At 35.4% G+C, this 144,179-nt stretch overlaps 2 protein-coding genes across 5 annotated transcripts in view; one reads left to right on the forward strand and one right to left on the reverse strand.

Moving 5' to 3' along the window:
- Window positions 1-34,280: 34,280 nt before the first annotated feature.
- On the forward strand, window positions 34,281-112,797 carry LOC145279817 (DDB1- and CUL4-associated factor 11-like). 2 transcript variants are annotated; one of them, XM_080131232.1, is made up of 17 exons: window positions 34,281-34,527; window positions 41,454-41,551; window positions 54,565-54,596; window positions 66,203-66,298; window positions 72,614-72,678; window positions 76,544-76,644; window positions 85,498-85,600; window positions 88,959-89,002; window positions 92,597-92,720; window positions 97,497-97,554; window positions 99,148-99,240; window positions 102,401-102,487; window positions 105,349-105,438; window positions 105,885-105,948; window positions 107,760-107,912; window positions 111,497-111,606; window positions 112,129-112,797. In XM_080131232.1, exons 1-17 carry the CDS (start codon window positions 34,388-34,390, stop codon window positions 112,321-112,323), a joined length of 1,653 nt encoding a protein of 550 aa, XP_079987358.1. In that variant the 5' UTR covers window positions 34,281-34,387; the 3' UTR covers window positions 112,324-112,797. The 2 variants fall into 2 exon arrangements, with proteins under 2 accessions (XP_079987358.1, XP_079987437.1); XM_080131311.1 differs by lacking the exon at window positions 54,565-54,596 and having other exon boundaries at window positions 34,296-34,527.
- An 11,652-nt stretch (window positions 112,798-124,449) lies between these two features.
- LOC145279895 (hepatocyte nuclear factor 4-gamma-like) overlaps window positions 124,450-144,179 on the reverse strand; it is a 216,485-nt gene continuing 196,755 nt past the window's right edge. For all 3 annotated transcript variants that reach the window (XM_080131447.1, XM_080131529.1, XM_080131594.1), the window contains 4 exons: window positions 142,797-142,946; window positions 139,168-139,408; window positions 134,512-134,748; window positions 124,450-127,397 (listed from right to left, as the gene is read on the reverse strand). In XM_080131447.1, coding sequence (XP_079987573.1) covers window positions 127,003-127,397; window positions 134,512-134,748; window positions 139,168-139,408; window positions 142,797-142,946 — 1,023 coding nt within the window. In that variant the 3' untranslated portion in view covers window positions 124,450-127,002. The remainder of the gene's footprint in view (window positions 127,398-134,511; window positions 134,749-139,167; window positions 139,409-142,796; window positions 142,947-144,179) is intronic.

Genomic DNA, 144,179 nt, shown 5'->3' on the forward strand with positions numbered 1-144,179 from the left:
CTCTTATGAAACATTTAAAATAAAAAAAATACAAAAAAAGCGACAATTCTTACTTGTAAGAAAGGCTGAAAAGAAAAGAACATATAAAAAACAAAAAATAGTTCTTTTAAGTCCTTGTTTTAAGTTCAGTCTTCCTTTTAATGAAATGTTTTTTTTTTCTTTCTCAAAAGGAATCACAAACAACTTTAAATGGAAGAAAAGAGATGAAATATTTTTCCTTTGTAAAGGCTCAGGTACCTTTAAATTCAAAGGGGAGAAAAAAGAAAACCATAAAGCCTCTCCGGTAGGCCTTATGTGTACAAATGAAATAATTCTTACACGGGATAAATTATGGTATGAATGTTTTTGGTTTTTTTTTTCTTTTAAAATAAAAAATGGTGTTCTGTGAAGGAAACTTCGGTTGAATTGTTTTCCAAGATGGTCTCTTTCAAGTTCCTTTCCTGGCGGTCACATGTGCCGATAATCTGCTCGTCTTCTTCTCGGCAAGCCGGCGAAATTAATTTCTGTCTTTTACAGAAAGGAAAACACAACTAGTTTCATCCCCTGGTCTTTGTGAGACTAATTTTTCAGTCGATAAAACCTTGTTGCTTTTTAATAACTGGGAATGAAATTACATTGAAACTTTAGTAATTATCAATGAATTCCAAACAAACGTCTTTTTCTAAAGGAAAAAAACCAGTAACATTATATTTAACGGCAAAATCTTTTTGACGGAGAACGAAGTAAAGCCTCCTCCTTGAAGGCCGGGGATACTCAAACTGACAAAAACGGGGAAAGGTCCTTTCTTTCTCCCTTCCTCACCACCCTCCAGAGAGTGGAAGAGTAGGAGACTGCTGGAAGGGAATTAAAACATGAGGGCAGGGAGTGGCGACAGTAGTCAAGTGACCTGCAAAAGGCTGATCAAAGAGTGTGTCCCTTTCGCTAAATGTCGAGATGTTTAATGTGTGTATATAAAAAAAAAGAATAAAAATTATTTGTTTATTAAAATTTCAACACATGCTATCCATTTTCGTTGGAGACAAGGACCTCGAGCAGCTAACGGTTATCACCGACCATGTCGCGGACAATTATCATCATCAAATTATCAAATTGACCATTTAAACGGATAGACCAGTCGGATTGTGTGACAAATTCCACCCCATCTCTCCAGCTGTTTGTCCATTATATCCAATGCACTCTCACGTTGTAGAAACTGGTGCCTCTGTAAGTAAAAATACCTCCTACACAAGACGGCAATACAGCGGCAGATCCTTTTTCCCTACAAGCCATTCTTGGTGCTGATTTCCTTTTGAACTTCCAAATTTCCATCAATTTAAGACGTTTATCTGACACAAAAACTTCTCTTTCTGTGCACTATGAGATGCCAAGCAACCACACGGCAAGTTTATCAAATGCAATTTTCACAGACCTGTTGAACCAATTTTCTGAGCTCACCCAACCCTTTTCCCACATGGGAGATATTATTATCACAACTTATGGTGCTCTCATACATACAAAGCCTCGATGGCTGTCCCTGGAAAAGTTAGTCCTAGCCCAATCAGAATTTTAACATATGATGGAACTCGGCATCATACAATCCTTAAGCAGCCCATGGTCATCTCCACTTCACATGGTACCCAAGAAATCGGAGGGAGACTACTGAGCTTTCACCACAGCAACTATTCCCAACAGATATCCAATTCCACACCTGTTTTTTCTCACATTGAATTAGTCCGTGCATACAATCAAATTCCCATTGCCGTTGAAGACGTTCCTAAGACTGCGATAAGCACTCCTTTTGGACTATTCAAGTTCACCTGCCTACCTTTTAGACTGTGTGATACCACCCAGGCATTTCAAGATCAATCAACGAAGTCCTTTGTGAACTATCCTTTGTTTTCACATACATCGATGACATCCTAATTGCAAGTTCCTCACAGGAAGAACATTTGGCCCATGTAACTGAAGTTTTTCAACATTTACAATCCTATGGATTAAAAATCAATGTTGTAAAGTGCAATGTCAGTTCCCTTGATTTATTTGGACACTGGATCGACAAGATTGGATTTACACTCTTGCCTTCAAAAGTGCAAGCAGTCCAAGATTTTCCTGCACCCACCTCCTTGAATTAAGTACGTTGAAGTTTTCTGGGTGTATGTTTACTCTAAATGGAAGTGTAAGAGAAGCAAAAGAACTCTACCACTCGGACTTAGGGTTAGTGCATGCACTGGCTTTCATTGAAGGGTTAGGGGCTTTACCACCGAAGATGTGCCACCAGACTGATTCTCTTTAGATATTCAACTCTCAGCTGATGTCAGTCGGGTCTAGGCAAATAGGGTGTTAGGTTTGTATTCCTTGTAATCCTCCGTGCAAATGATTATGAAAACATGGCGAAAATAAAAGAGCATAGAGTCGGCAGTCCAGTAGAAATCAGTAAAATCAAGACAAGAAGGAGAAAGCGAACAGAATGTCAATGATAACTCAAAATCCAAATAATTAGATTTTCATTTTTTTGGCTTTTTTTTTATCAGATTTTTATTTATTTATTTTTATAAAAACAATCAACACCTGAACGGCACTGAAATAAAAGCATATAATCAAAAGACAGAATAAGGATGAAATAAAATGCCATAGGTATAAAACTTAAAGAGTCTTTAAACACAAGAAGTTTTCTTGGCTCAATATTCAGTGAATGACTCAACGAGCCTCAGCCGTATCCACACACCCTTAAAACATATAGCAAAGTTTTCTTTTTCTTTTCATATGAGACGCATGGGGGGTAAGAATTTTACATGAATCTGCTAACCAAGGCTAGAAAGAGAAACTATCACTGACTTGTTTCCTTTTGGCATAATCCGTAATCGCCTTTTTATCTTTGTTTTCCCTTTTTTGTTTTTCCTGCCACCGATCAGCATATGCATGATGTCATCGGCCCCTTCGCTTCAATTGTGCATCATCTCTTAAAATAGAATGTCTGTCCATCTGATAGATTTCCTGTCGCCTACATGATCTTTCACTCTGATTCAATCGTGATACTTACCTACCAGATGCTAGACATTAACTTTCTAAGATTCCAAGCAAGATATCTTTAGGATTCTAACTGTCCCTTTAAGTGTAATTTTTTTGGATCTTTCTTGCATTTAATCATGTTCTTTTTTTTCCCTATAGAAGTAAATTTGTATAAAATCAGCATGGTACGACTTTTTTAACTGTTGCTGGCATTAGTTTTCCCCAATTCTTTCTAGAATCATTACCCTTATATCAAGATTGCCAACAACGTGGTGCTATGGAATTGCTTGAATTTGAACTTTGTTATCATTTTATCAATCAGCTTTCCCTTCTGTTTCTTCTTTCTTTCTTTTTTTATCCTGACACACAACACACACCATGAAAATTAATGGACTGTAACAAACAATTGATCACCTCACAACAACAACTAATGAACATTTCAGAAAATATTCCTAATCACATGTGTACACACACACACACACAAACACATGAATAAAAGGTGTTTTTGAAGGCTTACAATGCAGGAATGTACAGTCGTTATGAGCAGATGAATAAATAATAAATAATTCAATAATTTTTATTTATTTATTTACCTGAATGGTTTGTTTTTCTCTCCCTCTTTTTTATTTTTAACTGTAGATAGTATTTATTCCATAGGTCCGTTTGAGTGTATAACCTCTCATAAGTGGAGAAACATATCCATTCTTTAGGCTGTCAATTGTAAAGTGTCTGTTTTCTTTATATTTTAAATTCAAATGTGCAAAGTTTGAATAATTCCGTTGTCTGTTAAGAGGAGGTAATTCTATTTTTTTTTTTTTTACTTATCTATAGATTTTCTGATCAAGGAAACGCAATTCTAAATTCTTGTTTAATATGGTTATAACTGGCTGTTGTTGTTTAAATATTTTTATATAAAATTTTAAACGCTCTAAAGCTTAAATAATTATGTAAACAATTAAGAGGTGGTGATTTTTTTTGCATGAATTATCGTTGAGACCATATAAGGGAAGCAGTGAGTCTGTTTGTGTCTTTATTAGAAATATGTTAGATTTTTCTGTTTTACTATTAATTTCTGGTTTTAATTTTTCAATTAGTATTGATTCTTTTAATCTGAGGATCCCCTGATTCCTATCATTTGCTAAAATTGTCACGGTTATGTTTTTATCTGGATTATGTTCTATAGACGCATGTTTGAAGAATGACGATGTTTTGGTGGTAATGTGTTCCTTAATTTGGATATGTAACAGCCTTATAGAACTTCCGCTGTATGATTCATTACAGATTTTACATTGAATTTGTGCGTTTGCATAATCCTGTTTTTTCAAACCATGCCATACTTTTTAAACACGTGAATGTTTTATGAATGCTATACTTTTTAAACACATGAATGTTGTTCCAGTGTTCATAATAAATGTTCTGTTTTTTATATATATATATATATATATATATATAATAAAAGTTACAATTAAATTTACCAAAATGATCCAAGATGGTAAAATTAAAATATATTATAAATATTAAAGAATTAATATTTATAAAATTATCTCAGCCAGATGTAAAAGCTCGATAAAACCAAATAGGAAATAGAGTTTATAATATGAGCAAACAGTTAATAAAATATGTTAAAAAACACTTTGAAATGAGTTAAAAACATATTTAATCTGAAAAGGAAACACTAGATAAATTATCTAGTGTTTCCTTTTCAGATTAAATATGTTTTTAACTCATTTCAAAGTGTTTTTTAACATATTTTATTAACTGTTTGCTCATATATATATATATATATATATATATATATATATATATATATATATATATACAGTGATGATCATATTTATTGGCACGGTAAAATAAAAGTTAAATTTTGTCTAATAAATTCTAAAAAAGGGATTAAATTAAAGAAAATAACAAAGTATATTATGTATTTTTAACTGGCCTTTCCGATGCAGCAATCGGATTTTAGAAAAAATAAATAACAAAGGAACAACAAACATAATTGCAAAAAACCCTTGTTCAAAATTATTGGCACGGCTTTGTTTTTCTTTTAGTATCAGTATAATATCAATCAATTTCCGGTTTACGTGCTTTCTGAACTTTTTTATAGCCATATTATGCTTGTTTAACGCTAATTCAGTGAATAATTTTTTTCAGATAATTTTTAGATAGCGATTTATTTAAACTATTATAAGTGACTAAATTATAATTTTCAATCGCCATGGTTAAAACTAAGGAACACAGCGAAGACGTCAGGAAGCTTGTTGTAGCATGCCATACCAATGGGGAGGGCTATGATAAGATTTCAAAGAAGCTAAACCTTCCCAAATCCACTGTTAGAGCCATAATAAACAAGTTCAAATCGCAAGGCCACGTTATGAGTTTAGAGGGTAGAGGGAGAAAAAGGATTCTTTCCCCAAGAGATGAACGGAAAATTGTTCGACAAGTAAAACAAAACCCAAGGATCTCTGTTGGGGAGATTGTTGATGAACAGAGCACCTCTGGAGTGAATGTATCTCGACATACAGTTGGTAGAGTTTTGAAGAGAGCTGGTTTAAAAGCATGTCGTCCGAGAAAGACTCCCTTATTGAAGCCTATGCACCTGAAAGCAAGGCTAGCCTTTGCAAAACGTCATATTGATAAAGATGTTGCATTCTGGAAACGTGTTCTATGGACTGACGAAACGAAAATAGAGTTATTTGGCCATAATAAAGTGTCTTATATTTACAGAAAATCTGGCGAAGCTTTCCTGCCTAAGAACACCATACCCACAGTGAAGCACGGTGGAGGCAGTTTGATGTTTTGGGGATCCTTTGCTGCCTCTGGACCAGGGCGACTTGTTAAGGTCACAGGTAGCATAAAAAAGGAAGATTATGTTAAAATATTGGATGAAAACCTGAAAGACTCTGCTAAAGAGCTCTCACTTGGTCGTCATTGGTGGTTCATGCAAGATAATGACCCAAAGCATTCGGCTAAACTGACTAAGAAATGGCTTGAGGACAATCATATTAATGTTTTGGAGTGGCCATCACAAAGCCCAGACCTTAATCCAATTGAAAATTTATGGAGAACATTAAAATTGAGGGTAATGCAAAGGAAGCCTAAGAATCTTATTCAATTGGAGGATTATTGTCAGGAAGAGTGGGCTAAAATTACTACTGAAGAGTGCAACAACTTGGTTGTAAACTATGAAAAGCGACTGAGGAAGGTAATCAAGGCCAAAGGCTATACAATTGATTATTAAATAAATCGTGCCAATAATTTTGAACAAGGGTTTTTTGCAATTATGTTTGTTGTTCCTTTGTTATTTATTTTTTCTAAAATCCGATTGCTGCATCGGAAAGGCCAGTTAAAAATACATAATATATTTTGTTATTTTCTTTAATTTAATCCCTTTTTTAGAATTTATTAGACAAAATTTAACTTTTATTTTACCGTGCCAATAAATATGATCATCACTGTATATATATATGTGTGTGTGTGTGTGTGTGTGTGTGTGTGTGTGTGTGTGTGTGTGTGTATATATAATTTGGTCCTGTGTTGTCTTATTTTAATGTTAAGTTAGGAATACACATATTTATTTGCAGGTGTGACAGTAAAATTTACTCGCTAAAAAACAAGAATCAAAACAAAATCAGAAACAGGTTACTTAAACCCTTCGGTCCATTGCTAAGAATAGATTACTCACTATCTTCTGGTTTGTTTAAAACTAAGAACAAGCAGGTCAATATTTAAGTGGGAGTGGGATTTAAGTGGGTTAAGAAGACATAAGCGTTGCGTTTGAAACACACGGTGTTGAATATAGATAAATTCATCTCTGTGTTGATTTTGTAAATAACAACAAAAGAATTGTCAAGTGTATATATAATTTTAGCAAGCATTTGAAAAGTGCAAACTAGAAAATTATATATATACTCCTGATCAAAAATTTAAGACCACTTGAAAATCTTTAAAAAGAAACCTTTTTTTAAGGATAGATTTTAAACTCCTCCCACTTAAGGTTACCGATTCAACAACCTAAAAGGTTATGGGGGAAAAAATGCTACATCCCAAATATTTAATTCAGAAATTTATATTTACATATCCTTAAAAAAAAGGTTTCTTTTTAAAGATTTTCAAGTGGTCTTAACTTTTTGATCAGGCGTGTACATTCAATCATGCAACAATGACATCCTTCTAAGATTATGATCCCAGCTTGGGCACTGATGAATAAGTTCATTTTCCTGCTCTCACCCAGTAGCAAACTTAGACACAAGGTCAGTTTATAGTGGGGAGCCCCTGTACCCCCTCCTCCAAGAATGAGTCACTCTGAACGAGTATAATATTTAGTGTTATGAACTTTCTTGACTAGAAAAATTTTGTTCTGATTAATTTGAATTTTGCATTGTCTCTTCTTACCAACGTTATTATTTATTTTCTGGAAATCATGTTCGCATTGAATGACTTTGTCAGAGAAAAGGCAGGAGTCATTAATATCTTGTAAGTGATATTTCTCACAGACCTCAACTTTTTTCTTTTTTTCCAAAATATTCTTTCTGCAATAAATTATTTTTCAAAACATTCAATACGGACTTCCAGTTTTATCTTAGCTTAATCTTAACCGACAGCTACTCGCAGTTAATAGTATAATATTTTGGTAACTGCCCTAAAACATTAGAAAGGCCCAGAAAAAGGGATCATTTTACATTAAATTGATAAACGTGAAGATTGCTTAAAAACTGCTTTTTTTTTTGTTTTGTTTTATTTTGTTGTTTTTGTTTTTATTTTTTAGATTATATAAGGGTGTTAATTTACAAATGTTAAAAAAAAATGGTTTTATTTTTTACTTTTTAGGGTACAGAAAATAAGGTAACACCATAGTGACATGCTATAAAAACAAAAATTAACCGAAACGAAATTGCCCCAGCCCAGAAAGTTAAAAAGTATAAAAAGTCTGGCCCTCTTGCACTTTAAGGAAACAAAAATATGAAGAAGAAAATGTGACATAAGTCATATTAGTAAGAATGCCATTTGATTGGTAGAGTTTCCCAAATCTCAGTGCCCTGTATATCAAATTTCGAGTCTGTAGACTTAAAATTGAGAGAGTTATTGCATAGGGAAATGTACACACACACACACACACACACGTTCACTTTTATAGATATATTAGCATTTCAGCCCGGCGTTGCCCGGGTGTTTGGAGGTGTATGCTGAGCAAAAACAAATAAAAAAAAAGGGGTTAATTTTTTTAACTTGACAGAGTTATTGCGTAGGGAAATGTACACAGACAGACAGATACACAGACAGGCACGTTCACTTTTATAGATATATAGATTTATATATCTATAAAAAGTTAACGTGTCTGTCTGTCTGTCTGTCTGTCTGTGTACATTTCCCTACGCAATAACTCGGTCAATTTTTAGTCTACAAACTCGAAATTTGATATACAGGGTACTGAGATCTGGGAAAATCGATGTGATCGGTTTTCGGCCAGAAATTGGGCTGGTAAGGGGTAAAAGTTCAATTATTTGACTTTTGAGAACTCTACCAAACTCCTCCAACAATTTTGGGTTTAAACACTTGAAATTTTAGATATAGGTTCCTTGGACATGGATCTAACTTAATAACTTGATTTGAGCCCAAAACAATAAATTTTAAGGGGTCAAACTTTAAAAAATTGACCGTTTTTTTAGTTTTTTTGCTCAACATACACCTCCAATCACCCGGGCAATGCTGGGCTGAAACGCTAGTAATTTATATCTATATATCTTTAATTCCGTATTCCTTTGGTGTGTAGTGATATTCATATTAAAAACCCTATTTTTCTATTTATTTAAAAGAAAATACAATTTTGTTATATATGAGTTATCGAATTGCATTCATTAGCAAAAGATCTAACTAATTTGCATATTCTTTTAAACATTCATTTTTAATTAATTCCCTATTAGTTTTTTCAGTTTTCTTATAGGGTGATCACCTTTAGTTAACTATTACGGGTAATTATATTCATGCAGATATTCTACATAATTTATACTTGCGAAATATTTGCGTAAAAAAGCTTACAATGAACACAAAATCGTTTCCATATATATTTATGTATACGTATATATTTTTGTTTCATCTATCTGTCTATCTATCTATCTATCTATATATCTATAAAAGTGAACGTGTCTGTCTGTCTGTCTGTCTGTGTGTCTGTCTGTCTGTGTACATTTCCCTACGCAATAACTCTGTCAATTTTTAGTCTATAGACTCGAAATTTGAAACACCGGGTACTGAGATTTGGGAAAATCGATGTGACGGGTGTCAGCCAGAAATTTGGCTGTTAAGGGGTCAAATTTCAACGATTTGACCTTTAAGAACTCTACCAAACTCCTCCGACAATTTTGGGTCTAGACACTTGAAATTTTAGATATAAGTTCCTTGAACCTGGATCTAACTTAATAAAGTAATTTGAGCCCGAAACTATAAATTTTAAGGGGTCATAATAGGGGTCAAATTAAAAAAAAAATTTACTCTTATTTTTTTTTTTGCTCAGCATACACCTCCAAACACCCGGGCAACGCCGGGCTGAAATGCTAGTATATATATATATATATATATATATATATATATATATATATATATATATATATAAGACACTGATAGAATTCAGATGAAGCTGAACATTTTGCTAACCGCATTTCATTTCCTCTGATGATATGAGTCATTATTGAAAATCCACATAACCCCTTCTATATATTCCTTTTGTCAAACAATGAATTCTTAATTCGAATATATGTGTCTATATGTTGTTTTTTCAGAATTTAAAATTTAACCACTTTATATATATATATATATATATATATATATATATATATATATATATAATCATTTTATTATATACATCTATGTATGTATGTGTATATATATATATATATATATATATATATATATATATATATATATATAAGAGGTGGGTGTAGTTTGCATGAAGCATTGTATAGTATTATTATATTGTATTGTGCTGTTGTAAGCAGTAACAGCACGTTTGTCAAAGTCAAGTAAATAGCTGACGTAGAGATCTTTCTCGAAATATTATATTACACAGACATACCACCAGACCGACTTTCCCAGGTGACCACTGTGCAAATATAAATATACTGCGTATATGAAATATGAATATGTACACATGTATTTATAAGTTGTATTAATAAATTTCTCACCTGCTTCAGCTTGTGTATTTCCGTTACTTCTGCATTGTACCGCCTTCTACAATTCTATTTAACTATATATATATATATATATATATTAAATTTATTTATACAAACATTAATGGTTACATATGTCCATACATGTTTCTGTAATCACTCGTTATTTATTATTATTACTTCAGGCCAAGAATTACCTTTGAAAACTGAAATTTCAAGATATAAAAACATTTTCTTATATCGTTTACAAAATTAGAATCTTGTCATAGAATAGGGGTTTGTATGGGGGGAGGATAAGTAAGGCCTCTGAACGATCCATTCTTCACAGGATTTTATCTTTTCTTATCTTAACTTTGGTAAGGGACAATTTTTATTTTTTATTCTTTTTATATTCTTTTTATAACGCGAAGGTTAAGTATCTCCTCTTTTGTTTTGCGTTGTAAATTACTTGAGAAGTCCGACACTATGTCGTCTATAGCTAGCGGTCAGACTTTAGGTAGTCTGCATATTCACAACAGCCACCCAGAATGGGGAAAACGGTATTTTCGATTTTCACATACGCATATTTCAGAAGTAAACATACACACACATATACTCAGGAGTGGATACACACCGTTTTGTATATTTCCTTGCACATGCACACAGAAATATAAAATATAAATAAATATAAATATAAAATGTAAGAAAACCACAAAATTCTACATGCGTAAATATACATAAATACATCCATAAAACATCTACACTCTCATACACCCGCAAACATATATACATAGACATACACACACACACATATGCAATGCACATATACAGTTCCTTATATTCACACTAAATGTAAACGTATATCACTATAATACACATAAATACCTATACACATAGTTACACCTACACACATATATCTACATATATAACCATATACAAACACACATATCATATATGTATACATAAAAATCTGATCTACCTACATTCATATCTGATCTACCTCTCCATGGTTAATTATAGGCATAGACCGATTCATACCATCCAAAAAATTACAATAAAAACCTAACAGCCAGCCATGGTTCTCCCCTAAATGTGCTGCTGCTATCACGCACAGAAATCACTTTTTCCATATCTACCAACGTAATAGAAGCACTGAGACTAAAGCTACTTTCAGGAACGCCAGCAACCACTGTAAAAGAGTAATAAAAAATGCAAGAGAGCTATATGCTCAATCCGTTAAATCCAAAGTAGCTGAGCAGCGGCTTGGTTCCCAACAGTTTTGGCAAATAGCAAATAGGATTCTGAACAGAAACGTGCGTTCTATCTCAACCATTATCAATGGACCAGAGATCATCTTGTCAGCATCAGACAAGGCCAAACTATTTGCAAAGAACTTCGCAGCAAATTCTACCCTATGCAACGAAGGCCATCAACTCCCCGTATTTCCTCCTATAACACAATACATTAAGTAACATACAAATATCTGTGCGTGAGGTCGCCAAGCTAATCAAGAACCTTGATTCCAGTAAAGCAACTGGCCCTGACTGTATTCCAATTATAATGTTAAAAAAGCTTCAACCACAACTTGCCCTCATACTTACAAAACTGTTTAAGCGTTGCCTTAAGGAGAAGTGCTTTCCAACAACCTGGAAAACCTCATCAGTATGCCCTGTATTTAAGAATTCAGGTGAAAAGTCATCTCCCTCTCAGTACAGACCAATAAGTCTCCTGTGTGTCATGAGTAAGTTACTGGAATCCATATTAAATAGAGAAGTAGTGAACCACCTCAGCAGAAATAACCTTCTTAGTGACACAATATGATTTCCGTTCTGCTAGATCTACAGCAGATGTGCTAACGGTTATATCGCATAGGATTAGTGAATCTCTCGACAAAGGCTTCATTTCTAAGGCAATTGCCTTGACATATCAAAGGCCTTCGGTAAGGTATGGCATAAGGGCCTACTTCACAAGATTTCCAGCTACGGTATAACTGGAAATGTTTTCTCAATCATTAAATCATTTCTCTCTGATAGGTTCATAAGAGTAGTGGTTGATAGACAGAAATCAGAGGCCCACAGTATTAATGCTAGAGTCCCTTAGGGGTCAATCCTGGGCCCAACTCTCTTCCTAATCTACATCAATGACCTCTCAAACACACATACTTAAATCATTCATTGACATCTATGCTGATGACATGACCATCTATGGCAACACATCAAAGGCCGTAAATGACAATGTTCTCTCTGATTCTTTCTTGAGAGCGTGGAACAATGGGGTAAGAGGTGGCTGGTCACCTTTAATGTATTTTAAACCAAGCTTCTATCTTTACATCATAAACGCTCTGATCCACATCTGGCATCAATTGAAATGGATGGCTCTCGGCTAGGGGAGGCTCCATGTTTTGATAAGCTTCTGGGTTTGACCTTTATTCCTGATCTGAAATGGAACACGAACATTAAGTTTGTGGCCAAGGTCGCTGGGAAAATGGTGGGATCCTTCTACCGCTCCAGAAGATATCTCACTAATAACGCAATTCTCTATCTATATAAAAGTCAAGTACGTCCAAAGATGGAGTACTGTTGCCACATTTGGGCAGGAGCTGCTAAAAACAGTCTATCCTGCCTTGACAGAGTACAAAATAGGCTTCGTGGCTTAGTGGGGGATGCCTTTTTCTCTTCCCTGCAGCCTCTCTCCCACAAAAGAGACGTTGCGAGCCTATCTTTGTTTTATCATTATTTCCATGGCAAGTGCTTGTCTGAGCTACAATCTCTGGTCCCCCCCCTTGCCAATTTTTCTTGAAAAACACCCGTCTAGCTGAAACCACTGTCAATAATTTTCCCCACTCTTTATCTGTGCTTAAATCCAAACGTAGATTCCATGAGCAAAGCTTCTTTCTTAGAACTGCACACCTGTGGAACTCTCTGCCGTTTGCCTGTTTCCCTCCTGACTTCAACTTGGATGTCTTCAAGTCCAACATAAACAAATTCCTAATGAACCGTCCCCTTAAGTAATGACACTTTATCAAATCTCCGATATTACTACGATACTGTCCCATTGATTACTGTACACACAATAACCCTTATCCCTGAGTGGCTTCTGGGTCTTGATAAGTGGTGACCTTCATGTAAAAAAAAAAATACACATACATACACGGAGGAAACTATTTCTACACAAAACATGAATAAAGTTATGATTTACTTAAGTCATTTTGCAGGAAAATTTTCACTAAGTTATTACATATAAAGTGGGAAAAAAACACATACCCTCTCACATAAAGTTTCATGCACGCATAGAGCACTACATACACTCTTAATGTATGAAAGGTATATATAACTCAACATATACACACATGCATACCTATAGACATACATATAATACAGATACAAACTAATACATAGGCATACCTACATGTACCAATATATATATATATATATATATATATATACATATATATAGATATACCTATACATGCATTCATCTACATATATACAAATACACATATACACAAACATACATATACATATCTACACACACTCAGCCACATACACATATATATATGTATAAATATAAGTACAAAAATAATTATCATCGGTGTACATGCCGACCTAACTGTGATTAATCAATAGTTAGTATCAACAATTGTGTATTTTCAACATTATGACCCACTACGTAAGCTTGTGAGGAAATATTTACTATAATAGACTAAGAAATATGAATAGATATACAAAGGTATATACCACTGTTATTATACCAATACTATCAATTAGAATTTTTTTAAATATCGAAGAGATGAACCTGAAAACCTGTAGATCATAATCTCATTCACCTTTCGATAAACATATATATACACACATACGAGCATACACACATATACATACACACATATATATATATACATTATATGTCCACAGATACAGACACATGTACATACATCCATACATGATGATTGCAACGTCTTGTCAGACGAGTGCCACTCCCTCAGGTACTGAAAGTCCATGAGCCCGAAGATAACCTTAACTTTAGTCCTGCCGAAAAAAAAAAAAAAATCACACGCACAAGCAGACATGACACTGAAGACGGTCACTAGTATATATACATATATATATATATATATATATATATATATATATATATATATATATATATATACATGCACGCATGCATACACATATGCACATACACACATACAAATAACCCACATATATGCATACATACATACACATTACATATATGCATACATAGACATACTTATACTTAAGCATACACAAGACGGTCATTGGCATGCACACACACACACACACACACACACACACACATATATATATATATATTTAAACGCAAATATATATATATACAGATACACACATATCTGTAAACATACACATATATGTACATACACCATGAATACACATACATACGTATACAGACACACATGCATACATACAGATATACATCCATACACATACATACATCCATACATACACATACGCACATACATATATACACACACACTTACCTACATATACGTACATGTATGTAAATATGCACTCATCCATACAGATATACATACATACACACATATACATACACACACACACTTACATATATATATACATACATGTATGTAAATATGCACTCATACACACATACATACATACATATACACACATACACACAGACACACATATACATACATATAAACATAGATATACACACATACACATGTACATAAACATACATACACCTATGTATATATACATAGATACATATAATAATGGCAAATCAATTACTACATGCTTCCAGCATTTCAGACCAACACGCGTCACAACTTTTCTGTCGCAAAAGGACCGTTTCTTTTTTTTTTTCTTATAGCCTGAGGAAGTATCTGTACCTGATGGTGTTACAGAGTTTTAGCTTTGTACGACAGCTAAATCTCTCTCTCGGTTCAAAATGATGACATGCAGCAACAAGCAAGAGCAAGATAGCCAGCAACAAGTCAAACTGCAGACCAGCTTAATGCGGGTACTGGTCTCCCGCTTTATGTTTTTTAACTCAGAGATTTGCTTCTCGTAGAGGGGTTGCCCCCTCCACTCCGCATGCACATGGAAATAAACACATGCATATATAGACGTACGTCAACATACGTGTGCATGCGCACAGACATACAAACGTAATCACGTAGAGGCACACACATACGCACACATACGTACACACACACGCAAAATACACACGAATAAATAGTCCAAAAGTCATAAATAGTAAGTAAGTGATCAGCGATTGGACCATTTTTGTCCCTTTTCCTCCCTGCTTGGATTTTTTTTTTTTTTTTAAATAAAGTTTGTTTCAAACTCATTTTTTTGCAACACATGAAGATAAAAGTAACAGACTCGCATATAATTTTCCAAACAAAACAACGTACGAATTGACAAGACAGTCCAACTGAAAGTTATTTAAAGACGCTTGCACTTTTTTTTTTTTTTTTAAATAAAGTTTGTTTCAAACTCATTTTTTTGCAACACATGAAGATAAAATTAACAGACTCGCATATAATTTTCCAAACAAAACAACGTACGAATTGACAAGGCAGTCCAACTGATACACATAAGTACACACATACATATATACATAAATATACATGCATACAGGTACACCCGCGTAGCCATAAATATAAATATACATCCATACATATACATGCACATGACCATACATTCACACATATACAATATATGTGTTATATTAATTAATGGTCGACAATTTATTTAATAAGGTGCACTCTAACTTCAGTAGTATGGTAACCTACTTATATGAGACAGTCTATTTTTATAGTTTACATAGGCATAAACATACATACATACATACATACACACACACATATATACACTCTGGTAATATATGCACTCTGGTATATTCTATTCTATGACAAGATTCTAATTTTGTAAACGATATAAGAAAATGTTTTTATATCTTGAAATTTCAGTTTTCGAGGGTAATTCTTGGCCTTAAGACGTAATTTCCCCAATAATGGGTGATTACAGAAACATGTATGCACATATGTAGACATCAATGTTTGTATAAATAAATTTAATATACCTGCTCTTTTTACTCATTGAACACTATTTAGTAGACACATGTTGTTTCATTGGATGCACTTCTAAGAAACTAAACTCTACTGCCATAATATATATATATATATATATATATATATATATATATATATATATATATATAAATTCAAGTTTTACAATATCTTTTTTGTTTATGAATTTGTTAGGTGAAAGTACAGAATAGTTACAAAACACACGCCAGCCTGGTAACATAAGTGCATAAGTACCAATAAAGTGATTTTTAATATAGTATTCAGCTAAATCCATAACAAGTGTCACTTGAATGAATGGTTTATTTTATTGACGCTACACCGTAATAATTTTAGCAGACGAAATATTGGGAGACAAAAGAGTCAAGAGTTTGAAAAACTGTTTACATAGGGTCCACGTTTCCCATGAAGTACCTTTTTTTTTTAAACAAACAAATAAAGATAATTAGAAATGATATTAATGAAACGATATTAAAATTGGCAATAACAACCAAAGATAATTAGAACTGATATTGAATTTCAATTGTTAAATTCTATCCATATTTTATCGTAATAACTGGAGAATTAACTTTTTTAATTTTAAAATAAAAGTAAAATAGTTCACTATAAATAGGCGATCGAATTGTGTTACTTAAATATGACTTTCTATGGCAGGTGCTCGTCTGAACTCCAATCTCTGGTACCCCCCCCTCGCCAATCTTTTACAAAAAAAACCCGTCTAGCTTGTTCCAGTTGACACAGTTAAGATTCGTATTAAAAATTGTTATAAAAATAAATACAATTAAGGCGCGCAGTATGATTATGATTATGTTGGCGCGTGAAAAATAAAAAATAACTCCCACGCAAATTCCGGCATGGCCTTATATATTAAATCGACTCAAAACGAGCGGACGTAGTATAGAGCACCCCACGTGATGTTTCCGTCCAATGGGATTTCTCTAAGGACATTTTTCTAAACTTTTCTTTTTAAGCTCGCTGGGAGCCGGTCCAAATAGTATTTAAGCACACACAAACATCAAATCTCTCTCTCAACTGCATTTTCATTCAGACGTTCCACGCGTGTTACTATCACTCTTCCATTTTCACCACTCCGCGCGCTTCATACAATTGCACAGGCGAACATTACCTATTGCCTCTCTTAACATGTTTTAACATATGAACAGTTCAACAAAAAAAGACATTCTCCTTTTTTAATACGAACACTTAAAAAGGACTTCTGAACTCATTATAAAGAGAATTATACTTTATTTGTTAATGGTGGGTTTCTGTGAATAAACCTCCGTTTGTTTTGCATGTAAGTCTTCTTCTTTCTATTTGTTTGTGGAGGAAGTTAGTTCCTAAAACGGCCTGACGACCCCCACAAGTTGGTGATCCGACTTAGAACATTACATGCACAATGGAATCTCCTTACAAGCTACACGCGGTTTCCTAACCTACTTGCTATATCATGCGTGTGGTAACACTCAAAGGAAGTAGAAAGACGACGCGAATCTCAAGGGATGATACAAGCCGTCAACCGAAGCGTGGATCTCAGTACAATATAGCAACAAATTAGTGAGTTATGCCGATAGTCGCTATAAAATCGAAAATTAAACAAATCATGACTCAGCGTCAAAACAGCACTTTTGCTCATCAGGCCCCCCCCCCCAACAACGTGTTGGTGATAAATAACATGTAATGAACACACACGGCTACAATTCAGCCGATCCAAACGTGAACACGAGCGTGTAAAACCCCTCGGAAAATGATCTACCACAATCTCGAACTTCACTCGGCAGTTTAACAGACCTTAGAAACACAGACTCTAGCAAAAGCAACATTTTTTTTCGATCACGATTTCAAGCTTCGTGTACTCGAAACAAGTCAACCGACAGTTTAAAGGCTTTAAAATCACTTTCAAATGAAAAACAGAAAAATGGAACCTCCCCGTGCTGAAACACCTCTGGCTACATTAACGCTAAATATACCAGCTTTTAATCTCACCAATATAAAGACGTGGTTTATCCAGATCCAGGCCCTTTTCGACGCAAAATGGATTACGTCTCAGCGAACCAAGTATTGTTATTTGGTTGAAAAACTCCTGGCAGACGTCGTCGAAGAGGTGACTGATTTATTGAAGAACGTACCAGAAAATAATCCATACGATAAACTTAAGGAGGCTATTTTGAGACGGACTGGCTTATCAAACGAGACAATGTTACGCAATCTCTTCACCCAGGTAGAATTGGGAGATTGCACACCGTCGCAACTTTTACGATACATGCGATCATTGCTAGGGGACAAGAAAATGTCCGAAAATATAAAGAGAAGTTTGTGGCTGGATAAACTCCCAGACACAACAGTACAAATTCTGGCACCCACAACGGAAGAGACAAGCACTGAAAAGCTCGCCGACATGCAGACCGAATTCATGAAAATCTGAGGAACTGCAAAGTAAACTCAGCACAAGCACAGCCAAAACAGACGAGAGACGACGAAGTAGCCGGACTAAAAACTACAGTCGAAAATCTCACTCATCAATTGCAGGAATTAATACAAATAAACCATCGTTACTCATTTAATAAACGACCTAACTACCGAAAACAAAGTTTTAGTAGAGGTCGAAGCAACACACGAGAACGAGTGAACAAAATCTGTTTTTATCACAAAAAATTTGGCACAGAAGCGAGGCGTTGCACTTATCCTTGTTCTTTTAAAAACAAGAACCAGGGAAACGATCATTCCAGCCAGTAGGGACGACAACTGTCGCTGGATTTTCCACTAAAGGTCGTCTATTTTATATTCGTGACAGTAATCACGGATATAACTTCTTAATAGACACTGGAGCCGAAATAAGCGTGATACCACCGCTACGTAAACAGAAAGCTACTCCACAGCCTTACCACCTCCAGGCAGCTAATGGCACACAAATACCGACATACGGTGAAAAGTACTTAAGCGTCAATCTCGGCTTGCGTCGCACATTTTCGTGGATTTTTACCATAGCCAACGTGACGACACCAATATTAGGAGCAGATTTCCTAGCACGATTTAATCTATCAGTAGACATGACTAATCGCACACTGACTGATAACCAAACAAAAGTCGTAATTAAAGGTATCACGACAAGATACCAGTCTACTGGAATTAGTTCTGCCTTACCTGAAGAGAGGTACATTCGTCAGCTGTTTCAAAAATACCCATAACTTACTCAGCCATTCAAAGTCACGGATAATATTAAACATAATGCAAGGCATTATATTAAAACGAATAGACAACCCGTCTACGCCACCCCCAGACGTCTGAAGCCGGATAAGTACAAGATCGCAAAAGACGAATTTCAACGCATGTTACAACAAGGAATTATCCGACCTTCCAAAAGTGCATGGTCATCTCTACATATGGTACAGAAATCAGACGCGACAACATGGCGTCCTTGCGGCGATTTCAGGAGATTAAATGCACAAACCGTACCGGATAGATACCCTATCCCACACATTCATGATTTCGCAATCGGACTGCAAAATGCCACGGTATTCTCCAAACTGGATTTAGTAAAAGCATATTACCAAATACCGGTGGCGGAAGAAGATATCCATGAAAAAACATTGACCACGCCATTTGGACTTTATGAATTCATCAGAATGCCATTCGGACTTAGAAACGCTTGTCAAACCTTCCAAAAGTTTATAGACAAGGTTTTTAGGGACCTTTTTTTTTTTTTTTTTTTTTTTTTTACACAGTGATCACCACTTATCAAGGCCTGGAAGCTACTCAGGGATAAGGGTTATTGCAAGTACATTACGTTAGTGTGGAGATTTGATGAAGTATTTAATTAAGGGGGCGGTTCATTAGGAATTTGTTAACATTGGACTTGAAGACATCCAAGTTGTAGTCCGGAGGGAAGCAGGCAGACGGAACAGAGTTCCACAGGCGTGCAGTTCTAAGAAAGAAGCTTTGTTCATGGAATCCGCGTATTGATTTAGGCACAGATATAGAGTGGGGGAAATTTTTCACAGTGGATTCAGCTAGACGGGTGTTTTTCGTGAAAGATTGGCGAGGGGGGACCAGATATTGGAGTTCAGACGAGCACCTGCCATGGAAATAACGATAAAACAAGGATAGGCTCGCAACGTCTCTTCTGTGGGAGAGAGGTTGCAGGGTAGAGAAAAGGGCATCCCCCACTAAGCCACGAAGTCTATTTTGTACTCTGTCAAGGCAGGATAGGCTGTTTTTAGCAGCTCCTGCCCAGATATGGCAACAGTATTCCATCCTTGGACGTACTTGGCTTTTATATAGAGAATTGCATCAGTAGTGAGATATCTTCTGGAGCGGTAGAAGGATCCCACCATCTTTCCAGCGACCTTGGCAACAGACTTGATGTGCGTGTTCCATTTCAGATCAGGAGTAAAGGTCAAACCCAGAAGCTTATCAAAACATGGGGCCTCACCAAGATGAGAGCCATCCATCACAATTGATGCCAGATGGGGATCAGAGCGTTGATGATGTAAGGATAGGAGTTTGGTTTTGGATGCATTAAAGGTAACCAGCCACATCTTCCCCCACTGAACCACGCGCTCGAGATCAGAGGAGAGAGAATCAGAGAGAACTTTGTTATTTACAGCCTTTGATGTGTTGCCGTAGATGGTCGTGTCATCAGCATAGATGTCAACGAATGATTTAAGTATGTGTTTAGGGAGGTCATTGATGTAGATTAGGAAGAGAGTTGGGCCCAGGATTGACCACTGAGGGACTCCAGCATTTATATTGCAGGCCTCCGATTTTTGTCCATCTACCACTACTCTTATGAGCCTATCGGAGAGAAATGATTTAATAATTGAGAAAACATTTCCAGTTATACCGTAGCTGGAAATCTTGTGAAGTTGACCCTTATGCCATACCTTTTCAAAGGCCTTTGATATGTCAAGAGCAATTGCCCTAGAAAGGAAGCCTTTGTCAAGAGATTCACTAATCCTGTGGGATATAACCATCAGCACATCTGCGGTAGATCTTGCAGAGTGGAAACCATATTGTGTGTCACTAAGAAGGTTATTCCTGCTGAGGTGGTTGACTACTTCTCTATTTAATATGGATTCCAGCAACTTACTCATAACACACAGGAGACTTATAGGTCTGTACTGAGAGGGAGATGACTTATCACCTGAATTCTTAAATACAGGGCAAACTGATGAGGTCTTCCAGGGAGTTGGAAAGCACTTCTCCTTAAGGCAGCGCTTAAATAGTCTCGTAAGTATGGGAGCAAGTTCTGGTTGAAGCTTTTTTAACACTATAATTGGGATGCCATCAGGGCCAGTTGCTTTACTGGAATCTAGGTTCTTGATTAGCTTGGCGACCTCATGCACGGATATTTGTATGTTATCTAGCTTGTTCTGTGTTATAGGAGGAAATATGGGGAGTTGATGGCCTTCGTCGCATAGGGTAGAATTAGCTGCAAAGTTCTTTGCAAATAGTTTGGCCTTGTCTGACGCTGACGAGATGACCTCTGGTCCATTGATAATGGTTGGGATAGAACGCACACTTCTGTTCAGGATCCTATTTGTTATTTACCAAAACTGGTGGGATCCAAGCCGCTGATCAGCTACCTTGGATTTAACAGACTGGGCATATAGCTCTCTTGCGTTTTTTATTATTCTTTTACAGTGGTTGCTGGCAGACCTGAAAGCAGCTTTAGTCTCAGTGCATCTATTACGTTGGTAGCTATGGAAAAAGTGATTTCTGTGTGCAATAGCAGCAGCACATTCTGGGGAGAACCATGGCTGGCTGTTAGGTTTTTGTTGGAATTTTTTAGATGGTATGAATTGGTCTATGCCTACAATTAACCATTCGGTCAGATCTGATACTATAGAGGACACTTCCTTTTTAAACATGGAGTGCAGAGATAAATCAGATATGAATGTATAACCAACACAAAGTCAAGTATCTGCAGAATGTCTTCTTGGTTCCTCCTCTTCTCTTTTCTCTCTCCCAACTTTCGAGCACAGCATATAATAACAAAACTCTAAAGCACGTCTGACAGCACTGACTTCTGCCAACAGTCTGCCCCTCCTCTTAACACACGCTTTTTATATCGCAAAATCGTTCACCTCTATTTGCATATTCTTCTAACTCACGTGATCACTACTCTATAAATAAGAGTCTTGACCGTTTCTTTTCTTTCTTTTTATTTATTTTCGGTGACCGACCCGCACGTGGTCTATCCAGGTAAGTCACGCATTTCTCCACACTCCCCCCTGATCTCATGATCACAAACAGGACATGCGGGCAATCGTCGTTGGCGGGTACTCCTTCGAAGAATCGGGGGCAGCACTTCCTCATTGCTGTTTTCTTCATTACCACCATCATTACTACCAGTCTGTTCCATTATCCCGTCTCGTGGTTCCATAGGCGGTGTCTCACAATCAGGGCAGGGGGGCAGTATCCGTCTTTGTCGGGTACTTCTCCAAAGAATCGGAGGCGTCATCTCCTCGGTGTGCTCCATCATCCCTTCTCGCGGGGTTTCGCAATCACGGGGGGTGGGCAGTATTCGTCTCTGTCGAGTATTTCTATGAGGCATTACTTCCTTGTGTCCATCGCTCTCCTCACTATTGTCATCAGTATGTCCCATCATTCCCTCGTCTGGTTCTGTTGGTGGTGTTTCTATGCTCACCTGAAGGGGCAGTAAGTGATCAGGATCATCTCTGAACGGTGTGTGATCCTCCTCATCGTCCTCAGAATCAGAAGAGGTATAGCAAGGGCGGATATCTTTTACGTGACGTGGTATGCCACCAATCAACATGGTCTGAGGACTTATGATTTCGTCTATTTTTCCCCGGAAAAATTTCGTAGTGCACCCAGCATTCAGGGGTTTTATCCAAACAAGGTCTCCCACCTGATATGGTGTATTGACAACACTCACCACTGATGGTATGGCATCAACTCCTTTCACACGCTGTTCATATTGGTAAATCCCATTGGCTGGTGCAGTTGCTGGTGTTGCATTGTCCTTGGGTGTTATATTATACCAGTACACAGCTTCTGGAATAGAGCACTGCGTCCTGGCTGCAATTCTTTTGATGGTGCGGTGACACCGTTCTGCTATACCATTACCCTCAGGATAATATGCACACCGATAATGCATTTTAATCCCCCATTCGTGCACGAATTTCTGAAATTCTTGACATCGAAATGTGGCGGCATTATCAGTCAGAATTTCAATCGGGGCACCACGTTCAAAAAAGACGGCTCTCAACTGTTGTATAATGCTGGCTGCATCCTGTCGTGTCAACAGGCGCCATATTGTGAAACGCGTCGGGCCACAATCCGTCATGGTCAAAAAATGTTTGTCCCCATAATGTGTTATGTCCATCCCTACTCGCTGCCAGTTGCCCTCCACCTCGAGCTTCCCTTTTTGCCATTGGGATGGTGCCGGATCAATTCTCTGACACTCTTCACACGAACGTATGGCTGCTTTCACTGATGCTTTTGTAGTTGCAGGGCATACTCTTCGGACAAAATATGCAGTCCTCTGAATTCCAGGATGTCCAATCTGCTGGTGTATCATACGGATCTGGTCAGGTGTTAATTGATCCATTACAGTCGCGCATGTTTGTTGTTGAAGATCGGATCCCTGCCTCATTGCATCGATCCACCTCTTTGGTACTCGAGTCAAGCTATCAGCCAAATTCTGCATCGACGAGACTAACGTAATGTCTACCTGCAAGCTGTATTCGTCAACTAGATGCTTAATTATTGCTAGTCTCCTTCGTACTAGCATTTCACTTGCAGCTCTAGTCTTAACTCGAGCCTTTCCAGTCAAGGTGTCGGTTAACCAATGGTAAACACACAATGAGTCAGTGTGGAGATGCACAACATTAGTCTGCCATTGCAATGCGAGATTAAGACCTTTTAACGTGGCATCAAGTTCTGCCAAATTTATATGTTGGGCATCATTTTTCGGACGAAGCCAGTATTCATCTTCCACAACAACACCTAGTTGCTCCAACACGACACCTGTAGCCAACGAACTTGCGTCAACCCATGCATTTAGTTCGTTTCCAGACACTTGCCACTCACCCTGGGCAGGGTCATTCTTATGCACTCTGGACAACATTTCAGCCATCATTTGTTGGAGAGAATCATCATCCGCAACATCGTCCCATCCTTTTGTTACTGTAGTCACTCGTCTTTTCACCACTCCTGTTGCCGATCGGAGCCATCCACAGACAGGTAGATGTCCTACCAATTTACCACAGATAGAAAACACAGTACGTCTTGTTAATACATTGGGTAACTTTGGAAGTGGGCTCCCTCGCTTCCATCGCAACGTATTGCCCTCCTCCCAGACCTCGAGGCCTAGCACGGGCACTCCATCCTTTAGGCGCTTAGGGTCTTTGCTTATTAACCCAAACGCTTTCAGTTTTATTCGAACTGCATCCGCAGACATTATGTCCTCATTAACATAGATGTCATCTATGTAGGCTGAAGCAGCTTTTGCTGTGGTCTCATCCTGCATCAAAACAGTTTTAATAATGGTTGTCATAATCAAGGGTGCTACGTTTAGGCCAAAACCCAAACGTGTCAAACAATATAGTTTTCCCTTGAGTAGTACTGTCTGAAATGGCCATAATGACTCATGGACACGTATCTGCAGGTAGGCCCTCTTTAGATCCAGAAGTGCTACATTGCTCCCTTTTTGACGCCACTCTCTCAGTTTTTTTTTTTTTTTTTTTATTACATTTTCATCCCAAACAAGGCACATTGCCACTTTAATGTAGGGGGCTACTATCAGGGGAAACATCTACTGGGGTACTATGTAGGGATTAGGGCAGCGAGATGTTGGTTCACGTTGCACTTGAACTTATGCATGTCAGTACAGTTGGGGAAGCAGTGACCTGGAATGGAATTCCAAAGTCTAGCAGTTCTGGGGAAGAAACTACTGGAATAGAAAGATCTTTTACATCTAGGGATCTCTACAGTGTGGGGGTGGGATTTTGTAGCTTGTCGGGTCTGTCGAGGGTGTTCACGTCGTGGGGGCACAAGTGCTTGCAGTTCTTCAGAGCATTCACCATTATAATACTTGTAGAACAGGCAGAGGGATGCAACGTTTCGACGATGGGATAGAGGCTGAAGTTTTGATGCCAGTTTAGGGCCTATCAGATTTGCGACTCTCTTTTGAACCCTGTCAGAGACTAGTAGCCGATGCACCGGCCCAAATGTGACAGCAATACTCCATACATGGGCGAATAGTGGCCTTATAGAGGTACAGGATACTTTCGGGTGTTAGAAGTTTTCTAGCACGGTAGAGAGAGCCCACCTTCCTCGCAGCGGCCCTGGCAATGCCCTCGATGTAATTGTTCCAGCTCATGTTTCCTGTGAACGTTAGGCCAAGGAGCTTGAAAGACGTACTCTCAGCTAAAGAGTTGTTGGCCATTGCTATAGGTGGTAGAGAAGGTTTCTTGTAATTATTGAATGAAACCAGTTTTGTCTTGGTGGCATTGAACGTTACCATCCATTTTTGTCCCCATTCCACTACTGATTTGAGGTCATCCTCTAGTGTTTCTGCCATTACTTTAGATATATGTTCATTTGTTTTCCTGTCGTGCCTGCTATAGAGTGTGGTGTCATCAGCATATATACCCATCTCAGGGGCAATTTTGTCGGGGAGGTCATTTATGAATATCAGGAACAGCAGAGGACCAAGGATAGATCCCTGGGGCACTCCCGCATTTATATTATATTGTTTAGACGTACGACCGTCGAGGACAACCTGGATTTTTCTATTATCTAAGAAGGATTTAATTATGTTAAGTATTCTACCAGTGATACCGTAAGATCTAATCTTCCTGAGGAGACCCACATGAGCAGCGCACCCATCTGCGTTTCCGGTAAACGCATCAACATGCCGATTCCACTCTCGGTAATCCATTACGGGACGAATTTTTTCTTTGGTAGGTTGTTCAACAGCCATGAGTGGAATTAATCCCTTGGGTGGTCCCAGACGTTCCTGTGGGTATGGTATTAACCAACCGTTGTCAATCCACATCTGAAGTTCTTCTTCATATGCGGCCCTATTCTTGGTAGAAACTGCATACTCTGGAATCGTGTTGCACAGCCGATCTGGTTCCTGGCCCATGGCCCATTTCCACTTTGCAGTCCACACCCTTTCGTTGTCATCAAATGTAGCACAGAAGTCCTTTTCTTTAATCGACATGGCTGCACAGACGTCTTTCCCTTCTCCAAGCCTAATACCTCTAGCTGCTGTGATTGTAACGCCTCCTAATGCTTGTATTGCATCAATTCCAAGCAACATGTCGTAGCCAAGGGGTTTCTCCTGCATTTTCAATCCATTCGACGACAGCCGGTCCAGTGGTAGATCCGTCGAACTCGGGTATTAAACGAATGTCGAATCTGTCCATTGTTAGTCACCGCACACCAAGCGCCGAAATAGCTTATAACCAACACAAAGTCAAGTATCTGCAGAATGTCTTCTTGGTTCCTCCTCTTCTCTTTTCTCTCTCCCAACTTTCGAGCACAGCATATAATAACAAAACTCTAAAGCACGTCTGACAGCACTGACTTCTGCCAACAGTCTGCCCCTCCTCTTAACAACACACGCTTTTTATATCGCAAAATCGTTCACCTCTATTTGCATATTCTTCTAACTCACGTGATCACTACTCTATAAATAAGAGTCTTGACCGTTTCTTTTCTTTCTTTTTATTTATTTTCGGTGACCGACCCGCACGTGGTCTATCCAGGTAAGTCACGCATTTCTCCACAGAATGTACTGAAGCTATCCCAGTATCGGTATACAGTACGGTGGAGGGGTACGTCTGGGTGCTTCTTACATTTTGTTTTTATCTTAACTGATATGACGGAGTGGTCGAAGGATCCTAGAGGAGAATGAACGGAACATGAACATAGCTCAGGGGAAGTTGAGAGAAAAAGGTCTAAGAGGCTTGCATATTGACTGGGTGTATCGGGCACACGGGTGGGTTCGCGAACAATCTGAGTGAGGTCATAAGCAATGGCAAAATTATGACAAAACCTCCCCTCATCATCTGTCTTATTTGAATAGGTCAGCCATTCCACGTTATAGACGTTGAAGTCACCACAGATGTGGATGTTAGCCGAGGGATGTGAAGACAGTATGTGGTCTATTTTCTCAGATATACTCTTAAAGATAGTAACTCCGCTGTTGTGGGGCCTATAGAGGGCAAATATAAATGCAGTGGTGTTAGCAAGTGCAACCCTGAAGCACATATAGGGTAAATTAGGATCTTCTCTAGAGATATACCTGCCACACGGGAAGCCATCCTTAATGTAGGCACATATTCCATGCCCATGGCGATCTTGGGGGTCAGATTTAGCTGTTAAATTAGAGTATCCGTTAATTATGAACTCATCTAGGGAAGTGGTCGGCCCTATTCCAGTTTCACTTAGAAATAATATGTCTGGTTTCGTCTCCTGTAATTGGGTTTCAATCTCTCGAAGGTTGGAATGTAGACCCCTGATGTTGGAGAAGGAGACCTGGTAGTAGGGGTCTACGTTGGAAGATAGGGTTCTAGGTTTAATCGAGTTTTTATTCTGGAGATATTTCATGTTGTGGTTTTGGGATTTGTGGAATAGGTCGGCATACTTGGTTAGAGCAGTACAGAGAGGGAAAGTAAGAGAGAAAAAGACAGGAAAATTTTTTTTGCAGCACACGAAAAGGTAAAGCCGTAACAATTACCCACTAGTATGGCATCGAGAGGCCCCACTAGAGACTACTGCATGGTCCAGATCCACTCACCAAATGGCAATACAGCAGTCCCAGTACTTTGCGCCTGCTGATAGGACAGCTTCCTTAGTGGTTAATCCAAGGTTCGGGTCCCTGACTATCAGGCGGATAACGTCAGCCCAGACAAAACGTTTACCTCCAGCACCCTTACTAGTGACATGGCCACAAGGACAGACAGAGACAGAAAAATTTCCGACATCTCAGACTACTGGTCACCAAGTAATACCGACCTTTAGCAGCTTTTTCTTCACCCTTTGTCAGAAAAATCACTCATTGAATGAGGACTGAATGACAAAATAGGAGAACCTTCCATTCGTATTCGCATACGTGGACGATGTCCTAATTGACGATGTCCTAATTGCTAGTAGAAACCTCGACGAACATAAACAACACTTGGAACAAGCTTTCCAAAAACTGTCCCATTATGGTTTAAAATTAAACTTGGACAAATGTATTTTCGGTCAGCAAGAAGTAAATTTCCTCGAACATTCAATTGATAAGGATGGTATATCACCATTATCCGAAAAAGTAAGTGCCATTACGAATTTTCCACAACCTACGTCTGTTAGACAAGTTCGTCGCTTCATAGGTGTAATTAATTATTACAGACGATTTTTACCCAACTGTTCCACAATCCTTGCACCGTTAACGTCATTTTTGAAGAACAAAACGAAAAACCAACAATTAAAACTGGAAGGATCAGCTTTAAAAGCTTTCCATCAAGCTAAAACTGCCTTAGTCAATTTCACAAAATTGAATTATATTAAGGACAGTGAAGAATCGAAACTTACACTTACAACAGACGCATCAGACATAGCTGTAGGAGCAGTTATACACCAACTGACAGGGGATACAATGACCCCTATATCGTTTTTCTCAGCCAAACTGAGCAAGACACAGACAAAGTACAGTACCTTTTCAAGGGAGCTATTAGTAATTTATTTGTCAATTAAACATTTTAGACATCTGTTAGAAGGAAGAAACTTTTGTATTTACACTGACCATAAACCGTTAACGTATGCACTGCATACACATGTAGATATTATGATTATTATTATGTTGGCGCGTGAAAAATAAAAAATAACTCATTATAAAGAGAATTATACTTTATTTGTTAATGGTGGGTTTCTGTGAATAAACCTCCATTTGTTTTGCATGTAAGTCTTCTTCTTTTTATTTTTATTTATTTGTGGAGGAAGTTAGTTCCTAAAAAGTATGATCTTCACCTTCACCGAGGTGCACGACTTGACACACAAAAAAACAGCCTCTTAATCACCTGCTAACGCACGCATCACTGTAACGTCCAATGACAACAACAACAACAACCTTCTCACTCGACCTGCCTTTTATACCACTATCTCAATCCCTCCTCTTACACATGCGCACGTAGATTCCTGACAACCTCGAGACTTCCGCTTATAAAAACCCAAGTTTTGTTGTCGCGCATGCCTATACAAGGCACAAACACGTGGGCGTTTGTTTTGTTGGTAAGTACTACACTACCCCCTGAACTGATGATTACATAGAGTGCACTCTAGGGGTGGCCTCTTAGTTCGTTGGCTTCTGCGAAGGGTGGTATTTACAATCTCGGATTCAGGTTCTGGTTCTGGTTCTGGGTGTGGTTCTGGTTCTGATCCAGCCTGATCAGACGAACTACAACTACCACTCTCTTGCTCGGTGACCTCACTCATCAGCAGCTCATCATCTGATGATTCATCGCTCTCTGTAGTTGTGGGATGTACTTCACTAGCTGGGCGAAGATCGCGCACATGGCGTGGGGTTCCATCAACAAGGACTGACTGCTGGCTGACCACTCCAGATATTCATCCTCGCTTGAACTTGGTGGTGCACCGGTTTCCAGGGGGTCTAATCCAAACTGGATCCCCTACCTTGTATTTGTCATGACTCTCCTCGTCGATTGTTTGGACAGTGTCAATGCCCTTTATCCTAACACGGTATTTGTGTATGGCATTGGCCGATGCTGTTGTTAGTGTCTTCCCATCCTTTGGTGTGAGGTTATACCAATACGTGGCCTCCGTAATGGTGCATTGCTTTCTGGCAGCAATTCTCTTGATGCTGCGATGGCTCCTCTCAGCAATGCCATTCCCTGATGGCACATGAGCACATCGCAGTCGTAGTCGGACACCCCACTCATTCAACAACTGCCGAACTTGGTGGATACAAAAATATCTCTTCCGGCGCACCTCGTTCAGAAAAGATAGATGACAGTTGGCGGACAACATTCGCTGAGTCCTGCCTGGTCATTTGCCGCCACACCACAAAACGAGTGGGTCCACAGTCGATAAGGGTTAGAAAGGGCTTACCACTGTAATGGGTAATATCCATCGCTAATCGTTGCCACACATGCTCAACCTCTAATCGCCCCTTATGCCATTGCTCAGGTGCAGGATCGATAGACTGGCATGCCTCACAGTGCTTGATGATCTGCCTGAAATCCGCCCTTGTCACTGCTGGGTCCACATGTCTCGCAAAATACAGAGTTCTTTTGATACCTGGATGTCCACTCTGCACATGAATTCTTTGTATTTGGCATGAGCTAATCGCGCCAACTGCGCAAGATCGAGCAGTGAACTCCACGCCTGTCTTCACAGCTTCATACCATTTGTGAAGCACACGGGTTAGTTGGTCTGCACGATTACAGTGTGATGCCACGAGCGTTACACTCACCGACAGGTCATACTCTGATACCAGACTCTTCAGAGTGTTTAGCCTCCGCCGGATTAACATCTCACTGGCTGCCTAAGTGCGCACTCTCGTTCGTCCCGAAAGAATGTCGGACACCCAGTGGTAGACGCAGAGAGAATCCGTGTACAAGTGCAACTTCTTTGACTGCCATTGCAGTGCCAGATTTAAACCCTTCACAACAGCATCCAGTTCCGCCAGGTTGATGTGTTGAGCATCATTCATGGGTTGCAGCCAGCACGCTTCAATTACGTTTCCACGTTGCTCCAATAACACTCCCAATGCCAAAGAACTAGCTTCAAACCACACATTCACAGTGTCCCCATCGACACACCATTCTTCACGGGCAGGGTCCTCCTTGTTAACTCTCTCTAGGGTTTCTGTCGTCATCAGAGTTAGAAGAGCATCATCAGATACATCATCCCAACCTGTAGTTACTAAACTTGCCCTGCGTTTGATGATGCCCACAGCTGCTCGGAGCCAGCCACACGCTGGTAAGTGACCAATAAGTTTCCCACACAAGGAAAAAATAGTCCGCCGCGTAATAACATCAGGGATGTTTGGAATCTCACTGCCACGCTTCCATCATAAGGTACCGTCTTTCCCACAAACGTCCAATCCTAATACCCGTGCTCCATCCCTCAGACGTTTGGAATCCTTGCACTCCAACCCGAATTGAGCTAACTTTTCTCTAATGTGCGATGCAGATTGTATATCTTCATTGATGTACACATCGTCAATATAGGCCGATGTTGCGTCCTCAGTGGTCTTTTCCTGGGACAACACTGCATTTATGATGGTCTTCATGATTTGCAGTGTCACATTCAGCCCAAAGCCTTCGAGTAAGGCAGTATCTCTGACCCCGGAACCACACTGTCTGGAAGGGCCACAATGTCTCATCCACTCGCACCTGCAAATAAGCCTTCCGCAAGTCTACTATAGACACATTGGAGCCCTTCTGGCGCCATTCTCTCAGCTTGCTGGCGCACACATCAGCATCGGCAGTGTACGTCTCAATGTATCTATTGAGTTCACAATAGTCCAGCACCGGACAAACTTTTGATTTGTTATGCTGGACTACCGCCATTAAGGGAATCAGACCCTTGGGTGGTCCCAGCTTGTTGGGGTAGGGGATCAGCCATCCATCCTGGATCCATGCCTCAAGTTCCTTCTCGTATTCATTACGGGTCTTGTCGGGTATCGAGTACTCTGCAATGCTATTCTTGAGTCCGGTTGGCGCCCTTCCTTCTATCCACTTCCACGATGCAGTCCATGCTTTTTGGTGAGGGTCGTAGTCCATCTTAAAATCAGGCCGATCAATGTGAACTGCAGCACACACTGGGGTTTCCAAAAATCGCACAGTCCCATCTCTTCCGATAACAACTCCCCCCAGTGCCTTAATAGCATCATATCCCAACAGTACATCGAATCCCAGCAAATCCCCTTGCATCACCAGCACATTAATGTCTGCGGCCACACCAGAGTCTGTGTGGACTTTGACAGTTCCGGCTCCACAGCAAGCTTGCGTATTGCCACCTATTGTGGTTACTTTGATGTTCTGCTTTGTCCAGTTTCGACACAACCTGGCACTCATGATGGTGTGTGAGCACCCGGAGTCGAGAAGAGCTGAACAAGGCACTTGGTCCACGTACACATTTATTGTCGGTTGCGCCTCAATTAAATCTTATCCGGGGAGCAGGGCGGCGCGGACGTCCTGCCCCCTGATGTATTTCCCGCACAATTTTGGGATAAATGTCCATAACTACCACATTGGAAACAGCGCGGGCGCCCCCGTCCCTTGTTAGTACAACTTCTTGCGAAATGGCCTCGCTGACCGCAGTAGAAACATCTCCCATTGGTCGTGGGTCTCAAACTGGGACTCTTTTCAGCATTAGTCTTGGCTGCCTGCGCCATCATTACAACCGGTTTCCTCAGGTCCTCCTCATCTCTGATAATGGCTCGAGCGCGTTCTAACAAATGTTCCATGGGCGTTACAAATACGCTGGTGGAAGCCCTCAACAGTTGCTTAACATGGGTGAGAAGGCCGGCCACAAACGCATACACCAGTGTTTGCTCTGACATTCCACTGCCAAATAGAACTGCAAGTTTCTTCAGCTCCACGGAGAAGACGTCCACGGTTTCTCCTGGCATGAGCTTCCTAGAGGCAAATGTTTCGTAGGCTGTGCAGGGATCCATGGCAAATGCCTTGTATAAAGCATTTTTTATACAGGTAACATCAGCCTTCTCCACGGCACTAAGTTGCTGATATACACTTACGGCACCTCCAGCCAATCTCAGGGGAATCACGGTATGCACCCCCTTTACTTCACAGAGGTTGCAGGTCAGCTCAACCCTTTCGACCCAGTCGACAACAGAAGTGGATCCGTCGAATTCGGGTATCAGTTTTAAATCAAACTTTGCCCCAGCCATAGTTGTCCAGGAAAAGAGACAAAACGAAATAGCCGAAATAGCTTATGACCTTCACCTTCAACGAGGTGCACAACTTACATGATCTTCACCGAAGTGTGCAACTTGACACACAAAAAAAACCTCTTAATCACTTGCTAATGCACGCGTCACTGTAACGTCCAATGACAACAACAACAACCTTCTTACTCGACCTGCCTTTTATACCACTATCTCAATACCTCCTCTTGCGCATGCACACGTAGATTCCTGACAACCTCGAGACTTCCGCTTATAAAAGCCCAAGTTTTGTTGTCACGCATGCCTATACAAGGCACAAACAGTGTTTACCGATGTATTGGAAAATTCAAAATGGCGGCCGACTCTCTCTTTCACACGGTAAGTTCGGAAAAAGGTGTAATAAATAATAAACTCGACAAAATACTGTTAGAAATTCGCTCAATATATGTTTCCGTGACATAACTTGACATATATTCGGTGTTTTTTTAATAGTATTTTGTCTAGTTTATTATTTATAACACTTTTTCCCGAACTTACCGTGTTAAAGAGAGAGTTGGCCGCCATTTTGAATTTTCCAATACATCGGTAAACACTGTATGCTTTTCGAGCTGAATAAACATGTTAAAGTGAATAAAAACACGAAAATTATATCCAGTTTGGTAGAAAAGTAATTTATCTTGCCTTTGATAACATTTATTTGTTATATATTTGTTTTTTGACAACTTTTTCGAATCTATGTGTACAGTAATACAAACCCGAGAAACCTATTTCCACTCCGATCCAAACCCAAAGGCCTGTCTGTGACAAGCGTACTAAATGTGATTAGGGAAAATGTTTCTTGACGGAGACAATTTTTTTTTTTTTTTTTTTTTTTCAGAGTGCCCTTTTTTGAGGAGCTGGATTTTCCCCAGATTAAAAATCAACCTTGTGTCTAACTCTGGGGAGGCAAGGAATAATTAAATGTTTGCCAAGCAACTTAACGAAAATGATTTTTTTTTCTATGCAGCGGTAAATATTTCACAAAAAAATGGTGACAATTATAAATATTATTTTAAGCTTAACCTATTCATCTGATAATTGATAAAAAATACAAAGTTATTTATCCTATTAATTAAAGTATGTAATATTTTTATATTATAAAAAAATAAATACATAAATAACTTCCGGTTTTTAAGTGACCAGCAGCAAATCAAAACAACAACATAACATAACTGTAGCCTTCCAAAGTTCTTCCCAATTAAAGCTAAGAAATCGTGTACTTACTGATGTAAGCGCATGGGTCCTATCAGTTCGAGATTTAGAAGAAGAAATATGAGTAATAATCGCCGTATTACGGGAAATAGTTCCTTAAATATAAGAGACAGCGATGACGAGGAAACGGATTTGCCTGTAATATTGTCCTACCTGATCAGAAGGTAACAACCATTACTTTGTTCATAAGACTAACCTGGCCATTAAATAATTGGATTTCAAGATTTGTTTAGCCGCGGATTGATAACTTGGATTATTCGGACTACTATTTTAATCGTGGTTGTTAATTTACAACGTTTCGACCGATGTAATCTCCAACTTTTTTCAGGTGCAAGAAGGTTCACCAAGTTCGACCTGAAGAAAGACGGAAAAACGTAAATAAAAACCAAGACGGGAATAGTAGACCGAATAATACAGATCCTTAACTAATTTTGTCTTTTGTCCAGAATTCCCCCGAGAATAATAATAAAAAAAATTGTATGATATACGCTCCCATGACAAAACGAACATATCATATTTTAAAAATTACGTAATTGATCACGCAGTTTTATTTTTATAAAGAAAATCATTTTAAAGCGAACAATGGGAATTCGTAGGCATTACAACATAAACCTAGTAATTATGAATTATTGAGTTATATTCCTTGGTTTCTTGACATATTTTTTTCAAAATGGGTGCTTATGCACCTATTGAACTGCGCTATCTTTAAAATAGTATTTTCAAGTTAAATTAAAGTTTTACGATATCATTTTTTATTATTAAATTGTTAGGTGAAAGTACAGAAAAGTTACAAAACACTCTCCTCTCCCCATGCTAAGAATGGCTTTCTAAATATAATTATTATAGCACAGTTCGATATGTACCTCAAAATAATGGTCGAGTTCAATCACTTCTCGAATACTCAAAATTTGATTTTCTTATTTAAAAATAAAACTACTGGATCAATTTACGACATGTGATCTTTTTAATATGATATTTTCGTTTCGTCAAATCGGAGAAATCTGAGTCAATAATTTAAGGACCGTGAATTATCCACTGGTCTGAAAATCGTTACCTAAATTTCCCCACTCAGTTATACAAATTATAGTTTCTTAAAAGTTATTAATAATTTTCATTTATTTTCAAAGTAAAAAGACAGTTCAGTGAGAAAAGTTTGGAGTATTTCAATGAATAAGTTTATACATTAGTTTTTGATGAGCTGTAAGAAATTCTGCAGAAATAAGCAAGCTTTTTATTGGACGGTTTCTCCGCCACAGAATTATTTTAATGAATCAAATTGCATGTTATAACTAACTGCCGAGAATCTTCTTGGCACCAAATTCCCTTTTCAGATCAGAATCCGAGAAGACACAGAGTTGGAAAGACTGGATTTCTCACTCGAATCGAGGCAGCGAAATTACTTTGTTGCTTCGAGACGTTTTAATGCCAAATGTGGAGCAAAACTTTTTTTTTTTTTTTTTACATGGTAGTCACCACTTATGAAGGCCTGGAAGCCATTCGGGGATAAGGGTTATTGCGTGCTCTTAAGTAGGGCGAATTTATATTTGCACGCTTGTGCTACAATTTAATGTCTGTCAAGACAAGATTAAGGTCTACGGTTTGACCTGCCTTGTCAGCCATTGGACTGACCTTACAGGACCCCTCGTGGATGCCCAGGTAGCAGTATTCGACTTGGAAGTCACCTCAACATATCCAACCTTCGCACTACTTCGTCAGCGGAAATTCTACCCAGTCTTTATCGAAGACGAACTATTATTCCCTTCGGGAACGTTACCAGCCCATAGTGGCAGATAGTTGAAGATGACACATCTTTTGCAACTTGGACCTTTTTTACTTTAATAAAATTTATGTTGAAGTTTTAAGGTGAGCTTGTTGTAATTTCTGTTTGATTTTCTTCCATTCTGCGAGGGACAAAAACCTTGCGAGAGAAATATCACAGAGCATACTATGAAAGAATTGATTGTGTTTATTAATGTGTGTGTGCATATGCTTATGACTGTGTATGAGTGAGTTGAGATAACAGCAACCCTAAGGCCTGATGTAGATCTTAGCTCTGTCATGGATTTCTGCTCCATTGTATATTGAAGGAAAATCTGGCCTTACATGAGATCTAGGTGCTTCCAGAAGGGCCATTTTGAATAAATTAAGAAAATCCAAAATTGGTCCAAAATATCTGTTTTTATTAATTCAAGTGGATGTCTGTGCGAATTCAGTTGAACAGAATAGAGTTTAGGCATTTTTATTTTGGACATCGAAGAGTAAATTTTGGTCACTACGTATAAACAAATAATTTTAAGTTTAGAAGCTTGTATTTTTGTTTTAAGAAGATTAGAGACAGGTTATAACCAGTTTTTTCTACTGTAAAAACCAATGATATAAATGGCTTTGTTTTATTGCATATCAAGCTTTTTTTGGATTATTTAATGTCAAATCCAGTCATGCACAAAACACTCAACTGTACGTATCACTTGTTTCAAATTCTCATTTTTTTCTGCCTCACTGTCGTCATAGTGTGCAACTATACTAGCACCCCTGATCACTTTACCCCAAATACACGTGCTGTAGTTTTAATCATGTGTTCTTCATCTTCCAACAGACCAGACCAAGAACTTGGTTACTAAACCTAACCCTAAAATGGAGTGTTGTTGCCACATCTGGGCAGGAGGTGCTCAGCACACCCTATGCAGCCTTAATAAAGTTCAAAACCGACTTCAAAACCTAGTAGATGATGTCCTTTTCTCTTCCCTGCAACCTTTTTCCCAAAGAAGAGACGTTGTGAGCCTGCCTCTGCTCTGTCGTTATTTTCATGACAAGTGCTGGACTGAACTCCAATCTATGGATTTCATAAACCCATTTGACTAGCTATAACCACTATATACGATTTCTCACACTCTCTATCTGTACTTAAATCAAAATGCAGATTCTATGAACAAAGCTTTTCCCAGAACTGCCTGCCTGTCGGACACTGTCCCATTAGTCTGCTTCCCATTTAAATACAACATGATAGCCTTCAAATCCAATGTAAACAAGTTCTTGTTGAGCTGTCCCCATAAACAATCAAATTCTATCCAATTTACACAGCCTTCAGGCCAAGATCATAGTGTAGTATCTGTTCTGATGCTACACTTCACCATTTCTATTCTCAGCCAGTAGAGGAGAAATCCTCCATGACTGAGACAATTTTTATTTTTGTGGCTATCCAGAGTGCCCCTTTTGGGGAGGAGCTGGATTTTTCCCACATTAAAAGTCAGCCTTGTGTCTAACTCTGCCTTTGTAGGGAGGCAAGTAAATAGGAACTCTTATCCTTGAATGGCCTTCGGGTTTTGATAAGTGGTGACACCCAAGTAAAAAAAAAAAAAGAAACACAAGTGGATTTAGGTTCACTAGCATAAAATTTTGTTAACTGCCCTAAAACACTTGGAAGGCCTAAAAATGGGGATCATTTTACACTGACTTGATAAACATGAAAATGAGAATGCAATTAAAACTTTTTGAAAAGACGATATGCATAGTTATGATCGACAGCTTTTGTTGAAATTATTTTAAACAAACAAAAACGATTTTATGATTGATTAATAAAATCATTTCTTCATTTTAGTTTTTTAAAACTCATTTTCAACCCAAACAAGGCATGTTGTCACTTTGTACATGAGGAGCTGCTATTTAGAATTGTCTAACATTGGGCTGTAGGGAGTTGAGCAGCGAGATGTCTGCTCACATTACATTTAAACTTCTGCATATCAGTATAGTCAGAGAAACAGGAAACAGTGAGGAATTCCAAAATCTAGCAGCCAGAGGGAAGAAATTATTAGAGCAGAAGGCTTTCAGGCATCTTGCACCCTCAACAGTGAAGAGGTGAGTTTTTGCTGTTTGTTGGGTTAGTCAGGAATATGTATGTTGAGAGGACACGAGTGCAATGCGTTGATTAAAGCACATTCCCACCAGTTTTGGCAAATAGCAAATAGGATCCTGAACAGAAGTGTGCGTTCTATCTCAACCATCCTCAATGGACCTGAGGTCATCTCGTCAGCATCAGACAAGGCCAGACTATTTGCCAAGAACTTTGCAGCTAATTCTACCCTATGCGACGAACGCCATCAACTCCCTGTATTTCCTCCTATAACACACAACATATTAAGTAACATACAAGTATCTGTGCGTGAGGTCGCCAAGCTAATCAAGAACCTTGATTCCAGTAAAGCAACTGGCCCTGACTGTATTCCAATCATAGTGTTAAAAAAGCTTCAACCAGAACTTGCCCTCATACTTACAAAACTGTTTAAGCGTTGCCTTAAGGAGAAGTGCTTTCCAACAACCTAGAAAACCTCATCAGTATGCCCTATATTTAAGAATTCAGGTGATAAGTCATCTCCCTTTCAGTACAGACCAATAAGTCTCCTGTGTATCATGAGTAAGTTGCTGGAATCCATATTAAATAGAGAAGTAGTCAACCACCTCAGCAGAAATAACCTTCTTAGTGACACGATATGATTTCCGTTCTGCTAGATCTACAGCAGATGTGCTAACGGTCATATCGCATAGGATTAGCGAATCTCTCGACAAAGGCTTCATTTCTAGGGCAATTGCCTTGACATATCAAAGGCCTTCGATAAGTTATGGCATAAAGGCCTACTTCACAAGATTTTCAGCTACGGTATAACTGGAAATGTTTTCTCAATCATTAAATCATTTCTCTCTGATAGGTTCATAAGAGTAGTGGTTGATGGGCAGAAATCAGAGGCCAATAATATTAATGCTGGAGTTCCTTAGGGGTCAATCCTGGGCCCACATCTCTTCCTAATCTACATCAATGATCTCCCAAAACACATACTTAAATCATTCGTTGACATCTATGCTGATGACACGACCATCTATGGCAACACATCAAAGACCGTAAATGACAAAGCTCTTTCTAATTCTCTCTCCTCTGATCTTGAGCGCGTGGTACAGTAGGGGAAGAGGTGGCTGGTCATTTTTAATGCATCCAAAACCAAGCTTCTATCTTTACATCATAAACGCTCTGATCCCCATTTGGCATCAATTGAAATGGATGCTATCGTCTTGGGGAGGCTCCATGTTTTGATAAGCTTCTGGGTTTGACCTTTACCCCTGATCTGAAATGGAACACGTACATCAGATCTGTTGCCAAGGACGGTGGGGAAAAGGTGGGATCCTTCTACCGCTCCAGGAGATATCTCACTACTGATGCAATTCTCTATCTATATAAAAGCCAAGTACGTCCAAGGATAGAGTACTGTTGCCACATCTGGGCAGGAGCTGCTAAAAATAGCCTATCCTGCCTTGACAGAGTACAAAATAGACTTCGTAGCTTAGTGGGGATGCCCTTTTCTCTTCCCTGCAGCCTCTTTCCCACAGAAGAGACGTTGTGAGCCTGTCTTTGTTTTATCGTTTTTTCCATCGCAAGTGCTCGTCTGAGCTCCAATCTCTTGTCCCCCTCGCCAATCTTTCACGAGAAACACCTGTCTAGCTGAAACTACTGTCAATAATTTTCCCCACTCTTTATCTGTGCCTAAATCCAAACGTAGATTCCATGAGCAGAGCTTCTTTCTCAGAAGTGCACAACTGTGGAACTCTCTTCCGTTTGCCTGTTTCCCACCTGACTACAACTTGGATGTGTTCAAGTCCAACATAAACAAATTCCTGACAAACCACCCCCTTAAGTAAGACACTATCAAATCTCCAATACTAATGATTACTACAATACTATCTCATTGATTACTGTACATGCAATAACCCTTATTCCTGAGTGGCCTCTGGGTCTTGATAAGTGGCGACCCCCATGTAAAAAAAAACAAAAAAACGTTCCATTAAAGTGCTTGTAAATCAGGCACAGGAATGCAATATTGCAACGATGAGTCTAGAGATTGGAGCTTGCCTGATAGATCAGGGCCTATTAGATTTGAACTTGGTTGATAGGACCTATTAGATTTGAAATTTATTTTAACCCTGTCTAAGAGTGAAAGACAAGTGACAGATGCCCGAACTCATATATGGCAACAATATTCCATCATGGGCAAATTGTGGCTCTGTAAAGATACTTTGCTAGCACAGTAGAGGGAGCCCACTTTATTTGCATTAACCTTGGTGTGTCCTCAATGTATTTATTCCAATTTATGTTGCTTGTGAATATCTTGAATATATGTACATTCGTTTTTTTCCTCATCAGCCAATATACCTTCTCAGACACAATTTTATCAGGGAGATCATTTATGAATATCAGGAATAATAAAAGTTCCAGGATCAGCCCATATAACAACTGTTGCATTAATATTATGTTGTATGGATGTACGGCCATCAAGAACAACTTGATTTTTTCTCTTGTCCAGGAAGGGTCTGATTATGTTGAGTATTCATCCAGAAATACCATATGATTTAATTTTCATGAGAAGTATTTTATCTCATTTGGGACAAAAGTCAATATAACCGACTTTTTCAAAATACTCAAATGTTTAATGTTGTGTCTCTCTTTAACATTCGCTCATCCCCTCTTTCTCTCAATCGCCCTCCTCTCTCTTTCTCCTATTGTAGCTCCCCCCCAATGATCTCTTTCTCTTCTCCTCCCCCAATCTTACCTCTCCCCCTCTCTCTCTGTTTCTCATTTGCCTCCTCCCCCTTATGTCTTTCATTTGCTCTCTCTCAATGTCTGTTATTCAACTCGTTTTTCTTGCCCCCCCTCTCTCTCTCTCACTGTTTCTTATTAACCTCATTTTTCTTACTCCTTCTCTCGTTTTCTTTTTTATTTTTATCTATCTCCCTCTCTGTCTCTCTAGCCCCCACCCCCTCTTTTTCTCTCATCACCTCTCTTGCCTTCTTCTCCCACATGGTCTCTGTTTCTCATTTGCCCCTCCTTGTCTTTCATTTACTCTGCTCCTTCCCTATGTTCATCCCTTTTTTTCTTGTCCCTTCTCTCATCTCCTCTCTTCTCTTTATATTACCTTTCTCTCTCTCTCTCATCTAATAAAGTACAAAAAATCAGAAACCCTTTTTTAAAATGAAAAAATTATTTTGGTATCAACTTTCTATAAATCTCTAAAAAAAAAAAAAGAATTTTTTCTTTTTTTTAACACAGTGGCCAAGTGCGCATTTACGCTAATAATGCAATGATAGACGATATGGATGAAGACGAAACAATTATGGGCCGACGAAGATGTTCAAGTTCTCCACAAGGTAAGGCATAATATTTTTTCTTAATGCACATTGGGTTCACATTTTTCCTTTCTTTTCTCATATATTCTACCGAGGTGTTGTAGTGGTACGGATTCTCTAGATTTGTTCACATTATCTGCTTGATATATTTTTTTGTCACCATCCCCTATAGATGTAATTGTTGGAGTCCTCCACTATTGACTAAATCTTGCAAGCTTATCTGCTTAGAGCACAAATCCATTGAGTTGCTTTATATAATTTCACCATGATCTTGGCAGGATGGCTATCCATCCTGCCAAGATCATGGTGAAATTATATAGTTGCAGTGCCTTGCAAAGGACAATCTATGGAAGTTCTCATCGCCACATACATTGTTTTCTGAAATGGTCACCCATCTGATACTGACCACTCAAAAATTGCTTACCTTTAGTGATCTAATGGCAATCTGTGTGCCAACGTGATTATATTGTGTATATATTTTCCACGCAGGATTCATTTTTCAAAATAAATTTCATAGGTGATAATACAAAATATATAAGTTTTAAAGCTAAATGTGTGTAAGAAAAGCAAACGAGATGAATTTACCTGAATTAATACAAAGCAAACATAGTAAACGGCAACTCAAAGGCTCCCTTTTCATTAACTATTACACCAAATTGTAGGGAAGGGCACCACTCCATTTCCAGGAGTACTCCGCTTACCCTTGATCTCCACCTCATAACGCTGAGTGTTTAGCAAGTACCATTATTTTTAGTGTTTAATATGATTTTAATAAGGATTGAACTCCAATCTCTTGACTCATTAGCAAACATGCTAACCATGATATCAAATGACGGGTATGAATACAAAACATATTTTTTGTATTGCTATTTAGAATAAAATAGAATAGAGAATAAATTAAAGATGATGCTGTAGTTTGCTTGAAGCATTGTGTTTAGTGTATAAGGAATTTTATTTGAAGGCTATGAAAATACACTGTTGGATAAAACCACTGTTGAATATGAGACAAGGTAAACAGAAGGAATGACGATATTAAAAGATAACAATTTTCAGTTATAAATTATTTATTTACTAATGTAATGTGTCAAATCAGGAGGGTATAGTAGTGCTGTGTTCTTTGAATTTTCAAGGTAAATTTCATCTTCAAAAAGAAGAAAAAAATATGTGCAACCACTTGATGGGGATGTATTTATGCATTGTCATGACCTTCAAACAAGAGCTGGACGTTTTTTTTTTTTTTAAGTTATAGGATGTCTGTAGTATTAGGTCTGCAGAAAATCATAAATTATTGTTTAAGTGTAAATCACCATTTATGTTTTAAACTATAAACTATATTTTACTAATCTCATTTATAAAAAATACTAAGTCTGTTTGTTGGTCTCCATTTTTTTCTAAATTGTATCTGCTTTAAAACAAAAGCTCGCAAAGCAATGCTAGATGGCTCAAATGATTGCATTTTTTGTGAGCCAGTTTTTTTTATGGGTCTTTAGTCGGTTAAAATAGTTGTTAAGGAGTCAAAATTGGAAGAAATCAGAACTTACCAAGCGTCAGTCAACTAAAACTGCTCTTTTACACAAATCGTTATACATTTTGTACATTTATCTTAGTTTATTTTTAATTATTTCATATTCGACTGACGATGACCCAGTGATAACGTCATAGGCTTCGCTGATATAGTTTTGCTTTTGGTTCCAGTTTTGATTCTAGCTGATGCATGCAAGTCATAATTTTATTTTTTACTTGTGAAATAATGACTATACATTGGGTGTAACATCATATGACATAATAGATAGAGAATTGATTATAATCATATATATGAAATCTGCATAAATTAAAATATATTTAAGCATATTTTACGATCAGACAATGCCAGACACAATTGAGTCCTGGAATGAAAGCTGCATCGATTTTTTTAATATATATTTTAAATCATTACTATAAATTGTGTATAATCTCAACTCTAAAGGATTTATGTAACTGAAATAGGAATTCCTAAAAAATATCATTCAATCGCAAAAATCTTTCCCTGTGGGAGAAACAAAAACATAACTTTGAAGTTTGTTCTCAACTCGAAAGAATTTACATGGCTTAAATAAGAATTAATTCCTGAAAAAAATATTGTTTGATCACAAAACACTTTATCTTATGAATTTTGTTTTGAAAACTTCTTAAACAAGATTCCTTGTAAATTGGTTGTACAAACATCTACCTATATTTATTTTTTTTGTACTCCGAAAATGGTCGAAGCAGTTTATGATTTGAAAGCAATATTTTTGGAGGGGAGGGAATCAACTATTTTTCAAGGAGCTAAAATATTTTAATAAACATATAAGAATATTTTAATCATGTAAATTAAAATGGTAATACAGAATATTCATCCATTGTAATCATTTATAAAACTCGTTATGTCTGTCTGTCTCCATTTTTTGCTTTCAGTTTCAATTGTGGTTTGATGGCACCAGGTTACAATTTTTTTTTTTTACTTTTGAAATCAAAAGTACAATATGATGAAATATGGGTACAATATAATATGAAATAATTGATAGAAAATTGACTCTATTATGATATATACAAAATCTGGATAAACTAAAATATCGTATTAAGCGTATTTTATGACCCCCCCCCTTTCTGCTAGTAGTAATTATATTATTACGTCTTTCACTTAGATGTAATTCTAATTTATTTTTTTAATTATTTATTATACAGAGTTTTCCTCTTTCAATGACATTTTGCCAATTAGGCATTTTTTTTTTCTTATGTATTAATTTTAAGCTATGGCAGAGTCCGCAGTGATGGACTTTTGTCTCTGTTAGGCACACTCATGAGCTTAGTTTGCTTGAAAGCTGATTTCAGAGAGATTTTCATACTGGGTGTCTCCCTATCTCATCAGCTTATCTCTCAATTGTTTCCGGTGATTTCTAGTGCAAAGGCAAGTTTCATAATGGAGTTATATGGAACTCTCTTCTGTTTCCCTGCTTTCCAGCTGACTACAATATGGTCGTTTTCAAGTCCAATTTAAACATGTTCTTAATTAGCCATCACCCTAAGTAATTCAATTTACAAAATTTCCACTACTAACGATTACTACGATATTGTCCCATTGACTACTGTATACACATTAACCCTTATCCTCGAGTGGCCTCTGGGCCTTGATAAGTGGTGACTTCTTTATAAATAAAAAAGAAAAAAAGAATCATTGTTGGGTCTCAGCACATGTTGAAACAATCTGAACTACCATTCCCTCATCTTGCTCTCAATCGATGTGATATTGTAGCCACTTTTGGATATCCTCATTTGTAGACATAGTTAAGCAGTTTTGTAGCTCTTCAGCTTTAGATGGTCGTTGATTTTACCAGACAGTCAAATTTTTAAATTGCACCTCATATAACATAAACTCTGCTTGAGATAAAGGCATGTTCCTATATGGTTTTGTTAGTTGATTATTAACCATTGCATGTATTAGATTATATGAACTATTGTTCTCATCTTGAGTGTTATTCTCGCAACGTTTAGACAATGTAACCTACAACCTTCTTCAGGTGTTTCTGAATTTTTGAGATGAGGATTAATAATTTGTATTGTTTAGACTACTGCTCTCATCTTGAGTGTTATTCTCACAATGTTTCAGACAATGTAACATCTGACCTTCTCCAGGTACATTTTCTTGAACTTAGAAATCTTTCTGTTGAACTTGAGAATCTGCATGGAATTTTGAATGGAAGTCTTTATTTTATCCATGAGCGTAGCATGCTTTCATTTCATCAGCCATGACTGAGTAGAAGTCTTAATTTGAGACTCGTAACCTAACTGATAAAGTACTAGGCAAGATTCAGTTCTAAATAACATTCTTCTGGAGGTTGAAGGTTTAATTCTCAGTACGAAAAATACTAAGAATACAATTGTAAATTACTTAAGACTTTGTCAGTGCTAAATGAACAACAGTCTTGTACTCCCATGAATTAAATAACTGATTCTGTTAAAAATTCTGTGCAGATTCCCAAATTCGACAGGAAGATTCCGGATTTTGACAAGATACGTCAACCAAAACATTGTGAGAATAAAACTTAAGAGGAGAACAGTAGTCTGAATAATACAAATTATCAATCCTCATCTCAAAAGTTTAGAAACAAATATTGCATATTTTGTTTGCATTCAATGTCTCATGACAAAGCAGATAATTTCAAGGTACAAAGAGTTATTTCTCCTTAAAAATAGAAATATTTTTAGAACAATATTAAACTGGATTTCAGTTTACTAGCTATCTCTACCAGTCCAAAGGACTCTGTGATTTTATTGTTTTTGTTGGCACCTGTCAGTCTAGAAGACAGGGGTTGCGCTTGTAGAGGTGATTGAACACTGTCTTCTGTGGCTGAATAAACCTATTTTTGATTTACATTATCGGTTACAGACATTGCAGGTCTAGGTTGGGGCATCATATTGGTGGTCTGTTGAATTTTGTTGACTGGTTTTCCTGAATAGTTTTTTGGTCTCCAGCCATTCTGTGATGGATTTTATTAATCAAAGGAGAAAAATAAGATCTATTCATCAAACTTAGATCAATTCATCCTCATGGCTGGTCGTGTCAACTTCACTCTATAAACCCTCTGTGAGTTTGAAAACCAGTCACAGACTTTTGTTATTGTCTCTTAGCCGAACATTCCCAGTTGATTGGTTTTTTTTAAATTTATTATTAGTATTGTTGTTGTTGTGTTGTGTTAATTGTGTATAAAGTCTCATGGTTACGGCGGTAATCAATACTTGAGGTTTGCCCTATTTATTTAGACATCACTTTTGCATACCATGCTACACCTCCCTGAACCTGTGCGGTTTAATGCTCTGATTTGACCTCTCACTCCTTCAGATTATTTTGTAAGGTCTGTGCCACTCTCACATTTGCTCTTTACTCCTTTTTGATGAAGAATTTGGTTTATCTTCATCCTCTACATCTGTTACGTCATTCTCGCTTCCATGTTTTGTTAAGTTTCATGTTCCTACATAGTCTGGATTGTTTAGTGTATTCATGCATCCTATTAGCGGTGCCATTGTTATGTCATATTAATCGTATATCAAATTTCATGATTACAGTTGCACCGAATGATCGAGGTTACTCTATTTATTTAGTTATCTTATTTCTATACCATGCTACAGTTATTAGTATTGTTATTTAATCATATTACTTATATAGAGCTTTGTAAATGGAGTTTAAAACTGAATTATACAAATTTCCCTCGTGGTTCAAATGTTGTGAGAATTTAAAACCTTGATGTATGCTTTACCTATAACGATTGACTGGAAATGCTATTTAGACCCACAAAATCTTTGGTGATCCTGGCCTTTAGCTCATCTTGAATCAGCTGATATCATGGCACCCCAAATAGCGGATTGCAGTCTGACAAGTTAGAAGGCCAAATGTTAAGTGATGTGTGGTAAACAAAGATTCCTGACAGTCAGATCTGGCTTTTCCAGTTGGTATGGCTACTATTTGGTTGATCCAAAGTTTCACTGCTTTACTCAAAACACTATACAGCTATCATGTTCAGCTATCATGGATGATTCACTGGTGACAAAACTGAGGACAGTGGTCGTCAGAAACTTTGTTTGCATGACTCTGGATCTTTGTATGAGGCAGCAAACCACCTGTTATTCTATGTTGATTTTTTTTTTTGTGAGTTGATTTTTTTTGTGAATTGATTTTTTTTTGCAAGTTAATTTTTCTAGGAAGTTAACTTTTCTAGGGAGTTGATCTTCTGGTTTTCTCGTCAGAGAAGAACCACTTTCCTTATCTCATATGAAACCTAGCAGATGTCCTCATGTGCCACCAGCTTAAACAGGGATGTGAGTTCTCTGCTTTTTATCAGAATTCCACATTTTTTTGTAATTCAGAAAAAAAGGCCAAATTGTAAGAGCTTTACATCGTTATTTATTTTCTCATTGGACTTGATTTTATTTTTGTTTCTTCTTCTCCTTTGCTTTATCTTTCTTTCTCTTTTTCTATTTTTTTTTCATCTTTTTCTATCTCCATCACATTTGGTCTTGCCTTGCTTTGACCCCTTCCCTCTTTGAAAAATGTAAATTTTGTTTATGCTTCAAACAATTAATGGGAAGGTAGAAGACTTTAACTTTCATCAATGAATGTTTTCCCATCTTTTTTTTTTTTTTTTTTATTTGCTGGAGCAATTGATTAGAATGGGAAATTGTAAAAATCAGAATTTAGATGGGTATCAGAATCGGAAAATTTTTGTTTTCATATTAACTTAATTTTACATTTGATTACAATATGTCAGTATAAAACATCTGTAGGTAAAAATTATTTAAAACATATATATATATATTATGCAATCTTCAGTGTAGGAAATGATAATTACTGTTGGTTGAAGGATTTGAAATGAATTACAAAGTCACTTTTAACTTAGCTGTCAATCCTCAGGCCACCATCAATTAGCATGGGAAAGAAGAGAATTTGCAGATTATATTATGTTAAATTAGCAGACATATAGAGTAAGCTTAGACATATGGTATTCAACAGTAGTGTCCGGAATATTGCATTATGCATAGATTGACAGCTTATTATTTTAACTCACTACTATGTATTTGGTACAATATAATCAAAAGAGAATTGGCTCTAATAATAAATATGAAATCTGCATAAATTAAAACATCATATTTAAACATATTCTACAACCAGGCAATGCCAGGCGGCCTGCTAGTATATATATATATATATATATATATATATATATATATATATATATATATATATATATATATACTTCTGAATAAATTTATCTAACAACCAGCTGGTATGAAAACCTGTGATTTTTTAAAAATTTCATTGAATCACTATAATTTGCTATATATATATATATATATATATATATATATATATATGAAAAAATTACAACTATTTTTTACAGTTGATCATATTGTTCATATTGGCTTTTAGAGATTAGTGATTCAATTTCATAATAGTTTTTTTATTGAGACAAAGAAGGTATGGATCATTTAAAAAATCTGCAAATATTATATTACTAACAAGCTGCCCAGCATTGCCTGATTGTAAAATATGCTTAAACATGACTTGGGTGCCATCAGCTGGAATTGAAATCAAAACATTCAGTTCTCCAACCTTAGTGCTTCAGCCTTCATTATCATCTAAGCTATTGCAGATGGATAAAAAAAAGGCTAAAAATTAAGCAACTTTAAGCTAAAAAGTTATATGTAAAAGCTAGTAGGTTTACTTCTGCCAAGCTCAACTGTTTTGTTGTCAATTTTGGACCCTTATCAGCTATATTTGCCAGCTAAAAGCAAAAGTGTTCCCAAGGTTCAAATACCCTATATATCAAGTTTCAAGTCTGTAGATCAAATATTTAGAGAGGAGTTTGGTAGAGAATTTTTGCATACATAAACAATGTCACTTTATATATATATATATATATAACGACACATGTTACATACCGTGTTGCCATACTGGTGTATATACAGTATTTACAATGCGTGTGTGTGTATATATATATATATATATATATATATATATATATATATATACATATATATGTGCGCTTCTCAGTAATAAAACTCACCTCTTCCCGATCCAATCGTTAACCTAAATATAAATCAAAACATCTCCGTTCCTAGAGGCTGCTTATGTCAGCTTTTATGTTAGCAAAAGATCAACTTTTTGTTATTGTAAATATTTACCACTAAATGTACCTGACATTGCCCAATATTAAACGTAATGTTGAATTTCTTCCAAAAAATATGAAGTAAGAAAAAAAAAAAAACGAAAAGAAACTGAGACATGTGCTTTTTTTTTTTTTTTTTTTTTTTTTTTATTACATTTTCACCCCAAACAAGGCAAATTGCCACTTTGGTGTAGGGGGCTACTATCAGGGGCAACAACTACTGGGGTACTATGTAGGGATTTGGGCAGCAAGGTGTCGGTTCACGTTACACTTGAACTTCTGCACATCAGTACTGTTGGGGAAGCAGGGACCTGGAATGGAATTCCAGAGTCTTGCGGTTCTGGGGAAGAAACTATTGGAGTAAAAAGATCTTTTACATCTAGGGACCTCTACAGTGTGGGGGTGGGATCTAGTAGCCTGTCGGGTTTGTCGAGGGTGCTCGCGTCGTGGGGGCACAAGTGCTTGCAGTTCATCAGAGCATTCACCACTAAAATACTTGTAGAACAGGCAGAGGGATGCAACATTTCGTCGATGGGACAGAGGCTGAAGCTTAGATGCCAGTTCAGGGCCTATCAGATTTGCGACTCTCTTTTGAACCTTGTCAAGGAGCGAGAGACTAGTAGCAGATGCACCAGCCCAGATGTGGCAGCAATACTCCATACATGGGCGAATGGTGGCCTTATAGAGGTACAGGATACTTTCGGGTGTTAGTAGTTTTCTAGCACGGTAGAGAGAGCCTACCTTTCTTGCAGCGGCCCTGGCAATGCCTTCAATATAATTGTTCCAACTCATGTTTCCTGTGAACGTTAGGCCAAGGAGTTTGAAAGATGGACTCTCAGATAAAGAGTCGTTGGCCATTGCTATGGGTGGTAGAGTGCAAGTATTATGTTTTTTCTAAACAGTTCACTTTGTTAAAGTAAAAAAAAATATTCAAGCTGAAGTCAAAACAAAAATCTAAAGACAGTGAGTCAAGTACGGTAACCATTAGATCAGCTTGACACAATCTTTAAAAAATGTTTTCAAACCTCGTGAAATAGTTGACAAACAGATAAGTCTGATGATCCTCAAATCCTAATTTTTCAATTTTGACCCCTTAGTAGCCCTTTTTCGAGATAAAAACTGATTAAAAATTTTCCCACATGTCTGAATACCCTATATACCAAATTTAAAGTCTGTAGATCAAAAATTTGTTGAGTATATAGGTTGAAAAGTGTCTGCACACACACACATTCTCACTTGTTTCAACTATTTAACTTGGCATATTGTTTTAATTTTTCTCTTTGTATCTATAACTAAACTAGTTAACATACCCGACTTTTCCCCATCACAGGGTCCCAATCTGTTACATAAATATTTATTTTTTAATGTGAGGTACAATTTTTTTTTTTAGGGTAGGAAGCGGGGGGGGGGGGTCCCTACATTAAAACCCAACATTAGAATTGAGAATTTAGGACACTGATCTTTTCTCTCTTTGTGTGATGGGTATCATGAGATTAAATAAAAATTTATTATTTTGAAAGATTATTTAACAAATAATTATTCATTTTTTTTGTTTTGTTTTTTACATGGTAGTCACTACTTATCAAGGCCTGGAGGACACTCGGGGATAAGGGTTATTGCGTGTACAGTAATCAATGGGATAATATCGTAGTAATCTTTAGTAATGGAGATTTGATAAAGTGTCTTACTTAAGGGGGCAGTTTATCAGGAATTTGTTTATGTTGAACTTGAAGACATCCAAGTTGTAGTCAGATGGGAAACAGGCGAACGGAAGAGAGTTCCACAGGCATGCAGTTCTAAGAAAGAAGCTTTGTTCATGGAATCTACGTTTGGATTTAGGCACAGATAAAGAGTGGGGAAAATTATTGACAGTGGTTTCAGCTAGACAGATGTTTTTCATGAAAGATTGGCGAGGGGGGATGAGAGATTGGAGCTCAGGCGAGCACTTGCCATGGAAATAACGATAAAACAAAGACAGGCTTGCAACGTCTCTTCTGTGGGAGAGAGGTTGCAGGGAAGAGAAAAGGGCATCCCCTACTAAGCTACGAAGTCTATTTTGTACTCTGTCAAGGCAGGATAGGCTGTTTTTAGCAGCTCCTGCCCAGATGTGGCAACATTACTCCATCCTTGGACATACTTGGCTTTTATACAGATAGAGAAATGCATCAGCAGTAAGATATCTTCTGGAGTGGTAGAAGGATCCCACCATTTTTCCAGCGACCTTGGCAACGGATTTGATGTACCTGTTCCATTTCAGATCAGGAGTAAAGGTCAATCCCAGAAGCCATACATTTCAATTGATACCAGATGGGGATCAGAGCGTTGATGATGTAAAGATAGGAGCTTGGTTTTAGATGCATTAAAAGTAACCAGCTACCTCTTCCCCCACTGTACCACGCGCTCAAGATCAGAGGAGAGAGAATCAGAGAGAACTTTGTTATTTACGGCCTTTGAAGTGTTGCCATAGATGGTTGTGTCATCAGCATAGATATCAACGAATGATTTAAGTATGTGTTTTGGGAGATCATTGATATAGATCAGGAAGAGAGTTGGGCCCAGGATGGACCCTTGAGGGACTCCAGCATTAATACTGTGGGCCTCTGATTTCTGCTCATTAACCACTACTCTTATGAACCTTATCAGAGAGAAATCATTTAATAATTGAGAAAACATTTCCAGTTATATTGTAGCTGGAAATCTTGTGAAGTAGGCCTTTATGCCATACCTTATCAAAGACCTTTGATATGTCAAGAGCAATTGCCCTAGAAAGGAAGCCTTTGTCGAGAGATTCACTAATCCTATGAGATATAACCGTTAGCACATCTGCTGTAGATCTAGCAGAACGGAAACTATATTACATGTCACTAAGAAGGTTATTTCTGCTGAGGTGGTTGACTACTTCTCTATTTAATATGGATTCCAGCAACTTACTCATGATACACAGGAGACTTATTGGTCTGTACTGAGAGGGAGATGACTTATCACCTGAATTCTTAAATACAGGGCATACTGATGAGGTTTTCCAGGTTGTTGGGAAGCACTTCTCCTTAAGACAACGCTTAAACAGCTTTGTAAGTATGAGGGCAAGTTCTGGTTGGAGCTTTTTTAACTTGCCTTAAGTTAAACATTCGTCACGTCTGGTTTGGCGATGGACGTAATAGCAAAGACGTCATTTTTTTTTTTTTCACATTCTTTTTCTTCTTCGCGGTACAGGTTCGAGCCTGCCTGCCTACTAAATTTTTTTTTTTTTTGTTTAATACACACCTCCAAACATCCAGGCTAGTGGTATTATAAATAAGTTACAATTTTTTCTTCAATCCAACCATATTTCATACAAATAAATTCAATTTTTTAATTTTTTATTATATTTTCACCCCAAACAAGGCACATTGCCACTTTGATGTAGGGGCTACTATCAGGGACATAAGCTACAGTGGTACTATGTGGGGAGTTGGGCAACAAGATGTTGGTTCATGTTACACTTGAACTTCCGCATGTCAGTACAGTTGGGGAAACAGGAACCCGGAAGGGAATTCCAAAGTCTAGTGGTTCTGGTGAAGAAACTACTGGAGTAGAAGGCTCTTTTACATCTAGGGATGTCAACTGTGAAGAGGTTGGATTTTCCTGCTTATCGGGTTTGTCGGGGGTATTTACCACGAGGGTATACAAGTGCTTACTGTTCATCAGAGCATTCACCGTTAAAGTACTTGTAGAATAGGCAGAGGGATGCTACATTTTGTTGATGGGACAGAGGCTGAAGCTTAAATGACAGTTCAAGACCTATCAAACTCTCTTTTGTACCTTGTCTAGGAGTGAGACTAGTAGCAGATGCACCAGCCCAAATAGGACAACAATACTCCATACATGGGCGAATGGTGGCCTTTTTAAGGTACAGGATATTTTAGGGCGTTAGTAGCTTTTTAGCACGGTAGAGAGAACCTACCTTTTTTGCAGTGGTCCTGGCAATGCTCTCAATGTAATTTTTCCAACTCATGTTTCCTGTGAACGTTAGGCCGAGGAGTTTAAAAGATGTGCTTTCAGATAAAGTTTTTGGGCATTGCTAGTGGTGGTAGAGAAGGTGTGTTGTAATTATTGAAGGAAACCAGTTTAGTCTTGGCAGCATTGAATGTGACCATCCATTTCTGTCCCCATTCCACTACAGATTGGAGGTCGTCCTCTAGCGTTTCTGCCATTTCTTTAGATATGTGTTCATTTGTTTTCTGTTGTGTCTGTTATAGAGCATGGTGTCATCAGCATATATACCCATCTCAAAGATAATTTTGTCAGGGAGGTCATTTATGAATATTAGGAATAATATAGGTCCAAGGATAGACCTCTTACGCACTCCTGCATTTATATCGTATTGTTTAGATGTACGACCATTGAGAACAACCTGGATTTTTCTCTTACTTAAGAAGGATTTAATCTATTTAAGCTTATTTATCGAAACGACTTGTAGATACATTTTTATTTATAATTTCGTTTTCTGGTGCTTCCATAGTATTAGTCATAAGTGAAAATCACATTTGAAATAAAAGCAACTTTTTGTGCTTACGTATAATAAAATATTCTCACCAAAATTCAGAAAAAAATTATCAAGTAGAAGATCACCTAGAACTTTTTATTAAAAATAAAAACTGGTCTCATTGTATTTTTTTCAATTTGGCGTTGATAAGAGTGGCAGTACCAGTTACCAAAATGACAGACTGCATTATCTCCCCTGTTTATAGAATAACTATTACATAATATGATAAAATTGCAATTTACAAGAAAATTGATTTTTACTTTTAACCTTCTTCTCCATCATATTTTCTCATTTTTGGTGAGAATACTTATTTCTGCATGATACATCGTAAGGACATTAAAGTGTTTTTACTTGCAATGCAATTTTCTCTTGTGACTAATACTATAGAAGCACCTATTTTTTAATGTATTTTTAAAATTTATTTTTGTTTCTACTTCTGAGCCACAACTCATCAAGTCTCATCAAGGATAGTGTTTAATAAGATTGATGGATTGAACATTGAATGATGATGAATACTATAAGAGGATTGAACATTCTAACATACTACTGGGCTCAGAACAAGAGCTGACTCAGAAAATTGATTCTTTCCCAGAAACATCACCCATGGAATATGAGGACTAAAGGAAAAAATAGGGGAATGTGAGAGTTATAAAGCTGTTGAAAGTAAATCCAATGTCTCCTTTCTACTCTCTTTTTTATTGATTTTCTTTTTTTTTGTTTTTGTTGTCTTTTGTAATTGATTATTTTTCTCCATAAAATAATGCTTTTTGAACTTGATTTCCTTTTGTTTTTTTTATGTCTTTATGTATTTTTTTTCTTTGTTTTAGCTGAGCCCAATCCTGACACCAGTCGCATCAATGTAAGCATTTATATTTCTAGGATTTAGAAAGCAATACATGTAAACCTTTCAAATAATCTCAATTCAATTTGTTATTTATTCAATAATGTTATTTTAAACACACTACTTCACATAATATGAAAGATTCTTTTCCTGTTTTATGTATAGTATAATTTATACTGTAGTATTAAGTTTGTCTTTAAGACTCATATTGCACATCTATCTTATATCTTATTTCTCTCCATGCCATGCAACACATATCCTCAACCCTCACTGGCCAGGAAAATAGGGCAATAAAATTGCAAATGAATAACACATAAAATTTTCAAAAAGTAATTACACAAATTAAGCATACAAATGACTGTGTTTAAGTCTTTGCTCTCTACTATGTATACGGTATTTTAAAATAACATGTATTATTGATTTGAATAACACTTAGCCATTATAATGTGCATATGATATTTCAAAAATAATATGTTGTATTCTTGAATTGCATAACACTTAGTCATTAAACTATACAATATTTAAAAATTTGTTGTATTATTGAATAAAATAAAATATGCATCAGGTGTGTTTAAAAGCCAAATTACAATGTGATATAATGAAAATAAAAAAATATTTTACTTGTTGTATAACGGAACTCACACTCCTGACGTATTATTGGTTTGAATAACATTTAGCTGTTATACTATATATACAGTATTTTAAAATATGTTATTTATTTAAATAACACTTAAAAACACTCTTGAAAATTAATGAACAGAATATTATAAGAAAGGTTTTGGTAATTTATCCATTTTTATTAAATCAGTTTAATTGATTATTATCAATTGAATAACACTTAGCCTTTATATTATGTATACAGTATTTCAAAATATGTTGTATCATTGATTTTAATAACACTTAGCCATTATACTATGTATGCAAAAGTCAAGTATCATGGTTCAATTGTGCTCTAAACAGAAACATACATTTGGAACATGTATCTGTCTTATCAAAGAACATACTATTAAATGTATATGTCAGGCCCTTCTGCTTGTGCGGTGATAAAACTTCTCAAATGCTCTTTGTGCTGTCAGGCTGTATAAAAGTGTTAACTTTGGTCAAAATCTTATTGTTCCTTCTTTTAATCAGGTTTTTTTTGATTATCAATACTTATTGGGGACATTTCGATACAAAACCTATCTAAGAAATAAAGTATATTTGTGCAAACTTTCCAAAAAAATCAGCCCAGCTATTTTGGAGTCCATAGGGAATACACACACACACACACACACACACACACACACACACACACCTTTTATATATAAGTAGAAATAGAGATATATCTATTATTATACTAAGGCTAAGTTAATCAATGTTTGTATACTTATGGCTTTTTTCTTATATATTTTAATTGCACAAAATATATGCAAAAATACTTATCAGGTTTGGAATTATGTTTTAAAAACACCTCCATTTTAATTGTTCTAATTAGTCATAATTAGGAAAATATCTCATCAAGTGATCCATCTCTAACTTTTTGTCTATCACTTTCACCCTTTCTCACTATATTGCTTAGCAAAATGCAGTAAATACAAGATCCTTCAATTGCTTGTGTATTTTCTTAACTCTACCAGCAATGATTTGATGATATTGCTGCAAGATTTTCCATATGAGTGTAGACTGCTTCATATTAAACATGATCTTCAGCCAAATGACTTTCTTCTTTTCGTTGGACTATCATTGACCTGTTTATAGGGGAGATCCATCTTGTATCATTCACTGGAGTTGGCTAGTAGATTCTTACTTCTAGTTCTTTTCCAATTATCTTGAGTTCTCTTTTGTTGTTTGGACTGAAATGGTAAGTATTCCATATCAAATGTAGGCAATCATTAACAGATTGCATAATAAGAGTCTGATTTTGTTGTTTCAACAAGGTTAATTGAAGCCTTATGTGCCATGCAGTGAAATTCTGTGACATGCGGAACTTCTTGCCTTTACAGTGACACAGCACTATTTCTCTGTCCCATATTCTCATTTGCTCCATCTCTACAAAACCCAAAAATTCTCGTTGACATTTCATCATCTTTTGAAATGAAATGTTCTTCTTGAACTTTAACCCCCACCCCATTAAAATAGTTGACAAAAAACAAAATTAATGATTGGAATTTATCACAATTTGAAGATTAAAGATGTATTTTTTTTCTTAAAAATTTTTTTCCAGTCATGGGTAAAATTACTTGTGAAGTTAGAAATTTAAAACTTTTATGAAAAAAAATAACACATTCAATTTTTTGCTTTTGTTTAAATTTTGAACAAATATAGTTTCACCTGTAACAAGAGTATTTAATTAAAATTTTCTATATTTTTTTTCAATGATTTTTGTTATGCAAAATCCTAAAAGGAATGTTTATTTGCTTTATCAGTTTTATTGAATTTTTAATGAAAAAATATATGCAAATTTTTAAAAGAAAAGAAAAAAAATCAAAATTTATTTATTTATTTTTTTAAATTCAATTTTCACCCCAAACAAGACACAATGCCCACTTTGAAGTAGGAGGCTACTATTGGGGACATAATTTGCGGAGGCATTATGAAGGGAGATGAGTAGAAAGATGTTTGTTCACATTACACTTGAACTTCTGCATGTCAGTACAGTTGGGAAAGCAGAATCCCGGAAGGGAGTTCCAAAGACGCAGTTCTGGGGAAGAAACTATTGGAGTAAAAGGCTTTCTTACAGCTAAGGTTCTCTACTGTAAAGGGGTGGGACTTAGTTGCTTGTCGGGTGTGTCGGGGGTAGTCACGTCGTGGGGGCACAAGTGCTTGCAGTTCGTCAGAGCATTCACCATTAAAGTATTTGTAGAACAGGCAGAGGGATGCAACATTTTGTCACTGGGATGGAAGCTGAAGCCTAGATGACAATTCAGGACCTATTAGGTTGGCGACTCTCTTTTGAACCCTGTCCAGGAGTGAGAGACAAGCAGCAGATGCACCAGCCCAAATGTGACAACAGTACTCCGTACATGGGTGAATGGTTGCCTTATAGAGGTACAGGATACTTTCAGGCGTAAGTATTTTTCTAGCACAGTAGAGAGAGCCCACATTCTTTGCAGCAGCTTTGGCAATGCTCTCAATGTATCTATTCCAGTTCGTGTTCCCTGTAAACCTTAGGCCGAGGAGTTTAAAAGAAGTACTTTCAGGCAATGTGTTCTTGGCCATTGCTATTGGTGGTAGAGAAGGTTTTTTGTAATTATTGAAGGAAACAAGCTTAGTCTTGGCAGCATTGAATGTGACCATCCATTTTTGTCATTCTCTAGTGTTTTTGCCATTTCCTTAGATATGTGTTCATTTGTTTTTCCCTCATGCCTGTTATAGAGAGTGGTGTCATCGGCAAATATACCCATCTCCGAAACAATTTTATCAGGGAGGTCAATAATGAATATCAGGAATAATAAAGGTCCAAGGATAGACCCCTGAGGTACTCCCGCATTTATATCATATTGTTTAGATGTACGACCGTTGAGGACAACTTGAATTTTTCTCTTATTTAAGAAGGATTTAATTACATTATGTATTCTTCCAATGATACCATATGATCTAATTTTCCTTAGAAAACTATCATGCCATACCCTGTCAAAAGCCTTAGATATATCAAGGGAACACTGCATTTATTTAACTAATAGAAAAATTGACTTTTTTTTTAATTATGGAATCCCTTAACTGCAACCATCAGTTGGCATAATGTGTAGTTTTTATGTTTTTGTAATGATATTTATGTTTTCCTGATGTTTCCATATTTTAAGAAAAGCCCAATGTCAAAGTTTTTAAAACGGATACTACATGATTACTTTCATTTAAGTTATAAGTTGTATGAAAAAAAAAAACATATTTCTTTTTGTTTAAGAATTATTTTTTCTGAATTAAAAACAAAATCAAAAATAAAGGAAAACCTTAAATTTCATATTGGAAATATAAAAAAATACTAATTAAAGAACAATATTTTCTAATTAATAAAACAAATGTTACAGTTTATTTGAAAAAAAAGATTATTTGCTTTAAAAATATTATATTTATAAATATGTATATGAAACGTTTATTTAACTTTTTATATCTTAGCAGAAATAAATAATGCATAATGCAAAGCGTTGTATTTGTTTTGATACAATACTTTGCATTATGTTTTGTCCTCAGTTAGTGAAAAAAATTCTTGTCAGCTAAACTTCAGCCTCTGTCACATTGACGAAATGTTGCACTCCTCTTCCTGTTCTACAAGTACTTTAACGGTGAATGCTCTGACGAACTGCAAGCACTTGTGCCCTCTCGACGTAAATACCCCTAACAAACCCGACAAGCGGCTAAATCCCACCCCTTCATCCCTAAATGCAAGAGAGCCTTCTACTCCAGTAGTTTCTTCCCCCAGAACAGCTAGACTTTGAAATTCCCTTCTGGGTCCCTGCTTCCCCGATTGTACTGACATGCAGAAATTCAAGTGTAACATGAACCGACATCTTCCTAGCCAACTTCCTACACAGTATCCCTGATGCTTATGTCCCTGATAGTAGCCCCCTACAACAAAGTGGCAATGTGCCTTGTTTGGGGTGAAAATGTAATAAAAAAAAAAATTTTAAATGCAGAGTACACTTTTAGGGAGCTGGATTTTCCCCACATTAAAAATGAGATTGTGACTAATTCTGCCCTCATGTGGAGCCAATTGAAGTGTTGTTGGTTCACTAATGCTATAGTGGCAATTTCGAAATATCACTTATTTTTTTATTTAAGCAGTAGAAATGGATATTACATCATAATATTTATAAATACCATGATGAAAATTCATTTTTTCATAAAAGTATTAACAGAAAATCATTACTACAGAATTTGGTTCAGCAAAAATCGGTTTGGTGTCATTCAAATTCTGTAGAAACAATAGAAAAATGAAACAAAGTAATTAACATCGCTTTAAAAGTTATCCAAAGAAGATTTTTTTTTAACAATTTAACTTTTAATTTTATTTAGTTTTTGTATTAGTTATTGGTTTGAATAACACTTAGCCGTTATACTATGTATACAGTATTGTAAAAATAATATGTTGTTTATTTAAATAACACTTAAAAACACTCTTGAAAATTAATGAGCAGAATATTATAAGAAAGGTTTTGGTAATTATCCATTTTTATTAAATCAGTTTAATTGATTATTATTAATTGAATAACACTTAGCCGTTATATTATTTATACAGTATTTCCAAAAAAAATATGTTGTATCATTGATTTTAATAACACTTAGCTTTTAATTAACATTATCTTCTTGTACTATTTCTTTACTTTTTATTAATTTTTTTTTTATTTTTTTATTACATTTTCACCCCAAACAAGGCAAATTGCCACTTTGGTGTAGGGGGCTACTATTAGGGGCAACAACTACTGGGGTACTATGTAGGGATTTGGGCAGCAAGGTGTCGGTTCACGTTACACTTGAACTTCTGCACATCAGTACTGTTGGGGAAGCAGTGACCATGAATGGAATTCCAGAGTCTTGCGGTTCTGGGGAAGAAACTATTGGAGTAAAAAGATCTTTTACATCTAGGGATCTCTACAGTGTGGGGGTGGGATTTAGCAGCCTGTCGGGTTTGTCGAGGGTGCTCACGTCGTGGGGGCACAAGTGATTGCAGTTCGTCAGAGCATTCACCACTAAAATACTTGTAGAAAAGGCAGAGAGATGCAACATTTCGTCGATGGGACAGAGGCTGAAGCTTAGATGCCAGTTCAGGGCCTATCAGGTTTGCGACTCTCTTTTGAACCTTGTCAAGGAGCGAGAGACTAGTAGCAGATGCACCAGCCCAGATGTGGCAGCAATACTCCATACATGGGCGAATGGTGGCCTTATAGAGGTACAGGATACTTTCGGGTGTTAGTAGTTTTCTAGCACGGTAGAGAGAGCCTACCTTTCTTGCAGCGGCCCTGGCAATGCCTTCAATGTAATTGTTCCAACTCATGTTTCCTGTGAACGTTAGTCCAAGGAGTTTGAAAGATGGACTCTCAGATAAAGAGTCGTTGACCATTGCTATGGGTGGTAGAGAGGGTTTCTTGTAATTATTGAATGAAACTAGTTTAGTCTTGGCAGCATTGAACGCGACCAACCACTTTTGTCCCCATTCCACTACAGATTGAAGGTCTTCCTCTAGTGTTTCTGCCATTTCTTTAGAAATGTGTTCATTCGTCCTCCTGTCGTGTCTGCCATAGGGTGTAGTGTCAACAGCATATATACCCATCTCAGAGGCAATGTTGTCGGGGAGGTCATTTATGAATATCAGGAACAATAGAGGTCCAAGGATAGAATCCTGGGGCACCCCCGCATTTATATCATATTGTTTAGATGTACGACCGTCGAGGACTACCTGGTTTATGTTAATTAACACGTTTCTTAATTTGTGTAAGTTTAATGAAACTTCAATTAATTTTGGTCTGGTATAGTATTCGTTTAATCAATTGATCATTTAAATTACTAATGTGTATATAAGTTTGTTTTGTTTTTCAATTTCATTTAAAGTTATTATGTAACATTTAATGGAAGCATCCATCTCTCTCTCTCTCTCTATCTATCTATCTATATGGACCTCTATTGTTCCTAATATTTATTAATGACCTCCCCGACAAAACTGCCTCTGAGATGGGTATATATGCTGATGACACTACACTCTATAACAGGCATGACAGGAAAACAAATGAACACAAATCTAAAGAAATGACAAAAACACTAGAGGATGACCTCCAATCTGTAGTGAAATGGGGACGTAAATGGATGGTCACATTCAATGCTGCCAAGACTAAACTGGTTTCCTTCAATAATTACAAGAAACCTTCTCTGCCACCAATAGCAATGGCCAGTGACTCCCTGTCTGAGAGTACATCTTTCAAACTGCTTGGCCTAACGTTCACAGGAAACATGAGTTGGAACAATTATATTGAAAACATTGCCAGGGCCGCTGCGAGGAAGGTAGGCTCTCTCTACCGTGCTAGAAAACTGCTGACACCTGAAAGTATCCTGTACCTCTATAAGGCCACCATTCACCATGTATGGAGTATTGTTGTCACATTTGGGCCAGTGCATCTGCTACTAGTCTCTCGCTCCTAGACAAGGTTAAAAAAAAGAGTCGCCAATCTGATAGGCCCTGAACTGGCATCTAAGCTTCAGCCTCTGTCCCATCGACGAAACGTTGCATCCCTTTGCCTGTTCTACAAGTATTTTAATCGTGAATGCTCTGACGAACTGCAGACACTTGTGCCCCCACGACATAGACATCCTCGACAAACCCGACAGGCAGCTAAATCCCATCCCCACACAGTAGAGATCCCTAGATGTAAAAGATCTTTCTACTCCAGTAGTTTCTTCCCCAGAACCACTAGACTCTGGAATTCCATTCCAAGTTCCTGCTTCCCCAACTGTACTGACATGCAGAAGTTCAAGTGCAACGTGAACCGACATCTTGCTGCCCAAATCCCAACATAGTGCTCCAGTAGTTGCTGCCCCTGATAGTAGCCCCCTACACCAAAGTGGCAATGTGCCTTGTTTGGGGTGAAAATGTAATTAAAAAATATATATATATATATATATATATATATATATATATATATATATATATATATATGTAATATATTGAGTTCGTGTAATTCAGTAAATTTTCATATACCAATAGGTTTTAAGCCAAAAATTGTTGACTTAAGGATTAAGCTACAAAATTATCACATTTCATAATTGAGCATTAATATACTGTTTGTGCAAAATCAAGACTTCAAGACAAGGTGTTGATGGCAACAAAAAGTGTATTACGTTACAATTGTTTCAGTGTCTAGTTTGACAATTTCAAGCATTATATCGTTTGAAAATTTTCAAAAACCAGCATTTCTTCAGACTTTGGGCACACTTTAGGCAATGTAGTATTTTTTGAATAGAAAGAAAAAAAGGTGTGGGGGAATCATTTACCTTGGTTGTGGTTACGGAAAAGCCCATTTAAATATTAATGTATTGCCTAATTTTCGTATCCTTATTTAAGAACAAAGTTATGTGAAGTTTTTACGGTGAGCCCTAAGCCATTTAAAAAAAGACATTTTTTTTAAAAATATATCCCATTTGTTGGGTTCTTAAATTCCTTTATTTCCCAATGATTGATTTTTTGTAAAAAGAATTTTTAAAAGTTTGGTATCTATATTTATATTATGGCCATAACAACCTTGTAAAGATGTTACGGTTAGTTTTAGTTTCATATTAGTGGCAAGTAATGTTTATATATTATCATTCTATTGGTTCATGGATATAATACAATTTCCGGTTTAGAATTTGATTGAATATGAGAATAAAGTAAAATGGGTGTATTAAATATATATGAACCTTGTAGGACATTTCGGGTGAAGTGTTCTAATCTATTTACTGTCTGAAGATTCATACTTGAAAAATGTTTTTATGTTGTTGCTTAGGATGATTTGAAGAGAGATAATCCAATTAAGTTGTTAAGTACTGCTAGTTAATTCTGTTTGAAACTGGGTCGATTTTGTTTCTTATAATGGTTAAAGGGAGGTAATTCAGACCGTTTGTGTTTTCGGTTCATTGATTACTTGAAGGTGACTAAGATTTAATAATTAATTTAATCAGATAGGTCCAGAACGTGCTACAATGGCTTATTTAACAAATTAAGTAATTGTAACGTAAAATGAAATACACTTTTTGTTGCTATCAACACCTTGTCTTGAAGTCTTGATTTTGCACACACACACTATATATATATATATATATATATATATATATATATATATATATAGGAGCAAACAGTTAATAAAACATGTTAAAAAACACTTTGAAAAAGAGTTAAAAACATATTTAATCTGAAAAGGAAACACTTGATAAGTGGATAGTCCTTAATCCGCGGAGTTTCGAAGAAATACTTTCCTTTTCATCAGAAGGTAGGAATTAGCAAAATGCGGGATCGTATTTTGCATAGAAAATACATATATATATATATATATATCCAAAACCACTGGTTTTGATGGAGAGGAGACTAAGACTTGCTGCTATGGTTTCAAATGATCTGAAATAACAGCAATTTGATTCCAAATATTTCTCATATGTTATATCTCCCCTTGTTTTAGAAATAGAGTATGATTATGAATATTTCCAGTATCAAATGATTTTTATACACCGTGAAATTTACTTTATTTATGAAAACCAAAGAGAGGAGATATAACATATGAGAAATATTTTGAATCAAGTCTCCTCTTGCTGTTATTTCAGCAAGTTTTTGTCTCCCTCCATCAAGGCTAGAGGTTTTGTGGGACATATCAGATATTTTGTAATTCATATGCAAAACTAGGAAAACAAATGATTATGATTGAAATATGTTATGGCTGTAAAAAGTGCCAAAAATAGCCTCTGGATCATGGATGATTGCAACCTTAAGGGCAATTGTCAAATAGCGCACTACACAATTCAGGTCATTAGCTTTCCAACGAGTCTTCATTTGTTAAATTCTGATCAATAGTCGCTGAGATTTGAAACTATGAAATTGCCAAAAAAGGTGGTATATCCATATATGGATGTATCTATACGGGTATTGAAATGTTGAATATTGAAAATCTTTGGTTCTATGAGATGAAACTACATGAAATTTTGCAAGCTTTTTGAAGATTATAATACTATTCTATGGTTAAAATTTTATGAGAATTGGTAAAAAAGAACCCATATTTTCAAACCAATAAAATATGCCCAAATTTGCCTACATTTGTATATATAGTGTCCTGCAAGCCAGCTTCAGTTTTGCTGCTTAGGTTGTCACCCCTGTGGTCTTATCAGGCCCCTAATATAAGACCCTAAGAATCATACAGTACCAAATGCTATATATGAGACCCCTGGAATTATACAGTACCAAGTGCTATTTATAGATATATTGGGGGCCTCAATACATATCGCAATGAATCTGATGGCTAGTTGGCTAAACTAAACATCACATGGATATATAAAAGTACTCTAAGCTCTATGCAACATATAAATATCTGTGTGTGATGTTTCTCAAGCTAATCAAAAACCTTGATTCCAGTAAAGCAGCTGGCCCTGACGGCATTCCAATTATAGTGCTGAAAAAGTTTCAACCAGAACTAGCTCTCATACTAACAAAGCTGTTTAAGCATTGTCTTAAAGAGAATTGCTTCCCAACACCCTGGAAAACTTCATCAGTATGCATTGTATTTAAGAATTCAAGTTATCAGTCATCTTCCTCTCAGTACAGACCAATAAGTCTCCTGTGCGTCATGAGTAAGTTGCTGGAATCTGTGTTAAATAGAAAAATAGTCCACCACCTCAGCAAAAATAACCTTCTTAGTAACATGCAATATGGTTTCTGTTCTGCTAGATCTACAGCAGATGTGCTTACAGTTATATCTCATAGGATTAGCGAATATCTTGATGGAGGCTTTCTTTCTAAGGCAATTGCTCTTGACATATAAAAGGCCTTTGATAGAGTATGGCATAAAGGTCTACTTTACAAGATCTTCAGCTACAGTATAGCTGAAAATGTCTTCTACATTATTAAATGATTTCTCTCTGATAGGTTCATAACAGTAGTGGTTATGGGCAGAAATCAGAAGCTCACTTTATTAATGATGGTGGCACTCAAGAATCCATCCTGAGCCCAACTCTCTTCCTGATCTGTATCAATAATCTTCCAAGTCATATCCTTAGATCATTCATAGACATTTATGCTGACGACACTACAATCTATGGCAACACATCAAAGGCCATAAATGACCAAGTTCTCTCTGATTCTCTCTCCTCTGATCTTTAACATGTGGTAGAATGGGGAAAGAGGTGGTTGGTTACTTTTAATGCATCTAAAACCAAACTTCTATCTTTACACACTCATCAAATCCATTGCGAAAGTCACTGGAAAAATGTTGGGATCCTTCCACCGTTTCAGTAGATATCTCACTGATGATGCAATTCTCTACCTATATAAAAGCCAGAGATGTCCAAGGATGGAATACTGTTGTCACATCTGGGCGGGAGCTGCTAGGAAAATTCTTATCCTGCCTTGGCAGAGTTCAAAATAGACTCTGTAGCCTAGTGGGGGGAATGCCCTTTGCTCTTCCCTGCAGAAGAGACATTGTGAGCCTGTCTCTGCTTTATCGTTATTTTCTATGGCATGTGCTTGTCTGAACTCCAGTTTATGGTTCCCCCTTGCCAAACTTTCACAAAAAGCAATCATCAATTCCTTATGAGGATGAAAAGTGGGAGATTCTCTGTAGCTTAATTGCTACATACTTTCATTTACTATATATATATATATATATATATATATATATATATATATATATATATATATATATAAAAGCAAAAAATATAAATTAAAAGAAGAAAAAAGATATTTCGGCAAATTTTATTATAAATTTATTTTAATCCAATAGGGTTTTTTTTTTAAAATGAGTAAGTTGTTTGAGGTTGTAACATGACAAACCTTAAACATCTTTTTCATTTGAAAAGGCCCTATTGAGTTAAAATAAATTTATGAGATTTGCCTAAACTCTTTTGTTGTTTTTTTTTTTTTTCTTATCTTAACTTTATATATTTGTCAAAGTACTATATGTGTTGTTGTTTTTTTCCAGGGTGCTGACATACAACAGCAAACCCTCCTTGAATCTGGTCGTTGGTACAAGAATCGACATCATTGCATTCCGACGGTGCCTCATGTGTTACACAAGGTAATTTTTATATCTTTCTTCTCATCTGTATGTGAAATTGTCGGTTGGTTGATCACGGCTAAACTTAATTGTTTTGTTATTATCATCATTATATTCAGTTTTACATCAATATTACAGCTAAGCTTAATATATATATATATAGAGAGAGAGAGAGATGTATATATACAAATTGCACGCACATATATATATTTTATTTTATATTATTTTTTTTTTTTACAAGGTAGTCACCACTTATCAAGGCCCGGAAACCACTCGGGGATAAGGGTTATTGTGTGTACAGTACGTTAGTTTTGGAGATCTGATAAAGTGTCTTACTTAAGGAGGCGGTTCATCAGGAATTTGTTCACATTGGACTTGAAGACATCCAGGTTGTAGTCAGGTGGGAAACAGGTAACCGGAACAGTTCCACAGGCGTGCACTTCTAAGAAAGAAGCTTTGTTCATGGAATCTACGTTTTAATTTTGGCACAGGTAAGGAGTGGGGAAAATTTTTGACAGTGGTTTCAGCTAGACGAGTGTTTTTCGTGAAAGATTGGCAAGGGAGCACCAGAGATTGGAGTTCAGAAGAGCACCTGCCATGGTAGTAACGATAAAACAAAGACAGGCTCGCAACGTCTCTCCTGTGGCAGAGAGGTTGCAGAGAAGAGAAAAGGGCATCACCCACTAAGCCACGAAGCCTATTTTGTAGTCTGTCAAGGCAGGATAGGCTGTTTTTAGCAGCTCCTGCCCAGATGTGGCAGCAGTATTCCATCCTTGGATGTACTTGGCTTTTATACAGATAGAGAATTGCATCAGGGGTGAGATATCTTCTGGAGCGGTAGAAGGATCCTACCATTTTTCCAGCGATCTTGGCAACTGACTTCATGTACGTATTCCATTTCAGGTCAGGGGTAACGGTCAAGCCCAGAAGCTTATCAAAACATGGAACTTCCCCTAGACGAGAGCCACCCATATCAATTGATGCCAGATAGGGATCAGAGCGTTAATGATGTAAAGATAGGAGCTTGGTTTTAGATGCATTAAAAGTAACCACTTCCTCCCCCACTATACTACGTGCTCAAGATCAAAGGAGAGAGAATCTGAGAGAACTTTGTCATTTACGGCCTTTGATGTGTTGCCGTAAATGGTCGTGTCATCAACATAGATGTCAACGAATGATTTAAGTATGTGTTTTGGAAGATTATTGATGTAGATCAGGAAGAGAGTTGGGCCTAGGATGACCCCTGAGGGACTCCAGCATTAATATTGATGGCTTCTGATTTCTGCCCATCAACTACTACTCTTATGAGCCTATCGGAGAGAAATGATTTTATGATCGAGAAAACATTTCCAGTTATACCGTAGCTGGGCATCTTGTGAAGTAGGCCCTTATGCCATACCTTATCGAAGGCCTTTGATACGTCAAGAGCAATTGCCCTAGAGAGGAAGCCTTTGTCAAGAGATTCGCTAATCCTATGAGATATAACAGTTAGCACATCTGCTGTAGATCTGGCAGAACGGAAACCATATTGCGTGTCACTAAGAAGGTTATTTCTGCTGAGGTGGTTGACTACTTTTCTATTTAATATGGATTCCAGCAGCTTACTCAAGACACACAGGAGACTTATTGGTCTGTACTGAGAGGTAGAGGACTTATCACCTGAGTTCTTAAATACAGGGCATACTGATGAGGTTTTCCAGGTTGTTGGGAAGCACTTCTCTTCAAGACAACGCTTAAAGAGTTTTGTAAGTATGGGAGCAAGTTCTAGTTGAAGCTTTTTCAGCACAATGATTGGAATGCCGTCAGGGCCAGTTGCTTTACTGGAATCAATATATATATATATATATATATATATATATATATATACACACAGTGCCCCGCAAAAGCTTACAATACACATTTGAAACTGTCAGTTTTTGTATTTCTAGCTTCCAAATGGTAATGAAACTTTTTATAGACATAGAAAATGTATTGAAACTAAGATCGGAACAGTGGGAAAAATAAAAAATAACAATTTAACACAACGCGAAGAGAAAACTCAATAATTAGCAACGCAAAAGTACATATCAAATTCATTAGATTTCTCGATAATTTTATGACTGTTTATCATGGTAAAATGCTTAGAAGCTTCTAGAATGTTCAGGAATATGCAATAGTGTTGTGAGACCGGATCTCACCTCATAATGGACTCGTCCAGATCCTATATAATCAGCTCCTAAGGCTGGTACAGTGGAGCGAGATCTCAAGAGATATTGTACCTTGGGGAGCGAGATCTTACTGATACCCACAACTACTACTATTCTCTTTATCTTTCTCTATATTCTTGTACCTTTCCTTAATACACTTGTAAACCACCTACTACGTGTTTTCCCGTGTCGTTCTTGTGGACCCAACTGAGCCCCACAACAAATAGACGTCAAAGTAATCAATTAGTAAAAGTATTGCGTCATTCTTTATCTAATAACCGTATTGTAAGCAATCACATTATGGGAAAGAATAAACAGATTGGTCAAGAGCTCAGAAAATGAATTGTAAGTCTTCATCAAAGTGGATTGGGATATAGAACAATATCTAAACAGTTGATGGTTCCATGGAATTCTGTTAGACAATAATTCAGCACTGGAAGTCTCACAAATCAACCCTTCCTTTGGCCAGATCAGGTCGTCCTCGAAAAATAACCAAACGTGCTGAAAGGTTATTAACAAGGAAGGTTATGAATTCGCCTACAATTACTCTTGGAGAGCTGCAGAAGGACTTAGAAAATAGTGAAATTAAAGTTAGCAAGGACACAATCAGTAGAACCCTTCATCTTAACGGCATCTCTAGATCAGCAAAGAAAACTACCCTTCTTAAGCCAAAGCATGTTCGTGCTAGGCTTGGTTTTGCAAATGAGTATGCAAGCAAGCCTCTAGAGTTTGGACATAATGTGCTTTGGTCAGATGAGACCAAAATTGACTTGTTTGGCACTCCAAAAACACCGAAAGTTTAGAGAAAAAAGGTACTGAATACCAGTCAAAAATCACCATGACAACAGTAAAATTTGGAGGAGGGTCCATTATGATCTGGGGTTGTTTTAGTGAAGGACGTGTAGGAAAAGTGGAAATAATAAAAGGAAAAATGAATGGAGCACTTTATAGGAGTACCTTGGAGAAAAACCTTAAAGAAAATGTGAAGTTGTTCAAATTGAAATCAGACTGGATCTTTCAACATGATAATGATCCAAAACACACTGCGAAACTCACACAAAATTGGTTTAATTCAAATAAAGTGAATGTTTTAAGTGGCCTAGTAAATCTCCCGATCTCAACTCTATAGAAAATTAATGGAGAGAATTGAAATTACGGGTCCATGGAAGAGAATTTTCAAATCTGCGAGAATTGGAGAGAATTTGTGTGGAAGAATGGAATAAAATAACACAAGACACATGTGGGAGATTACTCAAAATGTCTTCACGCTGTAATCAACAATAATGGTTATGCTACAAAATACTAGGTATTATTTTGTAAATGTGTTGTAAACTTTTGTGTTGCTAATTATTGAGTTTTCTTTTTGCGTTGTGTTAAATTATTATTTTCAATACATTTTCTATTTTGGAAGCTAGAATTACAAAAACTGACAGTTTCAAATGTATATTGTAAACTTTTGCGGGGTACTGTATATATATATATATATATATATATATATCCCTCCATCCCTCTCTATATCTATCTCTCTTTCTCTATTTATCTATATTTGACTTTAACAATAACACTAAAAACCTACGCAACCTTCTGAAGCAGATATTCAACTGCGACAGAACATCCTTCGCAACAAATATGCAATAAACCTCTCATTAGTGCAAAATAACAGCTCCGTAACCTACATTCTCTACTAACATCCACAAAAATAAATAGTACCCCTGCACCTCAAGGAAGCAAAACCTGTAATAAGCTTAGGTGACAAATATATCAACACCAATGGTACATTCACCAACATTCAACTCAAACTCCTCCTCTCAACTGCAATAACCCAAATGTAGTTTATTTATTACACTGCACCTACTGCACAAAGGTCAATTACCAGAAACTCATAATTAGACAAATCCATACAGCATCCAATATATAGGGCAATACAATTTATCAAACCACACAGTAGACAACATTATATACATCCTTATAGCATCTAAGCAGCAAAAGAGAAATAAATATGAAAAAAAAAACCTCCTAAAACTAAACATGCACACCTGAGGATTTAACAAAGACTTGGGATCACTCAATGTCTGTAAGTTCTGTAAAAGCACTGATTAACCATAAAGATTTTCCTGAGGATGGATGTGTACAGTGGGGGAAGTTTTGTCTTTCTTCTCTAACAACCCCCTGTCTTTCCCAAACTCTTACATTTTCTCTAAGTTTTAACTTTCTTCATATTCATGCCGCGTTTTTGCATGAAAACTAAATCTAAAATCTTAATGTCACTTTGAATCCTGCTTTAATATTTATCCTGTTATTCTACTTATGTATTTATTGATAATTTCATTCCACCTTTAAATCTAATACAACTTTGTTTCCACTCCATGCCTTATACTTACCCCATTCCCCCCTATTTTCCACAACCATATTCTGTTTTAATCCTTTTGAGGACTGTGACTTTTCAGTAGATATATTTATTGTACCAACTCAGTTAATCTTAATATCCATGCAGGGATGCAGAAATACCTGGTTTAGAACCCAGGCATGAGGCTACCCTTCTCGGGGCTGATAGACCTGTAGATCTCCTCTAAGTGAAGGAAAACTGATGTTGAACTTGTACTCCTGACCGCAGATGTTTTGTCATCAATCAATCCTTAGTTCCGGTCATCAACCCCCCCTAGTGCTAGTCACTCGAACAAATTACTGATTTGCAAGCTTAAACTGCTTAATAGATAGGCTACTCCTCCTTTGCCTGTTAGCCAGGTGCAGAGGTGTCATCACAGGGACTCAACTGAGACACCCAGTGCTTGACCTTTGTTTCCTGACTAGGGCAATAAACACCATTCCCCACAACATGGCTGACAAAAAATACCATTTTGGGATTTGTCAATAATGGTTCAAAAGTCTGAAAATAAAGAAAACTCTGATAAAAATCCACCATATAATCAGTATTTTGTTTATTTTTGGACTTTAGAACCATTACTGACACTCTGAAGACAACATGTTCTTGTTGGCCATGTTGATTGTTTAATTTACCAACTCGACGCTACTTGTTTTTTGAACTGAATAAAAGCTTTAAAATACATTTAAACACACACTACTTATTCAGAAGTAGAAGAGTAACTTACCTTGCCTTTGATAACATTTATTTGTTATATATTTGACTTTTTGATCCTTTTTTTCATTTATTGGCTTTTCTGCTAAATAGCCATTCTACTTTTCTAAACAATAATGCAAAAAAAAAAAAATGGTGCTGGTTTTTTTTTTTTTTTTTTTTTTTTTTTCAGAATTGTATCACCTTTTCTACAGATTGTAGTGTATCACTTAGCTGTGATAAATTCATGTTTTAAATTGTTGATACGTTACTTGAATAATAATGTTCTCGTAACAAATTGATCAAATTATTTTATTGTCTGCTTACATGAATTTGATTAACAAAGCGTTTTGTCATATCCTGATTCTTTCCGTTATCTGCCTGGAAACGTTTGTGCAAGTTCAGATTGTAGGTTAATTAATAACCTTTGTTAGTTAATTATAGATTAAATGACGAAAACATACAGGGTCTAAAAAAGCGTCTCAAATGTAATAATACTTTAATAGAATGTTTTCTGATGAATTCACAACACTTGTGCCACCTCAATGTACACACTCCCGACTAACCCAACAAGCAGCAAAATCCCACCCCTTTACATTGAGGTTTCTAGATGCTGGAAAGTCGTCTATTCTTATAGGTTTTACTCTCAGACTTCTAGATTTTGGAATTCTCTCCCTGATTTCAGCTTTCCTGACTGTACTAACCTGTAGAAGTTTAAATGTAAAGCGAACAAATATCTTGCTACTCAACTCCCCACAGTCCCCTATTATACACGATCCCAAATTATAAGCTCTTACATTCCAAGTGGAAATATGCCTTGTTTGGTTTAAAAAAAAAAAAAAAATAATAATGTTCTTGTAACTTTGTCAACGAATTGAGTGAATTATTTTATCATCTGCTTACTTCAATTTGATTGCCTAAGTGTTGCATCGTATTCCGATTCTTTCTGTTATTGGCCTGGAAATGCTTGTGAAAGTTCGGCTTTATTGTGGTATCATTGATGCATATATACCAATAAATCAATTATTTCAGTCTGATTTTACTTAATTGTTTCTTTTTCCCTTCAATATCCAGAGAGAAATTGGAATCAATCAGAATCGAGGGTTTACAAAAGGAGATCGTACATCCATTAGCACTCTGTAAGTTTCTGTAAAAGGAAAAAAACAACTTTTCAGTCGATTGCATGTTTGTTTGTTTTCTGCTTTGCTTTGTGACATTAAATACAGATACATGTGTAAACATGCACTGCATGTTTTGATGGTGTATATGAATGACAGATGTCGCATGTGATAGGTGATTGGCCAAAGGAGACAGGTAAAGCACAGTGAATTGAAAATATTTCTGATTGGAGTCTGGCCCCGAAAGAGATGTTTTCTTTGAAGTAAGTATCTCATTTAAATGGGAATCATGCTGAGACTTACCTGCTTGAGAAAATGATGTCCAATATTATCTGCAGATAAGCCTGTTGACTGAAAACTGTCTTGCTGTTATCTTGAGTCATCAACTTCTGGATGGTTGAATGATGACCACTAACAAAGGACAGAATTAGTCAGATAGATTCCAGGAGATGGAAAAGGGGATGGTCAGAACCAGCCTTCCTGAGGCATGGGGTTGGGAGACATACAGTGGCAGTTGGATGTTTAGTGAGGCAGTTAGTTTTTCTGAAAACTGCCATGCAATTGGACCAGTGGACATCTCCGAGCCAGTTGGGTTTTTGGGGAAGAATTGTGATAATAAAGCGTGTATTCAATTTGGTCAAGCGAAACTCCCAATCTGCAAGTCTGCAATTAAACCTCAGTAAACAGGTGCCACCTGTAATGTAAAAAACAATGTTTGTTTATAAACTTGATTTGTGGTTTTACTTGGAATGAGAATTCTTTGTTGCGGCATTGACTGGATTGGATAGCAACGTTGAATTGGCACAACAAGTGGGACATGGATTGTCTAGTGAAAATGAAAAAAAAATTGTATGAACTGGAGAAAAGGTTTTTTCAACTGTTAGGTTAGAAATTTAGTATTATATTTTATAGATTCCTCACACATTTGTTGACTCTGTGGTTTGGCCTTTGTACAATGTGCCACATCTTTTTTTTTTTTTTTTTTTTTTAACCAAAATTTGATTATTTAAGAGGACAGCTCAATGAGAATTTATTTATACTGGACTTGAAAAGGACCTTGTTGTGTTCAGCTGGGAAGCATCCTCTGTGGTATTGTGTTCCACAGACAGGAAGAAACTTTGCTCATAGAATTTTCATTTAGTTTTAGGTAGGGAAACAAATGTTGCAGCATTGGATTGGACAACAACATTGGATTGGCACAACAAGTGGGACATGGATTGTCTAGTGAATGCACAAGTATATGTTAATACAAGCAATACAAAAGACTTAGAATAAATAAATATTTGCGTCATCTGTAGGTATGGTAGGGTAAAGTGAAAATGAAACAAAAATTGTACGAACGGGAGAAAAAGTTTCTTTTCAACTGTGTTTCGTCAGAAATTTAGTATTGGTGAGATTATAGATTCCTCACACAGTTGTCGACTCAGGTGGTTTGGCTTTGTACAACATGACACGTCTCTTTTTTTTTTTTTTTTTTTTTTTTTTTTACCAAGGTTTCATCACTTATCAAGGCCCAAAGGCCACTCGAGGATAAAGGTTAAATACAAGCATCAGGTGGACGGTGAGACAATACCATAATGATTGGTAATGATGTTGGTGATTGGGCAGAATTTAATTATTTAAAAGGGTGGCTCAACAAGAATTTGTTTACATTGGACTTGGAAAGGACTTTGTTGTAGTCAGCTGGGAAGCAGCCCCTGTTATTGTGTTCCACAGAGGAGCAGTTCTAGGAAAGAAACTTTGCTCATGGAATTTTCGTTTAGTTTTAGGTAGAGAGTCAGTTGTTGCAGCTAGATGAGTTTTTACTGTGACTGTTTTACGAGTGAAAGGCAGAGATTGAAGGTCAGTCGAGCACCTGCCATGAAAATAATAATAGAGTAGAGAAAGCAACATCTTTTCTGTGAGAAAGAGAAAAGAGTATCACTTACTAGATTTCAAAGTTGTTTTTAATACTCTATCAAAGGTGCTTTGAGCAACTCCTCCCCAGGTGTGGTAACAGTACTCCTCCATTTTATGACATATTTGGCTTTTATACAAGTAGAGGATTGTGTCGGGGTTGTGATATCTTCTGGAGCAGTAGAATGATCCAACCATTTTTCCAGTGACTTTGGTAACAGAATTAATGTAAGCCTTACATATCCTACATCAACTCGATTGACTGATATCAACACTTCGGATCCAACCACATAAAGACATTTGTAGCATCCTAAATATGAAAACCAGATGAAAAACAAGAAAAAAATTGTGGAATCAACTATTCAGAGTTCAAATCCAATCAGACCTATTTGAATTCAACATTAATATAATTTGGAAATGCAGGAGTCCACTATTTCCCTCTTCAGCTATGGGTAAAATAGCAACTTGTATTAAATTTAACATATACAATGACTTGCTTGCAATGGTATTTTAGTTTTGATATTAAATACATAAAAAGAGTAGATTCTCCACTCCTTCTACACTTTCCATAAAAACAAACTTTTTACTGACTCCCACCCCAACACACACACCAGATTCTTTAAAATGTGACGGTGGTGAAGTGAATTCACTTCCCAGAATGACTTCCCACCTAATAGCCTTGGTTTTTTTTCAAGACTAAGGTTAATAAGCATCTGCTGTGTTTGTGATAAGCATTTTGCATTCTTGTTAGCTCCCTTACATCAAGTGGCTTCATTTCTTGTCTGGAGCGATTTTTATCTAAAAAAAAAAAACTCATCTGAGCAAATTATAACATCTATACATTTCAGTGATAACTCTGTTCAAAGATGAGGCAATGAAATGGATGAAAACATTGGATTTATAACCTTGATCTTTTTAAGACTAAGGTCAATAGGCATCTCCTGTCTTTGCATTAATCTTCTTTCATTTATGTTAGCTTTTTACATCAAGTGGCTTCATGCGATGTCCCAAGTGATTTCCATTAAAAAAATAATAAATAGAAATAACAATACCGACTGACAACCTGAGTATGCCAAGTTTGTACCCAGTCGGTTCCATAGTACCGCTTTCACTTATGGATGTTCGCAACCTTCAAGTGGTCCCTTCTGTAGGTACCAGAAAGAACCAGGGAAACCAATACCAGCCACAGAATCAAGCTGGTCATATGTTCATTCATAAGAATTTAATTTGTTATCAGATTCTTTAAAAACGATTTTAAATAAGAAAGAATTATTTCAGACAAAAAAATTAAAATGCCATTTCATCATTGTGGAATGGGGAATCAATTTAAATGCAAATGAAAAACTTATTCCTCAATCTCTAAAAACTAAACTATGAAGTTTTCAGGGGTTTGGCTTCATTTCTGACGTGTTTCACAAACTAGTCAGAAAAAATGAGTAAATGCAATGAAATTCCCATCAGTTTCGACTTGTCATAAAATTTGGATGTAAAAAAAATATAATAATTTTCTTTTATGAATATGTAATTCTTTTTCTTGTCTCATTGATATATTTTTTCTACAGGCTACTTCAAGTCAATATTTTCGCTGAGGAGCAATTTATTTTTTATATGAAAAAATGTTGGTGTTTTCCAAATTTATTGAGCACAATATTTTATGCATGAACATGCATATAGATATAATGTCATCTTAAACAAAAAGTGCCCATTCATGAACATAGTTTGCATAGAGTTTTGAATTGTTTTTCATAAGAAAAAAATTAAAGTTGAAAATTTTAGTAAAAAATTAGTTCAAATCATTAAAATAAAAGAAAAATTATAAATTTCTCTATGAAATTGTCAATGTTGTAAAAATAAAAATGTAGCAGCATTTTTTTTTATTTGTCTTTATAGAAAAACTAATTTGTTTGAAGTTATCAATTTTATAAAAGTAAAAGAAAAACAACTGCTGTATTTTCTGCTGCCAATAATTTTTGCTTGTATGAAATTTCAGATACATTCCTAATACAATGAGAAGAGTAGCCTGCTATAAAAATAAAGCATTTTGTGGTACATATTCAAAAGATGGCAATATATTCTTGACCGCTGCTCAAGGTAAGTAATACTTCACATTTTATCTTTTTATTCTCCATTAATGTTTCTTTTTTTTTTTTTTTTTTTTTTACATGGTGGTCACCACTTATCAAGGCCCGGAAGCCACTCAGGGATAAGGGTTATTGCAAGTACAGTACGTTAGTGTGGAGATTTAATGAAGTTTTACTTAAGAGGGCGGTTCATTAGGAATTTGTTAACGTTGGACTTGAAGACATCCAAGTTGTAGTCAGGTGGGAAGCAGGCAGACAGAACAGAGTTCTACAGGCATGCAGTTCTAAGAAAGAAGCTTTGTTCATGGAATCTACGTTTTGATTTAGGCACAGATAAAGAGTGGGGGAAATTTTTCACAGTGGATTCAGCTAGACGGGTGTTTTTCGTGAAGGATTGGCTAGGGGGGACCAGAGATTGGAGTTCAGACGAGCACCTGCTATGGAAGTAACGATAAAACAAGGATAGGCTCGCAACATCTCTTCTGTGGAAGAGAGGTTGCAGGGTAGAGAAAAGGGCATCCCCCACTAAGCCAATTTTGTATTCTGTCAAGGCAGGATAGGCTGTTTTTAGCAGCTCCTGCCCAGATATGGCAACAGTATTCCATCCTTGGACGTACTTGGCTTTTATATAGATAGAGAATTGCATCAGTAGTGAGATATCTTCTGGAGCGGTAGAAGGATCCCACCATCTTTCCAGCGACCTTGGCAACAGACTTGATGTACGTGTTCTATTTCAGATCAGGAGTAAAGGACAAACCCAGAAGCTTGTCAAAACATGGGGCTTTTCCTAGACGAGAGCCATCCATTTCAATTGATGTCAGATCTACTTGTTCTGAAACTTGTGGGCTTACCTGGCATTTCCCGTGTTCTTCAATTCAAATAAAAAATTTTGTGTCCTTATCAGGTTGTGCAAATAAAAATTGGACATCGTAAGAGACTGAGTAGAACTTGACTTTACTGCGCTACACAGCTATGACTAAAATAGCAACTTGTGTTTGATAAAATGTTTGTAATATTTAATGTTATAGCATTACTGTTGGAATGCTTTGGATTCAAACAAATATTCTATTACATTCCTGAATATTTTTAGATAGTGATTATTCATGTGATTTAGATTATTCAAACTACTGTTCTCATCTTGAGTTATTTTCACGTTTCAGTCTAGGTAAACTATGATCTTCTTCACGCGTATCTTGTCGAACTCTGGAATCATTCTGTCAAATTTGAGAATCTGCACATAATTTTTAACAGAACTTGTTATTTAATCCATAGGGGTAGCATGCTCTCATTCCATCAATCATGACTGGGTAGAAGTCCTAAGTAATTTGTAATTGTGTTTTGAGCACTGCTTGTGCTGAGGATTGAACCTTCAATCTTCAGGACACTGAACTTTACTACTAAATTTTACCAAGTAATTTATCCATGATGCCACAGGTCATTTCAAGTACTTGGTAAAATTCAGTTGTAAAATGTGACCACCCTTTTTCTCAAGGTTAAGAATTGACTATTTAAATAGCCATTCTAAATATGGGTAAGGGGTAGGATGTTGCGTATTAAATTAATCATCTGATAGTCTTTGTGTTGGCATCTTTTGGAAGGTTATGTAAGCAGACAGAGGATGTGAACATGAAATTGCTGGAGATTGAGTCTTAAACTGGACAAGTACCCAATATGATTATCTTTAAATCTCATATAAATAAACATTAGTCACAATCTGTCCTCATTATTTATCACATTTTATTCAATCTTCTCATCATATTCTTCATCATTCTATTGTCATCTCATTAACTCTCATCATAAGTTGTGACTTCTCTTTTTTTATTTTATTTTGCTCTTTTACTCTTGTCCACCTAAAACAAGGCATATTGTCACTTAGACACAATGGGCTACTATTTGGGATCATGTTTACAGAGCACTACATAAGGAGATAAGCAAGATGTTGGTTTACATTACATTTAATCTTCTGCATGTTAGTATAGTCAGGAAGGCAAGTAACAGGTAGGGAATTCCAAAGCCTATACGTCCAAGGAAAGAAGCTATTACAATAAAAAGCTTTTTGTCATCTTGGAATCTCTACAGTGAAGGGGTGGGACTTTGTTGCTAAACAGGTTTGTCAGGGGTATTTATGTCAAAGGGGGCATAAGTGCAATGAGTTCATCAGAGCACATCCCATTAAAATACTTGTAAAACAGGCATAGGGATGCAACATTGCAGTGATGAGACGGAGGTTAGAGCATGGTTGATAGTGCTGGACTTACCAGGTTGAAGACTTTTTTTTGACTTCCAAGAGTGAGAGACTAGTTGTAGATTCACCAGCCAAGATGGAGCAACAATACTCCATGCATGGCCGATTGGATATAATGATAAAATGTATTTTAACACCTTTGCATTTTTACTGCATTGCTGAGAATCAGAAATGTTTCTGATTAATCTATTATTCAGTTCCAAAGTCTTTCAATCAGAGGAAATAAGCTATTAGAACAAAAGGCTTTCATTCATCCTGGGACCTCTACAGTGAAGGGGTGGGACTTTGTTGCTAAATGGATTTGTCAGAGGTATGTATGTTGAGGAGGTGCAAGTGCAATTAGTTTATTAGAGTACAGTCGATTAAAATACTTGCAAAACAGGCACAGCAATGCAACATTGCAGTGATGGGACAGGGGTTGGAGTTTCACTGATAATGCAGGACCTAATAGGTCGGAGACTATTTTTTGGACTCTATCTAAAGGGAAGAGACTAGTGGCAGATGCACCAGCCCAGATGTGGAAACAATATTCCATGCATGAGTGAATGGTAGCTTTGTAAGACTACAGGATACTCTTAAGTATAAGTAATTTTCTAGCATGGTAGAAGAGACCTAGTTTGCAGCAGCCTTGGCAATGTTCCCAATGTATTTGTTCCAGTTCATATTGCCTGTCAATGTTAAACTAAGGCATTTGAATGATGAGCTTTTAGATAGTGTTATTAGTCATGGCTATCAGTGGTCAAGAAGTTTTCCGCATCCAGTTTGAGTATTTATGGTGTTGTGAGTAGGCAACACTGGGTAACGTCTCATGTCTACTCACCATATGATCACAAATTAAATCTAAAAGCTAGTATGCTGATTCTTGATGTGCAACAATTTAACAAGATTGTGCATTAAACATGTGATAGAAGCTGACATGTTAATTAGTATGGTTAAAAGCGAATTGACATTCATTCCTAGAATGCATATTACGCTATTAGATTGCAATTCAATTTAAAAGGCTTCAGTTTCCAATCAAATTGTTTTTTTATGACAATAAACAAGTCTCAAAGACTTGGCAGTGGTTCGTCTGAACTTAGTTTCACCTGGACAGTTTTATGTAGGATTTTCATAGATAGGCCACCTCCTCACAATGTGTATATAAATATACATTAGCACCAGAAGGTAAAACATCAAATATTGTGCATCCAAGAGCTTTATCCAAATAATAAAAAGCACATTTACTTACAAAAAATTGTTAAAAAAAGTTAATATGACATTAAACCATCTTTGAAAAATAAATGAAAGCTATCGATGAAACTGCTTAACCGGAACACCTAAAAACAAATGAAAATATTATCTGGCATGAACAAATATATGTATTTCTGAAAAAAAAAGCTAATCTTACCAATAAAATTTTTTTTTTTTTTACATGAAGGTCACCAGAAGGGGATAAGGGTTATTTTGTGTACAGTAATCAATGGGATAGTGTTGCAGTATTCATTAGTATTGGAGATTTGATAAAGTGTCATTATTTAGGGAGGGCAGTTCATCAGGAATTTGTTTATGTTGGACTTGAAGACATCCATGTTGAAGTCAGGAAGGAAACAGGCAAGTGGTAGAGCGTTCCACAGGCGTGCAGTTCTAAGAAAGAAGCTTTGTTCATGGAATCTACGTTTTGATTTAGGCACAGATAAAGTGGGGAAAATTTTTGACAGTGGTTTCAGCTAGACGGGTGTTTTTCATGAAAGATTTGTGAGGGAGGGACCAGGGATTGGAGCTCAGACGAGCACCTGCCATGGAAGTAACGATAAAACAAAGATAGGCTCGCAACGTCTCTTCTGTGGGAGAGAGGTTGCAGGGAAGAGAAAACGGCATCCCTCACTAAACCACAAAGTCTATTTTGTACTCTGTCAAGGCAGGATATGCTGTTTTTAGCAGCTCCTGCCCAGATGTGGCAGCAGTATTCCATCCTTGGACGTACCTGGCTTTTATACAGATAGAGAATTGCATCAGTAGTGAGATATCTTCTGGAGGATCCCACCATTTTTCCAGCGACCTTGGCAACAGACTTAATGTACGTGTTCCATTTCAGATCAGGAGTAAAGGTCAAATCCAGAAGCTTATCAAAACATGGGGCCTCCCCTAGACGAGAGCCGTCCATTTCAATTGATGCCAGATATAAAGATAGGAGCTTGGTTTTAGATGCATTGAAGGTAACCAGCCACCTCTTCCCCCACTATACTATGCGCTCGAGATCAGAGGAGAGAGAATCAGAGAGAACTTTGTCATTTGCAGCCTTTGATGTGTTGTCGTAAATGATCATGTCATCAGCATAGATGTCAACGAATGATTTAAGTATGTGTTTTGGGAGATCATTTATGTAGATCAGGAAGAGAGTTGGGCCCAGGATGGACCCCTGAGGGACTTCAGCATTAATACTGCGGGTCTCTGATTTTTGTCCATCAACCACTACTCTTATGAGCCTGTCAGAGAGAAATGATTTAATGATTGAGAAAACATTTCCAGTGATACTGTAGCTGGAAATCTTGTGAAGTAGGTCTTTATGCCACACCTTATCGAAGGCCTTTGATATATCAAGAACAATTGTCCTAGAAAGGAAGCTTTTGTCGAGAGATTCACTAATCCTATGAGATATAACCATTAGCACATCTGCTGTAGATCTAGCAGAACGGAAACCATATTGCATGTCACTAAGAAGGTTATTTCTGCTGAGGTGGTTGACTACTTTTCTATTTAATATGGATTCCAACAACTTATTCATGACACACAGGAGACTTATTGGTCTGTACTGAGAGGGAGATGACCTATCACCTGAATTCTTAAATACAGGGAATACTGATGAGGTTTTCCAGGGTGTTGGAAAGCACTTCTTCTTAAGGCAATGCTTAAACAGTTTCATAAGTATGGGAGAAAGTTCTGGTTGAAGCTTTTTAACGCTACAATTGGGATGCCATCAGGGCCAGTTGCTTTACTGGAATCAAGGTTCTTGATTAGCTTGGCGACCTCACGCACAGATATTTGCATGTTACCTAGCGTGTTGTGTGTTATAGGAGGAAATACAGGGAGTTGATAGCCATTGTTTTGTAGTTTTATTTTCTATTGTGATAGTGAAATGCTGAAGCCAATTTACGCATGAAAATTATGTATATTAGTGGATCTCTATATGCTTGTCAGTGGCTGCTGTGTGATGGGGTCTACTGGCGGCCATTAGAGCCCATGACTACTGACAGTCATGGGTATCCATGGTCTCTGATATTATTAGACGTAGTAGAAGTTTTTTTTTTTTTTTTAGAATGTATTCAGGAATGGTTGATCTGATGATTGTTGTTGAACAAAGTGGATCAATAAAGAGGTGGATTATTCATGCATGTTTGTAAGGACATATAAATATGAAAAGTTAAATGTTACCAAATCTATTCTGGGTTCATGTCATATTTTTAGCAAATAACGCCGGTACGCAGGTACTACTACTTTTAAATAATACCCCTTATCAATTTACATGATTTTTTGTATACAATATTTTCTTTCCATCACAGTATATGCACTGTAAAGATTTTTATTTTTTATTGTTATTTCATGTGTGTGTGATTTCATATACGGGCTAGCAAAGATACCGCGCAGTAAGTGGATGTTGTGAGAACCACACCAAATATAACCTTAATCTTGAAAAATGGTGTGCACCATCTCTAGGTCAGAGATCACCATTATGTCAGGTTTGATCATGATCGGTCTAGTGGTGTGGGCTGTAGGAGAATATATATATATGTACATAGGCTTTGAAAACCTTGGAAATGGTGTGATATATCCCTAGGTGGGGGGACCATCATCATTCCAGGTTTGGTCATGATCGATCCAATTGTGTGAGATGTAGGACAGTTGTACACACACACACACACACACACACAAACTACTACTTTATATGTATATAGATTGTCGTTCAAGGTCTGAATTATTTATTGAATTCAAATATAGTATGTTGATATATATTTCAGTAGTTATTTTAGTGCTAGTCCATTCTCCAACCCCATGAAAAAACAAAAAAACTTTATGATAAACATACCTGTGACTGAATAAAAATATTGCATACCAAAAAAGTCAGATAAATTGACCAAATAGTTTTATTTTTGTAAAGAAAATAATTTTTAAGCAATTAATGGGAATTTGTGGGCATTAGAGTGCGGGATCAATTTTAAATTTCATTCTAAAGAATATTTTAAGTGGTGGTGGTGGTGGAGAACCAGTGATGAATTTGTGTTTTTCCATTGCTCCCACCTTGTTAAGAATGGCTTTCAAAATTCTTGTAAGTTTGAATTTAGAATTATGTCTTTTGGCCTCCAAACTATTTTTAAAATGTCTGAGAAATCATCAATCATTGTTTAGACATAAAATTTAATTGTTTTTTTTTTAATTTCAAAATAAAACTACCTGATCCATTTATCTGATTTTTTTTCGACGGATGCACATCTATCTATATATATAAAAGGCAAAATGTATGTAACCATTTTGTGTATTTCTCGCAAAGGCTTGTTTCGCACACGCTCCCGGGGTCGTTACGATCACTTAGAACTGTTTATATAGTCCCTAGATAATAATATCTAGGATTTGGGAACGCAGGTCGCCTCTACATTTATTTACGTCGACTTTTATGAGATTTGCGCTATTTCGCTCTGTTCCCTGTTTGTCCTGCTTTTTAGTATAAATAAAGTGAAACTAAATTCAAACCATTCGTTCTCGCCAGGAAACGTCCAGAAGCAATCAGCTTTGATCAATGTGAGGACAAACTCCTCTTATATCAGAAAATTGCTATTCAATCTGGACAATGGGGAGCTGCCCCCTCCCCAACATCTGTTGGGGAAAAAAAACAGTCAAAGTTGGGTAAACAAACCCGAAGGCTGCCTCGCAGCACAATTTAACTGCGTGACTTCTATTTGACCTCATTAATTAGGTCAAATAGAAGCAGCAGAGTTAACTTTTATTGCGGCCACCTGTCAATACTTGAATAAATAAATTAAAATTTGATTCTGTTGTATGTCGTGGTGGCCCAGTGGTTAACGTCGCACGTTTTTTTTTTCACACTTTAATTTCCAACTTTGCCTCCAGGGTTTGGGTTCGATCCTCATACTCACCTACCAAAAAACCCCCCTCCTCCGGAATTTTGATTTACCCAAAACCACACACACCTCCAAACACCCGGGCAACGCCGGGTACCCCCCGCTAGTCTATATATATAAAAGGCAAAATGTGTGTGTTTGTATGTCTGCCAAAAACTTTCGACACAGGCCACGGATTTTCGCCAGATAGGTATCATTTTCAAGCTCAAACCTTCACCCGACAAATATCGAAAAATTGGCCCAAAACATTAATTCATTCACTCTCAACCAGACCATTTTTACCAGGAGGGGTTGAAAAAAAATCGTATCTTCATGACAAGATGGCTTCTACGCATGCGTCGATACGCACAAAAGACGTTGTACTTGAATTTGTTTAAATACTATAAAAAACGACCTACTTTCGCCCACACGTCTATAGCGCGATAGGTTAAGTGACAGCGTCGTTATCTTAAGATTTCAGGTTCAGTCCCAGTTATCAGATATATTTTTTTCTCGATTTTTAAACATTTAATATTGAAACAAGATTATTTATACAAGTTTTTGTTCGCTTTTCGCTGTGTTTTTTTTTGTTTTTGTTTATCCGATTTTTTTAAAGAAGTTTTACGTCCGTTCGTTGTTTTTTTTGTTCCGATTTTTTAAAAAAGTTTAAACAGGGTTATTAATTTGCTTATTCTTTACCCCCCCCCCTACATACATACCTCAAAACACCTGGGCAACGCCGTCCTTTCTTTTTTTTTTTTGGTTTTTGTTTTTCCGATTTTTTTAATGAACTTTTACATTTGTTTGCTGTGTTTTTTTGTTTTTTTTGGTTTCGGTTTTTCCGATTTTTTAAGAAGTTTAAACAGGATTATTACTTCGCTTATTCTTCACCCCCCCATACACACACCTCCAAACACCTGGGCAACGCCGGGTACTCCTGCTAGTCTATAATATAAATCTCATCTGTCTGTTTAAATGTATGTATGTATGTCTGCCTAAAACTTTCGACAGAGGTGACAGATTTTCACAAGATTGGTATCGTTTTGAAGCTTGCCCCTTCGGACAACAAATATCGAAAAATTGGCTAAAAACATTAAATCCTCCATCCTCCACTGGGCACTTTTCTACAAGGAGGGGTCGCTTTTTTCGTTGATATTTTCAAAAATCATTCCCTCGTTTCGATTGACTGATTTAAACTTTTACCACTTCCGGTTGGACACAAAGGCAAAGATATCACTTTTTTTTTTATGTTCTTTTCATCCTTTGCGGTACGGAGTCTGCCTGCATACAACACCTTTTCTTTCTTTTTTTTTTTTTTTGCTCAACACACACCTCCAAACACCTGGTCAATGCTGGGCACCAAGGCTAGTACATAATAAAAAAGATTTTTCATTATTTCATTATTACTGGTTTTTCATTGGATGAGAGGGTATGGACTTGCACCATGATTTTATGTATGGCTTATTGTTGTTCAATGTCTGAATTGTTTATTGAATTCAAATATAGTATGTTGAAATCTTTTCAGATCACTTCATTCGTATTTATGATACAACAAATGATCGTTTTCGACATATGAAATCAATTCGAGCCAGAGATGTCGGTTGGAGTATTTTGGACACAGCTTTCAGGTAAGTTATAACAGTTGTCGCAAACGCTCCGTAAATTTAGTATTTTTCCTGTTTTTTTTCTCACTTAACAATAATCAAACCATTTTTCTTCTAAAAATCCAATTTTCTTCAATTTGTGTCAAGTCGCTCAGCGTAATCTCCCTTGTGTTTCTTAAAAGCATACTTTCTTTTTTTGTTTTATCCGTGAAATGCTTAAAATTCATAAGCAATCAGAATTATTTCAGCACGTTTACATTGATGAAATTATCTAGTTATTTTATCCAGGTGTCAAAATTTAACAAAAAATGGTCAAAAGGAGGCGGGGGGGGGGGGATAATGTTGGACATACTACAGGATGACTCCTTCCAAAATGCTATTCTGACATTTTTTTTTTTTTAATTACATTTTCACCCCAAACAAGGCAAAGTGCCACTTTGATGTACAGGGCTACTATCTGGGGCATAAATTGAAGGGAGACTATGTAGGGAGTTGAGCAGCAAGATGGCTGTTTACATTACACTTGAACTTCTGCATATCAGTACAGTTGGGGAAGCAGAAACCTGGAAGGGAGTTCCAAAGTTTAGCAGTTCTGGCAAAGAAACTATTAAAAAAGGCTTTCTTACATTTAGGGATCTCTACTGTGTAGGGGTGGAACTTTGCTGCTTGTTGGGTTTGTCATACATGGTTTGGCCCCGAGATTACTTCACTCAGTGGCCATTTATTCTTCTTTATTATTTTATACAATATTTCTTTTGGGTTGCTCCTTTGATTTAAGTAGGGGTAAGAGTGTGAGCCTTATGTCCGGTATTTGTTGCGTGAGTGAAAGAGAGAAGCACATTGAAGTTTCTGTTCATTAATGTATATCTTCCTTTTCTAGCAGTCGTTTGTCATGAGCAAGATTTGTTAGCATTTCTCTTCTCCTTGCAGTGAGGCAAGGGGACTGAATCATGATTTCAATCATAAGACATGGCATTTAATATTTTTTTCCATTTTATTGTGAATAAGTTCTTGGTTTTTGGACTAATGAATCACCACTTATTAAGGTTAAAAACTAGTTGAGGATAAGAGTAAATGAAATGGATGGATTGTCAGTTGAATGATGAAAAATATTATGAGAGGATTGAAAATGTTGAATGAAATGGACAAAAATAGGCAGTTTATAACACAAACCAATCACTGTTTGGATCTTTTCCTCATCCAATCTGAATACTCATGAATATGGCACATAGAAAGTGACTAGATGGAACTGGAATACTACAAGCAGCTTACAAAATCTGAAAAAGTCATCCCATAAACTAGTCACTTTTGTTTCATTTGGAGAAGTCACTTTTGTTTCATTTGGAGAAGTCTCTTTTGTTTCATTTGGAGAAGTCTCTTTTGTTTCATTTGGAGAAGTCTCTTTTGTTTCATTTGGAGAAGTCTCTTTTGTTTCATTTGGAGAAGTCTCTTTTGTTTCATTTCCTTATGGGTTATCCACACCGAGAAGATCTTATTTGGACTGCGGAGATGAAATGTGATTTTGAATATTTGGTCAGGGTTTACTTCTAGGGAAAAGTATCCTCATGCCAGGTTATTCTGACAAACCCGTGTACAGAGAGAGACCTAAGACGCTGACATTGTCTAGTGGGCATAAACTCCTGAAGTTTAAGTAGAACTGACACGTGATTACCGATACTGAGGTCAGCTTATATTTGCATACCTCCCTCCTTAGTTGTCTACTTCTGCCAGACTCCTGTGGTTCAAGTTGATCCAATCAGCATTTCCGTCAAACTTTGCATTCACTACATTCAGTACAGAAAATATGTCCATCTCCAATTAGGAAAGAAACTAAAACAAAGACAGTTCTTCTGTTTGGCTAGGAAATGTGGATGCTCAATGTGTTATATAGAAAGCAGCTCAATGGTATGTATACCAAAATGCTACAAACAGCTTATAACATCTGGAAAATTAATCTCATGAACAAGTCACTGTACCTATCCTTGCCTTATGTGTCAGTGGTTGTGAGGAGGAGACAAAACATGTTATTCATCTGAACCTGCAGGAAGACTCCTTCTCTGGTCTCCATGTCAAAGTGTGAGTGAAACTGGTCTATCAGAAACTGATTAGTTGTTGACTGATCGATCAAGAACTCTGAAGTATGGACCTTGTCAGCCTTTCACCTATGCTTACTGGCATAGGACGACTCAACAACAGCATGAGGGTAGTTCATGATAAGTATTTGTTAACTTTATATTTAAAGATAACCATGTTGTAGTCTGCAAGGAAGTAGTCATTTGGTAATGTATTCCATAGATAGAAAGTTCTTAGAAAGAAACAGTTCATGGAAATTGTCTGATGTTAAATGCACAGAAGAAAAGAAAAGTTCCTTGCAGTTGTGGTAATAAGTTTTAATTTGATTTGCTAAATTCCCCCCCCCCCTCAAATGAACTTTTCCCAATTTTTTATCACAGTTAATGTAGTCTTGTGAAAACTTAAGTACATTAATACCTTGATATCCAAATTTAATTTCTTCCATGCCATCGATGTATGTCTTGAAAAAAAAATCATATTTCAAAATAATTATCCTCGTTCGAATCAAAAGAAACAGAATTAACATATTCCAAGGGTAAGAAATTTACCCAAAACAAGCTCAAACAACAATAGCAAAAGAAAGATAAATACAGCAGTAATCTATATCAAAAGTAGGTGCTCCCTTTTATTATGCAAATTAGAATGCAACTTAAACAGAGTGGTAACATCTTTCAAAGGTTATGTTTTCTTTATTGTTTACTTTTGTTTGAGCATGGTGGATGTGGTGCATTGCAGCCATATTCAGTAGCCAAATCACAGATCTTCACACCTCGTTCATGCTTATCAAATATCTCTTGCTTTATTTGCATTGAAATCATTTTCGTGTTTTTTCTTTTTTTCATCCGCCTCTTTATCCTTAGACTTAGAACTCATGGTTTACACAATAGATGTTAATAAAATAAAGGAAAACACATGAAAATCATAAACACACAACAACACATTTTCTATACAATGACAACAAACACATTAGGAGAAAGAAGTTCGGGTAACCTCGGTTTCCGAGTGAGTGTTTGGATCGATTTGTGTAGCCGAACAAACACTCTGCCATCTAACCATCTCATCTCATCTCAAGTGTATCTAAAAAAAAATCATTGTATCTTAGGCATAAATATAGATACAATGTATCAGCGTATTTCAAAAAACATAGTATCTTAGTGCATTCGAATCTCAATGTATTACTGTGCATACTAATTTAAGTTTTTTTTTTATTCTTTTATACATTAGGTGTATAAATAGACTAATTAAAATTTTAATCGGATTTCAGTTAATGTTTTTTTATTTTTTATAAATTATTTTTAATGTATTTCAGCCCTGATGGAAATTACCTGATTTACTCTAGCTGGTCAGATTGTAGTAAGTATTTAAAAAAAGTTTTTTATTATTATTACTATTAATAATAAACAACAACACCACATGAACCCAAGGGAACTGAAATTGCAAGGAATCTCATAAACTGTGCTCCCCCACTAACCCATGAAAAGATATCAGCCTCGACTAATACCACACAAAATAGTCATGAAGGGTCAAGGAATGTGGAAAGACTGAGGAGAGAAAGCACTAACCAGACCTCTGAAGGACGAATGCAAAGAGGACTGGGACCTTTGGAAAGCCAGTATCTTCAGACAGATGATTTCAACGAAGGTATTCTAGATTGTCGACAAGATGGTTAATAATTCTGCAATATATTAATATCTAATTTTGTTGGACTTCATACCATATGTGTGTAATGAGATAACCCCTGAGGAGGTGGGTAGTAATCATAATTAGCACATTTGGTTTATTGTCCATTTTATGTGCTGGCATGTGTTGGTTGACTTCCAAAGTAACCTATCTCTGACCAAATCTTGTCCTGCTTTCCTTCACATTATTTTTTATAACGTTCATCCATGTTTTTCTTCAGCTGCCCCTGTGAACTGAACATGCTACCTCAACTGTCCTACATCTACTAAACAAAGAACTTTCATCTATTTCAAGCATAGCCATAACATCAAAGTTTAATCTTCTATGCACATCATATAGTCTTCAGATTTCCTCTGAGGTCATCAGACGTAAGCCTATCTTTAAAACTCATATCACACATCCATCATATTATTTTCATATCATATAGAATATAAGTTTGGAATATTATTAGGAATGCATTTTTGAAATTCGAATGTGCTGTGACATATTGTGAATTCTTAGTTGATTTGAAAAGTAAAAATATTGTTTTGTTTTTTTTCTTAAATTTCTGATTACATCACAAATTCCAAACAAAATCTCAAAATTGCCAACATGTTCATATCACAGACTATTTGTATTCTCCTTTGCACTGCACTACTAATCATGTCCCATAAAACCACACCTGGCATAAGAAAAGACAATTAGACTATCAGACTTTCCGCAATCAACACTTCGACTGACTTCCATCTTTGAAAGACTTTTTATATCTCCAACAGAAAAAATAATTAACAAAAGTTATTAAAAAAAAAAAACGTTTAAAAATAATTATCAAAAGTTATTAAAATGAAAAAAACGTTTGAAAAAGATCTTATTTGGTGTAAAGCTTGCTCATTGTTTTCTTTAAGGTAAATAATGTGTTTTAAGGAAAAAATAATATTGCGTTTAAATTTCTCATAACATCTCAAATTTGAAATGATATCTCAAAGGTTTTACCAATACTCTTTTAGTAACTATTTATCATTTATGGTTTAATTAAGAAATGCATGAAAACTTATAATGGAAGAACCTAGCATCCCTCAATCACAAAATGGGTAGCTAGTTATGAGAGACGTCAATTGAAAGAAAGATAGAAAAGGAAGAGTTTGACAGAAAGAAAGGAATTCCACAAGCAATGTTGACAAAATACTCTTCCACACTTACCCACCGACCTATGAATATATTAGTGGCCTGGCAAGGTCACAGGGGAGACAATCAAACAAAGAAAAACCCTAAGTAGAATTCATCCCAAAGCAACAAAACTGAAGCTAACTTGCCAGGACACTATATATACAAATTTTGAGCATATTTTATTGGTTTGAAAAATAGCTTCTTTTTTACCAATTGTTATAAAATTTTAACTATAGAATAGAATTGTAATCTTCAAAAAGCCTGCAAATTTTTATGTAATTTGTCTCATAGAACCAAAGATATGAGCATTTCAGTATTCAATTTGGCTACAAGTATAGATATATTCATATATAGATATATCACCTTTTTTGGAAATTTTATAAGTTTCAAATCTCAGCGACTATTCATTAGAATTTAACTAATGAAGGCTTGTGTGAAAGGTAATGACCTGAATTGTGTAGTAGGCTATGTGACATTTGCCCTTAAGGTCACACATTAAGGCGATCATCCATCGTCCAGAGCCTATTTTTGGCACTTTTTTTACAGCCGTAAAATGTTTCAATCATAGCCATTTGTTTTCCTAGTTTTGCATATAAATTACAAAATATCTGATATTTTCCCCAAAACCTCTGTCCTTGATGGAGGAGAGACTATTACTTGCTATGATTTCAAATGATCCGAAATAGCAGCAAGGGGAGACTTGATTTCAAATATTTCTCATATGTTATATCTCCCCTCTTTGGTTTTCATACATTAAGTAAATTTTGGAGATATTCAAAATTGTACTCTATTTCCAAAAGAGAGGAGAGATATAACATATGAGAAATATTTGGAATCAAGTCTCCCCTAGTTGTTATTTCAGATCATTTGAAACCATAGCAGCAAGTTTTAGTCTCCCCTTCATCAAGACCAGGGGTTTTGGATAAATATATCCTTGATTGGACTATATTCCTGTTTTGTACTAATCACTCCAGACAAGGCATGAAGCCACTTGATGTAAGTAGGTAAAAAAAAATCTATTAAGTCAGTTTTAGATGGATAGATTCTGACCCAGAAAACAGCAATTCTTCCTCCTTTGTCAGATACATCGCTCATGAACTGTGAGAACTAAAGGAAAAATTACAGCGTGAGTTGCAAGGTTGCCATAAGTAAAAGTCCAAGATTCACTTTCTACTCTCCTTAAATTATCAAACCTTTTGAATTATTTAATGCTGACTCCATTTATTTTGATAAAAAGTTTTTGCATTTGAGGTTTTAATTTTTTTAGATTCTGTTTTGTATATAAATAAATTTTTGTATATAAATCACTTTTAGATTAATTTCTTTTACAGGTAAGCAGTTTACAGTCGATAAAATAAGATTTCATTTAGATTAATAAGGTATTAAATTTTTAGGTATAAGCCCACTGTCTTCAAAAAGTAGACTATAAATTCCATCTTGGTATCAACAATTCCTTCATGGCGCGAACACTAATGATGGGGAGAAAAAAAATGTTCATATTTACTCAACGATCTTGCATTATTTGACTTTAACAAAAAGAGTTTCTCCTTCATGGATATAAACCAACAGCCGAACGACTGAAGTCAAAGAGAAGTTTCTTCAACCATGTCAAACCCCTAGCAAAAAAAGATGAGATCATGCTGTAGACCAGATGGTTAGTCAATGATTGTCCCTCCTACCGGGAATCTCCTCTTCTAGGTCACCTCTAATGATTCAAAAGCACCTTGGTTTCAGTGAAAAATACTTGACCACCTGAAAACAGGAATGGGGCGATCAAATTTTGCTACGGCCAGATGAGACTAAAAACTGACAAAACTATCTGTGAATATGTAGAGAAGGACAGTATGATACAACACTGCCTTGTCTGTCCTCTACTGTTCAACTGGTACAGCTTGAAAGATCTTGTAGAACACAACACTGATACAGAGGACTGTATAAAAAAAAGTTGGAAACTATTGTATGATCACATGCTTCAAGGATATGCAAAGAATAAGAAGATAATAGGAATTATTTAACTCTCATTACAACCTGTCTTTACTCTCACTACTAATGTTTCAACTAATATCTTTTTGTTCTGTTCTTCTCATTTTAATCTTTTTTAATTAAATCTTTGTTTTCTAGTTCATCTTTGTAACATCCAAGGAGAGCGAGAGACGCATGAAGCACTTCATTTATTTCCGGGGCAAAGTAGTTTTTGCATATTTTCTTTGATGTTTTCTTTGGACAATAAAGAAATTCTCGGCGGGTAAGTGTTTTTTCTTTTCCATTCTCTTATTTTTTTCTTATCAATTTGAGAAACAACAAATGTTGCTCGACGGCCTTGAGGGAGCAGGCAAGATTTTCTAAAATAGAAAAATAACTTACACATGTTATCTCCCTTTGCAATCACAACTATATGAAAAATTGTAAACAACTATTAATTACAATATTTTGTTGAATTTTGGGAGAAAAATGAATATGCATACTATTAAATATTAGGGAAAAAATGCAATTTTAGTCAATTTAGGGGGAATTTGAGGAATACCACAGTTTACTATCAGTAGTTATTTAATATAAATTTATAAAATGAATGAATACAAAAGTTTTTTCCAGTGTTAGGATGGCTTAATTTATCTATCTAATATATATATATATATATATATATATATATACATACATACATACATACATACATACAGAGAGGTTTTATCTGCTTTTTTGGAAAGGTTTTCTTTCATAAAAATCTATAATAATGGAGGAAAAAATAGAACGATTTAGAAAAATCTAGAAGGTTCCAGAACTTTCTCGAAAGATCAAAAAGGTTTTAGAATATTCTAATACTGGGTAGTACTCTATCAAAAGAGGTTTTCGCGTTAATCCAGCAGTTGTTAATTTATCTCAGCATGTTGAGTTCGACCTCTGTTCTGGTGTAATTTCAGGGTTATAAATCCAGCTGAAAGAATCCTCTTTAAAAATTCCTAGCAACAAAAAATACCTTCTTTTGAAATATTTCTCTGACCAAAAATATCATAAATATAAAATTTTGAGATTGATTAAGCTACTACTTAGTGTACTCTGACCTCCTTCTTCTAATACTCTTATCCATTATTATTTCTTTTGTTAAGTAAATATTGTATTTAAATTAATTAACCTGTTGTTTTTAATGATGCAACAAATTGTTTTCAAATAAACTATATAGACTGATTGGAAAACTTCCAAGACACAGTCAAAGTTATAATTCATTTGCATATTTATTCTGTAAACAGTTTCTCATAAATTATTTAACTTTAAGAAATATATACCTCATATCTACAAGTTCTATATGTTTGTATTTACTGTAAATATGTCTATATTCCTATTTATACTAAATTATATATATACTGAATACGCCATAGCTTATACTTTATTTCCAGATGTATCTTTGCTGAATTATACTTCAAATCATAGATATGTCACTATTTTGAATCTATATTGATTAGATACATTTTATTATCCCTCCTGTCGTCTTAAATATCCGGAGCTTGGACATCAAACTTAAATTTAATTCCTAATATTACCTTAACCATACTTTAATTGTTATCCTGTTCCTAAACTAACATATGAATAATATTTTAAATCAAATATTTACTCCATCTCAAACCAACCAGTTGCAAATTTAGTTGCTGCCACTGCATGAATTTTTACTTATGCTTTCTTCCAGTAACAATAAAATGGAAAACATAGTAATGTCCTTTTATGTATTGTGAGGAGTGTAAGTTTTCAGTAGATATTTTACCTTTAAAAACTAACCCATTAATATTAACTACCCATGTGGGGGTTGCAGAAATACCAGCTAACCCTCTGTGCTGATGGACCCATAGATCCTCTCAGGTCATCCACCTCGGAAAAGGAAAACTCTGAAGCTAAACCGAGGGGTGGGAGGCCTCTTCAGTTCTGATCAATGACTATCCTAGAGCTGGTGACTTGAACAAATTACCGGTTTGCAAACCTAAACTGCGTAAGGAGTAGATAGACTCTGTCTATCGCCTGGCTTTCATACTCCTTCTTTGCCTAATAGCCAGACGCAGAGGTACAAGCACAAGGACAACAGAAACACCCAATGTTCGACCTTGTTTCTTGACTAGGGCAATGAATGCTGTTCCCCACTCTCACCACATTCCCATTCCCTAAAACTGGGCACTTTGGGGGAGCTTGAGTGCCATGCATGCCAATGCAATTGGACTGGGTTGATTTTTGTCTGAGGGGTTGAGGGTACTGGTTTGTCAGTTCCTGGTTGCTGTTTCCGACTGACAGTACAGGAGTCCTAACTCTTTGGTAGCGCTTAGAGTGGCTGCTTCATCAACAGTTGTATAATATTGGGATGGTTGTAGTGCCATGTTGCACATGGAGAGGGATTTTGCACCCATCTCCGGTGGACTTTCCCGAAGCCACAATCCTGTAGATGAGGAGTCGGCTGATGGTCTACTTGTGTTGCATGTTTGGTATTCTGCACAACCATTTTGCCCAGCACTTCTCACCCTAACTGAAACTTTTAATTAAAATAAAATGACAGTCCAATAAAAAATTATGATTAAACCAGGCTTAAGCTCAAACAAATCCAATTTGCCTCCTCCCTTGAGGCTTGCATTTACGAATATCCATGGGCTTAGAACTAATTTAGATGATGTTGAATCCTTTCTCCTAACAAACAACCCAGACATCTTAGCACTAAGTGAAACTAACCTACATTTCTCCATCCTCTCTAACCACTTTAACATACCTGGTTATCTCCCACTTTGTCATAAGGACTCAGACAGACATATGCACGGATTTGGAGTCTATATTCGAAACACCCTCTCCTTGACTAGAGAAACAAAACTAGAATCTTATGACCAGACCTTTATGTGCTTTAGACTTAACATACAACATAGCATTAGCTATTTATATTTTCTCTATCGCTCTCCCTCGACCCAGGACTGTACGCTAATCAACCAAGTCTCTGACAGCATAGATACAGCACTTTCCCTCGATACTAGCGCACAAGTACATGTATTTGGTGACTTGGCTTGGTTTCTCTACTTACACAGACTCAGCTGGTAGCATAATACATAGCTTCTCTATATCTCATTCCCTATCACAGACGGTTACATTTCTGACACATTTCACAGATCAGCAAGACCAACATGCCTCGCTTCTAGATCTATTTCTGATCACGGTTCCCAATGATTGTGTAACAAATGCCTATAGCCTACTTGGGAATGCTGATCATGCTGTGGTGATGCTAGAAATCGCCCTTAATTCTCATCCCAAAACTGAAGAGCCATTGCTCAAAATTATAAGGTATTATAAAAAGGTTGACTGGAAAGCCATCAGGGATCTCATCAGAGATGCCCTATGGGTAAATATCTTTTCTCTTCCCACTGAACAGTGTGCAAATGAGACCACTGAATGGTTCAAAATGGCAATCAAAGCACATGTTCCCACATGGAAATTCTATAGCAAACCCCACTATCCTCAATGGTTCACTTCTACTTGTGCAGCAGCCATTGCACAAAGGCAGCATACACACAGCAGATTTAACCAAACTTAAGTCTAGTACAAATAGACAGAAGTATATAGAAGCTATATAAGTAATTGTAAGAAAGAAATAGCGATAGTTAAGAGAGAATATATTGAAACCGCCAGGAAATGCATCAGAGCACAGAAATTAGGAACCCGTAATTTTTGAAAAATGTACAACAGTGTAGTAAATAATTGGCAATCAACAATTCCCCCACTATCAAGCAATCATGAAGTTGTTCACACGGCATCCGAGAAGGCTAACATGCTTGTCAGTCGGTGTGGCTCAAACTCCACATTGAACCCATGCAAACCACGAACCACACTCTCCCTGACTTTCCTTTGCAGACTGATGCCACACTAGATGATCTGAAAATGACCACTACTCAGGTACATGCTATCATAAAAAACCTAGACACTTCAAAAGCATGTGGATCCGATCTCCTCTCGACTGTGCTATTAAAAAAATGCTCCGCTGAGATTGCTCCAGTCCTCTCTAAACTTTACAACTAATGCCTTAACGAATCTTGCTTTCCTGACTGCTGGAAAACTGCTTCTGTGGTACCAGTTCACAAGAATTCTGGTGAAAGAGCTGACCCATTAAATTATCTCCCCATTAGCCTCCTCCCGCTTTTAGCCAAAATATTTGAGTCTTTAATTAACCAAGCTCTATTCCATCACCTTACAGCTGCTAAACTTCTGACTGTCCAACAATATGGAATTAGGCAAACCTGTTCTACAGCAGATATCCTAACTGTAATCTCTGAACATATATACCATACACTGGATAAAACGGGAAGGTAGAGTGGTAGCCTTAAACATATATAAGACTTTTGATAGGGTATGGCACGATGGTCTTCTCAGGAAAATCAGATTATGCAATATCACTGGACGAATATTTAACATAATTAAATCCTTCTTAAATAAGAGAATAATCCAGATTGTTCTTGACGGTCGTACATCTAAATAATATGATATAAATGTGGGTGTACCTCGGGTCTATCCTTGGACCTTTATTATTCCTAATATTCATAAATGACCTCCCTGATAAAATTGTCTCTGAAATGGGTATATTTGCTAATGACACCACTCTTTATAACAGGCATGAGGGGAAAACAAATGAACACATATCTAAGGAAATGGAAGAAACACTAGAGGAAGATCTCCAATCTGTATTGAAATGGGGACAAAAATAGATGATTACATTCAATGCTGCCAAGATTAAGCTTGTTTCCTTCAATAACTACAAGAAACCTTCTCAACCACCACTAACTATGACTAAAGATACATTACCTGAAAGTACTTCTTTCAAACTCCTCGGCTTAACATTCACAGAGAACATAAGTTGGAACAGATATCACCTAAAGATACAAATTCGCTATTGAAAATAACTAATTTTAAATTGAAGAATATAATAGGAGTTACCTAACTAAGTTTAAAAATGTGCAAAAATGAAAAACTCAAATGAATTCATTGTTTTACATTTGTTTTTTGTTTTTTTCAGTGCTAATTATGGCTGCTTTTATGTTTATGATAGAGGAAGTAATCAAAAGGTGTTAACTGTAAGTACTTTTCAGTTTGGATTCATTCTTATCTATTAATTTGCTGTTTTTTCAATGTTGCTATTAAATGGGATAACAATTACATACTAAGCAAACCTAGTATAGAATTTAAAACAATATGTGAACCATTTATTGTAAGTAATAGATAAAAACATATATATTAATAATATGTAGTCATAAATAGTAAATTTATATATATAATTGACGGGAGAATCAATTTTTTATATATATAAAGCTGAAGAGAGCTCGATAAGGATACCTTAAACGGGCCTTATTATCGGGCTTGAAACCGACGGTACCAATGACCTGTCTCAACTAACAACTTTCTGTACACAAAATATATATATATATATATATATATATATAAAAATGGATTCTCCCGTCGATTTTGACGTATAAGGTTCCATCACACCAACTAAGTTGTTTGGAAATCCACACAGATGATTTGTTTATAGTGGTGAAGGCTTTGTGTAGAACCAACCACGCTTTTCGGTATTAGTGCTAATCCTTGTCGGTGCAGATGACTGCCACAAGACAGAGCATACAGTAGATTGCAGGGTTTTACATTTTTGGAAAAATCAGGTACTTTAAACAAACACTGCACTCAGGCATATAAATAAGTACCAGCTTTGCTGGAAAATATAACAGACTAGCAGGGCTATCCGGCATTATGCAGGGCAAAAGTGTAGCATAACTTCTATTTCTTCCCCACCCTCCTCTTCTTCACTCAGACCATTCTTCTTTCTGAATATGCACACACACACACACACACCACTCAAGTTGACGTAAAGAAAACAACTGTGAAAAAAATTCAGTTACTTCCCTTTAGTTAGTGGCAAGAAAACAGACTGCATGATTATATTAAAATATACGTGTGCATCTTGATACCATTAAATGACATAAATGGCCATTTAACCCTCAAATCTTTTTTTGGTTTTGTTTATTTTAATTTTAGATATTATGCATCCAAAGTTACACCGATTTAGAAAAAAAAAAATACCAACTTTATGAGTGTTTGTTATGTATTTTTTTAAAGTTTTGATGGACATACAAACAGATATTTTCTTTTTGTATAATAGACTACCAAGGCTAACTGGCATTAGCCGGGATCATATAAGACTAAATAAAATTTAAATACTGTTTGTAATATCTTTATATTAAAACTTCTATCTTTCTCTCTCCCCTATTTTTCATCCTTCTCCTTTATCCTTTCTTTATCCTTTTAATGTGCTGAAAAAAATAATGTAATTTACATATTCCTGGACAACAACAAATAGAATAAAAATGCTGTGATATTCTTGATTCCAGGCAATTCCATTCACTCCACCCACTTTCATAATATGAAGAGAAATTATGTTGATAATGATAATAGTCCAAAGAGATAAAATGTTATATTGCAAATTTATATAATAGATGACCGACTAGCATCCTGTCACAGGGATGAGTCAGACTCTCTGTTCTACTTAACGCACTTGATAGGGATAAGCATCATACCTAAAATCCTCTGAGAAAGAAACTACTGCTACTACACTTAAGTTGAAATGAAAGAATAAAGAGATTTGTATTTTTAGCTGAACTTTTTAACAATTTCAGGTTCAAGCTCATGATGAAGATGTAAATGCTGTTGCTTTTGCGGATGAAAACTCCAATATACTCTACACGGGTGGTGATGATGGGCTCTGTAAGGTAAGAATATGAAATATCCTCACGTATATGAAATGAGATTTGAATGCAAAACATGATGAATACTATTTTCAAAAGAGTGAAGCTGTCACAAAATTAGTCTATTTCTGTTCACTATATTTCTACCTCCCTTTTTTCAGCTACAAGTTATATAATATTACTACTTGTGCTGATATTTCCTTTTATTGATTTACATTATATAATGGTCTGTTCCTATCTTGATTTTTTTAGTTTTATTACCTTTGACTTTTAACCTTTTTGTTATATTTTAGAGACCTGATCTCACTTGTTCTTGAGCCACTATATAAGGCTGTAGAGTTTGATAATAATAGTCTCATTAACAACTAAAGGAATCCGTTTTGACTTATAACTTATGTTCTTCCTTAATGCTTTCATGCATGATTTGTTTTATAGAAATTCTATGTACTTGATCAAACTTTTTTGGAACCATGTACCTTCAAGATGAGCTGATTTCCGAAAAAGCCTATAACAAACTAATAGCTCAGGCAAAACACATTCTTCAATATTCTTAGTTCTCACAGTAACAAATAAAGAAAGTAGAAAATCGACCGTAGGTTTATTTTTGGCAGCCTCATAACTCTCACTTCCTTTATTTTGTCCTTTAGTCTTCACATTCCGTGAGTGATGTTTCTGACAAAGAAGTATTGCTGTTTTCTGGGTCAGCATCTATTCAGTCTAACACTTATTCTTGGCTAGTTTTTATTTTTTAACCTTGAAATGCTATTTATTTTTAGCTCCCTACATCAAGTGGCTTCATGCCTTGTCTAGAGCGATTTCTATAGAAAAAAATTTATGCTAATTTAAGACAACTTTTCCATTTGTTGTTTGAGCATGAAATAGTTAAGAAACAGTAATAGTAGAGAGGAGCAGGGGGGGGGGGCATATAGTGACAGAAATTGATAAACAGAAACAATAAGCAATGAAAGAATTAATTACAAATTATGGCTAAATTTTAATTATATTTTCATTTAAGCCAAGAACTAAAGGATAGTTAAACATAATTTGTTATCTATATATCTATAAAAGTGAACATGTCTATCTGTCTGTGTACATTTCCCTACACAATAACTCTGGCAATTTTAAATCTACAGACTCAAAATTTGATATACAGGGTACTGAGATTTGGGGAAATCTTTGTAATCCATTTTCAGCCAGAAATTTGGCTGTTAAGGGGTCACAGTTCAACGATTTGACCTTTGAGAACTCTACCAAACTCCTCCACCAATTTTGGGTATAAACAATTGAAATTTTAGATATCGATTCCTTGGACATGGATCTAACTTAATAACTTGAATTGAGCTCAAAACAATAAATGTTAAGGAGTCCTAATAGGGGTCAAAGTTAAAAAAAATTGACCTCTGCGGTCTCTACTTTTTTCCCGTTCTTTTCCTCCTTCGCGGTACAGGTTTGCCTTCCTACTACTACTTTTTTTTTTTTTTTTGCTCAACATACACATCCAAACACCCGAGCAATGCCAGGCTGAAATGCTAGTTAAAGTATAAAAAAAAAAGAAGCCATTAGGAAATGTTGATTTGCTGAACTTAACTATAATAATAAATTTATAGTTCCTCTGTCTGTCCAGAGATGCAATTGAAAACTAAAAGAACACACAGCAGTACTTCTTCTTTCAACAACAAAAGATAAATCAACATTAATCCAAAACACTCATTTCACTATTTTGGACTGGCAGAAGCATCTATTTTATCATGATCACGATCCTTTGCCTCAAAATCATGTTCGTAGTTTGCATTAAAAGTTATTACAAGAGCAAACGTCACAGGTAATATCTAAGTACAAGATTTTCCAAAATAACCAAAATATTTTGTCTGCGGATGATCAAGTCAACGATAACAAAAGAATTCTCAGAACTAAAACAACAAAACATTTTTTTTACGATACCACCATTTTTTTTTCTGCAACCACTCTTGCGCAGACATAATATTGATAGTATTTATAAAAGACTGAGACTATTATGGCATATGTTCTTCAGAATTGTGTGATCTATTTTCTGCTACCTTTGTTCCAGCTCGTTTGACTTGCTGGTCTAGTGGTCTTCATCAATGCACTGTTTTAATAACTCGTAATACAGTAGTCTTTTTCCCTGAACTGCAGGCTTGTGGAACTCTCTTCCTGCTCACTGTTTTCCTCCTATCTATAAGCTTGATTTTTTCAAGACTAAGACCAATAGGCATCTTCTGTCTTTGCAATAATCGTCTTTCATTCTTGTTAGCTACTTACATCATGTGGCTCTACACCTTGTCTGGAGCGATTTCCATAAAAAAAAAAAATATTTGACTCAACATGCCATCCAGTAAATTGTTAATAAAATTAACCATTTTTGCATGTTTTATTTCATTTGCAAAAATGAAAATTATAGAAAATAATTTGTAAATATAAGCATCTTTTTTTTGTAATGTGTTTTAAGAAATTTTATAAAGAAATTTCAGCTAGATTGACCTGTCAACTGGTCACTTTGTTTGTTCAATTTAACCCCCATTAGATTTTCTTTGAGGATAGGTAAAGATTCATGTCTTGCTAAAATACAGCCTAATTCTTTTTTTTTTTTTGTTTTCAAAGGAGTCACCACTTATCAAGGCCCAGAGAATAAGGGTTAACGAGTGTACAGTGGTCAATGCGAAAATGTCGTAGTAATCATTAGTAGTGGAAATTTGGTAAATTAGATTACTTAAGGGAATGGCTCATCAAGAATTTGTTCACATTGGACTTGAAGACAACTATATTGTAGTCAGTTGAAAAGCAGGAAAACGGAAAAGAGTTCCATGGCATGCAGTTCTAAGAGAGAAGCTTTTTTCATGGAATCTACATTTTGGTTCAGGCACAGAATTTATTAATGCGTAGAGCTAGGAAAATTAAACCTACATTATGCCATATATGCACAAGCCATATGCCTAAAATTGTATTTAAATTATGAATGCTAAAACTTAATCTTTTGCATGAACCATATATTCGTATAATAAAAATATTTTTCTGTGATTTATTTTAATTTAAAAAAAAAACGCCCTTTAAATGGAAGATTAAAACTGATGAAAAAAGCTTACAGATATATTTCTGATGTTATTTGAATTGATTGAAAATAGTTTTCTTTTACTATTCATTATTTTCATTTGTTTTTCTTTTCTAGGTGTGGGATAGGCGTACTTTACGAGAGAAAAAGCCAGTGGGTATCTTTAGTGGCCATTCTAATGGAATCACACATATAGATTCTCGGGTAAGTATTTATTTTATATATGTATATATATATATATATTGCCTTCATATTGGAATATAGCAGTTTGCCAATACAAAAACCGTTTTACTATGCAACTCATTTCACCTAGTATACCAACCATTTCTTTACAATGCCGGAGAATGACGAAAATGTTTGAAAAAGAAATACTTTTATCAACATATTTGATTCCAACTCCCAAAAATTATAAGCAGAATGGAAAAAATAAAAAAAGGTATAATATAACAGAAGCTTTGTCCTCTTTAATAATGTTTGTTCAAATATGTATATATATATATAAGCCTGAAGAGTCCTAGAGTGGATGAAACGCGGAATATTCAGTGTAGCTTAATTGCCATATATATTTTATAAATTACTAACTAGCTCTAACGACATATTGAGCACTTTTGAAGTAAATACTTAAAGTTTACGCATAAATCTATACTTTCATATATTAATTTTATGTGAGTAAATTAAGTAGTTATATATATATATATATATATATATATATATATCATTGTTACTATGTGTGTATGTACTATGTAACACTTTCAGAGAGTTTGCTAATCTCTATGTACTATATGTATCTTTTTTTAATCCTGTAGTTAGATTAGGTTGAATTCATTTCATCTAAAAATGCAGATAAAGCCTGCTTGAAACTTTATATATGTTGTTGATTTAAAAGAAGAAAAAAAATGCTGACTGTATTAACTGGAAAGGTTCTACTGTGGGCTGGAAAACTTTATAAATACTGTTTTTTTTCTAATGCGCTAATGAAGTCCAAGTTTGTGCAAATCATAATTTGATAAACATAAATCTAATATATAAAAGGTCATATGTCTGTTTGTCTGTCTCCATATTTTCAACCTCTATCTCCTCCAAAACTAAAAGTTGCACTAGAGGCCTCAAATGATTGGATTTTTTACGGACTGTTATTTTATGGGCCTTTAGCCGGTTAAGATAGATTTAAGGGGTCAAAATTGAAAAAATTGTTATACATTTTGTACATTCGTCTTTATTTTTAATTTTTGATTTTTGATCAGTTTATAAGCATGTCACGATTATGAACTGTTACCAGTTTTGGTTTCGATTCTACTGATGACACCCTGATACTTTTTTTTTTTTAAATCACAACTCATAATAATATATACAAAATCTGGACAAATTAAACTATCATATTTAAGCATATTTTACACCCAGCCAAAGCCTCCCACCCCCACCCCCGCTAGTATTCTTATATGCCAACACTAGGGGGGTGGGGCTGAAACAATTGTACACAATGTTGTGACCAATAAAAGAAAAACTTTCCAAAAATTAGTAAATACTTGTGTATCTATCCTAATGTGGTGTATGTGTGTGTGTGTGTGTATATATATATATATATATATATATATATATATATATATATATAAATTTGTATTCCTGTCTGTTTGTTCACAATTTAATTAATATATACAGAGGGTTCCTTACTTCACTCTTTCATTTATTTCTATATACAGTATGATTCTTGCAAAATATACAATTAAGAGATCATCTCATTTGCATATTACATTAAGAAAAATCGATTTTATTAAATAGCAGTATCTTAGTTAATGTCTCTAGCGAGGGAATTGTTTCAAAATTGCTTTGAAATACTTAGGGAGGATGGGGGAGCACATTTTTTGTTAATTAACTTTTTAACATTGCTTTTTTGTCAATTGGGGCCTCAATTATTAACTTACAAATCACTTCATAGAACAAAGGCTAATATTCTAACTCAAGGAGACCGGCAGTTAACACAAAAATTAAATGAATATATGGAAAGAGAGAGAAACAAACCTTATTGAATAGCATGGAATGTTTTTATTTGATTAGTCTTTTTTTTTTATCTCAATATTTCCGATAACCCATGACTTATTTCTATCAAATTCTCATATGTAGGCTGTATGTTTTTGTGTCCCATCTTTTTCTTTTTCTGCAAGTACTTTCGACTGACTCAATTGTATTGGTCTGGCTAATTCATATCTGCTGGGCTAGAACTTTGCAGATTTATTTATAGTTTTTTTTTTAGTTGTATATAGGTAATGAGATGCTGTATTTGTGAAATGACCTGTGTAATATTTTACAAAGCTTTGGTGATTATTCCTCAATAATTATTGTTACGTTTTGGTAGCGTTGACAAAAACTTTTGAACCACTCTGTATACTATTTGAATAAATGAATCTTAGAATAAGTAGACATGCTTACATTTCATAACAAGACTTTCAAATCAATCTGTATACTATTTGAATAATGAATCTATGAACATTATAATTTTGTGACACTAAAATGGCCTGCACAATAACGTGTGTGATATTTTAGGAAGCTGTTATTTAATTCTTCTATTGTTTTTGCATTTTGTAACAAGAAGTTCAGACTACCATTTTTGGTAGATGTTGCAAGACTTTTGGACTACCTTGTACACTATTTAAATAAATAACTCTTCTACTAAATAGAAAATTGCATGCTTACACTTTATTACAATGAACTCACTTGATCTCTTATTTACAGTACAATGTAGGATTAAAAAAAAAACATGTTTATAATCAAATTTTCACTGATATAGCATCTTTGTAAGGAATAGAATCTGTGTGTTTTTTCCCTCGTCATTTCTTGTGGCATTTAGTCACCAGAAAAGTAAAGTCCACATTGTTGTTTTAACAGTGAAATTTTTCAAACATTCACTCAGAAGGAATTCATGATTGTGTCAAACTGATTAAGTTGATTTTATTTCCTCAAGTGTTGTTTCAAATTTTATAAAACTTTATGACTACCTTGTGCAACATAAAAATGAACTCACCCAATCTCTTAAAAAATTAATGTATTTATATCTTTTATCGTTTTAGGGAGACGCGCGTTATCTGATTTCTAATTCAAAGGATCAAACAATAAAATTGTGGGATATGCGAAGATTTTCTTCAGAGGAAGGTGTTCAGGTAATGTGGAAATTCCATTCATTCAGTCTGTTTTATTTTAACTTTTTTTTTTTTTTGCTCAATTTTTTAACATTCCAGGATTCTGTTTTCGCAACTGTACTGACATGCAGAAGTTCAAATGTAATGTGAACAGACTTTTTGCTGCTTATCTCCCTTCATAATATCCCTGCAACATGTCCCCGATAGTAGCCCCTACATCAAAATGGCACTGCCTTGTTTGGGGTGAAAATGGAATAAAAAAATTTTTTTTTAATTCTGTGCAAATTTAAGAGTTCAACAAAACACAATTGAAGATGATCAGAGGTTAAATTTGATGAAAACAGTAGTCTGAATGATGCAAATAATCAAACCTCATCTAAAAAATTCAGAAACCATTTTTTTTAATCTAATTTTTAAAGTTGGTCAAAAATTAATAATCAACTTAAATAATTTGTTTTTCATTTCAGGCAACAAAGTCTGCAGTTACTGCCCAGCGCTGGGATTATCGATGGCAACCAGTTCCAAGAAAAAGTAAGTTTTATTTTTTTATTCCTTATTGTTTGTTGCTTAGCACATTTGAATACAAATTACAACAAAATTAAATTGACATTTTTTTTTACAAATAATTGTGAAAAAATATATTTCTAGTTTTGACATGACCAGATTAACATGGAAAAGAAGAAAAAGTATGGCACATTGTGTTGCAATTTTTTTAGGGGCAAAATTTTAAATTCAAAACAAATAGAGAATTGAATTTTTTAAGTGAGAATTTCCCCTATTTCATTCACCTTATAGCTTCATAAAAAAAAATTGTTAAATACAAGAATCATTCTAAAAGTAAAGCCTTCTACTTTTTTTAACCAAAAAATTGAAGAGCTACAAAGATGGGAGTGGTACCATTAAAGCAGGCAATCTTTTGTGCTCCAAAATTTATTTTTTTTGCTTAGTCACCACCATTCTAAATGCACTTTTGCCAGTCATCTTATGATGCATCTCTGCTTCTAAAGCACATCTATGACAAAGGTTGTTTTCTTAGAGTCATAACAGAAAGATGAAACTTTCAGGTTATGAATGCAGGAGTTCAGTCATCATAACAATGCAATTTGCAATCTCCTTTGATCCTTTCGGGCAGAATAAAAAAAATAGGTAGCATTATTGTTGGAACGCTCTTCATGTGCACATATTGTTTCATGCTCTAAACAAAAAATTTACTTTTATTTCTAACCAATTTTTACTTTTGTATTCAATTTGACCAACAATTTCTTTTGCTGTTAATGTTACTAACGGATTATTGTGAAACTAGTGACGTTACCCCCTCCAAAAAAAATGTTTTTAAATGTTAGGAATTAAAAAAAAAAAAGGAAAAACTATAACAAAAAAAAAGGAAATAAGTTGATCAGCAGAACGAAGGATATAGAAAGTGTACTGGACAATAGCGAGGAAGTTGTTCACCAAGTCACACAAAAGGAAGCTGAAATAGGATTATTAATCAAGTTGTGGCAGGCAGTGATTGAGATAAAGGATTGGACAATAGCAGTCAATATATATAGAGTGAGTTTATGGGCAGCTTTATGAGTGGAACTCCAAGAAAGATTTCATGAGAAAGAAAGACCAATAATTTTCAAAGTTAATTTCTCAAGAACAGAATTTACTATTTCATTTTGATATATAGAAGTAGCGCCTTTATATGTAAATTTTTGGAAAAATATATTTAAAAAAAAAGAAGTTTTAGAATTTGTACATTTCATAGGCGTATATCATCGAGTTGTTTTTAATTTTTTAAATAAATAAATGTTTCATATTATCTGAATTCTTTGGATTTTATCCATTACTTGTCATGTAAGGACCCATGGCATAGTGAATAAAGTACTTGGTAAAATTTAGTTGTAAAGTGAGGTTGAATATTCAATCCTCAGTAAGGGTAAGACTAAAAATAGAATTGTGAATTACTTGGGACTTCTACTCGGTCATGACTGAGAGCATGCTATCTCTGTACATATTGCCGAGTTAGACAAAATACACCTAGAGAAGGTGTCCGAAACATGAAAATGACACTCAAGATGAGAACAGTAGCCCAAAGAATCCAAATAATATGAATAATCAATCCTAATTTCAAAAATTTAGAAGTAAATAAATGTTTATTAAAAAAAAAAATAATAACTGTTTATTTTTAAAAAAAATAACTTTATTTTTAAAATAATAATGTTTATTTAAAAAAAGATTCTCTGTTGTATTGGCTTCTTACAAATTCAAATTCACGCAACGCTTACATAGAGGAAAAAAAATCTGAAAAAAGTTTTTTTTTTCATTTCTTTCTAGTATCTCTTTCTCCTCCTTTTCAGTGGCACGAACACAAACTTTGGCTGGGGATTCTTCACTGATGACCTACCGAGGTCACAGAGTTCTTCACACACTGATACGTTGCAAATTTTCTCCGGCATTTTCAACTGGTCAGAGGTATATATACACAGGCTGTGCCACTGGAAACCCTTGTAGTAAGTAAATTTCTATCAAAATGGTTCCCAACCTTTTTTACATAGCGGCACACTAATGTGTTTATTAAATTTTTGCAGCACACCAATCACAAAAAAAAAAAAAAATATTTTCTACTCATAAATTTTTTCTTTTTTGCAATAAAATAATAAAAGACAGTCTTCTACTCTCCGCCAAAACAACTAAACCTATGCTGATGTTTGTCCTCCTTCAACAATGTCTCTGGTGGTTTGGACATGCAACGCTTTTCCTTCCCCTCCTTTATACAACTGACGCAGATGTGTTAGTGCGCAGTTGAAGACCTGGGTGACGACAATTAAATGTTATGTAGATCAAATAATATAAAAGGGTTTTTGAAACGGCATCAACTGTTATGTTGTATACTGGGGGTGTATATAACCATCATAGCCATATAGTGAGCGTATATATGCTTGTTATATATATATATATATAAATATAGATACACCCGTGTGTGTATGTATAACAGATGTGTTTTTCTATAATGAGTCTTAACTTATGAGTGTTAACATTCTGATTCGTCTTGTGTATTCTCTATTGGGTGGTTATATATATATACATGAATTAATGGTTTATAGATATCCTTGTCGGTTGGAACACTAGCAAAAACATACCTCAAATCTTCCTTCCATGCATCCTGAAATTAAAAGGTGATTCTCTCCGAAAGTGAAAACGCTCAGACAGGAATTATATTTTGATGTAATCATTTATTCCTTGCTGGGTTCTTTTTCAGAGTTGGCACGCTTTGTTTAAGATTACATTTTTTTAAGTCGCCCCCTTCTAGCTTCCACAAGCATCCCGTTATAAAAACCCTATCCATCTCTAACGCATTGCGTATCGAAACTGATCCCCCACGTAACTACATCTCAAAATCTATATTTTTATTACATCATCACTACTCGTTTTTTTTTTCACGTATATTTGCTTATATTTTGGTTAGCTTCAATTCTATCCATCAGTTTAACATTCCTGACAATTATTGAATGTAAATATTTGAACTTAACAACTTTTCACATCTTTAAAATATTTCTATCCAACAATTATACTTTTACCAATCATAATAATCAACTATTATAATTTCATCATAATAATCGACTATTATAATTTCATAATAATAATCGACTATTATAATTTCATAATAATCGATCATTTTAATAGTCTTTCAGAAAACACCGGAAGCTAACAACATAACATAAGGATAACCTGGCAGTACTATCAGGCCCACAAGTAGTTAGTCTCTAGCAATAAAAATCGAAAAGGTGATTAGCCATATCGTGCAACCTGACCCAAGATAGACAAAACTGGACTACGATGGGTGAAGGTGCAGTTCCTGCTCAGAAAGAAGCTGGCTCAATCTGACAAAGATGATAACTGCTGCAAGTACAAAAAACAAAGAAGATTACAGAATCTTCAACCTAGTAGATTCCACTCTGTCAACCCTTTGTCCCATCGCCACAATAATGCATCCCTGTGCCTGTTTTACAAATATTTTAATGGGATGTGCTCTGATGAACTTGTGTCCCCTCAACGTATACATATCTCCGACAAATCTGCTTAGCAACAAAATCTCACTTCTTCACTGTTGAGGTCACTAAATGCCAGAAAGCTTTCTACTCTAATAGTTTTTTTCTTTGAACAGCTAAACTTTGGTATTCCCTTTATGCTACCAACTTTCCTGACTGTACTGATATGTAGAAGTTTAAATGTAATGTAAACCAACATCTTGTTAATCTTTTTTAAGCATGGTCCTAAATAGTAGCCCCTTACATTCAACAATGCCTTATTAGTGTTGAACATGAGAAAATATATTTGAGAATTTTTATTCACACAATAAAACATATCCCTATATTCAATATCTGGTATAAAATAATAATGGTGAACGTCAGTGAAACAGTTGTGCCTGGTGTTTTTTAACTACTGCTGCAATATGTGGGTGAATGTGAGACACTATTAACTCTTCAATATTTTTAAGTCTTATGTTTTTTTTATGTTGTTCAGGTAAAAAAAAAAAAAAAAAAATCCCCAGTTCATATATGAAGTTAATTGCAGTAAGATTTTGATGTCTTTTTTACTTAGAGTTGAAATTGATTAGTGTCATCATGATTAAGGAATTGTTTTTATTAAATAAAATTAAATGGCTTCTAGCTATTATCCCTTCACAGCATACCATTAAACATTCGACAAGTTCCTCAGTACACTAATGTGCTGCAGTGTAGTAGTTGGGGACCACCGTTCTATTGTCTTTCTAATTGCGTTCTCATACCATCAATGCTGTATATTTTCTCTCAAATTAATATAGAAGTAATTTGTAGGAAACAATATGATGCACAAACTGAAACAAATCAAATAATTTGTGTATAAATGCTAAACAATGCTTCAAGCAAACTACATTGATTTAAAAACAGCAGACTTGTTCTCTCGATTAAGGAAATATAAAATCCTTGCATTGTTGTTAATTATTGGAGATAGAAATTGTTTTCTTTTGGTTGGAGTGATAAAAAAAAAAAGAAATTTCTAGCGCCTCATAATTAAGAACTTTAAGTTGAGAATTAAAAAAAAAAAAAAAAAAAAAACTCCATTAATTAAAAGATAGAATCTGCATAACTCATCCCACGTTTATGTATCTTGATTTGTCTCAGCTTGTGTCTATCCGTTACACCTCTGAATTGTATTGTCTTCTATAAATTGCTTTCATATACATACTAAATGCTTTGAGCAATTTACATTAACCTCTTTTAAAATAATTTAAAATTTAGTCTTCGAATTTTCTTCATTTTCTCTTTTTTTTTTTTTTGTTTATTTATACAATAATGGGTTATTACTTACCAAGTTAAAAGTCAGCCGAGATGATGAAGTTTGAGAGAATTGAAAATGATTAATGGAGTGAACCAAATTTGAATATTTGTGATGACAGGTAAAGTTAAATGTTAAATTTAATGCTTATACAGTATGAGGCATATGAAAATCACAAAAAAAAATTCTTCAATATACCTACATATTAGGTAAAAATAAGTATTCTCACCGAAAATTTATCAAATAGAATTTTAATTAAAAATTAAAATCAGTTTTAGTATTTTGCTGATCCACCATTCATTATTACTTGGTTAAATGCCAGACGGAATTATCTCCCCCTGCTTTACGATTTTTCTACCCATTTTAAATGGCTTCTAGCTATCTCTTTGCAGCACACCAGTATGTACCAGAAAAGTATTATTAATGAAAACCATTTTGTCTCCTGACAACTGATTAGCTAATCACATCAGCTTTTTTTGGGGCTGCTTACCATAAACTGCTAGAAGATGAAGGAGTCAGATTCTGGATCAGTGCTGAGACTTTTTCATCACATTTATACAAATGTTTTTTTGTTTTTTTTCTAATGAAAATCTATTGTAGTGGGAAGGTATGGCAAAAAAAAGGTGGTACTAAATGGCTATGGAAGGAAGATGGTAGAGAGAACAATAGTATTTGTGGATGCATGCGGACAGATATTTAAGTCAGAGGTTAGGTAGAAAGGGAAAAATTTATCTTGCTGAGATCTTATATTTTTTACACTTTTTCTTTATGACAGTTTATGATGTCCTGACCGGAAAAATTGTGACAAGATTAACAAACGCCCACATTATGTGTGTTCGAGATGTTTCATGGCATCCGACAAAAAATTTCATAATCACAACATCGGTATGTACTATTACATTTAATTTACTTTAAATGCTGATTACTATATTATTATGATTATAATAGATTACCCGTTTCCACCCCCCCACCCCTTTTTTTTTTCTCTTCCTTTTCTTTTTGTTTCTCTTGTTTATTTTACTTTTTTTTCTCTTATTCATTTTCCTTTTTTTTTGTTTCTCTTCATTTTCCTTTTTTTTTGTTTCTCTTGTTCATTTTCCTTTTTTTTTTGTTTCTCTTGTTTATTTTCTTTTGTTTTGTTTCTCTTGTTTATTTTCCTTTTTGTTTTGTTTCTCTTGTTTATTTTCCTTTTTTTTGTTTCTCTTGTTTATTTTACTTTTTTTTTTGTTTCTCTTGCTTATTTTACTTTTCTTTTTCCATACATTTTGTTTTGAACATATGTTCCTGTCATTTTTTCACATTTCTTTCAACATATATTCACTTAGTTCATCCTTCCCCCCATATTTTGTTTTTATCGGTCTCTCTTCACTGAAATAATTTCTTTTTACTGCCACCTCTTATTTTTAGTGGGATGGTACAATTGGTCAATGGAGATATGCTGAGCCTAACCGGATGTATAAATCTGACGAAAAAGACGACAGTGATGATTCTGAAAACTCTGACGGCGAGGTCACTTGCAGACCCCGGAGAAGCAAAAATGTTAAAGTCAAACGCTCACGTCATCAAACGAACATGTCTGCATGGAGAAAGTTGTATGACTAAAAAGAAAGACTTGAAGTTTTAAAAGTAAAAAATCAACTCTTATCAAAGACATTTTATTTTCTTATTTTGGATAAACTGAACCTTTTTATTTTTTTAATTCTTTTTGAAGTCCATGATAAATCTACTTGAGGCTTATCTCCCCTCCCCCAAATAAAATATATAATTCAGTCGGTAATGTGTAGACACAGCAGCTTGGAAGAAAATAACTGGTGAGTTCGAGTTTTATGTTAAAAGTTGAAGAGAAAAAAAAAAAAAAAATCAACATAAAAATTATAAAGATGATTGTTTGTAAGGAAAGTTTGTTTTGCTCAAAGAAAAGTCTTTTCATATTGAATGAGGAAATTCATCTTTTGAACATTTCTAACCATCAATTGACTGCGAATAACGATTCAATGTGGATGGTAAATTAGATTTCACACCTAAGAATTGGCTATTAACTGACACTTACCAATCATTGAATCATTTTGAAATTGTCAGACAGCTTCATGTCAAGTTGGAATATAATTATTTCTTCAATCCACTTGAAATCATTGTCATAAACATTATTTACAAGACTTGTTGGATGTATTCTAAGAACTCGGCAGCCATTTTCTTTCTAGGACGGTTCAGTCTATTTATTATCTTAGGTGTGTGTGTGGGAGGGGGTACTGCTTCAATCTAAAACTGAATACTTAGACCTTTCACCTTTGGTAGGTTTCAGTTTTATATACAGAGTTCTCATTACATCAAAGTTAAGCAATGTTGAGCCTGGCAAGTCTTTGATGAATGATCATTTGAATATGGCAAAGACTGGAAAGAGAGATGACTGCTGTAGGGTTTTATTAATTTAAGACACACTGCTTAAAGAATATTCACCATGCAGCACTTCTACAACCCAGCCAATTCTTTCTGCCATCTTGGCATATTGAATTGAATAATTTTCTTCAATGCCAAGGTATATGCATTATTCCTGCACTTCTAGATTTATCTTTCATGTCAATCTCTTCATTAGACTGTTTGTTACATTGACCTTCTTCCCAGCTTTGATGAACCACTTGGCACATTCGTTCAGACCAAACTTCATTCCAATATCTTTGGAGAAGCTATGTACAATCTGAAATCAGTGTTTCTATGAATCTCTAAATATGTCTTCTTGTGTCTATGAGGACAGTGGGAGTAGATAGGTGGCAGGATAAAAGCTCCTCACCCTAGCAAAAGGAAGCTGTGAGATATGTCCAGCTGATGGTTAGGTTTCAGAAACGGACTTTCTTTGAAAATAATTGGATTTTGATAACTGGGGAAAAAAAAAAAAAAAAAATTATTAATTGCTTGTGTGAGAATGAAATGATTGTAAATTGTAAAAAAAAAAAAAAAAAAAAATTTTTTTTTTTTCTGGACTCGCTTCAGACACGGTATGAAGCCACTTGATGTAAGGAGTTAAAACAAAATGTCGAAATAAGGTATTCAGAAAATATTCAAACTGAAAACGACTAAAAAATAACCCAAGAAAAGTGTTAAATTTTTATAATGGAGCACTAATAAGGCTAAATATTTGCCCAAATACTGAATAATAAATCTTTTGCCTATATGAGAAGAAAATGTTTCATGTTTAAACGAGTAATATTTAATTATTACGCAGTTAACCTATTTTTCACTTTAATTTTTTGTAAATACAATATTATTATGATACTAAACTTGAGCAAAATTACTTTCAAAGATTCATTTGAATTTATTAAGATACAAACATTTATACTAAATATATAAATTAACAGGGCTAACCAGCGTTGCCCGTGGCAAAAGTATAACAACTTATATCCCTCTCTTTTCTCCCTTCCTACCGCCTTTTTCTTCTTTGCTCAGTCCTCTCTCTGAACATACAAACATGCAATTCAAGTTGGTATAAGGGAAATAACTGAAAATCAGTTACTTCCCTTTAGTTAGTGACTGAAAAACATTAAATAACATTAAAAGATGTGCATAAACAAGGTGAGGTAGGTGATTGCGAAGTAACAAGAGTTAGGAGTTGAATGGCATAAATTTAGAGAACTTTTGTGATCACCAACCAACAGAGAGTTGCCACTGTCAACCAAAGGAAAAGTCTATCAAGCATGCGTACACTGCATGGTGTGATGTATGAAAGTGAAACCTGATCAGTGAGGATGGAGAACATGCGTTGCATGAGGAGAACTGATATGAGAAATGTGTAATGCAAGTCTTAAAAAACAGTTTAATTCTGATTCTGATTAAATCTTAATATATGCGCGGTGCATTCAATAAGTTTCCAGACTTTTCATATGGGCACTTTTATTGATAGTACACGCATGAAACTAGTCTCCTTCTGGAAGGCCTCATGGAAGTCCTTTTGTATGAATGTGTCAGTGACCCTCATCACCTCTTTCATCTCAATTGTCTCATAATGGCAGCTTCTAAGGTTTCCCTTGAAATTAGGGAATAACCAAAAGTCACAGGGAACAAGGTCTGGACTATAGGGAGGCTGAGGAACTGTTTTGATGCCCATCTTGGTCAAATAGTCTGTGACAAGGATGTCTTTCTGGTCTACTCTGAGCACCCATGGGAACTAGCATAGCAGTAAATCCAGCTTTCATCACAGGTCACTAAAGCATCAAGAACTGTGGAATCTGAATTGATCAGCTCGACCATTTCCCTTCTATCACGACAACTTTCTGATCTTCTGAGCAAATCTTCTGTATTTTTAATTCCTTGCGAATCACTGACAAACTGAACTTACACGATGGTCCTTATCCATGAAATGTCTTCAGAGGCACAGAACTGTCCTTATCCATGAAATTCTTTATTTGGCCAATCAACTGTGGTGTTCTGACTCCTTGCCTTTCTTGAATCTCTTCAGCCACTCAAAAACTGATGCTCGATTCATGCAAAATAGTCAAAAAGCAATCTGAAGCATTCTATATGTTTCTGTGTCATTTTTTCAAGTTTAAAAACAGAATTTTATTGCATATTGTTCTTCTAAAGTGTCCTCACAAATTGCATTTTTGAAATTCACCAGCTGTAACAAGTAGGCTTTAGTAGGGTGTATTCCAATTTCTGCTGTAGCTGTTCCTTTGAACTTAACATAAAAATTGGCCAGTCATCTCATACAATATATAGCAATAACATACTGAATTTTCAAAAGTCTATGACAATGTTAAATGCCTATACAAAAAAAGCCGGAAATTTATTTAAAAACACCTCATGGATCATATGTATATGGAAACGTGCAGAAAAGTAAACTTTGATGGTATGGACATATCACGCCACCCACCCCATAAAAAAAAAAAATTGAGAGTTCTTGAGTGAGTAAATGTATAAAAGATAAAGTAGCAGGTTCAGTTTACAAGTGAAAGCCAAATAAAACACAGGAAGGAATGATAAAAATGGGCCAGGCCAAAGATAGATAACTTTGCAAGTCAAATTCTAAAAAGTGTCCAACACCTACCAACCTGTAAAACAGATTTTTTTCATCCCTAACCAAGGCATAGTGCCACTATTTTGGATCATGTATAACAAGGAAGTGTGGAGAGTTGAGTAGCAAGATGTCTGTTCACATTACATTTAAACTTCAGCAGATTAGTACAGTGATAGAAGCAGGAAACACTGAGGTAATTCCAAAATTTAGCAGTTCAGGGGAAAACATTACTAGAGTAGAAGACTTTCCCCACATTTTAGGGACCTTCTCTAATAGTGAAAGATGAGTAGTAGATACACCAAACCGAACATGATGGTTTTGAAAATCTGGCAAGATAACGTTATCTTAACATGTCTTTGCCTTGAATCTGCTTCCTGTGATTCTATCATCTACATTTGCAGTGTTTTTGAATGGATAGAAGCAATTGTATAAAGATTTAAAAAAAAAATAAAATAAAATTAACATTTATTAAATTTTTGTAACAAAAGAATTCCCCTCATTAGATATCAAACATTTTATTTAACAATCAGAAAGACTGGATATAAGAAAAATGCCATTCTGCAAAAAAATTTTTTTATAGATATAAGATCTTGCAAACTGAGGCAAGACCACGTATGTAAAACAACCACATGCACAGAAAGTATAAAATGAAGGGAAAGAAATTAGCATATCACAAATTATATTTGTGCTCTCATAATATATAAAATATTAACCTAATTTGTGAATTGAAAGGAATTTAAATATGTACATAAAACATTTTCAAGTTATAAGTTGCATAAAGAGATGAAACTTATTTACTAACTTGAAGTTTTTTTTAATAAAAAAAAGCAGCTTCAAAATTAAGTGAATAAAAAAAGAAAAAGAATTTATTTTACCGAAAAGTTTTTTTAATGCTACATTAATCATAGATTTAAAAAAATCCAAAAACGTGTATTTTTTACTTACCTTTGCAATAAATAAACAATGTTTACTGGAATTTTTCTCTTTTTCATTGTTTGTCCTTGAGTTATTATTCAACACTGTATCAGCTACAGTTTTTTTTTTTTTTGTTTTGTTTTTTTTTTCAACAGTTCTATATTTATAAAATTGAACCACTTGTCACATTTATAGTGGGATCAAAAGGCCATACCTCTTCTCACTACCACATCCGGACAACAATTCAAGAGTGAATAAAAGCACAAATTTTTATTTTTGTATATGAGAAATTAAAATTAACTGAAATCTTTCAAACTCCAACAAGAAGATATCTTCAACCTCTATAATGTCAATAAGTATATATTTCTATGTGTTATGAATCTTATCTTAGATTTCAGCTATGGAGATGAAATCTATTAAAGGATAAACTTGTGTCTACAAACATTGCATCTACAATATTAACTGACATTTTAGCCCATTAACTTAGAATGAGTTCTTTTATGCAAAATTGAGTGGTGAATATGGTTAACCTTTTGCTCACTTTTGCATTAAATACCAACCTCTATTAATCTGTGACTGTTCATTGAACAGGTACCATAATACTTAGTTTGTTAGACTTTATTATAACAAAGGTCCATCCAAAATCTTAGTTGAATCAATGCAGTACTTTAAAAAAAAAAAAATGTGGTATTGTGGTGCCTAATCCCTATAATCCTAAAAGTATACAAAATTTCAGCCAGATCAGCTCAGTAGTTTCCAAGAAAAAGTATAATGGTCAGACTACTAGAAATAAAATATAGATTAACTTGGTACTTATGCAGAGGAGGTACCATGACTTTTTTTTCTTTAAATATTTTCCAGTTAGATTCAATTTATTGTATCTTCTGTTTAATAAATTATTTGGTGAAATAACAGAATAGTTACAATACACCCTCCCATCCATTTTTTTTTTTTTTTTTTAATTCACCTTCATCCCAAACAAGGCATATCACCACTTGGATGTAAGGGGCTACTAATTGGGACCATGCCTAAGAAAGATTAACAAGATGTTTACGTTGCAATTGAACGTCTGCATATTAGTGTAGTCAGTGAAGCAGGTAGCAGGAAGGGAATTCCAAATCACAGCTGTTTGAGGGAAGAAACTATTAGAGTAGAAAGCTTTCTGGCATTTAGGGACCTCAACAGTGAAGGGGTGAGATTTTGTTGCTAAGCAGATTTGTCGGAGATATGTACATCAAAGGGGGGCACAAGTGCAATGAGTTCATCAGAGCACATTCCATTAAAATACTTGTAAAAAATGGCACGAGGATGCAACATTGTGGCGATGGGACAGGGGTTGGAGCCTAGTTGATAAATTAGGACCTATTAGATTGGAGACTTTTTTGGGCGCGATCCAAGAAGGAGAGACTAGTGGTAGATGCACCAGCCCAGATGTGGCAGCAATACTCCATGTATGGGCGAATGATGGTACAGGATACTCTCAGGTGTAAATAGTTTTCTAGCATGATAGAGGGAGCCCACCTTTTTTGCAGCAGCTTTCGCAATGTCCTCATTGTATTTATTCCAGTTCTGTGAATGTTAAGCCAAAGAGTTTGAAGGAAGAATTCTCAGGTAGGGAGTTATTGGTCATGGATATCAGTGGTTGGAGAAGCTTCTTGTAATTGTTAAAGGAGAGCAGCTTAATCTTACCAGCATCAAATGTTATCCATTTACATCCCCATTCCATTACAGTAATTTTTTAATGATTCAGCCATTGTCTTGGATTTGTGCACATCCATTCTTCCTTCATGCATGTTATAGAGCGTTGTATCGTCAGCAAATATATCCATCTCTGACAATATTATCATGGTGGTCGTTAATGAATATCAGGAATAATAATGGTCCAAGGATTGACCTCTGAGGCACTCCCACATTCTGCTGCTTGGATAAACGTCCATCAATGACAACCTTGATGGTTCTATTGTCCAAGACCGATCTAATTAGTATTCGTCTAGTTATACCATATGATTTAATTTTCATTAGCAGCCCTTTATGCCAGACTTTGTTAAAGGCTTTGGATACATCAAGGGCTACAGCTTTGGCTTCGACCATCATCCAGTGCATGGTATACGTGTTCAGAAATGATAATATCTGCAGTCAAACGACATTGACAAACGGTACAGATTTAGGCAGAGATGATTAGGTTTTTTGTGGTGGTGCACTAGTTCTTGATTGATTAGCATCTCCAAGATTTTAGCGAAGATGGGGAAGAGACTGATAGGATGATAGTTGAGAGGGTCGGTTCTTTCACCAGAATTCTCATATACTGGTACCACAAAGGCCATCTTCCAGCTATTAGGGAAGCAAGATTCAGCAAGACATTTGTTGTAGAGTTTGGAAAGTATGGGCGCTAGCTGAGCATTTCTTAATATAGCAGGGATGAGATTAGATCCAAACGCCTTGGAGGTTTTTTTTATGATATTGCCAACACAACATGAGAAGGAGCGACTTTCAGATCATCAAGTGTGGCTTCCATCCGCATAGGGAAATTTGGGAGGGAGTTGTTTGTTGGCTCTAAAGAGGAGTTGGAGGTGAATCGCCAAGCAAACAGTTCTGCCTTCTTGGTTGCCATGCATGCGACCTTCTGGTTGTTGGATAGTCGGGGAATTACTGATTACCTTTTATTAACTACACTATTATCACGAGTTCCTGTCTTCTGTGATTCTATGCATGCCCTCATTATTTCAGCAGGTCTTCTTTTGGCTGTGTGTATTTCTCTCTTATGATTTCTAGCATTTATAAATTCTGGATTATTTGTATTTGACTTATGACATACAAACTGGTGGAGTGCATGCTGTCTTTGTGCAATGGCAGCAGCACAATCTGTAGTGAACCATGGGAGTGAGTGGGGGCTTGCTATAATACTTGTGTGTGTGGACATATGCTTCAATGTCCGCTTTGCACCATTCAGTCATTTCATTGGTACACAGTTCAACAGGGAGAGAAATGTTTTCTGATGGATTCCCAGTCAGCCCTTTTGTAGTCCCTTGCCGTTTTGAGCTATGGCTCTTCACTGATACCACTAAGTAGTCTGCGTTTCCAAGTGGACTGTGGGCATTAGTCACACAATCCTCAGGTACTGTGGTAAGGAATAGGTTTAGAAGTGAAGCCTGCTGGTGTTCACAATTTGAGAAACGAGTTGAGAATATGACAGTGTGTGAGGGAATGAGCTATAGAGAAGCTATAAGTAACAGCATCCAGCCATTTTTTATGATGGACATTAAAGTCAAACATGTCTTTCAGCGTTACTATAAAAGAAGAGTGCTGTATCTATACTATCAGGGACATGATCGATTAGGGTACTGTCCTGACTTGAGAGAGAACGGTTGAGAAAATAGTAACTAATGCAGTGATGAAAGGCTAGTCGAAAACACAAAGGCCTGGTCAACTGATTCCTGATGCTGCTCTCTAGTTAAGGGGAGGGTGCTTCAAATATAGACTCCAAGCCTGTGCATATATCTATCAGTCCTTACGGCAGAGAGGGAGGTATTCTGTCATGTTAAAGTAGTCAGAGGGGATTGAGGAGTGTAGATTTGCTTCACTTAATGCTAAAATATCTGGGGAGTTTATTAAGAGGTAAGACTTCATATTCTAGGTTACTTCAAAACCCAGATATTTGTGAATGCAAGCCTCAAGGGAGGAGGCAAATTGGTTTTGTTTTGGTGGCTGTCTGGTTTGATCATGATATTTACTGGGGTTGTCATTTCATTACATTTTTGTTAATTTCAGGTTGGGGAAGGATTGTTATGCAAAGTGGGCCAGTTTTGATGCCAAGTACACACACACACACACACTAGTGGTCCATTAGCAGAATCCTGCCTAGTAAGTTGTGGCCTTGTAAAAACCCACCAGACATAGCATCAGGGTCCCTTTCTATGCATGACATGACACTACAACTATCTTGATATTATACAACTGATAATAGAGCAGCCACTTTAAGGACTACCAAAGAATTGGGGCCGCTGTACTATCAGTTGGAAACAGCAGCCAGACAAACTGTCAATCAGGTACCCTCAACCTCCTAGATAAGATGAGCCCGGACCAGCCGAGTAAGCACAAGTGGCATGCAAGCAAACCCAATTTGCTCAGTTTGTGAGAAAAAGAAATTGAGGATAAAGCATTCGATGTCCTAGTCAGGAAACAAGGCCAAGCACAAAGTGGCTCTGGTGAGTCCCTAGTATTGTGCCTCTGTGCCTGGCTAATAGACAAAGGAGTGTGAAAGCTGGTGATAGGCAGAGCCTATCTAGTCCTTAAGCAATTTAATTTTGCAAACCGGAGAATTTGAGTCACCAGCTCTAGAAAGGTTGTCAACCATGACTGAGGAGGCCTCCCTCCCTCTGTTTTAATATCAAAGTTTTCCTTCTCCGAGATGGATGACCTGAAATGATCTACAGGTCCATCACACCGAGATTAGTAACCATGCACCTGATTTCTACAACAGGTATTTCTGAACCTCCACATGGATGAGAATATTGAATATCTTTAAAGTTTTACTCTATTGTAAAGAAGCGTAGGATTGAAGATACATAATTTCTTAATGATACAGATGTATGTTGGTTTAGCTAACAGACTAATGTCTCCACATGAAATGAATTTGGGATGCGAACATTACCATCTATTTGAGAGCAATAAGAGAGGGAGGTCTGTCTTAAGTGCCGAATGTGTTTCTTTGAACAGTCAGCCGGTAATTTTAGTAATTTGTATTTAATTGGAACAGTATAATTTGATTATTTTACTCATATATTAAAACATACAAACTCATTTTCCAAAGTAGTTTTAATACTTTTCTTGTATTTTATTGGAACGGTATAATTTTTGATTTCTGCATTCATATATAAAAACAAACTCATTTTCCACAAGTGATAAATGCTAGAAAATCGATGTGCATTTCCAATTTCTCTATTGTGTGTGTGTGTGTGTGTATATATATATATATATATATATATATATATATATAGGTAACTTAAACAAGATAACATGTGAGACGGAAATCTGGAAAAGTGTTTTAAACGAGTAGATAGGTAGATAGCATGGAATATGTAAAAAATTAATTTTTTAGTAATATCAATTTAAAAGCAGATAAAGATATGATTAAAAATTGTTAACATTAGTAGTAATGGAAAAATTGTTTTAGTAAAATTCAAAATATTAGAATTTTATATTTAGTTCTAAAGCATGGACTCTGTAGCCTTTAGTCCACCAAAGGGAAAATGTAAGGAGTATCAGGTAATAATATAAACTGATTTGAGTACCTTCTGTATTGGTGTAACATCAAATAAAGAGTATAAATATATTTATGTGCTAATTAGGTACAGATTAAAGATATAAACATATACAACATTGATCCAGACAGATATAGAATTCAGATATTAAGTATCATACTTAAAGTTCTTCTCAGTTCTAAAGTTTAAAAAGAAAAAAAAAAAAAAAAAAGGCTAAGTCTCCCTTCCAATAAAATATAATTTAATTTTGTATGAACATGAGGGGCAGGCTCACTATTTTGTATTAATTTAGATTAGAAAAGTTTGAAACTAGTTAAAAAAAAATTAATAAAAAATAGAGTATTAGTGCTTTATTAAAATACAAAGATGGAGTTAAGTATTAAGAAGTTTCTAAATAATAACGTTATTACAGGGTGGAATGATAAAATCGTCGCCATAGAAAAGACATGATTCCATTTCCATTTGATGTAAACTGATTTTCTTTTTTTTTTTTTTGTTGTTGTAGACCATCTACTAGTTGGCCAGTTGTGTACAAATCCCAAGAGCGATAGGAGCCTTTTATCATGTCTGAAAGTGACACAATGCTCAATCAGCAAGATCAGAGATGCACTGCTGTAAAGCTCATGCTCTCTTCCGATCCAACTTATGACAACAGGACTATTGCCAGCACCCTCAAAATGCAAATCTGGATTGTTCGATACTTGAGGTCACAGCTCAACAAAGTTTCTGGCCACGGTTATGGTCTTTGATATGGTTTCAGATGAGGGCCACATCATGCCACCTCACATCTGTGAAGTTAGCTTGAAAGCCAACACCAAAATGTACCTGGATGTGCTGAAGAGTATGATGATCCTCTGGTGCAATCAGGTGGCTGCTGGCAAATCCTGGGTGTGCAGTAGGACTCGGTATTTGCCCACAAGTCCAATGAGACCCAGGCTTGACTTCAGAAGAGTGCTATATGGCTTCATACCTTTCTCTCACTGGCCCTCTTCCCCGACCTGAACCTGCTGAACTACTTCGTTTGGTTATACATCGAGAATATCAACATGACCTCTCACAATACCAAGGCCAGCCTGATCGTCACCATCTGCCGAGTATTCGCTGAGCTCCTATCGGCACTTGTGGAAAAGGTATGCTCCCAGTTCCGGACCCGTATAAAGGCGTTGATTGAGTCTGAAGGTGGCTACATTGAATAGATGTCAGCTCTACTACATAATCAAGTTATCTGAATTGATTTTTTTTCAATAAAAGTTTTAAAATAAAGCTGTAGTATTAATTTATTGCGGATTATTATTCTCATCTTTATTGTTTCCCAACGTTTTGGCCAACTATTCCTCTGGCCTTCGTCAGGTGGTAGCTGCGACAGATAGGAACTTTGAATCTCCTAACTGCATTTTCAGCAATCACTGCCATCCGTAGTTGTTGTCGTCTCACCACGTTTTGGCGAAGTAAGCCTCTGGCCGGCTTTGGGTAGGATTGAAACCACTATCTTCAGACCATCATCATCTGGAACCGTAGAGATTCAACGTCTATCAACTGTGCCACGGGCCCCGAAGGGCGATCAAGGTTGGATTTTTTGATCTTATAAATCCACATTTATGATCTGATTTTCCATGGTCGGATTCGTACCGATTGGTATATATATTGTTTAATTAATTGGAATTCATTATTGAGATGAGTATTATTTATATTAATTTTTATTTATTGCAGACTATTATTCTCATCTTTATTAGTTGTTTCACAACGTTTCGGACAACTATTCCTCTGGCCTTCATCAGGTTATAAATATAAAGCTGTAGTGTTATTTTCTTTATGGCAACAATTTTTTCATTCCATCCTGTAGATCTAAATATTAGTCATGTACTTCAGTATGAATACCATTAACTGCATGAGTATTATTAACTCCAATTCACTTAACAGCCAATGATTATTGAATGAACATGAAGATTGCAATTTAGGATTGTTTGGTCTGCAAGTGTTAGAAGCAGAGTCAAATTTCAGAGTTATAAATTCAATATTCTTTGTGCAAGAAAACTAACTCAATTTATACTTTTGTTTTTCTGCTTGAAACATTTATTCCACCCGAATCAAAATAAGATAGTGATTCTTTTTGTTTTTTTTTTTATCAAATTAGTATTTGATAAACATGTCTCAGTTGGACCTTTGTGTAAACTGACCTTCTGCATCCTGTTTGTCAAACTTTCTTATGAAAGAAATTCTATAAAATGAGTGTCTAACCCAGATAAGCCAATCTATTTTTTTTTTTTTAGGGTTTTATGTCCATACATTAAACAGCTGATAATTCTCAAATAGTTCTGCTGTGTGGTCTACCCTGAATGACAAGAATATCTATATCAAGAAAACGAGCAGAGATGATTGGTTGTTGGTCTGAGATGTGGATGATTGTTCTAATTGTGAGTCTATTATGCGGTAAAGAAACCAAATGTCATTTTAAATAACATTGATACTTATTTCAAAATCATTTTTTTTTTTACACCAGTGATAACAACCTGTGCAGTAAACACACAAACACAAAAGACAATAAAATTTGATCAAAAAATATTTATTGGTATCTTTTTATAAGGAAGATAAGCAATATCGATCTGTCAAAGTGGAATTAAGTTTTCTTGACAGAATTGACAGAAATAAATGATACATTTTTAGTTCCAAGAACTTTTGGACAATTTCTTTAAAAATATATATCTCTATAGATATTCGTTACCCCCCCCCTCCCAATGTATAATGAAACCTCTTTTCACATCAAATATAAATTATGTATTTAGACTTTAACAAAAAAAAAAAAAAAAAAAAAAAACCTAATTTCAACAATAAAAAATTGGACAGAATTCATTGAATTTTCTATTAAAATGTTGCTAATGATAAAATTATTTTGAAGTTAGGGTTTTGACATTTTAACATTAACAAAACATTCTTGTATTCAACCAATATTTGACAAACAAGAAAAAATAATTTTGCATTATTTCGATTATTGATTGCTAGTTCATAACCTCCCTCCTCGATAAAAAAAATAAATAAAAGAAAAGAAAAGTCTGTATGATGTATGTACTTGTGATGGCAAGAAAGTATTGTATACCAAAAATCACATTTGATCAAGTAGTTTTATTTTTAAAAAGAAAATAATTTTTAAATGAATAATGGGAATTAGTAGGCATTACAATGATATAGAAGGCTGATGTTAAATTATTTCTGAATACTTATTTTAAAGTAGTTAAATAATTATGAATTTGAGTTTTTCCAGTACCCCTCCCCTCTGCATGTTAAGAATGGCTTTTTCTAAAATCTTGCAGAAGTTTAAATTATTATCTCCTTTTTCCTGGAAAATGAAGCCGATAGTCTTTTAGCCATAAAATTTCATTTTAGTTTTTTTTTTTTTTTTTTTTTTTAAATAAAACTACTTGATCAATTCACATTTTTTTTTTTTTTTTTTTTTTGTGTGTACAATATATTTTTTTCCGGCCACGGGTATATGCACCATAAATATTTCTTTACTTTTGACATTTGTTTTTCCCATGGGTAGGGGTGAGTATAGGAATATGGACTTGCACCAAAACCTGTATGGAATTTTGAACTGAACCCCTTAAATTCTGTAGAGGTTTCCGAGTTCGGCTATTAGGTCCACAAGTTCAAAAAGATGTGCGTGAAGAAGGCTGATGGTTACATCGGCCAAAATGTTGTCCAATCTAACAACCAACATGTTAATCTGATTAATCGAAATCACCATTCTTCATCTCCAGAAATGATTCAGTTTGAAATGAAAATTGATATTTTGGATTCTCAGTTTGGGTGTTATAACATAGCCGATGTACCCTCCGACCTCTTTTAAGTGCATCTTTTTCAAACATGGGAACGTTATCGTTAACTTTGGAAACCTGTACAGATGGTCATGGGTCTAGTTCTCAATAACAATGCCCTCCAATTTGATTATTCAAATTGAACTCTTACATTCTATAAAGGTTTCCAAGTTAGATACACCTGAAGAAGACCGGAGATTACATCGGCCGAAACGTTGTGAATCTAACAAACAATATGGATCAGTAGTCTGAGATTATCAATACTCTTCTAAGAAAAAAAAAAAAAATAGCGTAGTTAAGAATTTCTTACTAGTAACTCCGTAAACTTATTTCATAAAAACGGAATAAAAATTTTGTTTCCTTGATACAATATAATCTATACAGGAATCTCTCATCTGAAATATATGACCGAAAGATTGCGCACAGATTTAAATATATATTTTAAATATTTATAATAAATCAAATAACATTGCTATTTACATTCAAATGTTTAAAAGAAATTTAATATCAACATTAGAAATAAAAAAAAAAACAGTAACAATATTTTTTTAAATTTAAATTTTGCTTCAGAGCTCTAAAATTGTAGTTTTAAACGGAAAAAAAAAAAATTAAAATTGCCTCAGAATTAAATGTGATGATAATTAAAAATCTTCATAAAAGATTTCAGAATTTCGAAACATTTTAATTGAGTTTTTTTTAAATAGTTTTTATAACAAATAAAATAACTTTCATTAAATTGTATTATTTAAATATATTTTTGATAAGTACATAAATAGCTTAAAACTCTTAAATTCATACAATGTTCCAACCGTCTGGGCTACCTAATGCCAAAGAACAACTCCTTTAGGACAGATTGACACAATATATAGATGTAATTCGAGGGCGTCTTTACCATTTATGTGTGTGTATCAATGCAAAAATGAACATATTAGATGAGGTTGATTTTAACTGCTTGTTGAGTGTATCGAAATTATTTATACCACTCAATCTCCCACAAATTGAAAGATTAAAGATGTCGTGAGCATTAGTCAAAAATGCTTTGTAGTAATTAGTAAAAAAAAAAAAAAAAAATGCTTCATGGTGATAGAAAAAAAAAAAAATGCTTCACAGTGATTGGTCAATATCTTCCCATCAGAAAAATACTACAGTCTGTGTTTTAAGGTAACTTAAGCCAATGATTTGAATGAAAATTATTTTTTTTTCTTTTAAATAACGATTTAAAAAATAACATCCCAATCACAGCAATTTGCTTGGCATGCCTAAATTTATTATTTAAATTCTAATTTTAAACTTCTTGTTTAAAATGAGAAGCTTGATTATTCGTTATTGTACCTAGCTTGAATGATAATTCGTTCGATAAACCCGACGCCTCCATAGGCTGTTCAAATTGTACCATCTGAGAATGGGGATCATGACCATTCACAGTGGACAATGGACTGCTGCAAGCGATTGGGGAATGGTCAAATGATGAAGTTTCAAGGCTTTGCATCGGGCTTGAATCCGTCGTCGTGTTAGAGGAATCTTGAAGGAGCATCTGAGTATCATTATGATTACTGACGATCTGTTCCATTGTGTGGTTGCTGACCCCATCAGCAGCATAATTAGAGTTAGTAGATAAATGTGGTTGTAAGCTGGTTGCAGATACCGATGAGTGACCATGTCCAATCTCATTTGATATGCCTGAAATTGAACGAATAAAAAAAAAACTTATATACAGAAATGTAAGCAAACATCCTCCATTCTATTATAAATACCAAGGTGTATATAGGTAAATTAACCCAATGTTGCCCAGGATTGAATGAGGTTCAATAAATGTTTCACACTTCCAATACTTTTGTCATGAAAATCGATGAAATCCATTTTTCAATCAAATCAATTGATTAACTACTCTAGTTGCAGACCCACCATTGTCCATCGAAAGGAAGCTTCACATGCCTTCCTGTAGTGACAGCCCACAATACAGCAATACGTTGTAGTCTACATTGTAATCTAAAAAACCTACTGCTGATTTTATAAAATTATTTTTATATAAAAGCTTGAATTAAAGTTTAAATGCAAAAGTCAAGTATCATGTTTCAATTGTGCTCTAAACAGAAACATACATTTTGAACGTGTATCTGTCTTATCAAAGCACCTACGGTTGATTTTATACACTTCTGCTTTTATTGGACTGTTCCATCTTTAAATTTTTTCGATTATAGATTTTTTATACTTTCATTCTCGTGAGAATTCGTCATATATATATGCAGTAGAACCCTGAAATATGGCATTAAAAATTAGCAACAAAATACAGTACAATATATAATCAAATAACATTATAAACACCACCGTAAGGCGAGGCAAATACCATAACCAGAGGATGGAAAAAATATTGTATTCCACATCGTAACCTGAAAAAAAAAAAAAAAAAAAAAAAAAAAAAAAAAAACATATCCTAGGGTTCTACTGTTTAATGGTTGTATCAATGGCTGTCTTAGATGTAAATCCAATAAAACTTAGATGATTATTAAATAGTGCTCAATGCAGGACAGAGCTGGTACATAGTCTTTATTACAAAAACATTATTGGTTACATATGTGCATACATGTTTCAGTGAATCCCAATTCAAAGATAACACCTCATCAGACAAAAAAAAAAAAAAAAAAAAAAAAAAAAAAAATGAAATGATATAAAACTTATGTAATTTTGACTCCTGTTTCAATAAGATATTTGGATGTGGTTAACTTGCTGGAAGAAAGTGGGATGTATACTTTGTAAATGTGAGCAGTAAGGGTTTTTGGAAGAAGGTGTGGTGAAGGAAGGGAGTAGGAGTGAGGTAGGAGGGCAAAGTATGATTTTGTGTGGTTAAACTGTTGCAGTAGAGAGGTGTTGGTATTCTTTTAACTTGGCAGTTATTTATTAGCTAAAGCTTTCGCTTTGATCTGAAGTAATATACTCTTATCGTCGCTATTTCCCTATCTTAGGTTTGTTTGCTTTTTTTTTTGTTTTTTTTCTGGTGGCAATTTCATTTTCCTATTGACAAGTTTTATTTATTTATTTTTAAAAATAACTGCCAAGTTAAAATACAAGACCTCTCCACTGCGACAGCTTAACCACACAAAATCGTACTTCCCCTTCTATGTCACCCCTACTCCCTTCCTTCACCACACCCACTTTCAAACACCCCTACTGCTCACATTCACAAAGTATACACCCCGCTTTCTTCCAGAAAGTTAACCACACCCAAGTATCTTAAAAAACTAATGTAATTTTGACTTCTGTTTCAATATCGATTCTTTTTTTGGTCTGATGAGATGTTATCCTTTAATTGGGATTCCACTGAAACATGTATGCACATATGTAACCAATAACGTTTGTATAATAAATGGAATATATATATATATATATATTACTAGCACTTTAGCCCAGCTTTACTCGGGCCCTATGTACTGTTCATAACTTTATGTGCACACATATATATATATTAAAAAGTTTGACTCATGTCCATGTAACCTACCTCTAAAATTTCAATTGTTTAGACCCATAATTGGTGGAGGAGTTTGGTAGAGTCTGCAAAGGTCAACTCTTTCAACTTTGACCTCTTGGCAGCCAAATTTTCGCTCAAAAACTGATTAACAAAAATAACTTTCATGTCCGAATACCATTTCTGTAAAATTTCAAATGTTTAGACCCAAAATTGGCTGAATAGTTGGCTAGAGACTGCAAAGATCAAATCTTTTGAACTTTGACCCCTTGGCAGCCAAATTTTCGGCCAAAACTGATTAAAAAGCTTGCCCCATGTCTAATTATACTTTATGTAAAATTTCAAATGCTTAGACCAAAAATTAGCTGAATAATTTGGTAGAGCCTGCAGGGGTCAAATTTTTAAAAACTTTTACTCCCAATATTGACCCCTTAACATTTGTTTTGGGCTCAAATGAAAAAAGGTTTGATTCAGGTCCAAGTAACCTACATCTAAAATTTCAAGTGTTTAAACCCAAAATTAGTGGAGGAGTTTGGTAGAGTTTTCAAAGGTCAAGTCGTTGAACTTTGATCACTTGACAAATTTCTGGCAGAAAACTGATTAAAAAGATTTTCCCAAATCTCAATACACCTTATGTCACATCTCGAGTCTGTAGACTGAAAATTGACAGAGTAATTTGATAGTACACACAGACAATTTCACTTATGTGTATAATATATATATATTACATCAAAGATCACAACTGTTGATTGATCTAGTGTAAAGCTATATACGAGTAGATATTAAGAAAAATTGCAAATCAGATTTTTTAAGTTATTGAGTAAATGTGACATAGCATAAATTGAAATTGTTCTGGAATATTAAAAACTCATTGTGGTATTTCTTGATCTTGTTAAAAAATATTTCATATTGAAAACTGAAACTAAAGCTGCTTTCAGAACCGCCAGTAACCACTGTAAAAGAGTAATAAAAAATGCAAGAGAGCTATATGCGCAATCTGTTAAGTCCAAAGTAGCTGAGCAGCGGCTTGGTTCCCACCAGTTCTGGCAAATAGCAAATAGGATCTTGAACAGAAACGTACGCTCTATCCCAACCATTAACAATGGACCAGAGGTCATCTCGACAGCATCCGACAAGGCCAAACTATTTGCCAAAAACTTTGCGGCAAATTCTACTCTGTGTGACGAAGGCCATCAACTCCCCATATTCCCCCCTATAACAGACAACACGCTATGCAACATACAAATATCTGTGCGTGAGGTCGTCAAGCTAATCAAGAACCTTGACTCCAGTAAAGCAACTGGTCCCGACGGTATTCCAATTATAGTGTTAAAAAAAAATACAACCAGAACTTGCCCCCATACTTTCCAAACTGTTTAAGCGTTGCCTTAAGGAGAAGTGCTTTCCAACACCCTGGAAATCCTCATCAGTATGCCCTGTATTTAAGAATTCAGGTGATAAGTCATCCCCCTCTCAGTACAGATCAATAAGTCCTGTGTGTCATGAGTAAGTTGCTGGAATCCACAATAAACAGAGAAGTAGTCAACCACCTCAGCAGAAATAACCTTCTTAGCGACACGCAATATGGTTTCCGCTCTGCTAGATCTACAGCAGATGTGCTAACGGTTATATCTCATAGGATTAGCGAATCTCTCGACAAAGGCTTCATTTCTAGGGCAATTGCTCTCGACATATCAAAGGCCTTCGATAAGGTATGGCATAAAGGCCTACTTCACAAGATTTCCAGCTACAGTATCACTGGAAATGTTTTCTCAATTATTAAATCATTTCTCTCTGATAGGTTCATAAGAGTAGTGGTTGATGAGCAGAAATCAGAGGCCCACAGTATTAATGCTGCAGTCCCTCAGGGGTCCATACTGGGCTCAACTCTCTTCCTGATTTACATCAAAGATCTCCCAAAACACATACTAAAATCTTTCATTGACATCTATGCTGATGACACGACCATCTATGGCAACACATCAAAGGCCGTAAATGATGATGTTCTCTGATTCTCTCTCCTCTGATCTTAAGCGCGTGGTACAGTGGGGAAAGAGGTGGCTGGTTACCTTTAATGCATCTAAGACCAAGCTCCTATCTCTACATCATAAACGCTCTTATCCCCATCTGGCATCAATTGAAATGGATGGCTCTCGTCTAAGGGAGGCCTCAGGATTTGATAAGCTCCTGGGTTTGACCTTTACACCTGATCTTAAATGGAACACATACATCGTCTGTGGCCAAGGTCGCTGGGAAAATGGTGGGATCCTTCTACCGCTCCAGAAGATATCTCACTAATGATGCAATTCTCCAAGTACGTCCAAAGATGGAGTACTGCTGCCACATCTGGGCGGGGGCTGCAAAAAACAGCCTATCTTGCCTTGGCGGAGTGCAAAATAGACTCCGTGGCTTGGTGGGGGATGCCCTTTTCTCTACCCTGCAACCTCTTTCCCCACAGAAGAGACGTAGCGACCCTGTCATTGTTCTATCGTTATTTCCATGGCAGGTGCTCGTCTGAGCTCCATTCTCTGGTCCCCCCTTGCCAATCTTTCTCAAAAAACACCCGACTAGCTGAAACCACCGTCAATAATTTTCCCCACTCCCTATCTGTGCCTAAATCAAAACGTAGATACCATGAACAAAGCTTCTTTCTTAGAACTTCACGCCTGTGGAACTGTTCCGCTTGCCTGTTTCCCTCCCGACTTCAACCTGGATGTCTTCAAGTCCAACACAAACAAATTCCTGATGAACGTCCCCCCCCCTAAGTAATGACACCTTACCAATTCTCCAATACTATTGCTACACTATCCCTTTGATTACTGTACACACAATAACCCTTATCCCTGAGTGGCCATTGGGCCTTGATAAGTGGTGAACTCCATGTAAAAAAAAAAAATTCCATTTTATGCATTCGTTTTGAGCAATACATTTTTATAAATTTGTTATTTCGTTTTGTAAGTAGTTTCATTAATGAAACATTTAAAAATATTAAATATTAATATTGTTGGATTTTATTAGATTCATTTGCTAAATCTGTTTCAATGGCTTTATGTTGTAGGAAAATCTTAAATAAAATATTTTATTGGACGAATTTAAAACAATTATTTTTTTAAGTAACTATTATAAAATGATCAGTATAACATTCTATGTAATAAATATTAAGTTAATGTCTAATATACATTATATATATATATATATATATATATATCACAATGTGAAACATTATGTTAAGAAATATATTGGCAGGGCACTTTTCTTCATCGTATTCTAAAAGAGGAAATTTATTTGTTTGCCGGTTATACAAATTGATATATAAGGAGTTAGATCTCCAGAAACATTAAGATTAACCTCAATATATAATATAGAAAATAAAAACAAAGTTCAATGGATTATCTAAATATTAATTTACTTCCAGTCCAGTGTAAAAAAAAAAAAAAAAAAAAAAAAATCATAGCACACATTAATTAATGAAAACCGAATTACCTCCCTCTATAGTAGCTCTTTATCAGTTAAAAATCACTAAAACCATTTGCTGTCCAAAAAGTAAGGAAAATAAAACCCAAAACATGGCTGTTTGTTTACGGTTTCAAATTGTCTATTTTATTTTATTATTTAAAAGAAAGTAATGTTGAAGAGACTAGGGTTTTTTTTTTATTATTATTATTTTACTTTCTTTTTAAAATTTAAACAAAATGTGTAAGTGAATTAACATTAATATAAAAAATTATTCAGAAAAAGTGTTTTGTGTCGAATTTTCATTGAAAAAGAATCTACATTTTTTTTTAAATTAATTCTTTTTAGCTTTAAAAGGTTAAAGATTTTACTAAAAAAAAAAAAAAAAAAAAAAAAAATGTCTTAAATTCGTTGTTTTATTTTTTATTCATTTTATTTATGTGTTTTTAACATTTTTAACTACCGTGGAATTTCCACAGGTTCTGCTAATAAATATTTTGTTATTACATTTTTTAAAAAAGTGATATGACTGATTTATTATCAGTTTTTATCACATTATATCCTAAATATTTAGACTTTCCCTGCATGTCCACCTTACTTTCTTTTATATATACGAACGAACGTTTCACACTAACAATACTTTTATTGTCATCGAAATTGCTGAAATCTAATTTTTCCATCAAATCGATTGTCTATTCTAGTTGAGGACCCACCGCAGTGGACTGGATGGAAGCTTTACATGCCTCCCCACAGTGACTTGATTTACAATACATTGTAATCTACATTGTACTGTAGAGAACATACTATGGATTTTATAAAGTTATTTTTTATATATAATAGCTTGAATTAAAGTTTAAAATGAAAAAGTCAAGTATCATATTTCAATTGTGCTCTAAATAGAAACATTCATTTTGAACGTGTCCCTCTTATCAAAGAACCTACTGTTGAATTTATGCGCCAAGCCCTTCTGCTTGTGGAGTGATAAAGCTTCTCAAATGCTTGCAATATTTCAGTCAAAATCGGACATTCCTTTGATCCGATTTTTTTTTATTATCGATACTTATCAGAGACATTCCAATACAAAATCCATCTAAGAACATTCTCAAAGGCATGGAGTACATTTGTGTGAAATTAAAAAAATTAGCCCAGCTGTTCTGGAGTCCATAGGGAACAAACACACAAAGTTAAAAGAAACAAAAAAAAACAAAATAAAAAAAAAAAACAATGCTATAGGACAATAAAGGAAGTGAAAGTTAAAAGCCTGCTAAAAGTAAACTCCATGTCCACTTTCTACTTTTTGTATCGTGATAAAATTTAGGAAAGAAAGATTTAATATTTGAGGATCAACTGTGCTTGGTTCTGTTATGGGAGAGTTTTTCCTGCCGTTTCCAATATTTGTAAAAAATGCTTAGTCATTCTTTGACATCTTCTGGAAATGACAACTCGTCCCCCCCTTTGGGGGGGGATAAAATGCTTATTTATTTCTCAAGAAATGACTGCATTTTTAATTTAAAACTGATAGACGTTAACTCTGAATTTGTCATCGGAGAAGTGCAGTGAGAAACTCAAATGATTATTTTATTAGTGCCCTGGAAGCACTCTTAACTTTGAAAACAATATATGCTATATGTGTATGCTAGTTGAGAACATTTTAATATCTAACAATATGAATATTTCTAACAATACGAGTATATCTAACCCTAGATCTATAATTTATTCTATTGAATTACACCAGGCTGCCTTTCCACAAACTGAGCAAAGGAACTTTTCTCTTTTGGAGAGCTAAAACCTCTTGTTCATGAATGACTATATAATTCCAAAGCAGAGTTGAAGTTTTTTTTTTTTTTATAAAAAAAAAAAAAAAAATTCATAACTCACCTCCAAGCAACATTTCTTGTAAAAGGTTATCAATTTTGGCCAATCCGAAAACTTTGGCCACTTGAATTTGTTCAATCATTTGCCAAGTGATACTCTGTAAAACAGGTAATAGGAGTAAAAGTTCCCCGAATCGTCCACGGCATTCGTATTGACGGTCATTTATGTAATCCTCAAGATTGACCTGTGCTTGGTAACGATAGGATTTCACTTTGCTTGTCTCAGTTAAACCACGAGCACCTAAAATAAAAAATAGAAAGGCATTGAAGAAATAAATACCAACATGTAAACGAAGAACAAAGTTGAGTATTTGGTGCTACATTTAACCTTGCATGTCTTCGATCAAAGCAATTTTTATTTTTGTCCCAATCTGGAAACTTTTTGGAGGATCTGGATTTTATTCACATTAAAAACCGACCTTGCGTGTAATTTTATCCTGGCACATAATTCTAGATCTTAAAAAAAAAAAAAAGCCTTTTTGAGATATTTTACCACACTGATGGAGAAAAAAGAAAAGGCCAGGCATTTTACTCCAACGATCAAAAAGAAATAGTTTGTATTAACGGGGGGGGGGGGACTTTGTGTTGGGGTTTCAAAAGTAAAAAAAAAAAAAAAGTATTTGGATGCCATTATCTAGACTCAAAACTGAAACCAAAACTATCATTCAGAGCTGGTGATGTTACCACTATACCAACGTGACACACATATGAACTGATTAAAAATAAACTAAGAGGAATATACAAAATGTATAACGATTTGTTTCGATTTTGACCTCTTTTTGACTCCTTAAAAAATTTTAACCGGCTAAAGACCCATAAAAGAATGGGCCATAAAAAAAAAAACAATCATTTGGCGCCCCTAGCGCAGCTCTGCGACTTAATTTCGGAAGAGATAGTTTGAAAATATGGAGACAGACAGACATAGTGCCTTTTATATATATATATATGTTTTTTTTTTTTACAAAGGCATCACTACTTATCAAGGCCAAGAGGCAATTCGAGGATAAGGGTTAAAGTGTACAGTAGACAATTGGACAATAAAGTAATCGTTAGTAATGGAAATTCGGTAAATTTGTTAACTTATAAGGAACGGCTCATCAAAAACTTGTTTACATTAGACTTGAAGACAACCATATTGTAGTCAGCTGGAAAGCAGAAAAACGGAAGACAATTCCATAGGCGTGTAGTTCCAAGAAAAAAAAGCTTTGTTCATGGAATCTACGTTTAGGTTTAGGCACAGATAAAGAGTGTGGGGAGAATTATTGATAGTGTTTTCTGCTTTATGTGAATTTGTAATGTCTTTTCTAGATGCAAGTGCTAATATTATATTTATTTTGTGGAGACAGAACGGAAGCTGAACACGGGTCAGGGCAAGTTGTGAGAAAATATTAGATTATTCAGATCATTGTTACCATCTTGTGTGTTATAGTGTGCAATCTTGCTACTTATTAGTATACAGCACTTCTTATTACCACAGATTACTATATATATATATATATATATATATATATATATATATATATATTATATACACACACAAGCAGGCTGTCCAATGATGCCTAGTCATAAAATATGCTTAAATATATTTTAATTCATGCAGATTTCATATTTATCATTATTAAGCCAATATTCTATTGATTATTATATTGTACCCAATATATAGTAGTGATTTCAAAATTAAAAATAAATATGACTTGGGTGCCATCAGCTAGAATCAAAACCAACACATTTAGCACTTTAGACTTAGTTGTTGTACGTTTGAGCTATCATCAGATAGATAAGAAAGCATTAAAATCTAACCAACTTAAACTTTTAACTGTATATTTGTGCATGTGTACAAGAGCACTTTAAAGTTGCCTTACACTTGCCAAGTTCCAACTTTTTCAATTTTAACCACTTAATAGCTATTTTTACTAGCTAAAAACTAAATCGAATTTGTTCCACAAATCTGAATCCCCTATATATCAAGTTTCAAGTCTGTAGATCAAAAATTAGCAGAGGAGTTTGATAGAAACTGTTCCTCAGATGGACAAGGTTACTTTTATATATAAAAGTTGACAGAAGCTTTTAGAAGCACTGTTTATAAAATTGAAAATAAACTTAAAACTCACTTGAAGGTGCAAACATTTTATTTAATGAAATAAAAAAAAAATTCAATTTTATTTAATATTTGCATATCAAGTGATTTTTAAAACGGTTTATTTGTTTATTTTCAATTTCTAATTCATATAATTCAATGGTAAGATATCCAATGAATTAGGTTTATACAAGAGTGCTCAATACCACGGTAGAGCAAGATATACTTTTTATTTATTTTTACAAACATTTAGGTATTGCTACACATTTAATAGTATGTTTCTGTCAACAAGGAAATATGCTGTTGTCATAGCCCTAGTTATAACTAGCAATGTTGCTTTTACAAAAAACTAGCAATGTTGCTTTTACAAAAAACTAGCAATGTTGCTTTTACAAAAAAAAAAAGCAATCCTTAAAGATTGAGGACTGGACTTTTGTAAAAGCAACATTGCCTCTAGTTAGTTATAACTAGGGACATTACAACAGCATATTTGTTTCCTGGTTTTGATTCTTAGGTACATATATCCATTGACATCTTATGTTTTTATGTAGAGTGATGTGGTTCTCTGTTGATTGTGTCGGTGTTGGATATATACTAGAGAGTCAAAACAATGAAAAGAATATGCTGCTGTCATAGCCCTAGTTATAAGTAGTTGACTGAAACATACTATTCAATGTGTAGCAATACCTAAATGATTATGTAAAAAATAAATAAAAGTATATATATATATATATATATATATATATGAGAGAGAGCGTGCAATCATTTATAAATAATGGTTCTCATAATGTATTAAATTCTATATTAAGTCTGTTCAGGTGATTGTTACTCAGCATATTCGCTGCTTCTGTAAGTTGCTTTACTATCCACCTTTCTTCTCTCTATAATGGTATAAAGAAATAGTTGTTTCAAAAGAAAAAAAAACAAACTCATGATCAGTTTTCTGTGATCGTAGTTTTATACAAAGTTTAATTTCATGAAAAACCAAGGAACCAAGTTTGAGAATAGAAGAATAATGAACAGTACTCAAAACCATTTTTGTCCAATTAAGATTGGAGGAGAAAATAGAAGGCCTACTTAGCATTGCCCAAGAATCATCGAGAACCCCTAAGTACTTTTACATCAGCAATGCAGCAATTCAAGGTTGGTTGGTTGGTTTACGGCATATCAACCCTTTTCGGGTTATTTAATGCCGAATCCCAAGATTTTGAAGAAAAAATTTTTTTAATAGAATATATTTGTTATTTTCAAGTCGGTTTCTAGTTGGGACCCTAACAGGTACTACCACTCCAGGTCAGAATGGACCTGGGAGCAATGGTAATTAAAGGGTGGCTCCACACTCCCCAAAGCCCACAAGCTGGGGCCTCACCACTGGATATAGTTTAAGGTCATATCCAGGACCCCCATTGAGGGACTTTTACCCTCTGCAGGGCCAGCAATTCAAGGAGTAAAAAAAAAAATGTGTCTTCCTGACTTTGTCTGAAACATATCCAAATTTTTGGAGATAAGGATTGAGAATTTGTATTTTTTGTTGGATTATTCAGACTATTACGTTTGTCGTCGATATTATTTTCACAACATTTTTTGCCAATTTAACCTCCGACCTTCAAGGATCTGACACAAACGATAAATGCTAATTAATAAGGAGTTTTAAGTGACAGTTTTCCAGAGGTTGAAGGTTTAATTCTCAGTATGGGCAATATTAAAAATAGAATTATGAATTAAGACTTCTACTTGGTAATGGCTGACGAAACGAGAGCAAGTGATCCTCATGGATTAAATAAAGGGTTTTATTCGAAATTGTGTATAGATTTCTAATTTTGAAAATAAGCACCTGAAAAAGATCGAAGATTACATCGGCTGAAACGTAAGAATAACATCCAAGATGAGAACAGTAGTTTGAATAATTCAGTGTTAAATGAAGGTTAAATGGTGATAAGAATATAAATATAAATTTCTTGAGACTTCTACTTGGTTACGGCTGACAAAAATGAGCAAGCTACTCTTATGGATTAAATAAAGGATTCCATTCTACATTCTGTACCAATTCCAGACAAAAATTCCAGATTTAGACAAAATAAACCTGGAGAATCTCTACATCAGCTGAAACATGAGAATAGCATTCCAAGATAACAGGAGAGACTTTTGAAATCGTCAATATCCAGATAAAAGAATAAACAGTCATGTACAGGCGGGTTAACAAATGCAGAGATCCTAAAGCAAAACCAGTTACTAAAAACGAGTGCTAAGAGAGGAATGTGTTAGGTTTAGGGTTGCTGATAATTTTGCATGTTATATCCAAGTGTTTATGAAGCACAAAGATACTTTTGAAGAATATTGTTGAACAACGATAAAACAAAGATTGTTGGATATCTGTAACTGAAATTTGGTGGACAAGCCATGCATAGAGTGAACTTTATTCATACAAATTTATTGTAGAATAGATTGAATTCTGCAAATGGTTCTATGGATTGGGCTGTGATAGATGTCTTCAGTTCAGAATAGTTTGGGTATTGTTTTAAATGTATTAAGCTTTGTTTTTTTTTTTGTTTGTTTTTTTAATAATTACATATTAGGACTTACCTGGATCGAAGAAGACGATGGCCTTTAAACATGCATATTCAGAATCGTCGATATCGATATCTTGTAAGCACTTGATCACTTCATCAAGCACCCGTGTTGTTACATGAATCATCTCATTCGTGATACCATTCCGCGGCAATATGTAGTCGTTTCCCAGAAGTAACACATCATTTAAATGAAGAGACCGTCGAGCCACACCCATGAGTAATTGTTCCCCTGCATGTGCACGAAGCAGGGCCACCTGCAAATAAAAGACCAAAAGAATAGAATCAAACTCACATCTGAGAATATTCGATATCTCCACAAAGCCACCATCCACCTATGTATGGAGTATTGTTGCCACATCTGGGCTGGTGCATCAACTACTAGTTTCTCTCACTCTCAGACAGGGTCTAAGAAAAAAAAATAAATTAAAAAAAAATAAATAAAATAAATGAAAAAGTCTCTTATCTAATAAGGCCCACACTGTCGTCCACTTCAAACCTCTGTCCCATCACCACAATGTTACATCCCTGTACGTGTTTCACAAGTACTTAAATGAAATTTGCTCTGATGACGTCATAGCACTTGTGCTCCTTCGATTAACCCAACAAGCAGCAAAAATCCCACCCATTCGCTGTTTCTTACTTTCCTAACTATACTAGCAGAAACTTAAATGTACTGTTGTTAAAACTTTAAGGATATATTTTTAAAGACCGTTGAGTATTGAAAAATAGTACATTAATCTTAAATAGTATACTAAACTGAGTTTAGCATCAACAGATAATACCAGTATAGCTATGGCTTCAGACAGATACCAAATCTCCATTGTTAATATATGGTAAGCAGTTCATGTGTGTAAGGTTGCCATATTCTATTTAAAGGTGCATTTGATTGGTTAGTTATACATTTCTTGCAGGGTGTGATGGAGTTTTCTGTGGAATGGTGGAAGGTTAGGAGATAGTTGAAAAGATGAAGGGTTGGTGCTGGTGAAAACATGGGAATCATCTGATGAAACAATAATGGATGGTCTGAGCAATCCACATCAATTTGTTGTGTTAATCTACTTATGACAGTTTTTTGACTACCATTGTCTCCAGCCAAAACATCTTCATTAAGCCAGGTTTTGAGATTGTGTGCATGTACGAGGAAAATAATTGTTTCCACAAGAACATTTAATAATTCTGCCAATATTGATATTATTCTTTGCTTTTCAGGGTTGACACAAAATATAATAGTGTTAATGTTTCAAAATCATCCAACGAGATGACATTAGCACTGATATTAGTAGAGTCATTAACCTCCAAATTAAATGTTAGATTACCGACTAAAATTTCCTGTTTTTTTTTTCATGTCAGTATTTATATATCTACTTCCGTTCTCACAATTTTATTCTCAGTAACTTTTGACCTATAACATTTCATGTCCTTTATGTCCCATATCCTAACCGCCCAACATAAGTACTAGTTAACATACCTATTAGAACTTTTTTGGGACCATTATATTTTTAGGAACCATTAAAATCATCAGCATTTATACTAGCAGAGCTATTAACCTCCAAATTAGATTCTAAAGTGCGAATCAAAAGCCCATTTTTCATATATCTACTTCAATTCTCACAATTTTTATTTCTATTCCTTTTGGACCTTTTGAGATCTAACCTTAGCCCAGTAGATCAGCCATATATAGCCACACTGATGAGTCATTATGAAGACGCTTTTCTGTGGATATAATTAATTAAAACTAATCGTTATATGTAAGATGCTTCAGTATAAAAGGTAACCTATATAATAACTTTTCCAGAATTAATATCATTCTCTATTTTTTAGGGTTGATAGAAAATAAAATGCGGTTTTAAAATTATTAAGATGGCATGGTCAACAAAAGGAAAACATTTTGTGTAATACTATCGGGAGACGAAATCGTTGAAACTTGTTCAAGAGAGATACTGCAGAAGGTTTACTTTTTATGCTTTTTTTTAAAGTATCCACTGAGTAAATAAGTTACTTTTATCCATAACTAGTGGGGGTACCCGGCGTTGCCCGGGTGTTTGGAGGTGTGTATGTAGGAGGGAGTGTGACCCTGTTTTAATAATATAAAAAAACACGACGTTAAAAAAAAAAAAAAAAAAAGTGTAAAATAGGAAAAAAAGGTTAGATAGAAAGACAGGCTCCTCGAACCCAAAGCATCGAGACTAAGGCTATAAAAAAAAAAAAAAAAAAAAAAAATTTACTCACGTTACCTCTACGCCAAAGAGACATACAATTGAGAACGGATAAAATTAAACCTTTAAAAACACTTGCAGGTGGTTTTCTAGGTCAAACATGACGTCATTGTCGTAGTAGTCGGATGAGAGAAAATGAAGGAACGATTTTTTTCGGCATCCCTCCCTGTAGAAAACTGATGATTTTAGGGTGAAGAAATTAATGTTTTTGGCCAATTTTTCAATATTTGTCGGGCGAAGGTTCGAGCTTTAAAATGATATCAATCTCGTGAAAATCCATCGCCTCTGTCGAAAGTTTTGTGAGGCATACAAACACATACAAACATTTTCGCTTTTATATATATATATATATATCTCACTTATCTGTTTAAATGTATGTATGTATCTTTGTATATATTTATGTTTGTATGTCTGCCTAAAACTTTCGACAGAGGCGACAGATTTTCACAAGATTAGTATAGTTTTGAAGCTCGAGCCTTCAGACAACAAATATCGAAAAACTGACTAAAAACATTAATCCCTTCACCTTCAACTGGGCACTTTTCTACAGAGAGGGGTCGTTTTTTTTGCCAATATTTTCGAAAGTCATCCCCTCTTTTCGATTGACTAGCCTTAATCGAAACATTCGTCACTTCCGGTTTGGCAATGGACGCAACAGCAAAAACATCACTTTTTTTCACGTTTTTATCCTCCTTCGTGGTATGGGTTCGAGCCTGCCTGCCTACTAACACTTTTTTGCTCAACACACATTTCCAAACACCTGGGCAATGTCGGGCACCCAGGCTACTTATTAACTAAAGCAATCCTTAATTCAAGTTACACGCATGAATTATGATCAATCCAAGTCAATTTGTTGTTGAATTATTTGATGGTGCTACAAACGAGGACGATCTGATAAACCTGGAAAGAGGACGGATGATTTATGCTCCGAATTGTGAAGCAAGGACTGTGCAATCCATAACGATTCTTCTTTTGAGTCGTCACTATTTTATTCCAGTGGCAAAGAGACATCCAGGACGACTTGAAACAATGTTGGCATAAGCAGAGGCCACATCAGCACCTGCTATTCTCAAATGGTCACCTATTTTAGTACTGATCAGGATCAATGATGTTTAACTTTAATGATGTATATTATTTAATTATTGAAATTCTTTTTGAGATAAGTAATTTGTACATTTTATCTATTTGCGGACTATTATCCTCATCTTTATAGTTGTTTCATGATGTTTCGGCTAACTATTCCTCTTACTGGTGAATGTTGTGGTAGTCTTAGTATATCAAAGCATGAGAGTAAAAAATTACTGACTTCCTGTATAAATGACTATCTGGATGAACTGTACAAATTATTATGTTTTACTAAGAGCTACAGTGATTTTTAATGCACTTTATAAGTTTTATGTAATTGGTTTATAGTTTTTGTACAAACCTGATCATCCAAATGAAGATCAAGGAAGCACGGAATATATTTGGCCCATTCTACAAGAATAAGAAGCTGTTGTTTCATCGACTCAAATACGTCGTTTGATGTGGCTATTTTCTTGTTCATGATGTTTTCGGTTGATGGTTCCGGGTGAATCTGAAATAGCAGACGCAAAATTTTATTAGGAAAAGATTTTCACAATTTTGAAGAATCAGACATTTTTAGTTATTTAATCCTGAATTTATAATTTTGGTAAAAAATTTTAGGTTTCAAGTTCTTTATATCTTCAAATATTTATTCATGGAGTTTGCTTTTCTAGGGAAAAAAATTGTTTTTGCTTTTGACGTTCCAGAATATGACAGAGTTTTGCAAAGGGGGGAAAAAAACATCAATGGTTGATGCATTTTAGGCCAGAAAGCCAGTATCGGAATCTTCATTTCAAAATCTGTACTCTGTCAAAGCAGGAAAAGGAATTTTCACCAGCACCTCCCCAAATTTGACAACAGTACCCCATCTTAAAATGACTGGCTGTTATGCAAAGGATCAGGAATAAGAGCTTCTGGAGTGGTAGAATGATCGAACCATTCTTCCAGTGACCTTGGCAACAGATTTGATGTATATCTTATTTTAGGTCTGAAAGAAGGTCAATCCTAGAAGCTTATCAAAGCAGGAGGAAGTAGTTTAAAAAACGCTTTGTACAGTTCAAAAGATAAACTCAGAGACCAGAGATTCAGAAAGGTATAATATAGGTTCTATTGAATCCGCCATATGAAAACAGACTCAGGAAATTTTACTTTTCCACCCTTGAGAGCTGATGATTACATGGTGACCTCACTTAGACCTACAATCTCCTCAAGGTTCATTATGATATGTGCCAGGACTTATTCACTTCTGCACTAGAAAGAGGTCTACGTAGACACTACGAGAAACTATTTCACTACCAATCTCGATTGAACTAGAGGAGAGTCGCTTTTTCTAATTAGGATTTTTGGAGCAGATTTCCAAGAGAGGTAGTAAATGCATGAACAATGTGGGAATTTAAGGTGAATTTGGACAATATCTGCTTCAATGCAAATTTCTATCTTTTCCCTATTCGGCAATTGAAGCATTCCACCCCCACCTCAAATTGACTTGCAAGCTTGTTTCAAGAGAAACTTTAGATGCCAACGTCTAGATGTAAAAAAAAAAAAAAAAAAAAAAAAAAAACTCATGTACAGGTGGGTTCATAACTTCAGGGATAATAAAGCAAACGAGTTACTTACATAATGCTGAGAGAGGAGTGTGTTAGAGTTACTGACAATTGTGTTATATCCAAGTGCCCATGCAACACATTTGGAGCATATCACTGAACGCCAGCAAAACAAAGATTGGACATTCATGACTAAACCT

The sequence above is a fragment of the Euprymna scolopes genome, chromosome 1 (genome assembly GCF_053919585.1).
Source record: "Euprymna scolopes isolate OS-2025 chromosome 1, ASM5391958v1, whole genome shotgun sequence".
NCBI lineage: Eukaryota > Metazoa > Mollusca > Cephalopoda > Sepiida > Sepiolidae > Euprymna > Euprymna scolopes.

Coding starts and splice junctions, on each gene's coding strand:
- LOC145279817 (XM_080131232.1), top strand. CDS start 34,388: ATGGGTCCTATCAGTTCGAGATTTAGAAGAAGAAATATGAGTAATAAT. Junction 66,299..72,613: donor TGCCTCATGTGTTACACAAG/GTAATTTTTATA, acceptor TTCAATATCCAG/AGAGAAATTGGAATCAATCA. Junction 92,721..97,496: donor AATAAAGAAATTCTCGGCGG/GTAAGTGTTTTT, acceptor TGTTTTTTTCAG/TGCTAATTATGGCTGCTTTT.